The 117,635-nt window shown below is 50.5% G+C and overlaps 1 protein-coding gene across 3 annotated transcripts; it reads left to right on the top strand.

The window, feature by feature from the left end:
• The first annotated feature begins 18,409 nt into the window (after positions 1 to 18,409).
• Positions 18,410 to 82,200, top strand: VWA5B1 (von Willebrand factor A domain containing 5B1). Of its 3 annotated transcripts, none has more exons than XM_088790311.1 (22): positions 18,410 to 18,626; positions 35,079 to 35,243; positions 37,098 to 37,250; positions 38,529 to 38,799; positions 40,976 to 41,121; positions 42,045 to 42,176; positions 42,767 to 42,891; positions 46,593 to 46,769; positions 50,910 to 51,020; positions 52,656 to 52,858; positions 53,283 to 53,397; positions 54,923 to 55,108; positions 61,222 to 61,405; positions 62,165 to 62,355; positions 65,837 to 66,038; positions 66,523 to 66,837; positions 68,928 to 69,065; positions 71,368 to 71,499; positions 73,638 to 73,712; positions 74,348 to 74,417; positions 74,961 to 75,078; positions 76,562 to 82,200. In XM_088790311.1, the coding sequence occupies exons 2-22, from the start codon at positions 35,105 to 35,107 to the stop codon at positions 77,066 to 77,068; spliced, it is 3,690 nt and encodes a 1,229-aa protein (XP_088646437.1). In that variant the 5' UTR covers positions 18,410 to 18,626; positions 35,079 to 35,104; the 3' UTR covers positions 77,069 to 82,200. The 3 variants fall into 3 exon arrangements, with proteins under 3 accessions (XP_088646437.1, XP_088646439.1, XP_088646438.1); XM_088790313.1 differs by having other exon boundaries at positions 76,574 to 82,200; XM_088790312.1 differs by lacking the exon at positions 18,410 to 18,626 and adding an exon at positions 19,033 to 19,239.
• The last annotated feature ends 35,435 nt before the right edge of the window (positions 82,201 to 117,635 follow it).

Below are 117,635 nucleotides of genomic sequence, written 5' to 3' on the forward strand. Positions count from 1 at the left end.
AATAACCTTCTGTTGTTTAAACCACCCAGTCTGGTATTCTGTTATGGCAGCTGAAGCAGACTCATGCACTATCCAACCTTTAGTTGATGGAATCTCTCAAGAATTAATCTTGGTCCACATTCCACACTCTATTCCTAGTGAATCCATCCCATGACTTAAATGCCACCTATATGTTGACAACTACAAAATATATCTGCCCTCTTGGCTCCAGCCCCATTGCCATCACCTTAATTCAAATCAACCTCATCTCTCACTTAGTGTATTAGTCAGCTATTGTGATGATAATGTTCTGTAACAAACAACCCCCCCCCCCCCCCCGCCAAATCTCAGTGGCTTGCCACAATACACATTTATTTTTCCTGATGACAGGTTTCTGCGTCATTTTGGACAGTCTTTCTGTAGGCTACATGTCAAGTTCCAGTGTTCTCTATAGATTTCCTCATTCGTCAGGGACCAGCAGGTACCCAGGTCATGTTCTTTTCATGGCAAGTGGCAGATACATAAGAGTGTAAGCTAAACCATGCAAGTACTTTTAAAGCCCCTGCTTATGTTGCATCCACTAACATTCTATTAAAGCAAGTCATATAGTTAATCCCAAAGACAATACGGCAGAAAAATAGTATTCCTCTCATAGAAGGGAAACCATAGCAGCGGCCAGGAAGGGAGGAAGAATTGAAGGTAAAGAATGCAATCTACCCCACCTGAGCTACTCTGATGCCTCTATCAAGGGCATCCTCCCAAAACCTCTGGGAGAGCCATCTTTTAAAAGACCATTCTGATCAAGTTGCTCTTCTGCTTAAAACCCATTGTTGATTTCCCATTGCTCATAGCAAAAATTCCAAATTCTTACTTTCTTACTGTTGCCGGCAACATGCTGCATGATCTGGCACCTTACCTCCCTCTTACACCGTTCACTCCTGACTCACTCTACTCCAGCCACACTGGGCTTCTTTCGACTCCTTGAACTCACGAGATTTCCCAGCTCTTGTCCTCTCTACATCTGTGTCCTCTGCCAAGAAGTCCATCCTCATCTCTCCTCACCCCACCCCACCCCCTGCTGGAAAACTCCTTCTGGTCCTTCAACTCTCTATTGAAAAATCATTTATTCAGAGATGACTTTCTTGTCCCTGGTCTACCCTGCTAGCTTGAATCCCCTCTTACACAGTCTTTTAACTTCCTGTTATGGGCTGAAAAATCGTATATTGAAGTCCTTACCCTTAGTGCCTCAGGATGTGACAGTATTTGGAGCTAGGGTCTTTAAGGATGCAATTAAGTTCAAATGAGGTCATTAGGGTGGGCCCTAATTTAATATGACTGGTGTCCTTATACGAAGAGAAGATTAGGACACAGAAACACACAGAGGGAAGATGCTGTGAAGACACAGGGAGAAGACAGCCAATGAGAGGCCACAGAAGAAACCAATTCTGCTGACATCTTGGCCTTCCAGCCTCCAGAATTGTGAGAAAGTAAATGTCTGTTGTTTAAGCCGCCCAATCTGTGGTACTTTGTTATGGCAACCCTAGTAAACTAGCATACTTCGGGTACTTTCCCTCATAGCATGAGTCACAATGGTAATGACATAATATTGTAATTTCTTGGGTGCCTGTCTTCCCACTTGACTGTAAACTATGCAGCCAAACAAGGACCTCATCCTCTTATCTGCAGCTCCATTCCCCAGCATCTAGCATGGTACGGGGCACATAGTAGGTGCTAAAAAATTACTTGCATGAATGAATGACTAAATGAGCCTCATCTCAGGTGAGAAAGCAAGGGGAGAAGTGGGAGACAGACACAGTGCAGACCCACGCTGCAACTCCCTCGTTGCATCAACTCTTTCCTCCTTCCTAACAACCCTCCCAACATAGAGCGGCTCCACTTCGGGACTTACAATTTGATTTACTCCCGAGTGACATCATAGCCATCACCATGGCAACACCCAGCGATGCCTGTCTGCCAGACAGAGTCTCTTCCATCAGAAAAGGGCAAATGGACACCCAGAATGGGAAGGCATCATTTCCAAGGCACAAGCTCAGGCCCCACAGCCCCATATCGGCAGCCTGGGCCTGGAGGGGCTGCTGTGGGTATAACAGGGTATGTGTCACTGCGGAGGGCAAATGGACTGCTTATTGATGAACGCTTTATCTTTGAGGCTGGCCAGACAGCCGGAAGCAAAATTATGTGGGTGGAGGCCAAGTATAGCACAGACACATCTGGCTCGCTTGACTTCGGAATCTGCCCGTCAAAAGACCTGAGCCGTGATCAAAGCTATCGCTTTCCTATCTGTCTGTCCATCTCTCTTTCCCATCCTGATTTCTTACTTCCCCTCCTGCCCACTGTTCCTTCACCCCTCACTTCCTCTCTTGGTTTGTCACCATCTACTGAGAACCTGCTGCGTGTCACGCACTGTCTCAGACAGACAGACATTCCCCATGTCCACAGGGGTCTCTCCCTTATGGATGAGGAGTTAAACCTCCATCCTTGCCCTCTGGGAGGAGGTCTGAGGCTGTGGCTCAGTATGGGGGACATTGAAGCTGAGAGAGACCTTTCTGCTATGACGAATAAAACGTTGGAATGCATTTCCTGCAGCAACAGGGTTATAAGTGACAATTGGGTGCAACTGAAATACTACTGGTAATCCCCCACATATTTAGGGGTCAAACGGGATTTTGCCGCCGGTGTGAAAATCCAGCCACCATCTTACCTAGGCAGATGGATTCCAGATTCCAAACTTTTGGACATTGGCTTCAAATAAGCTGATAGCTGTAGCTAGTGCCTCCCATTTCCCCTCTCTGGGCCTCTTTGAGGCACTCAGACCTCCTTAATCCCCACAAGCAAAAGGATCAGCGTCTTAGAAGACATCACAGTTTTGTACAGTGCTCACCCTGCAGACAGGGCTGCCTGGCTGTGAAACAACATGGCATATAGTATACAGCAGTCGATACAGGCTTGTATCGAGGGACCCGGGCTCCTGTCCTCTGCTGCCCAGCTGTCCGATCTTGGGCAAGGTGCTGCCCCTCAGTGAGCCTCAGTGTTTTCATCTGTAAAATGGGGATAATACTCCCTACATTCCAGGAACACTGCGGGGAGTGGTGACATCATCTACAAAAAGCATGGTTCACCGAAGACAAGGAATAAATGCCAACTTTTACAGGAGGGCAGAGTTTGCCTTCCAGCCACCCCGCTGGCAGAAGTGTTAATAGGAAGGATAGGGAGTATTTCAAATCTTGCTCCCAGCATGTGTCCTCAGCTTGGCTCAAATAAATTCATTAAAATTCTCTAAAAAAAACAAAAACAAAAAACAGGAAGGGCAAGATGTTGAGAGATGATTCCTGAGCTGATGCTGACCGAGGAGCTGTGACAATCTGCCTCTTGAAAAATCTCAGCAAGCTGCCTGAGCCAGGGGAAATCCAACCATAATGGCATTGCCCAGACGCTGCAAGATATTTCATAATCATTGATGTTTGTGAGGGACAAACAACAGCTGAGCTAATTCCTTTTCCTATCAATTTACAGTATCTGCCCCAGCCATTACTGGAAGTGGAAAAAATAAGGACATTCTGGGCATGCCTACAGGCTGTCAACCTTTGACGAGTCACCGGGCCCTTCCAGAAATCAGATTTTCTAACTGGTCTCTGCACTGTCATGGATAGCTTTGTGGGCAGGGAATAGCACCGGCCTGTGGGTTCCTTGAGAGTCATGCCTTTTTGATCTGCCATCGTCCCAGCACATAGTAGGGCACAGCACACAGTAGGTACCAATAAATGTTTGATGGATGGATGCATGAATATATGAAGTACAGCGAACAGAAGACTGCCTACCTCCTGCTGGGGAATTTCAGAAGCATGAGAAGGCCCAGGGCAGGGGAAGCAGTGGGACTCAGGCTCTGGGAAAAGCTATGAGAACCACAAAATCGGTTGAGCCCTTAATGACCTTGAGAACCAGGGTAAATTATTCCTTGTACATGTAAAAGGCGTATTTCATAGAGGTAGACTAAGGGGCCAACCCAGGCCAGCCTCTCTTATTGTAGACGAGGACATAGGCCTCAGTTTCCTCCCCACAGGAGGGGCACGATCTTGGCTCCTCCCTTGCTGGGTTCTTGTCAAGTTTTTATTCAGATAATGCTAGCTAAGCAGTTTGCACAGAGCCTGGCACATATGCATGTAAATAAATATGTTAATGTTATTTATAACATATAAATGACATAAAACATAAATGCTTATGACACAGAGACACCCAGTATTAATATTGTTGAGGCAGAGGGATCTCAGTAAGAGACAGATACAGAGGGAACAAGAGGTTTGCCTTTATTTAGTTGCATTGTTTCCTGATGCCTTTCCTTCCCAGGTGCAATGAACCGCAGGAGGCCAAATGAGACCCCCCATCCCAGCCCTGCTCAGGGAGAGGCAGCTGCCGTGAGATAAAGAGAATGGATTTTCAGGACTAACAGACCCCAACTCTGCCCCTTACTTGCAGCATAACCTTGGATGAGTTATTTTCCCCCTCTGAGCCTTGATTTTTCTCATCTTTAAAATATAAACAACAATATTTTCTTTACGTGACAATTCTTACCAGCATTAAATGAATTTATGTACTTTTAAGGGCCTGGTCTAGGTAGGTTCTCCAAAAGACATCAATTCTCTCCCTCACCTAGAGAGGCAGCATGGAAAGAAATCACGATCTGGACCAATGTACAGGAAAGATACCAGCTGAGGCCACCCAGGAGAACCCTCTTGGGTTGACTCTTGAAAGACGGGGCAGCAACGCTGGGACTAGAAGGAAAAGAGAGAATTCCAGGCAGAGAGTGTACCTGGGAATAAAAGTCACCCTATGTTCCAGAAGCTGGAGGGGAGCCCGGGGAGGGGAGGGGAGGAGAGGGATGGAACTACCGTGAGAGAGCCCCACATTTCAGGTTGAAGGAAGGGAGACACAGAAGACCACCATGCAATCCATGGAGAACATGACCAGACTTGGGGTTTTGGCTGAGAACTCTGCCAGCCATTGGGAGGCAAATAACAGATGGGAATTCGCTGGGGCCAGGAGTCCAGTGAGGCACTGGTTAGCACTGTGTGAAAGAGAAGAAGACGCCTGAACCACGGTAGTGGCAGCGGGGAAGGGAGACGGGACAGATTTGGAAAAGAGTTTCAAAATATGTATTGAGTATTTCCTCCACCACCTCTGATCTCTCCATATCCACTCAGAACCTTCCCTCCAATTCTTCACTCAGCAGCTCTGTGGTCATCTCAGAACAGATCTGATCACATCGTACCCTGTGTTAAAGCTTTCTGGTTTCCTATTGCCCTTGCGATTAAAGCCAGATTCCCCAGCGCCATCTCCAAGGCCCTGCAGGACCTGGGCCTTATCCTGTCCCCTGCGTCCCACATAAGCCGTCGCTGTGCTGTTCTCTACGCCTCTGCTTTTCCTCCTCCTCTAGTTAGCACGTACTCAGGCGGATCTCCACTTACGTAGACTTCCGACCATCTCTAAGTCAAATTCTCCTACGTCAGGCAAGCACTGGGTGGCTCTCTCGGGGGCATTTGTCACAGTTGCTCGTTCACATTAATTAGCAGCTCCCTCTTCTACTACAACGTAAGCGCCCTGACGGTCAGCGCCGTCTGTGGGTTCGCTTGCTCCTTGCATCCCCGTGCTGGCCACACTGTGTGCTCGGTAACACGGGCTGAATGAGTGAGGGTACGCTATACGCCAGGCACAGTACGAGGCACTTTGGAAGACATCAACCAGCAGGGACTTTTCAGGAGTGGAGGACCCGCCCCTAGGAGAGAGAGGTCCTGCTGAGCCCCTATCCCTGCCTCTCATTGGCTCGCCTCTGGTATTCACAGCGTCAGAGCATCTCTAAGGCCGGAATCCCCTTGGTGGTGTTGCCACCAGCCTGGAATGATCTGATGTTTGTCTGGACCACGCTGGCTGGGCCTAGCCTCAGAGGAGCGAAGACGGACACCATGGCAACAGCCTGGCTCCTGGGGATGCCGGATCAGGCTTCTCCATTCTCCGGAGACTGGGTCTTTGATCCAACCTCAGAGGGAGAGAAACCATCTTCCAACTTGCTACGAACACGTCATTGCCATCAATTGCCTCTGAGAGCCCAGGGGAGCCACAGATCAATTCGTCCTATTGATAGGCCTGTCTCCATGTCTGCAGTGACTGTCACCACAGGGGCAAGGCTCCTCCGTGGTGAGAGAGAGTCACAATCAAAGCTTCCTTGAAGGGAGGGGAGAGGAAGCCCAGTGCTGAGGAGAGAGGCAGGTGTTCCAATCTTGACTTTGACCTCTACCTCCCTTCACCTCTCTGAGTCCCAGCGTCCCCATTTATAAAACGTGATCATAACAAAGACTTTTCATGCAGGACTGATGTGAGGACAAAATCTATTGATAGGTGACAATTCCCGGGAACATAGAGAGTGCTTACAAAACCATAGCTGTTTTCATTAGCACCACTGCGGATATTGTAAACAGGGTGCTGTCAAGATGTGTGATGTGTCTTTATGTGGATACTTAGTAAACGGGGTTGGCAGCCTTTTGAGAGTGACCCTGCCAACGTCCTGTTTCTGCTACAAGGGCTGAGACCCAGGCAGGGACAGGGGCAGCTCGGCCTATGCCAGGCACTGTGCCAAGCCCTTGGCCTACCTGATTGCTTCTATCTTCACAGCCACCTGTGAGGCAGGTATCATTGTCTCCACTTTCTGAGGAGGGTTTCCAGGTCCAGAGACCGCGAGTCCCTTGCCTAGGGTCTGCCAAGAAATGAGTTCATACATTCTCACAACTACAGCTGGGAAGGTTCGCAGCAGCTGTGAGCCCACGGGCCTCAGCAGAGCACCATGGGCCATCTCTGGCCTGCAAGCCACAAGCGGCAGCCTCTCTCCCACCCCTTCCCACCCAAACAGAAATGTTCCTTGATAAGGAGGCCCGTGTGTTTGCATTTGCCTGGACCATGGTCCTGGCTGGACTGTGCGTGCCTCTGCCAACGTGGGCTGTTTCCACCAATTCCAGGGGAGTAAGACCTGGAGTGGACAGGCGCTCAGCTTGGGGAAGGCTGGGGCCTCCAGGAGGTAAGTGGGTGAATGGGGCACCCCTTGGCTCCTAAGCACAACTTCCCACCAGAAGCCAGGTTAAGGTTGTGCTTTTGCCACGTTACCCTTGCCATTTAATGCCTGCAAAAGGGAGCAACAGAGGACACATTGTGAGAGGTGATTCTGTTCACACATCTTCCCCCGAACTAAGTCATGTGGTTTCCTGAGGGCCTTCCGCCTCTCTCAGAGCCAACTTTAAAAGGGCGGCTGAGCCAGACTTCCTGGTGGAGGATGTATGACTGGCAGGAATGCAGACACACTTACTAAACCCCAATGCAAATTGATTTACCTCTGGAGAACAAAAGGCCAGAGCAATGGTGAGCAACCAGAGCACGTGTCATTAATACAAATACACAAAACCCACAGGCTTGGGGCTCCATCAACTGGGTAGGATGTCAGAATCCACAGTCACCTCCGTCCAGTGTTTATGGAAGTCAGGGGGGTGGGGGGGCAGAGGGGTTTTCCTTCAGACAAGCTTATGTGTGACAACTTTGTAGTTCCTACCAAGGGCTGGGTGTAATTTTGGTGGGTGTTCAAACTGCTGCTCGTGCTAGGACACTACCCAAGGTTCAGTGCTCCCGCAACTGAAGCCTCAAGATGCCAAAATAGCCCCGTTTCCCTCTGTCCTCACGGTGTGGGAGCCATGCTGGGGTCCATGTTGAATGGGGAGAATGTGTTCATGCCACGACTATTTATTGAGCACCTACTATGTGCTGGGCACTGTGCTAAGTTCTGGAGATACACTGGGGAATACATGTGACACGGTATTTCTTCTTTTTGGAGTTTGAGGTCTAGTGGGGGAGCACGATGACCAATAAATGAACAGAGAAATTAAAAATTGTGAGGAGAGCTACTAAGGAAATAAACGGGATGCTGTTCAGTTATATATAAACTAACAGCACGTTGTACCTTAGGATCAGGTAGTCAGGGAGGACTTCTCTGAGGAAGTGACATTTAGGCTGAGACCTAAGAGCCATCCTGCCAAAAGTGAGGGCCAGAGCATTCCAGTGTTGGGGAGGAGGGGAGCCCCTGAGGGCTGGGCTTGAGGAACTGAGAGGAGGGTAAGTGGCTGGAACACAGGCTGTAGAAAAAGAGAGGTAAGAGGTAAGGTTGGAGAGGGAGACTGGGCCTGGTCCTTCAAGACCAAGGTGAGGAATGTGGATTTTATTTTGAGTGTGATATAATCCCCCAAGTGTTTTAAGCAGGGCTGGGATGGGATTTAATTTATGTTTTTAAAAATTAAAGCCAGAAGAGAAGCAGAGCAGTGAGGAGGCTGTCCAAAAGAGGGGAGAAGGGGGATGGTGAGAGGTGGGTGGATTTAAGAGACATTTCGGAGGGAGCCTCAATAGGGCTTGCCGATGAACTGACCATGGATATCTTGATTACTTTTTATTATCAAAACAACACGTACCTTTCATTCAATGCCTTTCTCAACCAGGTACTTTGCAAATGTTTCCCCCTCTGGCCCTGGGCATCGGCACCCAAAGCTTTCTGCACACGGTCTTCCTTACCCAAACAGAGCTTGCAATTACCTAAGTGTCCTGCCGCAGCTTTAGCTCAGCTGAGAGCACCATGCCACCCCAGGGAACACGGATATATTCGCCAGTGCTCCAGACAGCAGGAAATCAGGCGCTGCAGACCAGTTCTAAGCTGTTTAGAAGAGAGAGATTAAGAGACTCCAGATCACATGGCCACCATGTACGGAGTGAGTTTTAAAACCCTGAAGGTAGTCCTACTGCTAATAATTATATATAATACTTCCAGGAAGCATTACCTAAGAGAGATCCTTAGAGCATGTGCTTCAACAAACAGCTAAGAATTCATTTATTCAGTAAACCCATTGAGCTTCTGTCATCTGGTATGAGCATCATTCTCTGTTATCCATCACGTGGCCAGTCCCCACAGCCTCAGGGTTATGAAGATAAAGCCCCCTACCCTTGCAAAGCTCACAGTTTTGTGGATGGAGGCGGTGTTTGGAGGAGGATGGTAAGGACATCTACAAAGTAAAGGACTACAATGAAATAGGATACGTGCAGGAGCAAAAACATACACAATATGCTACAGGAAAACAAAACCAAATGGTGCATAAACCCACGGATGTAAAGCATATAATAGATACTTCTAACGGGCTTGGAAATGCTTGTTCTCAACAAGGGTACTTAGCCCATTAATTTGGACCAACCACCCACAAAGGCAGGCTTGGGGAGGCTAAGGTAAATGTCAACCCTGACTTTCGAATGGTCACAGCTTGCAAACTGGTTATGCAGCTATTTGTTCTGTGCATTTGAGGATGGGTAGCCTCACCTAACATAAGCTTCTTGGAGAAAGAGGTTATATCTTTGGATTTCTCTGCATCTTCTCCTTTCAGTCTTCAACAATGACTTACCAAATACCTACTATGTGCTAGATTGTAGCTGCTGGGGGCATAGAGCAATGACAATGACAGGCATGGTCCCTGTTCTCCTGGAACTTGCAATTGGTACCCAATCAACTCTCAGCCCACAGAAGGTCCTGTTGCTTAGTCTTAATTACCATCGATAGCTTTATACTCCTAAATTTGATCTTCAACCCAGTGTTATCTCATCTCCAAACTCATATATCCAACTACAAACTCTACCTAGATACTTGATCTGCTATAAACGCATGTTCCAAACTGATTTTTAGATTCCCACCAATGCCACCACCAACCTCGTCTTGCCCTGGCCTTCCCTACCTCTATGAATGGCACCATCGCCCGTCTCATTGCACACACCCATAACCTACGAAGCACCCTTGATTCTTCTCTTTCCCTTACACCACCCCCAATCTATTCACCACTCTCCACCACCACCGCCGCCGCCGCCATCTTTTACTTCTATTACCACAGTAGCACCCACAGACATTCTCCCAGCTTACCCCACTCTAATTCATTCGCTGCTCAGTGGTCAGGTTGATCTCATAACATGTAAAGAAAAGCATATTGCTCCCATTATAACCTTTCAGGGATTGTCCATGGAGCTCAGAGTAAAATTCCCCCTCCAAAGTGACCTGCACTGTTCCTGATGGCCTCCTGCCTGACGCTCTCCTCAGCGTGAGCCACTCTCACATTGCCCCAGCCACTCTCATTTTCTTCCTTGGGTCCACAGTGCCCCTTCTCATGATTTGCACCTGCTTCTGTCTCTCATTGTCTCCCCTCTGCCCCATTCTTTACACAGCTGGATTCCTCCTTCATGTTTCAGCTCAGTTGTCACCTCCTCAGAGAAGCCTCCCCTGACTTCCCAATGCAGCGTACCACCCCCCACACTCGTGACTCTGTGCCATAGCACTCAAATTCTCTCTGTTGTGGCATTTAACAAATCTTTAATTGATCTCACGAAGGTAGAATGCAAGATCCATGATGGCAGGGTTTGTATCCATCTTTCCTATTGAGACACTTGTCTAACAGGAGATACTCAAATATTTGTTAAACTGAAACAAAACAAACAAATGACAATAAAAGCTTCCCAGGGCTGCAAACAAACAACAATAAAAGCTTCCCAGGGCTGTTCTGAGGATTGTGTGAAATGCTGTGTGTGTGTGTTGTGCGTGTGTGTGTACACTTACAGTGTCCCCAGGCTGACCTGCAGCCTTCAGGGACTAGAAATGCATTGTGCTCTTCTGGGAAGAATGCATGAGAGACGAGAGGGCAAGAAACATCACGGAAGAGCTCTTGAGCACACTTGAAAGAATGTATTTTCTTTGTTTTCCTTTTTCCCCTCTTTGCAATGTGTCTATTTTTAAAGAACTGGAAGAGCAAGGTGCGAGATTGATAGCTTCAGAGATTCAGCCCTTCTTTGTCCCCTGAGCAGCCCTCCCTTGCCTCTTTCCAATTGCTCACAAGAAGCCACCTGTTCTGAGAAGCCTGCTTCTGCCCCAGCCTCCTCCTCTCCCTGCAGCCCTGAGCTGCCCTGGGCCCCTGGCCAGGCCAGGCTATGCTCCTGCCCCCCAGGATGGCTTTGACGCCAGGAGCTGTCGCTGCCTGTTTGTTTGTATCAAAGCACCATTTATGGTAATAGACCATGAATAAGAAACAGGCACCTGATGGCAGAGCAGCTCTCTCATCACAATGACCCCTGCCAGTAAGCCCTCTGCAAACTCCAGGCTGCTCACCTCCTGGAGAGGCAGCAGGGTGCAGGGGACATGCACTGGAGGTGGGGGCAGATCCACTTGAGCTCAGCAAGCAGGGATCAAGCCCCTCCATGTGCCAGGAACTACGTCTGGGTCCCTGCCCAGCTTTGCTTCTAAGCCAGGAAACTTGGTTAGTCCCTTAGCTTCTCTGACCCTCATTTTCCTCATCTGTAAAGTGGGTATACTAATCATCCCACATGAGTAGCTAGGATTTACATTTTTTATAGACAGAGGAGACACTCAAATATTTGTTGAACTGAAACAAAACAAACAACAACAAAAGCTTTCCAGGGCTGTTCTGAGGATTATGTGAAACCCTGTAGGAAAGCACCTGACATAGTACTTTTGGATAAAGGTCTTTTCCATCAATAATTTTATTTCATTTCATTTATTCAGTTCAACAAATATTTACTGAGTGCCTACCCTGTGTCAAGCACCATGCTAAGTGTGACAGATACATTTACGAAAAGAGATGAGTCCCAGTTCATCGAGCTTGCATTGAGGGAGGGGAGAAAAACATTGATCACGTGATCCCATAACACAACGTCAAATTGCAGTTGTGACAAGTGCTGTAAAGTCTACAAAGTACAGGTACTCCAGGCAGTGAGAGCTGGTGATTTGAACTCGAGGGTCCCCTGAGGAAGTGATGCTTGACCTGACACCTGAAGAAGTAGAGGTGTGCATGAAGAAAAGAGAGAAGAATGTTCTGGGGAACAGGAACAGGTTGGACCAAACCTTGGGTCAGGAGGGCCTGCAAGTGATTCTGGAGGGTGCCAAGTGGAAGAGGTGTGGGAAAGGTCGGCAGGGACAAGACGTGCAGGTGGGCCTTGTCTGCTGAAGTAGGGGGATTGCGTCTTTATCTTGAAAGCCATGGGAAGCGTTGGCACGTTTCATCAGGGTGACATGAGAACAGGTTTGCTGCTTTGCAGAGGTCACTCTGGCTGTTGCCTGGGGAACAGGCTGGAGGAGTCTACCGAAGTCATCCCGGAGGGAGAGGAGGGTGCTCTGGTAATGGCGGTGGCCGCAGAGCTGGCCACACTGCGGGACGCATAGGGCTGCCACGCACTGGGGAGAGACAGGAATGACCGCCCCCACTTCGAGATGAGAGAATCAAGCCTCAGAAAGGGGAAGTGGTCCCCACAAATAGCACGTGATGAGACCAGGCTCACAGCCAGTCTTCTGACTCAGAGGTTCAATCCCCAGGGGACGAGTGTCAGGTTTCATTATTGAGGTGAGTGCTGAGTGGCTGAGCAAAGACTGGTCCCTGGGGCTAGGGCTGGCCTCTTTCCCAAGGTGTGTGCTATCAAAGGTGAGGACAGCAGCCTCCAACCTGACCAGTTCTGTCCTCAGCAAATGCCAGGTTTTCAACCGAAACCCAAGGGTGCCAGCGGCGGGCAGAAGACTAAACTCCAGGGCCAGCTGGAGACGGACCCGGAAGAGATGAAGATGACGAGCCCCGGGGGCACACAGACCTGGCTACAAACCCTGTTTTGGCCGCCTTCTAGCTATGTGCCCATGACCCCACCTGTGGCTTCCTGGACTCGGCCCCAATCTAGGGACCATTATACCAAGTCTGTAAGCCTTTGGAACGCAGGCTGGGTCCACTGAAGTTGCCGGTGTCCCTTTCACCCAAGACATAGCTGCCCTATCTCTCCAAGGCCATCCTCTGGTGGGACAGACTCTTGTGGGGGTGGTGAGTGTCCACAATAGGACATCAAGGCAGAGGCAGTGAGTGGTCTGCTCAGTAGGGAGGAGAACTGTATCACTGACACTGTTTCAACCTTCCAGTGCAAGGTGATAAAACGCGGACTCATTTTAGCCAGTTGATGGTTTTTAAACTCTCCACAGACAATGCAACGCCTGTTGCCCAGACTTGGAGCAGCGGACCCCACCACCCCTGCCTCTTATCACTACCTTCCTCCCAGCCATGCCAGACGCAAAGGCCCCTCTCCCACTGCCACCTTCTCTAGGGACAGCTCACTATGACTCTTTGGGACATGGAAGTGATATTCATGTGCCCATTTATTCACTTATGCAACAAATCTTTATGAAGCCCTGCTATGTGTCAGAAAGCACTAGAGGCTGTAATTACAGGTATATGTTAGATATGCTACTGCCCTTAAGAGAGGTTCATTCGTGCATTCCCTCATTCACTTATTCATCCAATATGATATTAGTTGAGCACCTACTGTATGCCAAGTCCTGTGCTCGTCATGGGAACTGTGGCCCCCCAGTCAGGTTATTGAACTGGGAAGGTTAGGCTTCCTCAAGGAGATGCTGCTTCAGCTCTCCTTCGCAGACAAGTAGCAGATAGCTAGATGGGGAAGGAAAAGGGTGTCTTCTAGATGGAGGGATCAACAGAGGCAAAAACCCAGAGGTACGAAACAACTTGAAGTCAGGGAACCACAAGGAGTTCTGTGCGGCTGAAAGGTCCACATGGGGGACTGGGCAGGAACAAGACCAGAGAGAGCTCAGGGACAGACAGATCATGAAGGGTCTCAAATGCTAAGTTAAAAAGGGGAACTTTTTGCTGAAAGCCATGGAAGAACTATTGAAGGGTGTTAGGCTGGGGTGAGAAAGAGGTAACAGGTAGGGTCAACCATCATCAGGCATTAGAAAGGTCTGGCTGCAGCATGGAGAATGGAGTAGAATGCGTGAGACTCGAGACAGGGAGCCAGGTAGGAAGCTGTTAGGAGGCTGACACTGAGGCAGAGGAATGGAGAGGATGGATGTGCCCGAAAGATATCAGGAAGGTAAAACCTGCAAGAGGTGGCTTATTAGTTAGCTATTGCCAGAAAATGCAGAAATCCAAACTCAGTGACTTAAAACAGCAATCATTTTTTGTAGATCAGCTAAGAGTTGGTTGATCTTGGCTGGGTTTGGCGGCTTGGCTGGATTCCCTTATACACGTGCGGCTGGTTGATTTTAGCTGGGCTTGATTGGGTGGTTTGGTCCTGCTCTGTGTCACCCTCCTCCTGGCACTGGTGGGCATGTTTTTCTTATGACAATGAGGACAGAGGCACAAGAGAACAAGCCTAATCAGGCAAGCAATTTACAAGCCTTTAGTTATGTCATACCCACCAACATCCCATTGGCTAAGTCATGGGTGAAACTAGGGTGAAGGGGTGGTAGTTACAGTCCATCTTTTTAGAAGAAGAACTGCCAAGTCACACGGCACAGGGCATAGACACAGTGAGGGGTGAAGAACTGGGTCCATTCATGTAATTTCCGGTACCAGATGAGGGCTTGGAAGGGGAAGGTAAAGAGAGGAAGGGAGTTCATGAGTTTTTGGCCAAGAACGTGGCACATGTCAGCCCAACTGCCTCTCCAGCTTGGACCGATTCTCCTTTGTACTCCACATCTGGGCCCAGCTCCATCAGGAATTATGCCTGAGACAGGGCTTGTCTCAGATCCAAGGTCTATGCAGGCTGTCCACCCTGCTCAGGGTGTTCTGGGCAGAGACCCAATGCCCCACCCCCGAGGCCCATCCAGGCAGGCCTTCCCTGACCTCTCTGCCAGCCCTACCCAAGGGCCCCCAGCTTGCATCACTGCAAACCTAGCTTTCCCTTCTCACTCAGACTGTGTTGATTACACATCCCCGAGACTTGTTTTCCTCCGTGTGGGCAGAAACAGTTGCACCACTGCTTTCAATCTTGAAAACAGAGGGGTGGGTGGGAAAAGAGGTGTGTGTTTGGAGGTGGGAGGAATCTCCTGCTTCCGGCCTCCTGGGATCCCCTCTTCCCCTCTGCACAGATGGCACAGACCTCTCCTCTCTTGCTGCCCATGTAGACTGTCTACCTGATTTCTCCAACAATTGGGAAGCAGATTTAATCTCCCCTGAGGGTAACCCTGGAGGAAGGAAGCAGAAGTGGCCTGAACCCAGGGTGACCTGGAGGATGTCATCGTCCCTTTCTGGATCTCAGTGTTTATACCTGTAAAACAGCAGCATCGGTCTAGGGGACACTGAATGTATAACACTCATACGATGCTTACCAAGTATCACGCTATCTTTAACTGCTTTGCAAACAGTAACTCGTTCAATGATCCCAGCAACACGGCAAGTCATGCCCATTTTACGGGGGGTTGGGGGGAGGCTAAGGCTCTGAGAAGTTAAGTAATTTCCCCAAGGGCACACAGCCAGAGAATGACAGAGTTAGGGCTTGAACCCAGGCTGTCCAATGCCAGAATCCACATGTAACTACCGTGTTATGCTGCCACTTGCTTTTCTCTCCTGTCCAAATTTCTAGAAGTCCAGAGAACTGGCCTCTCGGAGTCCTGCCTGCCTCACATCCATGTTTATGTCCTTTGGAATGGGTTTTGTGGGTTGAATTGTGTCCCCCCTAAAAAAGGTCTGTTCACATCCTAACCCCTGGTCTGTGAATGTGACCTTTGGGGTCTTTGCAAATGTAATCAAGTTAAGATGAGGTTATATTGGATTAGGGTGGCCCTTAATTAATTGTGAGTGGTGTTTCCGTAAGAGAAAGGAGAGGAAGATTTGATGACAGAGACACCAGGACACAGAGATACACAGGGAAGGTGCTCATGTGAAAACCAACGCAGAGATCAAAGGGATTCCCCTAGAAGCCTAGGACTGCTGGCAGCCACCAGAAGCTGGAAGAGGCAAGGAAGGATTCTCCCCTAGAGCCTTCACAGGAAGCAGGGCCCTGGGGACACCTGGGTTCCAGACTTCTAGTCTCCAGAATTGTGAGAGAAGAACTGTGTATTCGTGTAAGCCACACGGTTTGTGGTCATTGTTAGGACAGTCCTGGGAAACTAATGTAATGGGTGAGGAGACCGGGAAGGCTTCACGCAGAGGCAGCTATGGAAACACCTTCAAGCTGGCGGCCTTCTCTGCCCACTGATTCACACCTCAGATCCTCTGTCTGCAGCCACCCCTCATTCCTTCTTCATGGCCTTGTAGCCACTCAAACAGGCTGACCTTGATTCCCAGAGAACTTTGGTCCTGAAACACAAACTGCAGGCTTGGGGTGGCTGAGTGGAAAGGATGACCCGTGGATACGGAACCCGGATGGCGAGCTAACCGAGGGTACAAAGATCTTGAATTTTAACCCCCATGAATGGGGGTTAAAAATTGGGTTTTGGGAGCCTCGGGGAAAGGCTTGGAATTCTAAGTGGCCATGCTTTTAAGCCCCAGTCCCTGACCTGCCGGAAACAGGGCCTCTCTGAGCTGAAAAGTGGCTTAGAGTCATTCCAGGTGCCAATCACGTCACCTCTCACCTCAGTTGCCACCGCCTCCAGAGCAGGGCTCATTCTGCAGGCAGCACGGGGTGTTTGTGAGGATTAAATAAGACTGGCTCTGAAAGGCTGTAGGGGACCGTCAAACGGAACGACAGCTGACTGGGAACCCTGGTGCCTCTCCCACATGCCAAGTCCCTGGACTCTGAGTCTGGCTCATCATCACCTTCTCTAAGCACTGGACCCAAAGCTGGGCTCGTGGGGGTGACCGGTAAGTAGTAAATGAATTTTGCCTTGTATTTGGCTCCTCATTAGGACAAAGTCAGCATTCCATTCCCAAAACCATCATTTTCTACTCATGACTGAGAGGCCGTATCAATCAGAGGCAAAACAACCAAGCCAGAGAAGTCCGTTTGCCCACGGGCTAGCTCCCTTTCTTCTCCACCCACCACCCTCCATTCCTTCTGCGCAAATCCCTCCTCCCAGACTATTCTCCAAAATTCTCTTGCTGGGGCTCCCTTGAGCTGGCTGATACTTGCAGTGATGGGGGAGACGCGAGGTTTCAGGTAGACATGTAATGAAGGTCTGGTGGAACTTAAAGCTCTCAGAGATCCTAGGATGTGACTTCCTAACGGTGGAATCATGAATTCTCAGACTTCTGGCTGAGATCATTACCTTTATCTATTACCCTGGCAGGGAGCTCTTAGACCCCACATGGCGTCTCTTTTCCTTTCACACTTTTCTTCTTACCCTGCTGCCTCCACCCACTGAACTCATCGCACCCTCAGACGCCACACTCCTTAGGCAGAGAGTCCAGAAAAGGGACAGGGCATCGACCTGATGTGTGGTGAAGGAGGCCGTGTGGAAAGATGGAGTCAGACACACCTGGACTCGAATTCTGGCTCTTCCACTTGCTGTGTGGTGTTGGGCAAGTTATGTCACCTCTCTGGGCTCATTTTTGAAATGAGGAGCATAGCGTCCACCTCTCAGTGTTTGGTGCAGGACAAGTGGGCATGCACCTCTCTCCCAGGCCTTGCACGCAGCTCCTGGCACACACAGTGACAGATCTAGAAAGGCAAGGAGGTGTAATGGAAACTTCTCAGGCTTTGGAATCTGACAGGCATGAGTGAGTCCCTGCTCTGTCACCTCCTTGCCGTGTGGTCTTGGGCAAGTCACTCCACCTCTCTAGTCTGCAGTTTCTCTCTAAATTGGGGTAAAGCCCCTCTCCTTGGGGTTTTTGTAAGGATTAAATGAGATGTGTAGGTACGTGATCATTAGCTCTGTCTTGTACTTCTGGGGCCTCTACCTTCTGAACTCTGGGCCCTTTAATGCTAGACTGCAAAGGAAGGCTTCACAGTCCTACCTGGCTGACCTTTTGGCTTCCAGATCTACTTGTCCTTGATCATGATAAACCACTGGCTTTCTGGGCTGTCCAAATTTGTACGCAGAGGCCAGACCTCCAGTCTGATGCTTCCCAGAGCTGCATCTAAAGGCCTAGAAATTTCCTTTGTGACTTTGGCATGACTCAAGGCAAGAGGTGATGGCTTAGGACGCTCAGGCTGGACAGTCACGGCTAAAGGTCTCGGCAGATAACCTCCCCACGGCCACTATGGTAACCAGAGCCATTTACTTGGCTGTATCATGGCCGCGAGGGGAAAAACGGACTGACAGCTTGTGTCATTTGGTCTTCACATGGACTTGCTGGGGGGCAAGGAGATGTAGAGGAGGCCGGCTGGGCTCTGGTCCTGTGCAGGGGGGCCTCAGGGCCCCGTGCACAGGGCTGAATCACCTGGAGGCCGCCCCATTCCCCAGGGAGGGGCTGCCCGCAGACCTGTTATCACCGGCCAGGTCCTTTCCATTGGGCCCGGCAGGAATTAGCAGAGGCTGCTAAGTGGCCTCCGGCTTTCTCCTGTGCTCCAGAGAAGGGGGGAGGGGAGGGGTGAGAGGGGGGGCAGCACCAGCGGTGTGCGCATGGGGCGATTGTCATGGTTACGCTTTGACAAAACAAATGGCTCTGCTTCCTGCAGGCCACCTAAACAGCCACCGCAATGTGGGCATTGATCACGCCGGCAGCTAGGGCAGTGGGCGCTGGGCTTGGGCGCCGGAGCCCAGCCCTACGTGCTCTGGGTTCAGGGAGGCAGCCCCTGGCACTGTGGACAGAGGGAGTGTTTGCTCAGACACATGTTGCTGCTGGGACAAGGTAAGGGCTGGTCCAGCTTGTGTGTGGATGAGGGGCTGGCAACTGGGCTTCCCTGCGTGTGTGTGCGTGAGGGTGTATGTCTGTGAATGTGTGTGCCTCTGTGTCCGTGGATATGCGTGTGTGTGTGTGTGTGCAGCGGGGTGTGTACCTTGTGTGTTTGAACTCATGGAGAAGGTGGATCAGGGGAAGACAGGGCTCAGTACGTTCCAGCATCAGAAGTGAGAGATAACAAGACCACATGTTGCTGCTCGAATTCTCTCTCTCTCTCTCTCTCTCTCTCTCTCTCTCTCTGTCTGTCTTTTTTCTGTGTGTGATTCTCTGCGTCTCCTTCTCCTGTGTCTCTCTCTGTCTCTCTCCTCTCTGTCTCTGCCTCCCTCCTCCCCCTCCCTAACCCCCCCCCTCCCAGCGCCTGTTTCCACCATCTCCCAGTCCCCCATCATCTCTCGTCTGTCCTCCCAGGCCCCGGGGCAGTCAGGAGCTCTGAGGGCTGTCCACCCTTAGCTGACCAGCTCATGCCTGCTGCCCTCCAGGGTGCCCAGCGTTTGAATGTCCCCAAAGCTACTGGCCGAGCGTGCACCCATCTCAGAGCCCCTCGGTCTCCCCCTCCTGCAAGGTAAGCAGGGTTCCAGGAGGGAGAAGGGGTCCTTGGGTGGTGGGAGGCTGGCGCAGGGGGCCTTGGCACCCATGGGCAGCGGTGGCGCCTGCTAACATGTCAAACCCCTGCTGGAAGTCCCGTCATAACATCTCCTGCAGCAGCCCCAACAGTTCCGCGCTCGCTGGCTCGTCCCTCTGCTCCCTCCGCTAGGCGCCCGCTCCCCACAGCACAGCTGACAGAGGCTGGGGGTAGGGGGGCAGGGCAGACCTTCACCCTCTTCTCCTCCCCTCCAAGAGCTATAGGCACCTTCCTGTCTCTGTTCCTTCTCCCTTTCTTTCTTTTTTTTTTGAAGCAGACTTAAGTGGAGGCAGAGCGCTCGCTCTTTCCCTCCTTCTCTGCTGGCACGGGAGCCTGTTCCCTGAGTTCAACTCTTTGAACCCAGCCAGGTCCACGGCAGCTAGGCAGAGGCTCAAAGGCGCTGGATGCACCCCAGCCCTCCTCCCCAGATGTGGAGGGCAGAGGGCACAGAGCCTCCCTTGGTCAGTGGAATGGGGAGGGGAGCGCTGAGAGAAGTGTATGGGGCATGTGTGTGGGGGTGTGTCCCTTTAGGATAGTGATGTGTGTGGAATGAGCTACCTGAGTTGGTGTGGGGGGGAGGTGTGTGTAAATGTGCTTACATGAGAGATACATGTGTGGAATGCCCTGTGTCTGCTGGTGTACAAGGATTTAAGAGTATGGGGTATGTGTATGTGTGTATGTGTATGTGTGTGTGTGTGTGCGCACGCGCGCACACAGGCACAGGTGATTGTGGGTTGAACTTGACCCAGAGGTTGCTGGGCAGGCTCCCGAAGGTCTGCCATGGTAGCTGCATGCCATCCCCTTGCCACCCAGCCCTGGTGAGCACCGCTGTCAAAGGGCAGCGCTCTGGTTGTTTCCTACCTGGCCCCATCCAGGTGACGATTGGGGCCCAAGGTGAGGTAGGTAGGTAGGCACTGTGCCCCAATGGGTGGCCTGCAGACCCCACTGCTTTTCTGACATGAGACAGGCCAAGGCTCCTGGGCCAGGGATCTGAGCATCTTCTCCAGCCCAAGGTAACGTGGTCTGTGGAAGACCAGCCTCAAATCCAGGCCAGATGAAGCTCTTAGAAGGGACTTCTTAGAAGGGACTGCAGCCATTGGCCATTGGTTTGCTGCCTGGAGGATGGGCTGCTAGTGACATTGTCCTGGGCCTACAGGAAGAGCGTCATTTCTGTCCCCCCTGGTCTCCCTCACTGTGCTGGGCTCTGAGCGCACACCTGACTGGCTGGTGGCCTCTCCTTACCATGCGAATGATGCTGATTATGGTTTGAGGGGAGGCCACCTCCATGAGTGAAGGGACAGCCCTAGGGGAACAGGGACAGCGGAAGAGGCACACAGGGGCTGCAAGTCAGCGGCTCCTCCAGGACCCTAGCCTTGGGCTCCTGCTCAGGTTCCAGTGTCCTCTCTACTGGGTGAGTGGGTCTCTCTTAGCACCTCCTGGCTGATTCCCTCCAACTACATGACCTGGGCAACCAAAGCTAAGCTGACTTAGCTTTCTGTGGTCTCACGGGCATCCCCAGTCCAGCCAGATTGGGAACAGGGTTTGGGCCAGGCCAAGGGTCACCATAATTAAGAAGTCAGCAGAGTCCCTTGAGGGCATTGAGAACAGCCCAGTGGGATCAGGGGACAAAGTATGGCTCCAGGTCATTGGGAGCACAAATCCTTTTGTCCCATGAACCTCTTTTAAAAGGATGTGCCCCCTGGGCATTCCCTCATGAAAACCCAGCTCTCCGGTTACTCATGCAGCAGGAAGGCTGACCCATGAAACCCTCTGGGAGAGGGGGTTGGGCCAGGGGTGTTCAGGAGGGCTCCTGGAGGAGGTGATATTAGAGACGGAAGTTGGAGGAAGCAATGACAGGATGTGGATATATGGATGCATAAAAAAGAGCAGGAAGGTTATTGCGAGGCTGGAGGTGTGAGTACAGGCAGGTTTGGGAGGGGCGGAAGGTCTTGGTCGGCTGTTATCAAGTAAGTCAGGTTGAATGAACAGACAAGCGACGGTGGAAAGAAGGAAAGGAATGAAAATGGTTCAGTCACTGGGTGTCCACTTTATACCGGGCTCTGTGTGGGCACTGGGTCTCTGCTCTCAAGGCGCTTACAGTCTCAAGGGGGGAGACCGACATTAATCAATTCCCCAAGATTATGTAAAGTAGCCAGCCCTGAGAAGAGCTCTTGGGTTTGAGATCTCTTAGGGCTGGCCAAGAGGAGAATGCCCAGAAAGCTTATGTGAGCCTGAGACACTGGCTGGAAGGTCAGGCTGGAGGTGGGCCTCTGTGCCATCTGCGCAGACACTGGAGCAGGACAGGGGCCAACCACTTTGGGAGAGAGCAGAGCAGGCCTGAGATTGCACTTTGAGGAATTTTTGCCTCCAGTGACCACTCACTTGCCTCCCTTCAATCCTGGCCCCAAGGGATGAACCTTCAAAAGAAAAAGAGAAGGGGCAGCTGGAGGGAGCAGACCGGTCCTCCCTGCATTGTGACATCCCCTTACCAGGTACCTTACCCCTGGTATTTTATTTAATTCCCATTTTATAGATGACAAAACTGAGCCTTGAAGAGCACACAGAGCTGTGTGTAAGGTCACACAGCTAATGGCAGAGCCATTTCACCAGAAACAAGGTGGGAGATGCCGGCAGATTGGTCAGGCAGCGCCCGAGTATGTGGTCTGTCCTTGGTGCCCTGGGAGAAACCTAAATGAGAAGGGCCTTTGTGCCATCCTTTAGAAGAGAGGTGAGGACAGCTCTAGGGAGGGCGATTGTCATAGCAAGATAGGCTGAGTGAGGCTGTATCCTGGGGGCTCAGAGGAGGGAGCAATCACCCCAGATAAAGGAATCAGGAAAGGCTTCAGGGAGGCGGTGGGACTTGAAAGGACCCCTAGGATAAGTAGGTTTAGAAACACAGAGAAGGGACCACAGTGTTCTGTGTTGAGGGAAGAGCCTCGCACGAGCATGGAGTTGGGACGCGCAGGGGTCTAGGGAGGAACAAATATTCTGGTTTGTCAGGCACAGAGGGTAAAAGTGGAGGAGAAACGTGGGATCCGGCTGCAGAGGGGGGTGGGGCGGTCATCAGGGAGGCTGGATTTGACATGAAGGAGCTGGGCTCCCGTTAAGGCTGTTGCCAGTCCTGGAGCAGAGAACTGTGATCAGATCAGGACCTCAGGAAGACAAACTGATGACCCTGAGGAATTGAAATTTCACCTCTTGAATCTGCACTGGGGTCTGGAGCGATCCCAGCCCCCAGTTTGAAAACCCTTTGCTTAGATGATGTGCTGTGAAAGTGCCTGAGACGAGAGTCCCAAGTGGCCTCAGTACAAAGCTCTCTCCGTCTTCCTATAATCACACAGGGGATCGAACTGCTGGGCCCAGGGTACTGCTAGGTGATTCCGTCCAGGGATGCCACCCAGGAGATGATGGAGGACGCGGGGTTAGCACCGCTGGGGTGGGTGCTCCCAGCACGGTCTCTAATGGGGCCATGGCTGAGAGTGGCTGGCGGGCAGGGGATGGTTCTACCGGCTTCACTGTGGATCCCCAGTTCCTTGTTCGGAGGGCCTGAGTAATTGTTATCTGAGAACTCACAGATGTGAGGTAGTAGGTTAAAACAAAGTCACCGTAATAGAAGAACACTAATGAACTCAACACTTAGAAGTAGGCCCTGCATGAACATCTCTCCTTGCCCAATGCCAGCTTCGATCCCTGCCCATCTGGGTCTCTTTGCATGTTGGGTGGAGTCAGCAGCTGCCCAGGCCATGCCAGAGGATTCAATGGTGAAACCAAAATCTTGTGAAAGTTGTGGGATTTAGGAAGCCAATCAAAGGGACATTGGAGGACTCTCCCAATCCCCTCCAAAGTCATAGACCAAGGAGAACCTGGTAGAAGTGGGCCAGTTAACAAGAGTGGAGAAAATTAGCAACAATTAGTTCATACTACAGAACTTTAATCATTCTGCTGTGACACTAAAATACGAAATGAAAAAAGGTCATGTCTACAGAATTGTACACCTGAAACCTATGTAATTTTACTAACCATTAATAAACTTTAATAAACTTTAATTTTAAAATAAATAAATAAATAAAGAGAAAGATTCAGTCTTACTACTACTAACTTTAAAAAGGAAGTTAAACCAATAATGGGGTTCAATATTACACCTAAATATTAAATTATGAATAAATAAAGCAAACACACTTAAAAAAATAAAATTAAAAAAAATCATATCATGCCAGCATATAATTCTGTTAAAAAAAATTATTCCCCCCAAACCCAATCAATGCTTGATTTGTTCTTTGCTCATTAAAAGTTTAAGAACATAGTTGTAATTATAATCTCATTTTGGTCCAATATGAGATTCTATTTTCATATTTTTAGTTTCATTTTTTCAAAATAAAATCCCAGTTGAAAACCTTTTTTTACGCACAATTTCTTATTAAATTTCGTTTTCTGTCTTAAGTGAATTCCCTTGGAGAGGGCTTTTTCTGGTCTAACTTTTGGGAAAATATGGAGAGCTCATGTGGTCAGTTTAATATTTGTAGACTTTATGAATGAATAAATGAATGAGTGAGTGACTGTCGGCCCCTTCCAGAACCATGCATGTTTGCTTTTTAAGTCTCTTGCTTCTGTATTGCCTGCCTCACCTTAGGTCATTCATTCATTTATTCAACATTCAGTGACCAGCTGCTGATGGGTTGGCAGTCCTCTAGGCACTGGGGATACAACTATCCACAAAATACACAAAAATCTCTGCCTTCCTGGAGCTTATATTCTAGTGGACCCACTGGCCAATCTCCCTTCCCCCCACTCCTTACTCTTTTCTCAATACGGTGGCTTCTGTCCCTGTTCCATCATCTTTGCTCAGAGACCCATTCACGGTTCTACCAGCCAAGTTAGATTCGGTTATGTTGCCGTGTTTCAATTCTTGCTCATCCCACACCTCCAAAGGGGGTCACACATGTTGTCACATAACACAAGCACTCCCAGCTCCAGGGTAACAGAGGCTCCGTGTGGACATGTGTCTCCACAATCCCGGTGGCAGGGGACAAAGACAGGGCCGCTTACATACTGGCTTTTACAGCTTCCACCTGGCAGTGACACATTTCACTTCCACTCAGTTCGTTGGCCCAAACAAGACACACAGCCACGCCCTCAAGGGGGCAGGAATGGGCAGCCCGCCATGTGTCCAGGGGAGGAGAAACAGAAAGATGAGCCCAACAGCTTGGCGATCACCATCAGGCTTCTTCAAGAGAAGGGTGTCACAGCCTTAATGAAATGCCAACAGGAAATAGGGGGGAAGAGGCAAGGTTGTCTTGGGTTGGATCCCTCCAAGCATCTTATTCCCCTACCCTGGTCACTAGCACTCAACTCTGATCGGCAGATCGGAATGCCTCAGGGCCAGCAGTTTCAGCTTCTGCCACTCTCAAGCCCCGGCTTAGCAAAGCAGCAGGTTGGTTTCAATGGTGTCTTGGTCAGCTAGCGCTGCTATAACAAAACTACCCAAACAACCATTCACTTCCCAAAGTTCTGGAGGCTGGAAGTCTGAGGTCAGGGTGCCAGCATGGTTGGGTTCCTCATCTGCAAAATGGGGATATAATAGGGTTGCCCTGAGGGTTACCCGAACTAATTCATGAAAAGCATTTTGGACGAATGCCTGGTGGATATTCATTGTTCAATATGTGTTAGCTGTTACTATTTTTAAGAACTGTTGCAGCCACTGTCGTATATGCTGGGGAATATAACAAGGTTCAGGAAGCTTCGGTTCCTACCTTGGGGCTTACAGCCTCAGGGGTATTGGGCAAAGACAGACACTAAGCCAGCAGCCCTTACGCACCAGCCATTGGGCTGTGTGCCACGCCTGAGGGGTGGGCTCTGGGACTGTGTGTGACAGCAGAGTCCCACCACATGGAGGAGTGAGTGGCACTCGGGTCTGGGGGCCTTAACTCCCTGCCCAGTGCCCTCAGCCCATATGTCCTCTCTGTGCCATCTGAAGGGGCAGCCTGTGTGGGGGAGCAGGCTTGCAGCTCGGTACAAACTACACAGGGACCTCAGAAGGAAGCTTAAAACAATGAATGTATTCTTCAGCCAACACCTAGGCTGGGCACCCTGGGAAAGGGGGTCCCTGGGATGGCTGGATGGCAGGTCTGGGGGCCATGGGTGGCTATGGCCACCATGGGGAAATGCCAAATATACAGGAGCCCAGAGACAGTCTAAGTTGGTGGGGGAATAAGACCAGAAAGACATCCCAAAGAAAGAGGGAAATGAAAGCAATTGCCAGCATTGCTTTCACTTCACACTCAGTGTCTCACTTGTAATCCTCACAATAACTCTGGGCGATAAACTACCATTTCTTGTGTCCATTATGCAGAGGGTGAAACTGAGTCTCATAAAAGTTTCCAATGAAAAAGCATTGGATATAGAGGAGGAACGTCAGCTTCCAGGAGCAGGAATTAGCTTCTTGGTCTGTCATTTCAGCACTCAGAGGTGTTACAGAGGGCAAGGCCCTCTCTTCAATTCCCCAGGACCCCCAGTGCAAGAGAACAGTTCTGGAAAGGAAACAGCTACCCGGTGGATTCTGAAATAGCCTCTCGCCACACCAGCATCCCATGAGCTCCTCAGCAGACAGGGATCAATGGGCTGGAGACACAGACGAGGCCCAAACCAGGTAGAAAATCCACTTAGTGCCTTTCCATGGGGCCGCAGGGACATGACAGCTCAGCCTGGCACACTCACCTTGCAGATGTGCCCCTGGAAAGGTGGGTGGAAATGGAATTATATAAATGGAGCCCAATTTTGCCAGCGATGTGGGAGCTCATTTCTGAGGGAGCCTCAGTGGGCAGAGACGCCGGCACTAGAACTTCATGGGCCCCCAGGGAACTCACCGTCATCTACCTGCTGGCCAGCACCATCGATATGTATTTAAACCACCGTCTCCTGACGATCACACAACAAAGACTTTTCAGAAACGCTGCAGACAGCCCTTTTTTATCTGGCATTTTCAAATCTGGATGTGCCTCTTCTCCCTCCTCTGGCAAGTCCAGACACAGCCTCTTAACTGGAAGCCTCGGAAGCCATGGGCTGCTTGGGCCTCCGCTACCCGCTACCCTCAGGGCCGACTGTCCTGGATGACGCACTGGCCGGCCTCCAGGTCTCTCAGGCCGTGTGGGCGCACTGAGCACTGAGAGGCCTGGGCCTTTTCTGTCCCGATCATGCCCCTAACTCCCCACCGAAAAGGAGACTACAGCTATGTCTAGGACGGACTCCTACAGGCGTTGGGCTGGAATAAAGGGATGTCCCCCACTACTAGATTCTTTAACCGAACCCATAGCCAAGGCCGGTTCCCATCCCTGCACATTCCATCCATTGCAGTCATTCATTCACCCCCTCATTCATTCATTCAACAGACGGAGCACAGGCCATTCATCCATTCAGTTCATTGCTGAGCACCGGCGCTGGACCAGATACTGGGGACAGACAGACTTCTGGTCTCGAGTTCTAGCTGCTGACAGTCTCCCTGTTGGGTGTGTGGGAAATAGGACAGACTCAAGGTCTCAAGGCAGGGTCCTAGTCCATTTTGTTTACCTCAGTGGCCCAGGCCTAGCGCAGTGTCTGACACATATGAGGTGGTCCATATACAGGGGGTGCCAAACAAATGTATACAAGTGGATGCTTTGGTCAGCATTGCTCAAGCAGTAATAAGAAGTGTCTAGACATTGATGGGAACCACTTTGAACACCTCTTGTAATTGCAGAAGTCAAACGTGACTTGTTTTCATCTTTTGTTATCGGTATATATTGAGTATTACCAATACAGGTTCCCTTTCTTAAAATGTGTACACATTTTTGGGCACCCTCTGTACATGTGCACACACAACATGTGGGTGATGAGCCAGCTGAAAGAGGTGCTGACTGCACGAGTTGGGGGGCAAGCCCATGCAGCACAGGACCCCAAGAAGGCTTCAGGGCATTTGAACTTGGCCTTAAAAGATGGCTAAGTTCTCCTCCAGGGATGGGTTTTGAGGTGGAGCCAGCAGCATCAGAAGAGATATGGAAGCAGGAAAAGCCAGGCTGGTTTCGAGAAATAGCAAGTGGTCTTGACTGGGGTGGAGCGTGGGGTAAGTGAGGTGGGTGGGTGGGCAGGTGTCAGGAGCATGGATTTGTTACCCACATCAGCTAGGTAGGGGTCCACGGTGGGGAGGTTTACAGGAAGGAGCCCAGAATGTGAGAACTCCAGAATTCTAGAAGCTTAGAACAATCAGACCAGATCCAGAGATGCCATCACCTCTGCCCCCATTTTGATGGGAGTGTTGGAGCAGGTCTGTGAGTGGATGGTCCTTGGAGGCTAGGCTCCCAGTGAGGACGTGACAGCATGGATTTCCTAACAGGGTTAGGGTTGGCGGCAGGAAAAAGAATGAGGACCCCCAGCGCAAGGTAAGTGGGCAGAGTAGCAAGGCCAGAATTTCTTGGTGGACTCAGAGTCTGCATCTGGCCCCGGCCTGGCTGAGCCCACTGACTCCCCTGATTCTGTGGACACAGTCTTGGGGGGATCTGACCAGGATGAGAGTGAGAGGCCTCAGGAATGGCTTTCCAGGTGGAGGAAGGAGGTCTGCCATCCTGTCTCTGGGACAATAGTGAACTAGGGATGAAAGACGACAGGACAGATTTCATCTCCAAGGGTGGAATCAGAGGGGTTACTGATATGGGCACTTTGGAGCGACCAAAGATCTTCCCAGCTCTGCTGGCTTGGCGCCCTGCACAGGGGTCACTCAGCCCAGGCAGTGGCCTTTGCAGGGAAGGCCTACGGAAGAAGGAAGGCAGAGAAGACCCAGCCCCATGAGGACTTGATTCTGCCCACTCGCGTGACAGGAATTCTCTCTTTTATCCTCCCAGTTTCCTAGCAGGTGGGTACTGTCATGGTCCCATTTTATAAACACAGAGGCTAAGGCACCGTGAGGTTAAGGAACTTGCTCAAGGTTACAGGTATATCCGTGGCAGAGCCCAGCTGAGTAACTGGCCCAAAGCTACCAGGAAGCGGTTAGAATCCAGGGATTCTAACTACAGGTAGTGCTCTAGATACTGGGACCTAGCCACTACCCCGCAAGCGAGTTTCCCCCTTCCCAATATCTTTCCGAAAAGCAAAAGCCCCTGCTAAGGGGGCGCGAGGCCCCTGTCCTTGACCCCAGGAGCCCTGATGCAGCTGTTCTCCACCCCATCATGATGACTGAAGAGAGGCAGGGCCCAGCACGCTCCTCTCCCTGCTCCGTTCCCTCCACAGCCCTTATCACACCTAAATCAAGTCACATGGCACCTGCTGCAGGTACCTGCTGGTTCAGTCTCTGTTCTCAGCCTAGTACACTGCACCTCAGCCTGTTCCAGGGCCCAAACCGAGGCTCAGGCTGCAGGCCTCCCTGAGGCATCTTCTGGAGCCGGGAGTGGGCAGGGGCTGGCTGAGTTCACGGTGTGATCAGGATCGTAGCAGCAGTTTGAGACTCGTCAGAGCCAAGGGAAGCCGGGTGTGGCTGAGGCCCACGGCCCCGTTCGCCAGGCCCACGGTCCTCCCTCCACCTTCCCTTCCCTCCTTCCCTCCCTCCTTCCCTCCATCACTCTCTTCTGTGCTCAGCATGGACTGGGAAGCAGTTGAGGAAAGGAAAGAACAGGCTTTGGAGGAAGGCTTCCTACCCAATCCAGCCTGACCACGCAACAGCTGTGAATACGGGGTTTCAGACGTCTCCTCTGCACCTCAGTTTCCCCATCTATAAAGTGAGGGTGGGAAATTATTATAAAACATTAGCACCTGGTAGTTGCCCTTATTAAGAATTCCTCCTCTGAGCTCAGCCCTGTGCAGGAAGCTGGGACGCAGGCCAAGAAGAAGTAGGTTCACCTGCTGTTCTCACAGAGCTCACAGCCCTGGGGGGAGACAAGCCATTACAGATGAGCAATTACAGGGCTTCATGATGGGATGTGACAGACATCCCTGTGGAAGGCGAGGAGGGCATGTCTAATGGACTGGGCTTTCAGGGAAGGCTTCCTGGAGGAGGTGACAGTGAAAAGGGCCTTGAATAGTGACCAAGACTTTGTACAGCAGAGAGGGAGGCAACGGTCATTCCAGAAAAAGTCTCAAGGGTGGGAAAGAACCTGATCTGTTCAGGGCATGGTGGGAAGGTCAGTGTGTTTGGAGCAGTGAACATGCAGGACATGGCAGGTGACACTAGACAGAGATGGGGACCCCATAGGGAAGAACCTTGAATGCCAAGCTAGGAGTTTTACCTGCACTGTCGGACAAAAACCATGGGAGCCATTAAGCTCAGGGAAAGGGCGGCGTGTGTGTGTGTGTGTGTGTGTGTGTGTGTGTGTGTGTGTGTGTAGGGGAGTGATGGATGGAGAGGACTAGAAGAGAAACAGCCTGGAGGCTGGAGGTGGGAGATGGTCCAGGAGAAAATGCCAAAGCAGCAGCAGTGGGGCTGGAGAGGAGAGGAGGATTTCAGGAGAGCATTTGGGCAGAAGTGGTCAAGGCCTGGGGAGACGCTCGATGCGGGAAGCAGCATAGCCTCACGGTTACATACGTGGACTCTGTCTGTGGTCGTCCTGCTTGGGTTCAACTCCCAGTCCGGTCACCTACTGCCTATGTTTTAAATACAGTATTAAGGTTCGATCTTCCTGAGAAGGTGCAATTTAAGCAAAGCCTGGAAGGAGTGAGGGGCCGTGAAGATGTTACCTCACTTTTCTGAGCTTTGGTGTTTTCATCTATAAAACAGAGACAGTATGTACCTACTTCCAGGGGGTGTTGCCAGATTGTGTATACAGAGCACTTGGAATGATGTTTCATCCATTCAACAAATATTTATGGAGCATCTACTACATATAATGGGAAGTGGATTCGGCAGTGAGCACACTAAAACAAACACTTGCCCTCATTGAAGATTACACTCTAGAACAGGGGTGTCCAAACTTTTTTCAACGTTTTTCACCAAGGGCCATATGCGGTAAAATACACAAACAGCCGGGCCACTCACTCGAGGTGAAGCACATATTACCTCACCTGGTTTATTTAAGTAAACTAAATATATTTTTGGAATTTGCTGAGGGCCAATTAACAATGGATTGCGGACCTCAGTTGGCCCGCGGGCCGCAGTTTTGACACTCCTGCTCTAGAGAGTTAGAGAGACACATTTAATAAGATCAATAAGCAGAATATACGGTATGTCATGGTGATAAGTGCTAAGGAAAAAACAAATAATAGGGCTAGGAAGGGTTGAGAGGTTGCGATTTTACAAGCAACCTGTATGCCTGAGTGACTGGTTTGGGAGACGGAGCGATTACGGAAGGTGTCTCAAGTTCAGGGCGTGGGCATGGAAATAGGAGGCTGAGCTGGAGGGGAAGCGAGGGTTACAGAGATGCCGGGTCAGGGGGTAAAAGCCCAGGGAGTTGGAGGCACAGTTCTCGTGGATGCTAGAGTCACCCAGGGTGATGGCAGGGTTTGGGGAGCAGAGGAGGCCCTGAGCCAGGTGCCAAGTGTTTGCTAAATGGGGGGTGTCATCAGGACCTTGGAGATGGTAAGCAACAAAGGCGGGCGGTAGTCAAAAAGGCAGCATCCCCCGCAAAGGAGAAAGGGTTCTACAGGAGGATAGGAGGATGATGGTCTTGGAGTAGCGATTGGGACCAAGGAGGGCACCCACCCCACCCCGTGTCTCTAAGGGGTGTTGAGAAATAAGCAGCCCCTCCTGGACAGGACTGCAAGGAAGTGCCCTTGGACAAGAACACAGGAAGAGACTCAGGAGAGGCCCAGGATGCAGGGAGCCTGCTGGCTACCGAGTGGTGGTTGCAGAAGGTACGGTGGCAGGTTCGGGGAGGCAGGAGAGGGCCAGGGGCTGGCTCAGTGGGTACAGAATAACAGAGCATCTCCTGTGGACCGATGGTCTGTTAGAAGATGGGTGGGCCCCCATGCTGGCAGGGAGGGTGTATTTGGGGCCCTGATTGATAAACACTGGGATGAGAAACTAATGGCTTTAGCTTCTTTATCTCAGAGGAGCTGCCAGAGGACTTCTTCCACCAGCTGGACCAATGGGAAACCCAGAAACGGCCAGCTTTGCCTTGTGATTACGCATTCATTCACTCTTTCAACGAATATTTATTCACCACCTACTAACAGTACAAAGACTGATAGATCCATGAGAAAAATAGACCCCAAATCCTTGCCCCAAAACTAAAGCTTAGTGTCCTTGGGAGTCTGCTCACGTTCATTCATTGATTCTACTTTATAAATATTTATTGAGCATCTACTATGTACCAGGCACTGTACTAGGTACTTTATACATTTTATTCGATTCATTCTTCATGGGCCTATAAGATGGGAGCCAGTGGACCCTGCACTTAACCAGTTTTACAGTGACTCACTCAGGTTGTGCGGGGCAATGAGTTATCCACTAGGATTCAAATCTGGGCTTGTCTGGCTCCAAAGAGGCCTGCCCAAAGGACAGTGATCATTTAGGATTTACAAGTTCTAGACCATCCAGAACAGCCACACGGGGAACCTTCTAAAACCTGTGGAGAACGCTCAGGGCTCAAGTTCAGCACAACATTTCATGCAAAGAAACACAGTCCGACACCCCACATCATTCAAAGCTTTCTTGGTGCCTCTCAAAGAATATTGAATAGGGCCCAACTTGTGATTCAAGGCACACCTTCTTTAAAATCCTCTTTTCTCCCCAGCTCTCCCCATGGTTACTCTAAAGTCTCTAGTGTTCCCTCCCTCCCCCTTTCCCACCCGTCCTTCCTCCCAGCCCATTCAGTCCCCTTTCTATTTTCTCTCACTTCTCCAGTCCTTTTCCCAGATTCAGCATTGCAAACATCAGGGACCTGCGCAAACAGGTTGTCTGCCAGGTTGGGGGAGGTGGGGAAGGGACCATGCTGGTCCTGACACACTAAGATCAGCCCATATCACCACCTCCGACTGCTCACACCGTTCCTGAGGCCCAGCCCTCGCTTCTCACACTGTCCCGGACACACGCTTGGGGGCGTCTTCCCTGTCATGTCTCTCCTAGGTGTTTACTGCGGCCTGGTACCCACTAGAGGCCCAGTTTGGGATGGTTGGAGGGTGGACGCCCAGCATTATTTGCCCTCACAGGGATGGCCCTGGGTTCCTCTCAGGCGAAAGTCCTACACAAGTGCCCATTGTACCCCTATGTCCTTCAGGCACCCCAAAATACAAATTCATGTGCAAAACCAAACACATCGCTCTTGAGGCCTCAATGGCCTCATTTGCAAAACAGTAATGTACCTTATAAAGTTGTTGTGGGGAGTATGTGAGATAATATATGAGATAAAATGTGCCTGGCACATTTTCAATGTGCAATAAATTCCAGCTGCTTTTATAATTCTTCTCCCACTCCCCAATCTCCTGCCATTAGATTGTAAGCTCCTTGAGGACAGGGCTGTGTCTTATCTTTGTGGCTAATTCAGGGCCTGGAATACAGTAGGTGGTTTTCAATGATGAATTGATGAACACATGCATTGATTAGGCCCCCCAAAATTTCAAGTTAACGCTTCCCAAAAAGGCTGATCCTGTTAAAGGGTCAATTCTGGGTGAGTTGCTCTATATTATCAACATCGCTCATCCAAGCTTCATTCCCTGGGTGAGGGGCCTCCCCAGGAAGTCTGGGGTGGGCATGAGAGGCAGAGTAGGGAGACTGGGTCAGAAAAGATGCCTTTGACAAGACTTCACTCCAAGACGGACTGACACTTAAGTCCAAGTTCGCCACACACCTGGTGCCAGTTCCCTGAAGCTGCATTCCCCAATTAGCATTCTGGCCACGAGTGAACCAGGATGAGAAGGAGGAGGGAGGGAGTGTGGGTGACATGAGACGTGGCTCAGAAAATGAACTCCGTCATCTTGTTCTGACCCCTGGGTGTAGCCAGGCTTTGCTGGGGCCACCAGGACAGAGCAGTCCCAAGAGAAGGCAGCTGGGGATACAGCAGCTCCCTCCCGGCTCCTTATCTGCCTCCTCCTGTCAATCAGCCTGCTGGAGATAAGCCAGGGGGAGAGCTGTCTGGGCAGGAGCCACAAAGGAGAACATAATTAAAAAGGCGCTGCTGGCCTGGCAGAGAGGACAGAGCACTGAGGATCCTAGCCGGGGACATGAGGAGGACCTTCTTTGAGAAAAGGCAGAGTAATGAGCACTCGTTGAACAGCCTTGCAAATATACAGCAACAGGCTGCCAGCCCAGCTCACACAGCACGGAGGGGGAAACCCAAAGGGAACCTGCCCTCAAACTTGTATTCTGCACCCTTTGTTTGACTTTGCTTCCCATTCTCACCCTACCTTTCAAAGGCAGTGATAACCTGGGGGGCCGGGGGGAGTCTCAGGAACCCTATAGAGAATCGATACGTTGCCCTGAGAAGTGCTGTGAAGTCTTTCATGTTGGAATGATGCCAGCCAGCCATTGTTTTATTTATTTAACTGCACAGTGGGGAGCAAAAATAGGCAGGACCATGCCCTCCATGAGCACACGTTCTAAAGGGGCTGACAGATAGTAACAAAATAATCTCACAGAAACAAATGCATCCCTACACACTGACAGACGCGCCCTGACGGAGAGAAGCTTGGCTCTGTACGAGGCAGACAGAGGATGCCGGGCTTGGGTGATCTGGCTTCCCTGGGAGGGGACCCTGAGTTGACACCAAAGGACAAGTAGGAAGTTATTAGTTTAAAAATGGGTCGGGAGGTGAGACTTCTATGTAACAAATGACAAGTGCAGAGGTAGGAGAGAGCAGGTCACGTTTGAAGGACGGCATGGAAGCTGGGGAGACCCACAAAGTGTGTTTGGGAACGTGGTGACTGGTGAGCTGGAGGGACACACAGGGCCAGATTACACAGGGCCCCAGGCTATCTGAAGGGTTTGGTCTCTGTACTAAGAGCAATAGGAAACCACTGGTGGGTGAAAGAGGGTGGCGGGGGTGATAGAGACCTGTGCAATTTGTGTGTTGCTCTGTTCATTCTGGCCAGAATTCTGCATAGAAATTCTGTTCATTCTGCATAGAAAATGGATTCCAGTGAGGGAGGGAAAACAGTAGATTCAAGAAGCACGTGAGGAGCTGCAGTCCAGGTAGAGATGAAGGTGGCTTGGAGAAGGATGCTGGTGGCAGAGATGGAAAGAAATAGGTGAATGCCAGAGCTTTTCCAGAGTTAAATCACCAACGTTGGGGATAGATTGGGTGGGGCGAGGGCAGGGAAAAAGAGACACCAGGAGGGAGTCCCAGGCTGTGGCCTGCACACCTGGAACAACGGTGGCTCCCTTTGGTGTCTTTTGGGGGTGCTGCTCACTTCCTCAACACCCCAAGTGTTGACTGTAGATTCACTGAAATCAGAGAAAGAGGGACTTGCTGAGATATGCCAGTCCCCTCCTTTCGCAGAGGAAGCACCTACAGCTCAGAGACTGTGGGACTGACAGAGGATGGGTCAGAGCTGAGACCCTGGTCTCCACCTGGAGTTAGGATAGTATCATCTAATGGGGAGCATTCCAGGCTGGACCTGAGCCTGCCTGGTCTACAGCCCTGCCTGTCGCTATGAATCTGGGCAGATCACATGTCTTCAGGCCCAAGTTTCTCCACCATGAACTGGACAGAAAGGGAATTACCACTTCTCTTCTCAGGGATGGTTGAACATCGTCATGGGTGACTAACTGGAAAGAGGGGAAAATGAAGAGAATGCCGCCCTGACTGCCTGGGGTCTGACGTTGGGGAACTGGGTTGAGCAGGGGTGGGGAGCCTCTCCCAGCTGCCTGTCCTTCTTGTCTCTGGCAGACCCTGAAGGCTGAGGAGTCAGCGGGATGCCCGGTCTGCTGAACCAGATCACAGGGGCGGCCCTGCCCCTCACTGCCTCTGACGTCACCTCCTTCGTCAGCGGTTATGCCCTGGGTCTGACCGCCTCGCTCACCTACGGCAATCTGGAAGCCCAGCCCTTCCAGGGTAAGGACTCCTGTTGCGGCTTCCCCGGGGCCACTCGCCCTCCCCCTCGAATCCCCACCCCAACATGGACAGCTGACATTGGGCAAGTCTTGTAACCTCGCTGAGTCTCAGTTTCCTTACCTGTAAACAGGGATGCCATTTCTGCCCCATGGGCCTCAAAGCTGGTAGAACCTCAGGTCAGGATGTGAGCCCAGGTTTGGGCTCAGCCCGGGCCACCTGTCCCAGCACTATTTAGGTTCCACAAGGCACGTCCCCCCCCACCCTCCCGTGTCAGGTGGTCAATCCTCCACTTCCTCATGGGAACCTCACAGTAAGAGAGGCCTCACGACTCAGTGGAAGCCAGAAGTTCCCAGTCCCAGATGTGGCTCTTGTCCCTGTGACCTTGGGGAAGGCACGATCCTTCTCAAAATCAGGATGCTCCCCTGCCTGTCTGGACACCAGGGTTTGTGAAATGAGGAGATGAGATAATGTGTGAGGGAGGACAGTGTGGAAGCAAAACAGTCCACGAACAGGAATCATCCGTGTGGGGCATTCAGGACTGTGGACGGATGTTTGCCTCTAAGCATCCTTTGTAAATCAGACTCCTCTCTTGCCACTTAAGGAAGGAGGTTACAGGAAGGCTGGCTAGGAGGGTGCTGGTTATGGGTAAGATATGGGTAGGATTCCTTCTCATCCACAGTGATGGGGGCCTCCTAACCCCCAAGCTTCTTGTCTTGGGGCACCACCCTCCAGGCCAACCTGAGCTTCTAAGACCATTTCAGTTCCAAAAATGAACCCGTAGGGAAACTTTCTTCCCTCTCCAAAATCTCCTGAGCAGAGCAAATGAAACTGCTCTTCTGTTTAAAGAAAACTAGAGAGGGTGGCTTAAAATGGGACCCACTGCGGCCCCAGCAGACTAAATTGCTGAACAATTTGGGGACAGTCCTTTGGCTTTCCACATGCTTCCTCCCATTTTACAGAAGAGGAAACTGAGGCTCAGAAGCACAGGGAGTCAGCACAGGGGCCCAGGAGGGCTCACCATGGGCCCGGCATTCAGCTGTCCCAGTGCCGGTGGGCAGATTAAATAAGGTACAACCTTAATCCACCGAGTGTGGTCCCCGAACCATGGGCAGCGTCACTCAAGAGCTGGTTAGAAATGCAGATCTCAGGCCCCGCCCCAGATGTACTGAATCAGAATCTGCATTTTAACAAGACCCCAAGGTGATTTGTGGGCTCCTAAAGTTTGAGAAGCACTAAGGATAAAAAATATGGGAAACACACTATGACACATAGCTTAATAAGTGGTGGCTATTTTTTCCAATTTCATGACAATCCTATGAGTTTGGCTCTATTATCCCCATTTTACAGATGGGGCTGTGAGGCTTAGAGAAGCTAAATGTCTTCTCCAAGTTCACCAGGCTAGGGAAAGTGGCAGGGCCCAGATTAGAACCCAGTGTACTTTCTCCAAAGCCCCAGCTCCTGGCTGCCACAGGTAGCAAGTCAAGTCCACCACACAGGTGTGTTTTATTAGCCCCACACAACAGGTTACATAAAAATCCAGATTTCCACTCTGTCTTGAAAAGTCAGGAGCCCTGGCCACTCTGACCTCACATGCCTGCAAAATAAGAGTTGGCTGGGACAAGGACACAGCTGTCCCTTTTCCAGTTGCCCCCCTGCTCACACGGTGCCTGCTCCTATACTTGCCCAGCTGGCCCCAGAGTCATGAGGTTCCAGCCTGAGCCCTCTCTGGCCACCTCTAAAGGGCAGTGAGCACCATCCTTCTACCTGACAGACCAAAGGCGTGGGCTCCTTCCCAGGGTGGAACACGCAGGGTGGTGCCAGGGCACCCTGTGATGCTGGGCCCTGCTCTGGCAGGCCTCTTCGTGTACCCGCTGGATGAGTACACCACGGTGATCGGCTTTGAGGCAGTCATTGCTGACCGGGTCGTAACGGTACAGATTAAAGACAAAGCCAAGATGGAGAGTGGTCGCTTCAATCCCAACCGCATTCAAGCCACAACTGTCACAGGTAAGGAGGCCAGAGGGCACTGACAGAGCCTGTGCCTGGCTGGAGTCTCAGGCAGACTGAAAGAGCAGCAGTGGGATAGGGTAGAGAGAGCACTAAACTAGGAGTCAGGAATCCTGTGTGACCTCAGGCCAGTGATTAACCTCTCTGAACCTTGCCTTATTGTCTATACAATAGAGGTCATCTTTCCTGTTCTCACCTTGAAAGAATGGTGAGGATCAAAGGAAACAAAAAAAGGGGGAGGGGTTATGATATCTCTACAAAACAGAATAGCATGTCATTTAAGATCAGAGGTTGTGGAATGAGTCACACCAGGGTTTGACTCCCTATCCTGGTGCTTGCAAGTGGTGTGAACTTAGATAAGGAATTAAACTTCATCCATACAATGGAACTAATAATTATACACACACAAATCTCAACAGAAAACATGTATGCAGAGCACTCATCACAGTCCCTGGTACAGAGTAAGCACTCGGTCGTGCTACTAATGCCTGCTATTGGGGATGCTGAGGCTCAGAGAGGGTGAGTGACTGGCCCAAGGTCACACAGCATGTTAGTGGCAGAGCCAGAGCTTGAATCCAGACCAAGTAATATATGACATAAGAGATTCTTACCATTGGATCTATGATCAAAGTGAAGTTTGTTCACTTGATCATTAGGACATTCAAGAATCTTTTAATGAGCTCTCACCATGTGAAGATGCAAACTTGCCCTCAAGTTGTTGCGACTACTCAGAGCCTGAATGAATAGGTGAGATGTGCCTAGTAGTAACCGTGACAGGAGGTGGAATGTGGCTGAGACAAGAAAGGTCTGGATAATGTCAGAGGAGGGAAAGAGGGGTACAGCTGGGGGCTCAGGGAGGTGTTCATGGAGGGATTGGATGGATGGGTGACTGGCTAAGTAGGGATGGGCGGATGGGCCTTTCAGATCAAAGGACAGAGCATGAGCAAAAGCATGGATTCCAGAGGTGGGGGATGCTTGAATATGACTCTTGGGGGCAAGTAGAGTCTCCAGATGGAGACTGTTGGGGTTTTGTGGGTCCAGGTCTCCCACACCCAGCAGGGAACAATGGAACGTACACAGGCCTGGCGTCAGACCCACGCGGGTTCAGATCTTGGTTCAATGAGTTAGTTATTCGCTGAGTAACTTGGGCAAGCCACACCCCCACGCTGAGCCTGTTTTCCCATCAGCAAAATTGGCTACTCAGACCTACCACACAGCATCTTAGAGGGCACTAGAGATAATATATACACAGCTGCTGACTCCCGGCCTGGCACTTAGGAAACCTTCTGCAAGAAGGGGTCTCCATCACCCCTCCTTCCTACACACTGGGAAAGCTGGCTTTGGATGAGGATTTGGAGCGGATCGTGTTCCTGGTCAACCTGGGGACCATTGCCCCTATGGAGAACGTCACTGTCTTCGTCAGCACCTCCTCAGAGCTCCCGACTCTGCCCAGCGGGGCTGTGCGGGTCCTGCTGCCGGCTGTCTGCGCCCCAACTGTGCCCCAGTTCTGCACTGAGAGCCCTGGCCCCTCCAATCAACAGGCCCAAAGGTAAGGAGCCCCTGCCTTAGGTCAGAGACTCAGGTGGGCAGCAGGGAGTCTGTCCGGTGAAGTGAGTGGTATGCAGGGCCGTGGACGTAGGGCTCAGCGCTAAGCAGCCACCATCTGAACAATGGCTCCTCCCCTGCTCATGTATGGAACACTTGAGAATCTCCCTGGAATGCCCTGTATTGGTACTGGCCAGAAGTTCTGGGATTTGGGCAGCTTGGGACCAGAAGGTCCAGGCTTTATTCTTCAATGCACTCAAGAGCTATTTCTGAGCATCTTGTGGGTGCTAGATACTGAGCTGAGTGTTAAGGACCCAGAGCACACGAAACCAACAGGGTTCCTGCCTTTTTGGAACTCGGTGGGAGAGTTTGCTATCCAATTAATAACACCACTAATATGGAAGTGTTTGTGTGCTGGCATGAGGCTAAGAGGACAAAAGAGGAACCCAACCTGGGGGTCCCAGGGCCAGGCCAGGCTTGTCTGAAGAGTGGTATTTCGTCTGAGAGCTGAGCGACGAGGAGGATGTGGACATAGAAAGGAGTGTTCCAGGCCCTGAGGCATAAGCCTTGCTCTGTGTGAGGAGCAGCCGGTAGGCTGGTGTGGCTATAGCAGGTGGGAGAGGGAAGGAGAGAGGTCAGAGGGCTGGTGAGGAGTCAAAACGTGTAGGACTTTGAAGCCTAAGGTGAGGACACTTGTTGGCACAACAGAGAAGCTGGCAGCACAAAGCAGCCTCAGACCAGGGACACTAGCTTGTGTGTCACCTCTGTGAGTGCTGCCATGGGCACCAAGCCTTGTGCATTTGAGAGACAGGACCTAGTGAGCCTGGGGACATTCAAGACTTTGGTGGATCAGGGAATGAGGCCCAGGAAGCCCTGATGCCCCTGAGGTGGGCTCAGCAAGCTTGTTCCTGCCCATTCCACCCGGCAGTTAGCAGAGGTGCTCGTGGGAGAAGCCTGCGTCAAATCCCTGTGAAGCTAAAAGTTGCTCAGCAAGAGTGATACGAGAAAAAATAGGAAAAATAGATAATGCCAAGTGATTGTGAGGTTGGGGAGAGAAGGGTACTGTTCGGTGCTGATGGAAATAGAATCTGGGGCAGCCACCCTGGAAAGCAACCTGACAATACTCAGTGTGTGTCCTTGGGCCCAGGGACCCCAGAGAAATTCTTTCATAAGTTCAAAAAGGGGACGTAGATGAGTATCTTCATGGTGGTGGTACCCAGGGACATAGCGGGTGGAGACAGGAACAAATAAGTATAAAATACTATACTTCATACACCATAACAGGTGCCCTTAAGATATATGATAGGTAGCATATCAGCAACAAAGACTGGTTTAAAGACAGCCACCTGGATGGAGCTTAAAAACACAGCATTGGGTGAAAAAGGGGGCAACAGTTGAATGAGATTCATAATACAATGCAATCTTTGGAAGTTTAAGACATATTCACAACCAAATGCCGCTGCGTATTTTATAAGGATACGTGTATATTAAGGAATACATCACAGACCTTAAAGGCTGTACGGGGGTCGGAGGAGGGAGCAGGATTACTGACAGCGTATGGATGACAGAAAGAGGGTTCAGCAGGGACAGACACTTTGCTATGTATCACGCAAGACCACAGTGTCATTATTACCCCCATTTAATGGATGAGAAAACTAAGACCTAGAGGAGAAGTGGCTTGTGTGGGAGCTCCCAGCTCTCAGAGACAGAGCAGGGATTCAAGAAGGGTGCGATGTAGTCAGACAGGAGCCAGACAGACGTGGGTGAAGATGCACGTTCTGCCAAGTCCTGATTGTGGGGGCGTAAGCTACTTGCCTTATCTTGCTGAGCCCTGGTTTCCCCATGTTGGGGTGGGGGAGATGGGAGCCCTGGTACCTCATTCTGGAGGTCTGGGTGAGATAAAATTGAGCTAAGGCTGTGGAGGGTCTGGTGCCTGACCCCTGGCCCATCCGCGTAGGTAGCTAGCCATGCCTATATCTGAATCCAGGCTCTCCCTGGGGTCAGACTGATTGGGAGAGTCAGGGTCTGGGGTGGGAGGAAGCGCCTCGGCCCCCTTTCGGACTGGGCTGCAGGAATGCCAGGGCTGCCTGGGACTCAGCGTCTTCTTGATGTCTTCTCACGCTGGCCCGGCCTTGGCCCTGACTGCCTGCCTCCTTCTCCTCCTCACGGCCCCTTCCCAGCAAAGCCAGGCATTGCTTCGGCACCCGGGCCCTGGACTCGTGGAACCAGCTGTGCCTGGAGGCCCTCCTGGACACTGACGTGTCCAACCCCATGGAATACGACTTCAGCTTCCAGCTGGAAATCCGTGGGCCGTGCCTGCTCGCAGGTGAGACAGAGCTGCAGAGAGCCAGGTAGATGCTGGAAAGACCGGGGGCCAGGTGGAGGGCTGGCGCTCAGGCCCAAAGCTGCCAGGGATAGAGAGAAAAAGGAGGGCAGGGAAGCTGACTGGCCCAGAGGGAATGTAATCTGAAGCACATGGACCTTTACAGACCCCTATTTCCTACTCCCTAACATAGGGCCCAAAGATGAGCCCCCCTCTCAAGGACAGGTGTCAAGGCCGTCCTCACCCCCACTTTAATGGCATCCTTGTGGAAATGTCCACAGGAGCGTGGTGGTTCTTGGTCCTCTCCTAGAGGCTGCAGCCATATATGGCTTCCAGGTTCTCACCTTGCACAGCAGAATCACCACAGCTTCTTTCAGAATCTTGCCCTCTGTTCATAGCTCCCACCCCAGAGCTCCTGGTGCCATTGGTCTGGGGTGTGTCCTGGGTGGTGGATATTTTAAAGCTCCCAGGTGATTCTAACGTGCAGCCAGAGTTGAGAACCACTGTTCTGATAGTTCCCCTCCCCAACCCACTCAAGGTTTTGAAAGGGCATTAGGATGTGGTTTCTTGTACACAAGTGTTTTGCCAGAGCAGCATGACATTCCAACCCAAGAGGCATTTTAGGGCGTGCCCACCGATCAAGCATTGAGCTCTTTCTAGCTTTATATGCCCCATGAGGAAAAAACTCCTGTGACCCCCCCTGGATCCACAAGGCAGGAAGAACCCTTAGATGCCTTCTATCTAAGCCCCCGCCCCCATTTAGCAGATGGGGAAATTGAGGAGGCCTGTCCCTTGTGACACAGTAGGTCAGGATGGGGCTGATGGGCGGAGTGCCAATACTCTCTGGCCCGGGTCTCAGTGTTCCCCCACCAAGCCCCTCTCTCTCCTGTGGCTCCTGAGCCTACCTGCCTTTCTGTGGCCCTCAGGTGTGGAGAGTCCCACCCACGAGATCCGAGCGGACGCCGCCCCATCCGCGTGCTCAGCCAAGAGTATCATTATCACTTTGGCCAACAGGCACACCTTCGACCGGCCGGTGGAGATCCTCATCCACCCCAGCGGTACTGTGCGCCAGGCGGGGCCCCTGGGATGTCCGGGGGAGGGAGGAGGTGCTGATCCTGGGGGGCACAGACACGTGACCCCTCGCCCAGTGGCCAGCCAGGGAGAAGGTAGGGGTACATGGCCAAGGAGGAGAGAGACCGGCTACCTGCCTCCTGGGAAACTTGTCTCAAGCTGGTGGAACGGAGCGTCTCCTGCCCTGGTTCTAGCTCCAGAGGCTATGGCATCTCATCTACCCGTTGGACACTTTGCCCCCAGGCCAGCTGAGCAGAGGATCTTTGAAACCCAAGCTCAGTGAGACCTTGACAGCTCTCAATGCCCAGAGAGCATCTCTTTGTCTCTCTAAGAATTCATAGACTGTCAGGGCCTGAGAAGATCAGAGTAACCCGTCCCACTGCCATTTTACAGATGTGTAAACTGAGGCCCAGAGAGGGGCAGTGAGTCAGCCATGGCCCCACACTGCTTCAGGCAGCCAGGGCTTCTATCCCCCTTTTCTGACTGGGAGTCCTCCCTACTATGAGGATCCAGCCCCAAACCATGGCCCCTGGCATCACCCTCAGACGAGTGCCAAGAATTGATCTCATCTCTACAGAGCCCCACATGCCACATGTTCTGATGGAGAAAGGGGACATGACCCTGGGAGAGTTTGACCAACACTTGAAAAGAAGAACGGATTTCATTAAAGGCATGAAGAAGGACAGCAGTGCAGAGCGGAAGGTGAGGGGGACTGAAGCAGAGAGTCAGGGGTGGCAGAACCAGGGTGGCATTGGGAACTTGGCCTTCACTAGACCAGTGAAGAGACAGGGCCTGAGTGGGGGTGTGACTTACTCAAGGTCACACAGCAAGCTGGTGGCAGCTCCTTGTCAAAGTTTTCCTCAGTGGGCCCGGGGCACTGCAGGGCAGAGGGAAATGGACTTCCAGAAGCAGCAGTCACCCTGGGCTGTCCTCCTGCCTCCTGGCAAGTCACCTTCTCCTAAGGCCACCAAGGTGCCTACACCAGGCAAAATTCTAGGCTTAGTGGAGAAAACAACCTTGGTCTTCTCCAGGCCGCTCCATCCCCAAGGGGCACCTGGGAATCTACAACCAGGTGCCCTCCCAGCTCCATCTTTAATCCTGGGCCTCTGTTTTCCCACCTGCTGAATGGGTCTCTTACCCTTCCTTCCTCTGGTATCCTTGCTGGCTACTGCACAGTGAACAAAGGCAGAGCAGGGAAAGCCTGAGAAAGATCCTTTCCCTCTGCCCACCCTCTCCCTCATGAAGCTAAAGACGAGGAGGCCCTCAGCACAGGGGTGGGGGAGGGGAAGGAAATGGCAGGAGGCTGAGCCAACAGCCACAGTTGCACAGCAGTCTCTCTCCTGCTCCTGGGCCTACGCACCAAACCGGTCCTGAATGCCGAGACAGGTCTAAGAATGATGCCCCACTGCTTTTTGTTGTCTCCCCCCTTTTAGATGAGAAAACTGAGGTTTAACACCCAAAAATGACTATTGAGCTGGGAAAAGGAGAAATCTGTTCCCTTGGGAGTTGGCTTTGGTGACAACGAGGCTAAGGACTTAGACGTGACCCTGTGGGGCAGTTATGCTGGATTTACAAGCCCCTCCCATTCCTGCTGGCCTGATTGGCAGAGGAAGATGGCAGATGGGCAGTATATGGGAGCTTACTGCTCACATCACCCCCACTTTTAGAGAACCTGCTGGAAGCACTTGCTTGGTAGGGGATGGGCAGGATGACACAGGGAAGGTGTAAATGGCTCAGTGCCCAACATGTCATCCCCACCTTAGAGTCCCCACTGGAAATACCTACTCTCACAGAGGTGCCCCCTCACTCAGAGAAGTCCGTTGGCAGAAAAGCCTGCAGCCACGTTCTCAGAGTGTGGGTGGCAATGCCAAAGGTGCCACTGAGCTTGGAGAACTGCAGCATATGGACAACGTGGGTGGAAGACAGCAATGGACTTCCGCGGCCTAGGGCTGGGTCCCCTGCCTGCCAAGCCTTAAATCAATTAGCTCTGGGGCCGCTGAAGCAAATGAGAATCAATTTGCCACCTTGGGTTGGTTATGCAAATACCCTGTATTCTCACGGGCTTCAAGGATGACAGTGATCCACCCAAAGCTGGGAAGAAGCGAGAGTTTATTGTAATTGCATAATGGCAGCTGGAGGAGCCATTAGAGAATCCTGAGCCAGGGTCCCCACTCTCTGAGAGGTAAACGTCAGCTTCCCAGAGATGGCTGACAGATGTGGCTGTTGCTACTGTAGGCTCTGTCATCAAAAGAGCCAGGTGGGCAGTGGCTTTCAGCAAAGGAGCCCCATGTGGGAGAAAGAGTGCAATCCCTCACCGGGGAGGGAGGCCGGCATCCAGAGGCTAAACATCCATCAGGAAGAGTGGGTGGGACAAGCCGTCAAATACCATGATTTAGCAAAGAGGGGGCAAATGACCCAGAGAAATACACCGTGTAGAAGAGAAGATGACGCAGTGAGAAACAGGGACAAATAGAGACAGAGAGACTGAAAGAAAAAAAGAAAAGATGCACGTGTAAGTCAGTGGCAGACAAAAAAGACCCACACAGATTCATTCTCTCATGTATTCATTCAACAAACACCAAGTGCCTAACAGATGTCAAGTGCTGTTCTAGGCACTGGGGAGGCAACACTGCAAATTATACGTTCTTGTGCTCATGGAGTTTACATTCTAGCACAGGGAAACAGGCCAGCGGTAAACAAACTAGCAAGATCAGGTTGGAGAGGGCTGGGGAGCGTGGAGGAAATAAAACAGGATACTGTGACAATGAGAGCTGTTTAGCCAGATATTTAGAGAAAGTCTGTCTGAGAATGAGACCTGTGGATGGTGAAGAACTGGAAGCAGAATAAGGGTGACATGTTTAGAAAACAGAAAGGTGGCCAGTATGGTTGAAATGCAGGGAGCAGAGTGGGCAAAAATGAGGTGGACAGGTAGGCGGGAGTCAGGGCCTAGGGGGCTTCGTAAGCCATGGTGCAAAGCATGAGGGGAAGCTACTGCCTCAGCAAGAGAGTGACAAGAATGACCGTGCTGCCTGCTGTATGTAGAATAGACCACAGGGAGACAAAAGTGGAAGAAAGAGGCCAGGAAGAGGTTATTGCCAGGGTCCGGGCAAGAGATGAAACTGTCCTGAATTTGGGTGGTGGCCGTGGTGACAAAAAGGAGTACAAGTTTAGGATATATTTGAGCTGTAAAAATAGCAATGCTTTGCTGCAGGAGTAGATTGCAGACTGAGCAAAAGAGAAGAAGCAAGTCTTTGGTTTGAACACCTGGGTGGGTGATGAAATCATCTATTGAGTTGGAGAAGGGACTCAAATAGACAGAAACTGAGAAACAGACACAAAGAGACATGTCCACACGGAGACAGCTAAAGAGACAGACAGAGAAAGTCAGGGTGGAGAGAGAAGGAGGCAGAGTGAAGACAGAGGAAATGAGATGTGAATCAGAGTGAGTGGAAAAGTCAAGAAGAAGGGTTCAGTATCACGTCAGGGCCAGCGAAGAGAACACATAAAAAGGGAAAGAACTATGAACTATGGTGTTGTCCTTCCTTGGTTTACTGAGCCCCTCTCTGTACCAGGCTCTCTGTTAAGCCCGAGAGCTGCAAAAGAGACCCAGGCACGACCTGCCTTCAAGTAGCATCCCAGCTAGAGGGGAGGCAGAGATGTGACCAAGAAACTGCAGGGTGAGAACCACCTGAGCTCCTATGAAAAATAGCTACAACAACGATGGCTACTGTTTCAAGACAAGGACTTTCTGCCAGGCAGCGGGCTTCACAAGCATTGCATTTAATCCACACAAGTTGGTGCGGTGTGCACTCTTGTCCTTACTTCATGGATGAGGAAATGCAGTAATTGAGTCCACCTGGAAGATTGGGGCAGGTTTTTTCAAAGAGGTAGAACTGGGAAAATGAGTAGGAAGTTATCAGTGGGAGAGAATCAGTAAACCAGGGAACCCAAGTTCACAGCCAAGATGAGCCAGGGAGTGGCTCATACGCTGAGTGTGAAAGTGCAAGAAACCACTATTCAGCTGAGGGCCTGCAGGTGCGTCAGGGGCTTCCCATCTGTGCGCCAGCTCTGTTCGTCCTCTTAACCACCCTGGGAAGGGAACATTATTTACAAAGGAAGAAACCGGCCCAGAGGAGGGACTTGCTCACGATAACACAGCTGGAAGGTGACAGAGATGGGGCTCAAACCCCAGTCTTTCTGCCTTCCCAGTCTACGCTTGCTGTTGCAACCTGTGAAAGTCTAGCAAACAGAGGAGCCAGGTACGGTCAACCTGGACGTCTTTCATGCAGAGCATGAGTGGGATCTTGACAACACTTGGTGAGTAATGGGGGACCAGCATGAGCCCCCAGGAGCAGAGCTGGAGCCCTTGAATACCCAGGTGAGAGTATTCCTTTCTCCTCCAGACAGAAATCATCCGGAAACGCCTCCACAAGGACATTCCCCACCATTCTGTCATCATGCTCAACTTCTGTCCTGACCTCCAGTCAGTCCAGCCGAACCTAAGAAAGACCCATGGGGAGTTTATCTTCCTCATCGACAGGAGTGGCAGCATGAATGGGACCAACATCCACCGTGTCAAGGTACCTGTTAGAGGACCCCCTCCCCCGGGGTCTAGGGCTCCAGGGTAAATCAGCTGCGCTCCCCCACACCAGCTCCATCAGCACTTTGGGTTCCCAGAAGCCCTTCATCCACCCTTGAATGGCGTTCCTAAATAACTATCCATGACTAAAAGAAACAACAGCTTTTTAAAAATCAGTTTAAACAAAGACACCCAAACTCAACCTTGCTTGAGTTTCAACCTTGACATTCCAAAATAAAACCCTGAAGTGGTCTGAGCAAAGGCAGAACTGAGGTAGCACAGACGTTGTCCATTTACAAGGGAGGAGAAGTCATCATCCTTCTTTGGCATTCTACAACCTTTGCTGAGTCCCTGCTCGGGCTAAAACACCTCACTAAGTACTGAGTAGAGAGGGGTACAGAGAAGAGAGAAAGGAAACTAATATTTGCCGGGGGCCTAAAATGTGTCAGATATTGTGCTAACCATTTCATGCACAGCTTGGTGTTTAATCTAGACAATAATCCTATGAGGTTGATCCTATTGTCACCATTTTCCAAAGGGGAAATCCCATCCTGAGAGTTTCAATAACCTACCCAAGGTCACATAGCTAGTGTGGTCTAAACGCATGTCTGCTGTCTCTCCCTACCACCTGATATCAGAGATTCATTGGACACGGCCCCCACAATCAAGGATTGTACAGAATCCTGTAGAAACAATTTGGTTCATCTTTTGTTCCCCAAATGCCTAATATGTGCAAAGCCCTGGGCCTGGCCATCTGGAAAGACATTAGGTTTCAAACACAGTTCCTTCAAGGAGCTCACAGTCAGATGAGGGGCACAGCCCTGCTGACCAGTCCTGCCGGGGAACATGGTCTCAGCTGTGGAGAGTTCTGAAGTAGTGCAGAAAACAGAGTAATGAAAGTGTCTCCCATACAGCCCAAAGCTTTTCATCTCCCTCAGGAGATTATTCACCTCGATGCTGGCATTGTCCAACTCTCCCTTGTATTTCTAGTTGTGCAGCTGTCTGTCTCCTCCTCTGGAGTTAAGCACGCATTTAGGGGAAGAATCAGATCTTTCTCATCTGTCTCTCCCCATGGGGCCTAGCTCTGTGTTTATACATAAAAAGTCCTCAGTCGTGGTTTATTGAAGGATCATAAAGGATCATAGTTCAAGAGAACGAGGAATTAGGGAATAAGAAGGGAGAGGGCTCTGCTGTCACCTCAAATTTCATCCCTCTCCCAGTTTATCCCTGGAGCAAACTCTTGTTTCCAGGGCCACAGGATAAGCAAGGAGGGGAGAGGTTAGGTGGGATCTGTGATGCCAGCTAACTCCTCTGTCTTGCTATGACTGTATTTGGTCTTGAAGTATGACAGAGCAATCATATGTGGAACCCAAGTTCTTGTCTGAGGCCTCTTAGCACTGGGATATAGGACTGGTTGGTACCTTCTCCCCTCACAAACAAATGTTGGAGTGGGGAGCTGTCCACAGCGCGGGAGTGCTGAAGCACATTCCAGGCCTGTGTGCCCATGTGTATTCCATTCCACTGCCGTACCCATTTATAAAATGTCTCTTCAATTACTCTAAGTATCATGGGATCATCACACATCCCTTAGAGAGCCTTTAATACATTTTCCCTACCATCTTCCAGGTAAGGAAACTGAGTCCCTGAGACGCTGTGTTTTTCCCAACATCACAGTGATAGAGACGGTACCTCAGCCTTTCCATTCTTTGTGCATTGCTCATCTTTCTTAATTGCTGACAGGGAATTAGACATACTCTTCCACTGAGAAGAATGCTCTTTTCTGATTATGTCATTTCTGCTACATGGCTTAATGAAAAGAGCAATGCCTGGGTTTCAGGCTCAATTCTGCCACTGACTTGCTATGTGGCTTTGGACAAGTTGATTCTCAACTCTGGGCTTCCTTTATATTTTGTATAAAATGAAAAGGGAAGACTAATTCAGGGAAGAGAAATGTATGTCACATGTTCCTCTGTTCCCCTCTCCCAAGCCCAGGCAGACATCAATAATTGACCATGACATTTTTTTTTTCAGACTGAGCCTAGAATTCAGTCTCAATATCCTCCTCATCTCAATGTTCCAGGCAGTTATTATCTGTTAAATGGAGTTGGTTTATGGGCAGAAATCCATTTCCTGATCTAAAGACCTTTCCAACATTGACATCCCAGAATTCTCTGATGATAACTTCCTCCAGCACTCCCCGCAGCCCTTTCTCCTTGGAGTCTCTCTTGCTCTCTTTTCCAGTTCAGCTCACTGACCTCAAGATCATTCTTTCACGAATGGCTTTGCATTGGCACAATCCATTCTGCGACACCTGCCCTTTTAGAAAAATGCACAGAATTGCTTGGGCTGTACCCTTTTCCCCACTGACAAAGAGGTCATTGGGGGTTGCTTGGGTCAGTAATTGTGGCCCATGAGGTTGAAGTTTTAGGGAAAACAAGGCTTAGGGAGGTAGGAGAGAATAGAAATCCAAACAGCTATGCCGAAGGGGAAAGTTCAGCCAATTTAATTTCCTGCAGCTGGCCTCATTCTTTAGCTGCCACTTGCTGCCAAAAACATGGCTTTGAAAATTCTAATAGGTGTGAGCAGAGACAATCTGTATGAATCAGCAGAGTCTCCTGCTTGCAGGAATATATGTGAATGGCTAATGAAAAACTAAGCAGATATTGGCTTCTCTCATAGAGAAACAAAAGGTATTGACACGAGCAGCAAAGAGAGATGGGGAGAGAATGTCAATGGTAATGTTTAATGTTAATATTTACAGAGGGGAGTGGGAGAGGGGCTGCAGGTCTGTGCAGCTTGGAAGGCCGTGTGGTGTGAAAGTTGCCGGGATCCACTTGCAGCTGTTTACTTCTAGATTCTGGAGTGTTCCAGTTTGTTTCCCTAAAGCCATGCTGAGATCCCTGGGGTGCCATCTATAAGCTATGAGGATGAGGGAGAGTCCCACATTCCTGAGTTTTATGCCAAGGCAGCACCAATATGGATAAAGACCTCAGAGCTAGGTTTTGAAAGCCTCTGTCCTATTCTTGGGTTTTGTGATCCAGCACAATTCCTTAACCTTCTGAGCCTTAGTTCCCTTATCTGTAAAATAGAGGTATTAATATCAATATGGACCTCATTGGGTGGCTAGCAATACCCATATACTGAATGTTCACTATGTGCCAGGCTGAGGCTCAGAGGAGTGACATAACTCACCCAAGGTCAAGTTAGTAATGGCAAAGGTGAGATTTAACCCCAGATACATTTGACATCAAAGTGAATCTTCCTAACCACTGTCATAGCAATTAAATGAGATCGTTCATATAAAGTGCTTAGCAATTGTGTTTGGCACATAATAATTGCGTGACATTCCTCATCGCATTGTACCCTCCCCTTCCTCACCAATGCCATCATTTTCCCTCCTGTCACCTCCTCCACTTTCCCTTTGTCATTATATTTTTTGGTCTACCTTTATCAAGGTTTCCTGGCATTGCATAGTTCAATACATCAAGACTCTTCAGTGTTCACAGACTTTGGAGGCAAAATGACATGTGTTTGAGTCCTGGCTCCATTACTTACTATCTGAATGCTCACCAACAGTCCACTTCACCTCTCTGTGCCTCAATTTTCTCTTGTATAAAATGGGAATACTATTGTGCCTGCTTCAGGGGTTATTGTGAAGATTATGTAAGGTAATGCATGTAAAGTACACCCTGGGCATTCAACAAATATGAGCTAGGGCGAGTCTGCTGCAAAAGGCCCTGGATGTGAGCCAAAGCCTGTTCCATCACCAGTGTGACCTGGACCGAGCCACATGCCTCCCTTAGACATCAGTTTTGTTTTGGCAGAAGGGAATGGGTGCTCCCGGCTCTCCCTATCTCTCAGGGTCCGCAGGAGGTGAAATAGAACTGGCAAGCCATAATCAAATGGCTTTGAGAAGTGAGACTTGCTACACAGATGAGAAATTTTACGATGATGGCTTTGGTCCAGCCTCACAGAGGTCAGCATCAGCAGATTTCTCGGCCTGGGGGAGAAGGCAATGCTGGGTGCAGACAGCAGTGAAAGGCCTGTTTGTAAGCAGCTTCTGCACTGGGATAATAGTACCCACAGTGGCAGAAGCAGGAACTCCTTCTCAAATCCGGAAAATCCTTTTCTTGTCTGCCAGGACGCCATGGTGGTGGCTCTTAAGAGTCTCATGCCAGCCTGCCTCTTCAATGTCATTGGGTTTGGATCCACATTTAAGACCCTCTTCCCTTCCAGTCAGACCTACAGTGAGGTAAGGAGAGGCAAGGCTGGGACCGGGAGGGCATGGGTGGTGAGGAACAGATGAAAAGAAGGAAGAAGTAGGAAGAGGTAACCCTGATGCCTGCCTCAGAAGCTGTCCCCCCATGTAGGACCAGGAGCAGAGAACTAAAGAGAGGCTAATTCTGTTTGGGCAGGTTCCTGACACCTCAGCCTCTGACATCCTCTTCTTTAAAATAAAGAATATGTTGGGCAGAGTATGGGTGTACACAGAGATGGGAGTACAGGGGGAGGTAGAAAGAGGATATATATCCCAGGCCTGCCACTCGGTGAAGGCTCTGTCTCACGAAGATGACCGATTTATGCAAGGCTGAGCTAAAGAAGTGAACAGTAAGGGGTAACGGAGTGAACAGGTGGGTCGTGGGCTAAGAATGGGACTCACAGTCTCGAGCTATAATTTGAACCAAGAAGACTGTGGCCCCAGCAGCGTGTTTGAAATTGGAGCACTTAGGGGCCACTTGTCAATTAAAAATAGTTTATGGGGTTTTTGAAATACAAAAATAGTATATGTTGCTTTATCCCATAATTTTAAAATCTAGATCATCAAAAAGAAAATATTTTAAATCTCCCATGAGCATCAGTCAGGAAAAAAAAAGAAGAAGAAACACTGTCAAGAGCTTAGTATAAATCCCTCCAGACCTTGTGTGATGCATTTGCACACATTTTCAATAAAGATAGGATTAGCTCTTCCATACTGTTCTGTAACCTACTTTTCTAACACAACAGCCTATCGTGAGCATATTTCCATGCCAGTAAGTATTAATCCACAACATAATTTTAATGCCTAGCATTTCACTACACTTATTTAACTAAACCCCTGCAGTCAGGCATTTAAGTTGTTTGCATTTCCTTCTGTTCGGTCATCTTTGTAGCAAAGACTTCACATATACCCTTAAGGATTCCCTTGGGATACATTCCTAGTCTTGCTGGGTCAAAGGTACATACACATTTGAAGACTTTTGATATATGCTCTTACTCCAGACGTGGATGTCAGAAGAGCATCTTCCTGGGTCAGGGGCAGGAGGACATCTGATGTCCAGGGAGAATCTGTCCTTGTTACAGTGATATCCATCCGGTGCCAGCAATCCTGAGCCAGTAGGGTCTCACAGTGTTGGTCCAGGAGGCAGAGAATCTGAAGCCCCGATTGGGGAAATGATTTCCTCAAAACACTGTGGGGATTTAGTGCCACAGTCAGGCCAGGACTCAAGTCTCAAGATTTCCAGTCTGGTGTTTCCACCACATCGCTTGCCTCCCTTATCAGAAAAGGAAAACCTCATTTGTGCTGAGCAGTTAGGGGCTTGATATGTCACCTTTGCTAGGGGTGTTTATATTTTGAAAGAGGAACCCAGAAAGGACAAGAAGAAGTTAATACACCCCCAATGGCAGCATTGCTGGCATTGGTGGGAGTGTTACTGGGCAAAACCCACCAAAGAAGCAATGATCTATTCTTCCTGTGCGTTGGGCAGAGATGAAATTGCAAACAGGACTCCAGTGAGGTTGAGCTATTATCTAGGGAAACAAAAGGACTCTTCTCCCAGGGGGCTTAGAGTCTCGACACCACATGGTGACCCTGGGAACTATCTACCCTGCCCGTGTCCCTGTCCAACAGGAGAGCTTGGCCATGGCCTGTGATAACATTCAGAGAATGCGGGCTGACATGGGTGGCACCAACATCCTGTCACCGCTCAAGTGGATCATGCGACAGCCAGTGCACCAAGGCCACCCACGGCTTCTCTTCCTGATCACAGACGGGGCGGTCAGCAACACCGGCAAGGTGCTGGAGCTGGTGCGAAACCATGCCTTCTCCACCAGGTTGGCACAGGATGAAGGTCTAGGACTTGGGTAACCTGGGCTGCCCTGAGCTGGGGATGCCAGAACTGGGGCAGTGTGGAAAATGCCAGAAGGTGGGAACTCTATAGTATTTTGCTTCCAGGGTGGTGTGGCTTACTTCAAAGTTGGCCTCAAAAGTTCCCCTCTGTATACAACTCCCAAAGAACAGCGTAGGTGGGGGAGGTCCTTCCTGCTGCTTGGACTCTGAGCTGGGGAGGCAGTGATGGGCAGTATGTGTGAATGTAAATGCCCATTGATGGCCCACTGCCTTCTCCCTGTCTCTGCCTGAAGCTAGGGCCAGCTGTGAGATAGCTCTGCTGGATTCTGCTCTGTCCCTTTCCCCTCCAGGGGACAAAGATGGCAGAGAGGATGGGAAGTAACCACCTCTCTCCTCCCCTCCCTGCAGATGCTATAGCTTTGGAATTGGACCCAACGTCTGCCATAGGCTGGTGAAAGGGCTGGCAACTGTGTCCAAGGGCAGTGCTGAGTTCCTGGTGGAGGGGGAGCGACTGCAACCCAAGGTAGGCGGAAGGGCCCCAGTCTCTTCTTGGCGCTGGAACCTCAGAGACCCAGACTGCTCATATACGGCTCAGTGGTGAAGCTAGGATTTCACCCCAAATCTGAGCTCTCCAACTAGGCCACACAGCACCCGGTGAGAATCAGGGAGGTAGAGGCCTCAGCGCAGGTAACTCTTAGCCAGTACAGGACACGAGATCCCCTGCTCTCCAGACACTGGATCCCCTGCTGCAGTCATTGGCTGGGCCGGATTGGGCTCCTGGAGGAGTCACTGCTTCTATGGATACAGAGTCGTGTTTGGAGTGATTTCTGCCCACGGTCCTGTTGGTGACAAATGGTGGCTCAGAAGGATCTAAAGGGCTCAGAAATCAAGGAGGTTATAGTCCTCTCTCAATTTCCGGTACAACTGGCACACATAATCCAACCCTAGAAAACCCCTGTGTCAGTCCAGGAACCAGACACAGAGCTGAAGTAAAGAGTGCAAGAAGTTTGTTGGAGGATAACATCTGTGAAAGAGAAAAGAGGAGGAAACAGGAAGGAAAACTCTCAGTCCATGATGCAGATTCAACACCTGCGAAAGGAAAGGAAGGAAGCAGCATTGAGCAGGGAGAGCCTCAGACTGTGATGCAGGGCTGGCAAGGTCTCAGCTGACCCAATGGGGAGCTCTGAAGCAAAGATTGCCCTTCAGGTGGTCTCTGTTGGACTGAAATGCCAGGCGCTCTAATCCCTGCCATGCTCCATGGTTGCCTTGAGGACTTCCTGGAAGAGGCACATTCTTGACTCCAAAGCTGGGGCATTGCGTCTGGAAACTGTCACTCAACTGCATTCCTTGCCTTCAAGGGGCACAGTCTCTCTTGAAGAGAGATTTGAGAGGGTACCTCTATGGCTGCCATAATCCCCAAATCATTTTTCTCTAGCCTTGCAGTATATGTGAGGAAATCAGCCTACAGGATGCTAAACTACCGCTGTTATTTATTGAACACCTATCAAGTGGCAGTTACTTCAAATCCAGGATCTCAGACAGTCCTCCCAACTGCAGTGAGAGTTGAGAATTACTCACTCGCTTTAACAGACGGGGGAAATGAGGCCCAGGAGGGCAAATTGACTTGCCCAAGATCACTCTCGAGTCCATGTTTTGACACAAACTTTCTGTGTGCTCGGGACTAGTCACAGCCCTACTTTGAGTCTTGGGTTTTGTCATTTATAAAACGCTAAGCTTAGAAAAGATGACAGCAAAAATGTGCTCCAGCTCTGACTTTCTAGGAGTCTAATAAGTGACGTGTTCACTGCTGGGCAAGCCGCCCCAAGGCCTGTGGTCACTTCTCCCCTGCTCACGTCCCCTCAGGTTCATACCCACATGGCCTTCGTGCTTCTCATCTGTCCACACCTCTGCTCACACATCTGTCCACACCTCTGCTCACACATCTGTCCACACCTCTGCTCACACATCTGTCCACACCTCTGCTCACACATCTGTCCACACCCATGCTCACACATCTCCCCAACCTGTGTTCTAACCCTGCCCAACAGATGGTCAAATCCCTGAAGAAGGCCATGGCCCCAGTCCTGAGTGATGTGACCGTGGAGTGGGTCTTCCCTGAGACCACCGAGGTCCTCATCTCACCTGTCAGCACCAGCACCCTCTTCCCCGGAGAACGGCTGGTGGGGTACGGCATTGTGTGTGATGTCTCCTTATACATCTCCAATTCCAGATCCGTAAGTACCTTAGAAATTCCAAGGGGTCATTGGGGGTATGGAAGTCTTCCCACAGAGCCAGCCTAGCTGGAAAGACTGTTCCTGACCTCCAGGAACTAATCGTATTTATACTTGTGGGGTATAGTTGCCAGGCCACGGGTGTGCGGTCATGATGACACTGCTTGAATAAATGCCACCATCTCAATACGTGGTCCTCAAGATGCCCTGCCATGGAAGAACTTGGGGAACATGTTTAAAATGCAAAGCCCTGGCTCCAACCTGGGTCTAAAGAATAAAAAGGCCCTGGAAACTTCATGTCACATAATCTCCCCAAAATGATTTTGATGATGATTCAGTTCAGAACAACTACACTAAAGTTTCTTTCCCTGAATGCTCTAGTCAGCTCATAGCTCCTTAAATGTGTTTATGTTTTATTTATTTACGCAGATAATTATCTTCTATGTGGTGCCAGAAGTGGGATAAGGTGAGGAACTTCTCGAAGGGAGGTGAAATTTATGCTAAAATGTGTGAGATTCCTGAGGAGCTATTTCCTCACCCATCTTCCCTCTTTAGTGAGTCTCTGCACTCACCTTTGAAGGATAGATCATCATGCTTTGTTTTTCAGCAATGCCTAGAGGGATTGGGCAGATATAAAATGAATGGACTTGTAAAAAATAAATAAATAAAAGGGGCAAATGCCATGAGGGCTAGTGGTTATCAGAGTTCACAGAGAGGCAATAGGAGTGGTGAGGGATATGGCAAACTGGATAGCACACACCCTGTCAAAAACTGGGCAGCCCCTACTCAGTGCTAACAAACGGTTGCTATGCAGGAAGGTGGGACCAGTGTTCAATGTGTTTCCAATATTTCAGGAGAAGTTAGAACTTTACGTGAGATTTCCAGATTTTAGAATGTTATGAAATCTCATAAGAACCATGGTTAGTAATGATTAATGTGTTATGGAGACTGGAGTGTTCAACTGCAGACAGAAAATGCTAAACAAAATGCTGGTCTAGCCTTTGCACAGTCTAGGCCCTTCTTGAAGGTCTGGGAGGCAGAAGATCATCAACAACCCTACCACTAGAAAGGACCATCCATTCATTCTCCTTTCCTTACTCACAACACTGGCCAAGTTTTCTCCTGCTACAAATAGGGCTATTGGGTGAAGGGTATCCTCAGACATTGTTGATGTAAACATGACTTGCCCTCCAGGAAAGCAATCTAGAAGTAACTAATGCAATCAGAAATACGTATCTTTTCAACCCAGAAATCCCTTCTAAGGCTCTAAGAAATATAAACAAAAGTGATCTAATTAGGTTGTGTCCAACGATTTACTGCAGCCTTTATTTTTATGATGACAAAAATATATCACTTACAAAGTAAAGGCTTACCAGTAAGGGGTGGTAGAATATTGTGCAGTCAAATGTTTAGAAGAATAGTTGACGTGCAAGATTTCCAAAATGTTTTAAGTGCAAAATTCGTGATACTGATAAATGTAAGTAATATGGTCCAGTTTTTGTAAAACAAAATATATATGTTTATATTATGGGGAATGGAATGGAAAGAACAGATAGCTTGTTCTGTTAATTTTGGTTACCTATTTGGAGACGCCAGCGGCATTTAGAATTACATTTTTAGGAGATCCAAGATGGTGAAATAGATAAACACTGTGCCTACAGCCTTCCATGAACACATTAAAATTACAACTAAATTATAGAACAATCAACCTGGAGAACCATCTGAAGTCTAGCCAAACAGAAATCCTATAGCTGAAAATATGAAAAAGCCGTGTCAAGACTGGTAGGAGGGGCAGAGATATGGAATGAGCCGCAAACCTCCTGTGGTGGTTGAGAATCAGGAGGGCTATCTCAGCCACGGAGGTTTCCCCGAGAGGAGCCAACGACCCCAACCCCCCACACCAGGCTCCCCAGCTTGGAGTACCAGTGTCTGGAAGTGGAGCCCCCACAATATCTGGCTTTGGAAAACAGTGGGCATTCCGACCGATCAGGTGGGACTGAAAGCTGGAGGAAACTCAGATGTCCTTTCAAACTGCCCGCACACAGACTCACTTGCTCGCAGGCACTCACCTTGGTCTCCAGCGGAGAGATGATGACTCAGGGGGCCTCGGAAACATACGGGTGGCAGACTGAGGTGTGAGGCTTCAGGGGGCAGACTGGAGGACAGTCAACATTTTCCTGGTGAGGAGTCTTCCTCTCTCCCGTGCAGCCGGCAGCTGGGCGCCATCTTTCCTATGTTGAGCCCGCCCCCACAAGCCAAATCTGAATCTGATTGGCCTGGTAAGCTCTGCTGTTCTGTGCTGCTGAGTCAGCTGGGACCCCACCCAACTTGTGCACCACCAGAGGCACTTTATCTGTGAGCACCCAGCCCCTCTCACATTGCACTCTTTCTTAGAAAACTATCAGAGTCCAACAAGCCCCAGGTGGGTGACGACTGGCCTAGGTGTGCTCTGAGACTTTTGCTGAGTCACTCCAGGCTCAGCACTGGCATCAAACCAGAGTCTACATTACCCAGGTGACCACAACTCTTCCCACTCCAGTGACTCCCTGAGACTCTGCCTCACCCAGCTCACCACCACACAAGGCTTTATCGGTGGTTGAAACTTAAGGGAGCTGGCAGGTAACAGCAGGCCTCCAGGTGTCCTGGCTTTTTGCAGAGTTAACTCAGGACTAGTACTGATTGCAGCCATCCTCGGTTCACAGTGTGGCCTCTTCCATGCACCTCCAGGTTCAGCACAGGCAGAAAACAAACATAGATCGCTTTGTAGCTCCTACCAGGTAGCCTCTGACCAGTCACAGGCAGCGGCTGACCTGGGCCTGCACCACAGCCCCTCCTAAGAGGCCCCAGAACTAAAATATTGGAGGTTGGCTTCAGACCATAGCAAAGCACCGCACAATTAGCACAAGTGGCACACACAAAGGGTGGTCTTAACAGGCACCAGAGCCCACTGGGACAAATCCCACTCAGTCGGGTAAGCTGACGACAACACAGCAGCTCATAAGCTGTGGACATGGTCAAATCCAACAGCCCTTCAGGCTGAGTGTCAATCCCACCCATTAATGTGCCAATAGCAATCAAGCCTCAGTTACAATAGGAGGACACACACAATCCACACAAGAGACATTCCTGGGGCACCTGGCTCAGGCCACCAGAGAGACTGTGCCACTGGCCCCCACAGGACACCTACTACATAAGGCCACCCAGCCAAGACTGGGAGACATAGCAGATTTACCTAATACATAAAAACAAACAGAGAGGCAGCCAACATGAGGAAACAAAGAAATGTGTCCCAAATAAAAGAACAGGAGAAAATTCCAGAAAAAAAGAACTAAACAAAATGGAGGCAAGCAACCTACCAGAGAGAGTTCAAAACAATGGTTATAAGGATGCTCAGGGAACTTAGTGAGAACTTCAACAAAGAGATAACAGCATAAAAAGGACATAGAAACCATAAGAAAGAACCAATCAAAAGTGAAGAATACAATAACTAAAATGAAGAATGCACTAGAAGGAATCACAAGCAGACTACATGAAGCAGAGGACTGAATCAGTGATTTGGAAGACAAGGTAGCAGAAAACAACCAAATGGAACAGCAAAAAGAAAAAAGAATCCCAAAAAATGATGATAATTTAAGAAACCTCTGGGACAACATCAAGTGTAACAACATTCACATCATAGGGATACCAGAAGCAGAAGAGAGAAAGCAAGAAATTGAGAACCTACTTGAAGAAATAATGACAGAAAACTTTCCTAACCTGGCAAAGAAAATAGACATACAAGTCCAGGAAGTGCAGAGAGTCTCAAACAAGATGAACCCAAACAGGCCCACACCTAGACACATTATAATTAAAATGGCAAAGGTTAAAGACAAAGATAGAATCCTAAAAGCAGCAAGAGCAAGTCAACTAATAACTTATAAGGGAGCTCCCGTAAGACTGTCAGCTGATTTCTCAAGAGAAACTGCAGGCCAGAAGGGATTGGCACAAGATAGTCAACGTGATAAAAAGCAAGGACCTACAACCAAGAGTACTCTACCTAGCAAGGCTATCATTTAAAATCGAAGGACAGATAAAGAGCTTCCCAAGACAGGAAAAAACTAGAGGAGTTCATTACCACCAAACCAGTATTACCAGGAAGGTTAGAGGGACTTATTTAAGATGGAAATAAAATCAAAATTATGAATAATAAAATGGCAAATGCTACATATCTATCAACAATTACTTTCAATGTAAATGGATTAAATGCTCCAATCAAAAGACATAGGAGGGCTGAATGGATAAGAAAATAAAACCCTTTCATATGCTGCCTACAAGAGACTCACTTCAGATTGAAAGACACACACAGACAGAAAGTAAAGGCATGGAAAAAGATATTTCATGAAAATGGAAATTAAAAATAAAACTGGTTTATCAATATTTATACCAGACAAAATAGACTTTAAAACAAAGGCTATAAGAAGAGACAATGAAGGACCCAGTAATCCCACTTCAGGGTATTTATCTGAAAAAACCCAAAACACTGCCTCAAGAGGACGTGTACATCCACATGTTCATTGAAGCATGGTTTACAATGGCCAAGATGTGAAGGCAGCCTGGATGTCCATCAATAGAAGAATGGGTAAAGAGTAGGTGGCACATATATACGATGGAATATTGGTCAACCATAGAAGGGGATGGGTTCTTGCCATCTGCAGCAGCATGGATGAGCCTGGAGGGTATGGTGCTATGTGGAGTATATCAGACAGAGAAAGACAGATGCAATATGATTTTGCTTATATGTGGAATCTAAGAACAAAATTAACAAACAAAACAGAAACACATAGATACAGAAAACATTTTGATGGTTGCCAGATGGGAGGGGATTAGGGACGTGGGTGAAAAAAGGGAAAGGGATTAAGAAGTACAAATTGGTTGTTACTAAGTAGTTATGAGGATTTAGGATATAGCATAAGGGATATAGCCAATAACATTGTAATAACTATGTATGGGGTCAGATGGATACTAGATACGATGGGGTGATAGATGAGAGGGGGTTGGGAGGCAGGACAAAAAAGGTGAAGGGATTAAAAAGTACAAATTGGTAGTCACAAAATAGTCATGGGGATGTAAAGGAAAGCATAGAGAATATAGTCAATAACATAGTAATAACTATGTATAGTGCTAAATGGGTACTAGACTAGTCAGGGGGACCACTTCTTAAATTATATAAATGTCTAACCACTATGCTGTGCACATTAAATTAATATAAAATAATATTGAATGTCAACTGTAATTGATAAATTTAAAAGGGGGGAAGGGGAAAGGGAATAAGAGATCCAAATATTCAGGTATAAAACAAACGAGGCATGGGGATGTAATGTACAGCATAGGGAATATAGTCAATAACAGTGTGATAGCAGATACGGTGTCAGATGGGTGCTGGACTTATGGTGATCACTCCTTTAGGTATATAAATGTTGAACAACTATGGTGTACCCCTGAAACTAATATAATATTGTATGTTAGCTATATTTTTAATAAAAATCTTTTTTAAAAAAATAAACATATAAAATATAAGAGTTCAGGAAAGTAAGTTAGATAAAATGTAAAGAGAACAGCTGAAAGAAACAACAAATGGCCTTAAAGGGATGTTTCCATTCTGTGATATTTAACTTTTCACCTATTCTAAATGTAGGCTAGCCTCCCTCAATTTGGGGACAGCGTTTCCCAAATATTTTCTAAACTTTCCATTTAAAGATCTTGAATATTTAAATATTAAGGATTTTCCATATTTATTTCATATAACCGAAATATGTAAACAAATTAGTAGATATTAAGATATATAAATTCTATTACATTAAATAGAAATTACAATCCAAAAAAAGAATTACATTTTTTAAAATTTAATGAAGAAGATAATTAAAAATATAAACAATATAAGTAATATGAAGTCATTTCCAGTCACCATTTCTTAAACAGAAGTCTGCCTAAATTCCCTAACCAAGCAAAAAACTTCCCTATTATTCCAGTTCTTCAAAGATGGAATGTCCACCACTTCCTCTCATACTGCTTGCTGCTCTGTGGATGTCCTTTCTGACATCTAGCCTCACTCCCACCTCTCTTTTCTCTCCCTCCAGGACAAGGACAGACGATATAGCATGCTGCACTCTCAGGAGTCCGGAAGCTCTGTCTTCTACCATTCACAGGATGAGGGGCCTGGCCCAGACAGTGGAGATTGTGCCAAGAGCTTGGGGACACCCTTCAACCTAAGGCAAGACAAAGATGCCCAGCCATCCAAGGGAGGCTCCACTACCAATCCTGGTAAGTCTGCTGCTCTTTGGGCTTCACTCCCTTCTCCAGAGGCCATGATTGCTACATTTTACTGAGTACTTACTATGTGCTAAGCACTTTATACAAACAATCTGATTGAATAGTTAGCAGCTGCAGAGCGGATACTGTTATACCTATTTTACAGATGAGTAAACTGAGACAGGGAATTTAAGTAACTTGGCTAAGCTCATGGAACTTGAAAAAGATAGAGTACAGATAGAGTCTAGACCTGTCTGCCTCCAAAGCTGCTTCACTGTGTTAGTTTCCATTCAGACGGTATTTACTGATCACCTACCAAAGTTAAGCACTGAGCACAGTGTGGGAAGCAGAGATGACTCAAACATGACACCCGTTCTTCAGAAGCTCTCCATCTAGTGAGAGAGATACAATTTGACCTTAACTCTGATAGAAAGCAGAGTGATAGGGGTCACTCTAGGCAGCAGAAACTGCCCGAGCAAAGATATGGAGGTGTGATACCTAGAAAACAAGAGGGCAATTGGTTACTCATCTAGTATGTTTGCAGCACGTAGCACCTTGAAAAAGGAGCAGAAAGGAGAGTAGCTGGGTAGATAGATTAGGGCCAGGTTGGGCAGAGCTTTGAATGCCAGGTGAGGTGAGGCATATTTCAGTAGGCAAACAGTGGAAAACTCAAGAAGCTTCCAAGCAGAAAAGGGGTATGCAAGCCTCTCTCTCTTTCCCTCCTGTTCTCTTCCTTCACCCTAATGGCCCCCTGTCACCACCCCTGTCCAGGTCTGGACCAATCCCAGAGACGGCGGGCATATAGCACCAACCAGATCACCAACCACAAGCCCTACCCAAGGTCCACCACAGCCAGCGACCCCACGATGGCTGCCAGGAGATACCCACTGCGGAAAGCCAAGCTGCAGGACCTCACCAACCAGACCAGCTTGGATGCCCCACGGTGGCAGATTGATTTGCAGGTACCTGAGCAGGGCAGGTTGGAGTTGGGGGAGACCGTGGGCAGGGGTGAGCTGTGTCTGCTGCTTCGACCACAAGGATGGAGCCTGTCCACAACTTACACTGAGAAGTGAGGCACTTCTTTCTTTTTCTGGACCTTCGTCTGCCTGATCCCCAGTGACGTCTTCCTAATAATGACACCCATTGGTCAATGATATCACCTATTCTCTACACACGGCATTTCCCAGTTGGTGAGAAGCATCCCCATCTACTCTCTCATTTGATTTGATAGCACCCCTGGGAAAGGAGGGAGTGTGGGGGTTGGCCACCCCCACTCTGTACAGATGTGGAAATTGAGGACCAGAGAGGTAAAGTGACATATCCAGGGTCACACAGCTAGTCAGGGGATTGCAACCCAGGACCCTCTGCCTGCAAAGCCCTTGCTTTTTCGCCCCATCACACTGTACCTTCTGCAAATCCACCAAAGGTGTACATTCACCCAGGGCCGGGATCATCTTCGAGTTAGAGGCACAGCAGGATCAGTCACCCACTGTCCAGTTGGACCAGAGTTTCTCAGCACTACTGACATGATAATTTTTTGTTGTGGGACCATCCTGTGTATTGTGGAATGCTTGACAACACCCCTGGCCTCTATCAACCAAATGTTAGTAACGTCACCACCCCCAGTCATGACAACTGAAAATGTCTGCAGATACTGCCAAATGTCCCCTGGAGCGGGGGACAAAATGACCAGGTTGAGAAACACTGTCCTAAACCAAATTGGTGTTTGGTATTATCTGCATGCCGTATCCTATTTTCTTAAGAATGGGCTTTATGTAGCTTTGTCATGAGTCTGTGTTCCAAATAAAAACGGTCTTTCAGTCCTCCAATCCATCCACCACCTCCACCCTCTCTGTCTCCACAACACATATGCCTCTTTGCTCCCCAAGGGCAGAGACACTGCCACCTTGTCCCTTCTTGGTCCTCAGCCTGGGATCAACGTGATGCAGGTGGAAGACACTGACCTTGGAATCAGGCAGATTCTGCTCCTCAAACATGTTACTTACCCTCTCCAAGCCCCAATTTCTTCATCTATGAAATGGGGAGAATAGCTTTTGCAGATGATTGAGCTAACAGCCATCAGCAATAAATATCTATTTATTGGGAGCCAACTGTAAGTGGAGGACTCTTGCAGGCATCGGCTGATGAGAGGTCAATACCTGGTACAGCACCTGGCACCCAGGAGGTGTCCTTTAAATGCAGCTCTCCTTGGTGAGAGGTCTGGGCAGCTTGGTTTCTCTTCTCTCCTGCTTGCTTCCGGCCCGTCTTTACTCATCTCTCCCCCATCCCCTGCTTGGCTTCTTTCCCAGTCTGATTCTCCCAGACGGGCACACACTTTTGGCAGCCTCTGGCTGAAGGGCTGAATCTTATACTAATCTGTTGCCATGGAAATTGTAGCAGCTTCTGTTTCTTAGTGTGGTGGTGATGGTGGGGCAAAGGTGGGGGAAATCCCAGTCTCTGATGAGGGACAGGGGTCAGAGTTCCCCTAGGACCCAGCAGCAAGGGCTGGGTACCAGCTCCCACTGAGGCCATCTTAAGAGTGACAAGTCCCTTTCTTCTCCCACACCCTAGTACTATCCCAGGACCTCAGGCCCAAAGGAAACAGGAAGGAGGACCCCAGCCCCTACCCCAAGGAATCCCCATTTAGCGGGGGATTCCCAGTAAATACTTGATCAAGATGAAAAAGACCCCATGGTTAACTATTGGCCTAAAAATCCGAGAGGCACTTTCTCTCCGTTACACCTAGTAAGTACCTTTACTCCCCCATCTCCTCCCCTACCAGACAATGTATGTGTTGCCAGAGGCACAAAATTCATTTTAATTAATTTAATATTCTTTAATTACAAAAATAATACTCAGTGTTTGAAATAAAAACCCTCGAACAGTTCAGTTGGGTATAAAGTAAAAACTACCCCTTCCCAGTGCCCAGACCCACTTGGTTTTGAGAAATACAAGAAATATTACACACACATACTCGTAGGCAACACACGTATACATTTTAAATAATCACATATACAAACTTCTCTCCAATTTAGTTTTCTAATGTCTTCCTAACTCACTTTTTTATATACAGTAGAATTATTCTTTTTGGTCAACAGTTCTATCAATTCTGACAAATGTATATTTGTCATACATGTAACCATGTAGTCATGTAACTATTTCTCCAATCAAAATACCAAACAGTTGCAACTTACTTTTTTAATATTATTTTGGACATCTTCCCATATTGGTCTGAAAAACAATCTGCCTCTTTCATGGCAGCGTGGTGTTCTATCGCATGGATGTCCTATAACCTACTTGTCAACATTTATTGAAGGACATTTAGATAGTTTCCAGATTTTCACAAAATCTTGTTCACAAACAATAGTGCACCAAATATACAGCATGTGCACACAGATGTTTGCATCCCTGTGTGTTTCCACAGAATTCAATTCCTGAAAGTGGAATCACTAGGTCAGAGGAGCTTTGGCCTGTTTAAGGTTGATAGATAGCACATTGCTACATTGTTCTCCAACAGTCCATGGAACACCTTGTTTCCCCATTGACCACACTGGGTGTCATCAAACGTTTAAATATTTGCCAATCTGATAACTTATTTTAATATAGAGCAATGCTCACTAGGCTGAGCAGTTTTTCATGGGCTTATTGGATACTTTTTCTGTAAACTATCTATAAATGCCCTTAACCCATTATTTTATTAAGTTTATCTCCCCCTCAGCAGTGACTTATAAGAGCACTTTCTTGAAAATGGTCTTTGTCATGCATGTTGCAAATACATTTCCCAGTGTATCTCTTGCCTTTTGGTGTTTTTTGTATCAGCACAAAGAAAGACCGATTAAACCCACAAAACAGAACAAAAAGTCCAGAAATAAAACCAAATATGCGTGAGAGCTTTGTCAGCACAGAGGTGGGGAATTGATAAACCCTAGAGACTCAATAAATAAACCGTATTCAGTAAGTGGTGCTGGGATTTGTACTATTCAGAAAATCATGGAAAGGGCTGGTTCCTATTTCCTTATACCAAAGTAGATTTCATGTAAATCAAAGATTTAAACAAAGATAAAATCACAAAAATTGTAGAGGAATTTTTTTTTGAGTGGGAAAGACCTTATAAGCATGACATATGAGAAGACATAAGGAAAAAGTTAATTTTAAACACACACAAAAAGTTTTAAATTTTATGGCAAAAAAAATGAGTTTAGGATATGATCCATGGTATGTGATTTTCCATGGTTTTCCATGGTTTGGACTTGATCCATGGTTTGGGATTATTTGTGTTGATGTTTCTCATGGGTAGTGAGAATAAGTCATTTGTCCTTGGGTACTGCAGGGGGCAGTCCCCCAGGAGGAGCTGGGGTGCCTAGGAAAGGGCTGTGGCTTGGATGGAGGCAAGGGGGACCCCAGCAGGAGTACAGCTTCCTCTTCTTCCTCTTGCACTCTTAGCCCTTCCTGAACAGTGGCCCGGACCTGAGCCAGGGCCCCAAACTCCACGGCCCAGGGGCCCGCCGGCCTTCTCTGCTGCCCCAAGGCTGCCAGCCCTTCCTGCCCTACAGCCAGGAGCCTCAGGCCTGGAGCCCCATGAGAGAGCTGGATCTCGGGTCCAGCCTGAAGCCTGCCTCAGACTACCGCAGCCCTGGGGACCTGGGTAAGTGCCTGCAAATTCTGGGCCCTGACTGGGTGGGCACTGGGGGAACTCCTTGGCTGTGGCCTAACTTCAAATGACAGGCCTAGAGGGCAGATGCCTATGTCTGTGCCCTTTGGGGGTGGGTGCAGGCTGCTGTGCCCCTTCTCTCCGTGAGGACCTCACCAACCTCAGCACTGTACTGCTTCCCAATCAACCTGGCCTTGGCTGCCTGTCCTCCCAGATGTACCCCTGCAGCGGCATTCGCCCTCCCATCTTACCTAACCACCTCAGGTGCTGGTTTCCTGGCGGTGGGTCTGTCTCACTCTCAGGGACAAGCCCAGGCCACCCCAGTTGTCCCAGAGAAGGAGTTGTGTGTTCCCTGGGGGTGGGGGTAGGGGTGCTCTAGCTTAGCGGTGTCTGCGCCCTGGGAAGGGATGATGTCCCCTACGGGTTGGTCCTCTGTCCCTCAGCTGAGAGCACAGACCTCTTGTCCTTCCGTCCGCAGAGCCGTCCCATCACCCCTCGGCCTTCGAGAGCCAAACGTCTTCGGACTGGGAGACCCTGGCCGAGTCCGAGGACCAGGCCAGTCGTGGCAGGCCCGCCACCCCAGACCCCGTGCTGGGCAAGGCTGTGGTCAAGGGTCTGCGCGACAGCCAACGTCTGCAGTGGGAGGTGACCTTTGAGCTGGGGCCCCCCGGCCCAGACCGCAGCGGCGGGCGCGACGCCGACCTGTGGAGCGAGACCTTCCACCACCTGGCGGCCCGCGCCATTATCCGCGACTTCGAGCAGCTGGCGGAGCGCGAGGGGGAAATCGAGCAAGGTAGAGTGCGGAGGGAGGGGGCTCTGTGCCCTCCTCCGGGCCCCGCCCCCGCCTCAAGCCCCGCCCAGTGCCCACCCCACTACCCCCACGCCTATGATAAGCCCTCCTCCTCCCGCTCCAGCCCCTTCCTTCTCCCCACAGCCCTGCCACTGCCCAATGCTCCGCCTCCCCAATGCATCGCTGTCTCAGGTGCCTCTCTTCACCCCCAGGACACCCCTCCTCACACACACACACACACACACACACACACACACACACGCACGCACGCACGCACGCACGCACGCACGCACACACGGCCCAGGGTTCCATTCCTTCTGGATCCGCCCCCATCCCCCTGCCTCTAGGCGCCCCTCTGCCCCCAGCGCTGGTCTTCTCCACCCCACCCACCCGGCGGGATCAGTGGTCTCCCCTCTTCCCTCCTTCCCCTCTGCTACAGATCCCCCACTTCCAGGGGCTTCTTCCTACAGCGTCGGCTGAGACAGAACAATGGGGACAGACCTGCTTCTCTGGGACCACACCTACCTTCCCACAGAACCCCTAGAACGAGTCGGCCCACTCACTCACTCATCAGTGCCCCTTAGTGAATGGGGACCAGCTGGGGGCTAGGCGTGGGGCTGAACAAGCAGTGACCACCACATCCTTGCCCCACTTACGAGTTCTTGACACAGACTAGCAGGGAAGCCGACATTAACCAAATAAGTATACACACAATTAATTGAGTGCCTTTGTCCCAAGCGCTATTAAGAAGAAATACAGGGATCCAAGAGATTGTGGAACAGGGTTGGTGGGGGAGCTAATTTAGTTCAGGAATTGGGGCAAACTTTCCAAAGAAAGTGACTCCCGGGAACCTGATGGAATACACTTGAAGAATACATAGATAGGGATATAAATAGAGAATATTTATATTACTTGTTATAGTGCATTCTTCATTTATATAATAACATTATGTGGTTTACAGTTTATGTTATTTGTTTTTTTATTGTCAATACTTCAGAAATAACAGACGTAAAACCAAAGAATCACTGAGGTAGTAATTAGTAAAGCTTATTGTGCACACATCAAAAAGACAGTTTGCAAACGGAGCGTTCAAACCAAAACATGGAATGAAGCTCAGGGGTATATTATTATAAAGCAGCTTCTATAATGAGAAAGCAGTGACAGTTACTTCTTCACGGTGATTGGTTATAATACTGGAATTTTCAGTGGTTACCTTATATTAACCTTGGGAAATTTCAAAGTTTGCTTATGATTTCCAGAGGCATAAGCAAGAAATGACCCAGGTCAAGTTAGTCTTGCAAAATAAGCTAAATTCAGCTTTGTTTATATGACTAAACTGGTTTTGTCTGCTCAGGGAATTTTCAAGGCTGGCTTCTGTTTATTTTTTAACATTGTATAATATGTTATTTTTTCTTCCCATGGGCCCTTTACCTTACAGTTTACAAAACATTTGTCCATCCTTCTTGTTCTTGGCTCCTCACACAGCCCTTTGGAGGTAGCAAGCCACAGACACTGCTCACCTGTTCAGTGGAAAGAGCTTGGGCTTTGGGGTCAGACCATCCTGAGTCCTGATCTTAGATCCATTATGAATTCGCTGTGTGACCCTGTGCTCGTCACTCTCCCTCTCTGGTTTTCAGTCTTCTCTACAAAATTGTCCCCCTGGGCCATACCAGTGGTCCCCACTCAGCCAGGAGGTCTATGAAGTCCTGCAGGGAGATTCTCATCAGACAGCTACCAAATGAAAATAGAAAATATAGACAACACAGAGGATTTGGGGTTTTTTGTTGTTGTTGCTGTTGCTTTTGTTTTTAGTAACAATAAGCTTATTTAAGGAAAGTAACTGTCTTTTTTACTCTTAGCTGTGTTACCTCTTTTACATTAAAGTGTTAGTGTTATGAAATGATAATAGAGGTTAATAATTTGGGGTTTTTTTTTAATGTCCTTAATTGGCACATTGGCAACCCCTTGATTTTAAGGCGTTATTGAATCCCAAAGACGGGGACCACTGGTCTAGCCTTCCTTTTAGCTTCCAGAGCTTCCGAGTCAGGCAGAACTTGGAGTCTGCACAGCGACCCCAGCTTCTCCCTCCACAGGGTCCAGCCGCCGCTACCAGGTGAATGCCGTGCACACCAGCAAAGCCTGTAACATCATCAGCAAGTACACGGCCTACGTGCCCGTGGACATGAGCAAGAGCTGGTACCTGCCTACCGTGGTGGCATACCCCAACTCCGGTAAGGCCAAGCAGCCCCCACGGGAGCACAGACCTGCAGGGAGGGGTGCAAGGAAGACCAAGAAGCAAAAAGGCCCCGCAGTGGCTGGTTTGGCAGCCATGGGCTGGGAGACACACGTACCCCGTCCCGCTTTCTGCAGAGGGCTGTGAAACCATCCCACTTCCTTATTCCCACCAAATGAATATGACTTTACTGAATTTCTCCCATTAGGACAATGATGGGTGCTCACTGTAGAAAATTCCAAAATATAGAAAGACATCAAATGAATAAAAGCCACTGGAAGTGACAGTATCCAGGAATGAGTACTAGTTACCTCCTTGGTATGACCATCCTTCCAGACCTCTCTATGGCTATCTACATGTAGGGAAATTACACACACACACACACAAATTTGCATGAATTGGACCATACCAGTACATGCTACATCTTACAAAATATGGGTGTGGAAAATATCTTTTCATGAAGGTGAATCTATATCATCATTTTAACAGCTGCAGCGTCTTTCACTGAGGGAAATTTCATCATTGTAACAGCCAATTAGACAGAGTTCCAAGCCACTTTATAGATATATAATCATTTAATCCTCAGAACAGCTCTGCAAAGTAGATACTATTTCCCCCATTTTACAGATGGGGAAACAGAGGCAGAGGGGGGTACATAACTTGCCCAAGGTCACAGAGCAGTAAGGGGCAGAGGTAGGATTTGACTCCAGAGTCTGTGCTCTCCCCTGATCCTCTCCACTGTTTCTTAAGGTTTATCAGAACTATTTAACCAGCTGCCTATTATTAGACCTTCCATTTGTTCTTTGGATTATCGTAAATGCTGCTGCAAAGAACATGTTTGTGCACCTGTCTGACTATCTGTTCAGATTAATTAACTCTCAGAAGTAAGATTGCCTATAAGATTGTCCATTTAAAGCTGTGATATAGGGTACCAATCTGGCCCTGTCCCAAAGGTCATTCTGGTGTCCACCCTGGCCAACACTTTCTAAACCCTGTCAGTCTGCTAGGTGAGGACAGAATCTCTCTTTGGGGAATTTGTTTAGTTTTTTTGTGAGATACATTTCATGTGTATGAACTATATAGGTATACTTTTTATTTCCTGAATTACATTTTCTTGTCTTTTGTAGTTCATTTCTGCTCTCCCCTCCTCTCCCCTCCTTTCCTCTCTTCTCACTTCTCCCCTCCCCTTCTTTCTCTCTCATTCTCTCTCTCCTCTCTCTCTTTCAGACCTCCAGAAAGAATTGTTTGGAAGCAAAATTTGCCTTTCCTCATTTCTCCTATCCCCTGCACTTTTCTGTTTATCTGTGATACCAAAATTATCAACGACCCATTGCTTCCCTCCCTCTCTCCCTCAGTTGCTCTCATTTCAGACGGGCCAGCAGCCCAGGCTGTTGCTCCGCTGGCCATTCTCACTCACTGGGCACTGTCACCTTGAATGACATGCTCATTCAGGATGGCTTTCCCTCCCACCCACCTCTGACCATCCTCCTAGTGTCTGTAGCCACAGTCTGGGAGGTTTGGGGACCTGGCATCTATCTTAACCCAAGTCCCACAGTCCCCTAAGATCTGGACCAGCACTTCCCAAAGTGTGTTCCAGGAAACTAGAATCCTAGTTCCCTCTCTTGCTACTGGCCATTCAGCACAAAAATAGGAAATACCAGATCAGGAAGTAACCTTTAGGAACCACTGAACTAAATAAAGCTCAACAGCTTTCTTTACTGCAGAACTTCTCAGAGCCTTTAGGATGTTAATATACATCAGGAGACAGCTTCTTCACGTTTTATTTCCCATTCCCTGAGAGTGCAGTTCCCCCAAACACTTTAAGGTGCTGTAGCTTCACCTCTCTTCCATCCACTCCCATTCGTGATGCCCTGGGACTCCAGGGACTCCTGTGGGAGGGGGAAGTGGAACCTGGGTCTCTGAGACAGCAAACTGGGAAAGAAGAAAAGTGGGGTATTCCTGAGAAAGCCAGCCTTTTAACTAACTAGAAAATGTTGAGGAGTTCTGAACATTATCTTAGCAGTAGTGCTTACCCGGCAAGGTAGGTATTATCCCCATTTCTCAGATACAGAAACTGAGGTTCAGGGTGGTTAACACCCCATCCAGCTACTAAAAGCTAGGTCTGAGGTTCAAACCCAGGTCATCCTGGCTCCAAAGCTCCGGGTCTTACCTTGGACAACGCCTTTCCATCTTTGACTAATTGACAGACTGAAGTAAGAATCACTCCTGCCAGCTTTGGGGAAGAGGCAGAGGACGGGCACAATTGTACCCACCTGACCCCTTCTCCTGTCCTCATGAAGGTGCTGCGTTGCGGATGGTCAGCTCTCGGGTCCTGACCCGGCAGTGGAAGGGCCCCTCTGCTGGCTTCGGACAGTCCCAGACCATGCTCGGGGAAGACTCGGCAGCAGGAGACGGCAAATTTCAGAACCTAAGTAAGAGCCACCTCGGGCATGTTCTGAAGCCTGGGGTCTGAGTCACAGGACCCTCGTGTCCAAGACCCTGGAGATCTCTCTCTGAGTTTGCGCTCTGGGCCCTTGCAGGGCCTGGGCAAGACCAGGCCTCCCAGACTCTCTGGGGCCTGAGAAGGGCAGAGGGGCGCGGCACGGCCCAAGCATCCCGCCATGAGCACAGCTTTGCTGAGAGCCTCCTGGAGCCTGACAGCTGCATGGCCTCCATGCCATCGTGTCTGCGTGCCCATGCCATCCCTTCACCTCTCCCCTCTGAAGGTCCGCCAACCCCGGTGGCTGTTCCCTGCCTCCAACCTCTGAGCGCTCCCAGGCGCCAAATGCCAGGAAACCTAATAAATAGGGGGAAAGTGAAGAGCAAAGAGGCAGGCCCATCTGTTTAGGTCCCACCATCTGCTTTGTTCAGGATTCCCAACAGCTCCCTTTCTGCCTTCACCTGATTTCATTGTGCCTGCGGTGGGTCCTTGAAGATCCATAATTTGACCTTTTTGTAACTGTGCACTAATTCACAGGATGGCTTTAACCCTCTGTGTCCTGGAAGTCTGCATGTGTTTCGGTCCCTGTAAAGACAGCCTAACTGCTGCACTCGTCCTAACCTCTTCCTTCATGCCCTCGTGTATACCGTGAGGGTCTCCTGCCTTCTTCTGTGCATGGGGAGGCAGGACATCAGAGGTCCCACCTGGCCACTCGCCCGGACACCCAGATCATAACATTTTCTTGCAGACATTGATGGGTTAAGAAAGGAACCGTGCGTGAGGGGGTGGAGGAGCCCTTTAGAATTAAAGAGTTCTGCCGACTCATTGGTGCCTTCAGAACCTCCAAAGCTGGGGGAACCTGCTCTACCCCTGAGCCAGGCTGAGCTTCTAGTCTAGAGGAAATTTCTTCTCTCCCCTGTTCTTTCTCCGTAACTCAGCGTCCAGTGTCCCATGGCTTCCACCGAAAATCACAGATCCCTTCTTTTCAGGTGTCCTCTGATTTAGACCCAAGTGTCTATAATTTCTAAACTTTTATTCTATCCCAATCCCTTTCCCTCCCCAAAGGGGACAATGGCCAACACGTACTGAGAGTTTTCTGGGTGCTGGGCACTGTCCCAATTATCCATGACTCCTCACAATCATCGGAGATGGTTTCTTTTCCCCATTAAGAGATGAGGAAACTGAGGCTCAGAGAGGTTAAGTGACTTACTCAAGATCACACAGCTGATACATGGTAGAGCCAAGACTTGTACGCAGGCAATGTCTGGCTCCAGAGCCCATGAGCTTCACCACCATGCTATCTGCCTCCTGGTTGCCTCAGGCATTCAGTCACTAGTTCACTCCCGTGCTGCCCCACCGAGCACCCAATGATAAACAGAGCTTCTTGGCCCTCACAGAGCTACTAAAGGTCTCATGGGTGACCAGGGGCTTTGATGAACATATTTGTTCCCTAGTTTGGCTTATTCCCTTATAGTCTATTGCCCATCACTCTCCAACCCTTGAAATAATAATCATAAGACTCATCATCCCGATTACACATTTTGAACAAACTATGTGCAATTATTACCCCCATTTTACAGATGGGGAAATTGAGGCTCAGAGCCCTCTGACAAGTCGGTGCCATGTTCTGGTTCCTCCTGGAGAGCTGGCATGAGCCCCTCCTCAGTGAGGCACAGACCTGGTGAGCACATGCCCGCCTCTCCCCCTACCCCCAACTCCCACCCTCGACCCCTGACCTCCTCCTGTCTGTGATGGGTTTATAGCTCAGGGCTTTCTTGAGCACTTACCACGAGCCAGGTACAAGCACTATCTGTGTATTATCTCATTTAATTCTTACAACAACACTGAGAGAGAAATACTATTATTTGCAATCAAAACTTAGGAAGGAAGTAACTTTCCTAGGGTCACACAGCTAGTCAATGGGGACATTGGGATTGGAACCCAGGCATGTCTGACTTATGGTGGTGCAATTGTGGTATCTTTGGAAGATGAAGGCCCATCCAAGGTCAGGGGATGGAACCCCTGACCTTGCTCTCCCAGCCCACCCTCAGGTCCTATGAATTCAGACCATCACTCTCCTTTGGGGACAGAAAGGAGAGGTCAGGTCTCACTGGTTTTCCTCTGTCGTAGATGTGGAGGAAAGCCCCACTGCGCTCTCCACTGAGACCGTGTCCCCAGGTTACAAGATGTACGCTGCTTCTGAAGGTAAGTGGATGGCCGGCTGGCTCTCTCCTTAGTGTAGGTAGTGATAGTGATGGATCCTTGGGCCAGGAGAGTGTCTTGGCCCAACAAAGTCCTCAGTGGCTCATTTATCCCTCAAAACGGATCCTTGCAACATAAATAAGAATAGTCCTGATTTAAAGACAAGGAAACTGAGATTCAGAGAGGTGCAGTGACTTGCCCAAGGTCACACAGGAAGTCAGTGACAGAGCCAGGCCTGGAACAGGCCTCCCAATTCCCAGCCGAGGGACCATTTACCCCCTCACTCTGCCTGGAATCCTCCTGCAATGTGCCAGGGAAGGAAACTCAATGTCCCCACTCAGCGATGAGGGGGATGGATGTGAAGCTGTCACTGTCCCCACAGGTAACCTTCCAGAAGATGCCAGGGGCCACCAGCCAAGGAAACTTGGAGGCCTGTTTCTTACATGTGGACCCACATATTTCACTGCTCCCCATTCCGACTGGGTCCGAAACAGCCCTGCAGCCTAATGATTACCTCAGACCCCTAGGGATGTAGGCAGGACCCTGCCCCTGTCTGGGCCTCTGCTTCCCCGGCTGGGCAGTGAGCAGTTGGACAGGGTCCTCTGTTAGCCCCCAGCTGTCATTCTGTGACTCTCCAGGTCCCCTGCACAGTCTGGCCACCAATACCCTTTCTTCCTTGAAGGCCTCCGAGACCCTCTTTGGAACCAGGTACGTAGGATTTCCACTGAGGGTACACTCTACCACCACCCGTTTTCCCGGGGCTGTCCTGGCTTGAAAGGCCAAAGGCAGACATCCCCTGACATTGAGACAAAAACGAAAACGTGAACTCTGACAAGAAGGGCCCCCTACCCAGGGCTATCACTGTCTCCCGGGTGTCCCACTGCTGAAACCTACCCCTGCCCCCCATGTGGCGCCTCTCCCACATGTCTGTGGTCTCTTCGCAAATGCAGCCCCCCTGGGAGGGCACTCGGGCCACTGGGCTGAACAAGAATATGCTATCAAAGGAGTGTCATAAAAAGTACACCAGACTGGCTTCGTCCAGGTTGCTACTAACTGACTGAGGGACTCGGGGGAAATGCACCTGCTTGTGCCTCAGTTTCCCCAGGTGTCAAATGGGAGGTTGGAAGAGGCCACCTGTCAGCTCCCTTCTGGCCTGACTTTCAGAGGCTGCTGAGTGGGCACTGAGGGTTGGATGACCGGGGACACCCCCCGGGTGGCTGTGGCCACTCTTGCCTGGCTCCACCCACACAGGCTGAATCTCAGAAAGTCCAGGCTCCTGACACGAGCAGCCAGGGGCTTCCTGCGCAAGCCGCTGACCAAAGCTCCAGAGTCGACACCCGGGAGCCGGAGCTTCGACTACGTCCCGCTGGTGAGTGCCCCAGACCCATCACTGCACAGGGGGCCTTCCTGTGAGCCCCACCCCACCCCAGCTTCCCGCAAAGGGTGAAAGACCTAGACCAAGTCATCAGCAGGGCAGAGGGGTTTGCACGAGTCCTTTGCGCGTTGCCAGAAACCAGCACCAGCATCATGAAAATTCTTTGCCATCTGCCATCTTCACTTTAAAAATTCATGGGAATTTTGCATTCTACTCTGACATCGATGTGTGTCTGTTTTGCAATCCATAAAAATAAGCCTTGAAATGACTCACAGGTGAGTAAAATGAACACCTCAGCGACAGGCTCCGTGTTTAACAAGAGGCTCCGCAGACGCGCTAGCATCCTGTGGCAGGGTGAGAAACCCAGGTCTGCAGTGGGCGTCTCTGGATTAGGGAGCAAGGGAGCATGGCCCTGCCACATCCAGGGCCCAGTAGGGCTTGGGGATCAGAGGGTGCAGAAGGAGGACACAGTTTAAGCTTCACTGCACAGCTCTAGGCCCTGCACACCCACGTACGCAGTACCTTTCCAAATACCCTGGGCAACACAGCACTGTGCATGCATTCACTCCACAGGGATTTGTTGAGCCATGTGCAGCACTAGACCCTGGGAGACAACCTTGAACTAGATGGACATAGTCCCTGAGCTCATGGCACTGTGTCTAGGGGGGGACAGAGAAAGAACAAGGCTATTATGATCCATGGGTGCTGATAGGAGAAGTTTGGTGGGAGAGACCGGAGGCAGGACACATACTCCAGGTTTGCAGTCAGGGAGGAATGAAGCATGGCTTCCTGAAGAAGGTAATGGTTGAGCCAAGACCTGACGATGAGGAGTTGTGGCCAGCAGCCCAGAGAGGAGAGAGAGAGCTGGGTGGCTGCAGACTAGGGTTGAGGGGGAAGAGTCAAGACTGAACCAGTACTTTGGAAATCCTAGTTTGGACTTACTCTAAGAAATGTGCAGTCGCTGGACTGATGGCCTCCAAAGAGTGACATGATCTATGCCTTACAAAGACCCCTTAGGATGCAGGAAAGATGGACGGGGTGGGGCCAGGGGAGGAAAGCAGAGGCAGGGACACCACAAGGAGGCAGATGGTGGGTTGCAGAGATGTTTAGAAAGCAGACCTATTGGCACTTGGAAAGTGATTGGCGTGGAGGGCAGAAGAGGAAGGGGAATTGCCCAGAGCCTGCTGGATGGCAATGGAAGGTGCCCCTGGTCAAGCTGGGCCCCCCTGTCCAGAACAAGAGGCAGATTTGAAGTGAAGAGGTTGCTTTGGGCTTGGGGAGTGATCAGTTTCAAATGTCTGCAGGGTAAAGAATGGTGCTGCTCAGTTGGCTTGGGTGCACCCCAGGTCCCCCAAGGAGGCAAAGCGGGCCGGAGGGAATGAATGGGTGGGCTGTGTGGACCTAGACTTTTGCATGGCCTGGGGCTCCACAGGCTAAAAAGTCTGAGGCCCACTGAGGGGCTCCCCCACACACACAGGTATCTCTGCAGCTGGCTTCCGGAGCCTTCCTGCTCAACCAAGCCTTCTGTGAGGCCATCCACATCCCCATGGACAAGCTCAAGTGGACCTCGCCCTTCTCCTGCCACCGAGTGTCCCTCACTACCCGCCAGCCTGAGTCTAAGACCCCCTGTCCCCAGCTGTGCACCAGCCCCTCCCCTGAGCACCCCTCCTGTGACACCTTCTCCCCCGAGCCTGTGGCAGAGGGCAGGCCCAGCTGGGAGCTCAGGGCTGTGACAGAACACACAGGGAAGCTGTGGGCCACAGTGGTGGCACTGGCGTGGCTGGAGCACAGCTCGGCCTCCTACTTCATCGAGTGGGAGCTTGTGGCTGCCAAGGCCAACTGGTGGCTGGAGCAGCAGGAAGTGCCCGAGGGCCGCACACGGGGCACGCTCAAGGCTGCTGCCCTCCAGCTGTTCATTCTCCTGCGACACTGGGATGAAAACCTGGAGTTCAATATGCTCTGCTATAACCCGAATTACGTGTAGTAGGGGAGAAGGAGGCTGGGGTAGGGTAGGAGAGGGAGGGGACCGTTTGGGCCTGGTGGGGAGAACTGTGGAAGCTGTAGCCAATACACTGGTTGCTAAAAAGAGTGCTGGACTGGCAATCACAAGGCCTGAATTCAATCCCAATGTTGCTACCACCGAGCTGTGCAACTTTAGGCCAGCTCATGCCCCTCTCTGGGCTTCAGTTTCCCCACCTGTAAAACCAGTGGGTGAAGTGAAGGAGTTGGACTAGATCTCTAGAAGGTTCCAAGCTTCCTTTCTGCCCAGACATACAGGCAGCTATGGGGTTTACTGCCACTCGGGGGTGGGAAGAGAATACAACTTAAACCTGAGTTCTCCCTGGAGGGGGACCAAATATAAGGGTGGATGGGTGAACCCAAAGACCGCAAGTAACGGGAGACCACCTCTGCCTGCTGCATTGTGGGACAGGTACTTGTCTTCATGGTGACAGTCCAGGACTCCTAAATCCGACTTACAAACCCACTGGAGAACCATCCTTCCCAACACTTTACAAAAGAGTTACCCAGGGGCCTTTTCTTTGGGCTTGAAAGCCCTTTGTCTATTTTAATATTGGTTTGCAAACTATTTGTGACTTCCTGTCTAAGAAGCAGAGGTGGGCAAGATGAGGGGAGACAGCCTGCCAGCTGAAGTGTTAGAATTAAGCCGCAGTCTGTACAAACAACAGTCCCAAAAGGATAGATGTGGTCACAGAAGTCAGTGGAGAAACCAGACAACACCTTAAAAAATTTACACACTTTAGGAATGGCGTAACGCAGACTCTATCCACTTGTGCTGAGGGGCTAGAGAGGCACCCTGTGCCAGCTGCATTCTAGGCCAGTGGGGGCCCTGTCTAGCCATGCCACACTGTGGGGGAAAGAGGCCTTCTTTGCAACAGAGAACCATGCTTGGCTGCAGTGCATGGGGGGCAGCAGTTTCAACCAGGAGACATGACTTATTCAGTGAAATGAAAGACTCTTGAAGCTTCAAGGCAGAGAGGCCCTGGGGAGTTCCCTCTCTCAGGCCCACCACGTGATGCCACATTGTGACGTCTCTGTTGCAGCCTTAGATTCCATTCTGGCTGCTGCCTAATCATCTCTGCCTCTCATACTCCTCTGGAGATGAGACTGGACCTCACCAAGGAAGCCCACCAGCTTGGCACCCCAGACTGAATCCACACACGCCGTACACCCCACCTCTCCAAAGCCTTAACCCCTCCCATAAAGTGGTCCCGTTGGGTCCCACAGCCCTGGTGCCAAGCCCCCACAGACTTCCCCCTTCCGAGAGATCTGGGGGGACCCAGGCATCAAAGTGACCTGTGGAGGACTTGTGGGCTGTGGCACAAGTCCCAGCCTCACGAAGACTCGAGAAATGCCAAGTCTTCTGCAGGAGCTGAGGGAGAGAGGAGATGGAGCAGAACACCCGCTGGGTATGGAGACCAGGCAGCCCCAACAACGTGTGCTCCCCTGTCCACTACACAGCCCACCCCTCCATGCAGGGCCCTGCCCTGCCCTCCTGCTGTGCGGCAGAGTCTCCCAGGGGGGGCTCTCTGCACCAGCCCCTCTGAGGCTCTCACAAAAACCTGGAGATCCATCTCCAAGGGAGGGGAAGGGGCTGGAGACCTAATATAAAATCCTATCAGCTGCTCAGCTGACTCTTCTGTTCTCACCCTCTGGGCAGGAACCCAGCCAGTCAATCACCAACACCATGGCCGCACGACCCAGGTAGGACAGGATGCCAGTAGGAGGTGTCGGCTCCCCACGAGGGATAACAGCTTTAGGCTCTCTTGTTCAAAGCCTTGAGCAGGTATGAGGACAGCCTTGTCATTTCCCTGCACACCTCCTCCCCCCCAAAATAACACGTCTGCAGCTATGCATCCAGCAGCCCCAGCTTCAGGGTAAGGAGGGAAGGGCGTGGCATCCCCTTCTTGGCCTACCATTCATGGAAATAGTGTCAGGCTGAGAGTTGGAACACCGGGCCCTAGTTTGGGCAAGTGGCATGCCTTCTCTTGGTGCCCGGGAGCTGGGGGCTTCTCCCTGCTCTGACTTTCCCAGATTCTCTGCCTCTGAGCTGTGTTCCTTTCAGTGACCATGGATTTGCTCTAATTGTCTGGGTGACCTTGACCAAGTCACGTATGCTCTCTGAGCCTCTTTCCTCCTCTAACAACCACATTGAACTGGGCTGGCCAGCCTCCTGATTGACCCGACTCTGGGTCTCCAGACCGAGAGTGACAGGGTGGTCAAGGTGGCCCAGCACCTGCCCACTGTGGAACGAGACACCTGAAAGGAGTAACCGAGAAACCCAGCAAGGCTGTGTGTCCACCCTCGTCTCCAGGGAACATACCCAGACCCTGCCCCAGCAGCAGCTGCTGGGGCGCTGGACAACATTGACGTACAAACCGATGGCTGACCTCTGCCCTCCCGGGCTCCCCTGCCCAGACCCAAAGGTGCAGAGGAACAAGTCCTCATTGATTTCAAATAACCCAAGGGCTTTGGGGGACATCTGGACAAGAGACAATTTTTAAAGAACTTCAGTGCTATTGCAATGGCACATGGTATCAGGAATCTGCCCCCAGGATTGTCAAGCAGGGGACTTAAGGGACTAGCTTTAAGGAAAAGATAAGAAGCTTAGGTACTTAGCACATGCATCAAAGCGAAAGTGGTTCCAAAGGTTCTCAAGTAGGTGAAACATCGTCCCTGCCAATGGGATTAATTTGGATTCTTCTGGAGTCGTTAAACTAGCCCTTGCTTTCTAGGTCATGCAAAGGGAATGTTGTGCCCAGCCTGGCTGAAAAATTAGTGGCACTGTCCAAGGAAGCCGGGCCTTTAGTGGGAAGAACAGAGATCCTAGAGCTGGGGGAATTTAAGTGGGGGTCTAACCACCACCACCACCACTGTGCTGTGTGACTTTTGGCAAGTTGCTTGCTTTCTCTGGGCACATTTCATCTTTTGTAGAATGATGAGGTTACACTAGATCAGCATTTCCAAAACTATTCCTTGGTTAGTGTGTGAATTAGCAATTCATGAGAAGTTATCCTGTGGGCAAATATGTTGGGGAAACACTAGGAAAACAGATTTCTTTAGGTCAGGATGACCTGGTCCCAAGAATATGTGAATGTGTATTGTCAGTCTCCAATGAGGTCATTCAGAAGGTCTTCTCTCCCCAGGTTATTCAGTCTGGAAAATGCTGGTCTAGATCTTCCTTAGGGTTCTTCGGGTACTGACCTTCAAAATGCTTTTAGTGAGAGCCTACTATGTGCCAGGCATACTGGGGTAGCACAGTGAACACATCAGATCCTTTTTGGAGCTCAGTGAGAAGCGTGTAAAGAATGTCTGCTCCACGAACCACCTCCCCACTCTCTGGAGTTCCAGGTGCATGTGTCTTGACTGGCCACATCCCCAACCTGTGGTCCTGCCACCCGGGGGCGTGGCCTCAGACCAGCACTGTCCAGGCACCATTCGCGCTAATGACCAGCCGCCTGAGCTCTCTGACACTCAGTGACGGTGTGAGGAAAGCTGACCACAGAAGCACCTGGTACTGTGCAGCCAGAGTGGAGGCAGCATGGGACTCTGGCAGGAGCTCCTGCTGGGGGTCCCCTTGTCCAGGTGGAGCAGGGGAGCCCCTGCAAGTAAGCACCCCATGGCTCCGGCCTCCTGCCACACGCACAGACAGAGTCCTCTAAGGAGCTAAGGAGACCATCTCCAGATCCCAGGCAAAGTGCGCCCCACACTTAGGAAGACTTACACTGGACTTGTAAATCAGCAGCGCCCGTCTCCAGCTGGTACTTGTGTTTTCCCAAACTGTCCCCTGCCTGTGGACAAAACAAATGTCATTACTGTTCCCCACTGCTGTGACTAATGAATGGCATTCCAAGACTAGCTGCTGGTGGGCTTTCACCTGCTCCTCAGGCATTTGAGAAAGCAAGGGTTCTTCATCTTCCTGTCCAGCTGGTTCACCTGGAACAGCTGTCACAAAAGGCTTCTGGAAATTTCTTCTGAATCCTGACTTGCCCCCTGGCGGTCCCCACTCTTATTTGAAGGCTTTTCTCCCTCTCTCGGCTACTGTTCCCCTTCTCTATTCCTCGGCAGGGACTCCCAAAGAGAGGAAGTGGGGAAAGGGGTCTCCCTGGATCTGTGTGCTGCCCACCCTTAGCAGCTGGCTGCCCCCTCCCTCTACCTGGCTGGAACCTGTGGGACACTCCTGCGCCTGCCATTGTGAGGTCCAAAGGCTGCCTCTCACTATTGCATATTGGAACACCTCCAAGTGGTCCCCAGATACGACTGCCTTCCCCATCCTTAGTGGCCTGGGAAGGAAAAGAGAAGGGCATTGCTACCCCAAGAACGGGCTGTGTGTTCACTGCCACGGCATTTGGGAGATCTTTTTTGCCTCACCAATCTAGCAGGGACTAGAGAAATCAACAGAAAAAGAATGGGTGCATTCCTGAGCTGTAGCACGCTCCACAGTGCCAGTATAAAAATAACCAGGGCAGGGGCGTGTGTGGCATCTTGCAGCTGGGTAATCTGACAGGTACAGGTCCCTCCTGAGGTTAGGAGCTGGGCGGTATCCCTGGGCTCCCTGACCCCTGTGCTCGCCTGGCCCCCAGCCTGGTGACCTTGGCCTCTCAACAGCACTGTCTCCTAGGTTACCTGACCAGGTGGGATTGCTCCTGTTCATGCTGCAAACCTCCTTGGCTCAGAGCCAGCTGTCTTGAGCTTACAGCCGCTTCCCAAGGCAAAGCGCCTGTCTCAATGTGGTCAACTGTGGTGACACACGGTGTAGCTTCACTATTTGCCCAGGTGGCTTTGGCTCAAATGGCATGGCTGGTGCTTGTCCCCCTCAGAGCCTCAAGTGCCTATAACGTGTTGTCCCAGCCCCTTGCCTGCTCACCCCTAAGGTCCCCACAGTGCCTGTGACACTTGTTCTTGGATACATGTCACCTTTTTGCCTGGTAGACGCTATAGAACTCCTGCACACCCGCTGTCTAATGTCCGCCCATGATTAGCAAATCACACTCTGGGGCTGTAGGAGTGTGTCTGTTCTCAAAGGAATGGCTTGTCTGTGAATGGTGGCTACTGTCCCCTGATAGGCTTCTAGCTCATAAACACTGTTGAACCTGATGTGACAAACTTATACTTGTGTCTGCTCTTCTGTTCTCCAACTCGACACTCGACTTTCAAACTAGTGGTTCAGCGATCTCTTTGCCTCGGTGTGGTCACATCTGTCTTGGCTTGGGTTCCCCCAGGGTGACCAACTGTCCCAGTTTGCCTGGGACTGAGGAGGGGAGGTCCCAGGATGTGGGACTTTGCATTTTAAAATTGGGGCAATCCTGGGGAATTGGGACAAGCTGGTCATAGTTGTTCCCCCCAGAAGCAGAGCCTGGCATAAGGACTCAGTGCAAATAGTGTGTGTGATCCCAGGAAGTGCAACAGTGACAGCAATGGCACCAAGAAAGGGAATGTTACGAAGCAGGTTACCGCTGTGGGTGTGGACCTTCCTCCCACCGGGGAACTCTGGGAAGCAGTGCAGATTCACAGGGAAGGAATGGGGGACGGATGCATCCCTTCTGCTCAATCATTGGGTGAGGGTCACTGCCAGGGGCATGATCTCCGTGGCACTTCGGGGCTGCCATAGGCACACAGGCTGAGCTGACTTCTGCAGTTAGAGAAAGCGGCCAGGCAGAGGCACACCTGCAGGCAGGTGTCTGGCCCATGGAAACCGGCCTGAAATGAGCGGAGAGGATACCACAAAGCCCGGACGGCGCCTGCTACAGTGTCTCTACAGAGCTGCTTCCACATGTCAGAGTTTCCTCAGAAGTATTGAGTGATCACAAAATATACTTACTTGAAAATCATCATCAGCCACCATTTTGTCATGGAATCCACGCAGACTGGCCCCAAAATCAAACACAAGGCTCACAGAGACATTGTTGAACAGCTTTCCTTGTTTCCTCCAAAGCAAGCATCCGTTTGCAGCCTTCAGGGAGAACAGGGGACTAACATCGGAATTCCCAATAGGCCAAAAACATTGCTGCAATGTGCTACCAGCCCCTAATAGGAATAATTTGAGGAGCCAATAGGCTGGGACTCAAAAGGTCACAGTGAATGAATGTTCCCAGGCATGGCCCTCAAGGATGATGTTCTGTTGGTTAATGAGCTTTCACTGAGATAGACAAGCCTTCTCTCTGACCCCCGCCCCCCACCACAACTCTTAGCTGCTGGTGGACCTGAAGTCCGTTTAGCAGCTCACTGACTTCTATGAGCCAGACACTACTTCCACCTTTGTAAGAAGCTTGCTTCTTTATTGTAATACACGGTCTCAGCTCCGGCTCCCCAAACAAGAATGCAGGATATGGTAAGGCCAAAAAAGAACACCTACGGAGCCATAGATAGGGGAGTCATACCGCTATATTCTCGCTGGCGGCTGGTTGAGACACAAAAGCAAACATCCGCCAGTACCTCAACGAGGGGTCTTCCTGTACCCCAGTCTCGCTGGCGGCCCGGTGAGACACAGGAAGTAGATCAACATGATCTGCAGTCCTCAATCCCCTTGCTAACTGCAATCCACGGCTTGCTAGCATAGCCTCGGCAGTTATATACAAAACAATAGTGGCGAATAGCCAACTGGTTACAGCTGATGACCATCTGATCACAGCTGATGGCCACCTACTACCACAGCCAGCACCTTTCCATGTGAGGCCGAAAGCCTGGCAACTGCTCTCTGGGACTCCATCCCGAGCCAGACACTACTTCTACCTTTGTAAGAAATTCATTTATTTATTCTGTTCTCCCATCATGCATCTGATAAAAGCCAGGTGTGTGTGTGTGTGTGTGTGTGTGTGTGTGTGTGTGTGTGTGTGCGTGCGTGTGTGTGTCCTGCTAGAATGACAATGAGGGTCTCCTAGCCCCTCACACTATGAAAAACATGCTCAGAAAAGCAGGGACTCAGGGCCCCTGGGTTCTCTTGGAGAACTCTCTAGGAGAGAATCAAGTGAGCCCAGTGGTTTGGGTCTCCTGGTCTCCTGGGCTCTCCTGTGGTTGCCAGTCCCTTCCGAGGCACTGCTGGCCCCCTGGGAAACCTGAGCTCTCTTAGGCTCAATTAATCTTTATCCTGGTCTGAAATGGGGAGAAAATACTGAGTCCCAGCCTGGCTCTGCCAAGCTCTCTTGTTCTGCCACCAGCAGCAGTTGCCCTCATTCCCATCTGAGCAGCACCTGGAATCTCCCACCCATGAATCCTTCCTGGCAGCATCCAGACCACCCACCCAAAGTCCAGCCACCCCAAATCCAGGGTTGAAGCAAGAAAGGGACACATCCTCCACAATATAATGAGACAAAAGTAATCTTCTGGGAGGCGTCCTCTCCCAGCTTTGGGTGGGGAGGGGCCCTGGAGACTCAGGATGGTGGTCTCCCAGCTCCGGAGCCCCCCAATAATATCTGGAGGGAGAGGAGATGTCTGTGATGGCTCCCTTAGCCACCCCCAAGCAGAACTAACCATCCCCTACACTACTCTCAAGCTCCAAGGTCCTCCAGGTTGCAGATATGGACCCTCCCAGGCACTGACCCAGTTCCTTTCTATCCTTCATTCCTGGCTTCAGAATCTGGGGCTTCCCCAGAGCAGGACCCCAGGGGCTGTTTGCACAAATGCCTGGGCACGCAGAGCCTGCGGTGCAGTTCTGATATTGTCCAGCAGAGGGCGCGGTGGGCATGCATTGCCTTCCGAGCCCAGGGCCTGCTTAGACAACCTTTGGGAAAAGAGGAGCAGCAGGGATGAAGAGAAGCTTTAGAAGCTATTCCTGTCTCCTGTCAACAGTCTTTTCTCTCTGCTAAAAGTGGGTGATGCATGATGGCTAGTCAGCCCACTGAAAGGCTGTGCCGGTCACACGTTCACCTGTCAGTCCCGGCACTGGGCTAGCTCACCTGGGACCAGAAAGGTGACTGCTTAATCCTTCCTTCTTGCTCTTCCCACTTCCTCCTCTTCTCCACTAGCTCCCACCCCCCTCCGTGCCTTCTCCAAACCCATTTTACTCAGGAAACCTTCCCAGGCCTCCTCTCAGCAGCAGCTTCTTATGGGAGATTTGATTCGTGTGTGTACGTGTTCTCCATCTCCCCATCGCACTGGGGGCTCCCGATCAAATGTGCAGGTCTCTCCCAAGGCACAGATCTTATCTCCTCCATCAGACCAGAGGTTTTCCCAAATAGGGCTCTGTCTCCTCCATCGGACTGTGCACCCTTTGAGGCAGCTCTTACGTAGCTTCAGTAGCACCTGTGTTCGGACTCTCTCCACAGACAGTGACCAGTTTGGGGACAGCCCTCCTCCCCACTCCCACGAGGTGGGGATCCGAGATGCCTCAAAGCCCCATGAGCTTTGCACACTGGCCAAAAGAAAGATGGGATTTGATCAGGCAAAAGACTACCACTTTGGGAAGGAGAAACAGGAAGGTGGCAGGTGAGACTTACAAGGGACTGAAGACAGCAGACCCTCTTGTCCGCTGCCTATGGTTCCCCTGCCTCTGCAGGCTCTGCACTCCATCAGCACTGTCACCCAAGAGCTGGCCAGCCCTCATCACTGCTCACTGGGCTGTTTATTACAAGCCCGCCCTATTCTCTCTACCTCCAACTTGGCTCCTTAGAGTCCAGCTTGTGCAATGAAGCCGGAGGAAGCCTTCTGAAACACCTGCAGTGGCTCCCCGCTGCCTGTGCAGGGAAAGTCCATACTCTCGTCCTGACATGCAAGAGCCATCATCATTTCTCTCAGCCCGGATTTTTGGTCTCATTTCTTTCCCTTCTGGCATGTTACAATCAAGGTTCATTCGTGCAAGAACTAGGAATTGTGTTACTTTACCAAATGCTGGGCCCTGTTCTAGACTGGGGATACAACAAAACATGAAACCAAGTCTCTGCCTGTCTTAGCTTGCTAGGGCTGCCATAACAAAGTACCAGCGACCAGGCGCTTAAACAACAGAAATGTGTTGTCTCCCAGCTCTGGAGGCCAGAAGGCCAAGATCAGGGTGTCGGCAGGGTTGGTTCCTTCCAAGGACCATGAGGGAAGATCTGTTCCAGGCCTCTCGCCTAGCTCTGGTGGTTCCTTGATTTGTGGCAGCGTAACTCCAATCTCCCACGGCATTCTCCCAGTATATGTGTCTGTCTTCAAATTTCCCCCTCTTATAAAGATACCAGTCACACTGGATCAGGTTAAAATGACCTCACTTTCACTTGATGATGTCTGCAAAGATCCTATCTCTCAATATGGTCATATTCAGAGGTATTAGGGGTTGGGACTACACAATTAAAACCTCTAACGCTGTGCTCATAGGACTAATGTTCTAGTAGAGAGACAGAGAAGAATCACAAAATCAAGGGAATATGTATTAGGGTGAGAGGTGATCGGGCAGCAAAATGAAGCCATTTTAGGGGGAAGGGAACAACAGCATGGAGAAGATGCTGTTTATCCTAGGGCAGTTAGAAAAGACCCCTGAGCGAGTAACACAGGAGCAGAGACTGGATTCTGCTTGTTCCCCAAGCAAACTGTCCATCTCTTTGCCATGTTTTCTCTGGCCATGATGGATGTTTACCAAGAGCAAACTCCTTCAAAGCTCAGTGTGGCGTCTACCGCCTCCGGGAAGCCTTCCCTGACTTACAGCCTGGGGTAGACTCGACCTCTCCCACAGACCTTTGTACTCTAGGTAAGGACTGTTATAAGCACTTCTCAGTGGTAGTTCAAAGCTGTGTGACCTGAGAGCAGAGCCTGGGCCTCAATCATTTCTAGGCCCTCAGCCATGCTTGGAACGTCCTAGATGCTCAGTAAATGTACGCTGAAGTGCAATGTTAGATGGTGACCCAATCATTCTATCTTTAGTGAAAATAATCAGAAGTTATGATCTTGGGAGTCCTAAATGTTAGACATGAGTCTAAGGTCTTTCCATTGATTCACCTCATTTGTTCCTCACAACTCTGTGAAGTATCATTTTGGTGTTAGAGACGAGGAAACCGGAGTTCAGAGACATTAAGTAATCTGCTCAAGGTCACCCAGCTAGAAACTAGTGGGGGCAGGATTCAAACCTGGGTCTGCTTAATTCTCAGGCCAGGTCTCTTAACTTCAAGACATTCATTCATTCTATCTAAATTCACCTGACATCTACTGTGTGCTGGGTACAAGGCCAGGCTAACTGGATCAATTACTGGGAGGGGAAGAGGGAAAGGGGGGCAGGAGGGGAGGGGAAATAGGGTAATATTTGTTCCTGAGCTTTCCGTTTTCCCCCCTGTTAGAGGAAGAACTGCTCTTCCATGCTCAGCTGTGGGGACTGAAGACTCACTGTCCTCTTGCCCACTAAGTCCCCTTCTCCCCACACCATCCCCACAAGGCAAATATAGTCCAGCTCTTCCTGTGCCTCCCAGGAAGGCATCCAGGGACTAAGAAACAGGAGGAGACTCAGTGACAAATTCTCCTGCCCTTCCCTGCTCATCACATGCACTCACTTGGGCCCATAGTCTTTGCCTTTTCTCCACTGTGTTTTCCTTGTTACCTTCTCCTACTTCTGCCCCAAGGAGGGGCAGCAGCAGATGGCCCTGGCCTGGGGGACCCAAGTCCCAGCTGCTCCTACTGTGGGCAGTCTCAAGATGTCAGGGCTAGAATGGGTGCTTAGAAACTTCCAAATGTGCTCCCCACCCCAGCTTACAGATGGGGATACTGAGGCCCAGGGAGGGAAAGGGCCTGGACTAAGGTCACTCAGGTCCCCGAAAACCTGCCCTCATTACATGTACAGACCCCACGTTAGAGCTACTGTAAGGCAATGTCTTCTGAAAGGCCCCTGTGAAAATATGTGTGTAGGGGTGAGGGCCAGAGGCAGGGAACTTCAGAGGGGCAGTACCCACAAGCTAGACACTTAGGCTGGGGGAAGTTGGGTCCTAGGGCCGCAGAGGGCACTAGGGGGGAGGGGAGCAGGAGTTGGAAGGAAGGCGGGGGCACACAGAAAACATATCTTGCCGCCGCCTCCCCACACACACCCATTTTGCAGTAAAATTCAGATTCCCTGATGCTGAAATAAGAAGACGGGGCAAGAGGGGAGAGGGGCCGTCCACACTTCCCAACAATCATTCACTGAAGACACAGGTCATTTCAGATGCATAGACTGTGTGCCCTGGATAAGTCCTTTCCCCTCTCTGGGCCCCCGTTTGCCCATTTATTAAATAGGGGAGGTGAATTGAATAACTGCCAAGGTTCCCTCCAACTCTGAGTTTGGTGAGTTTTAACATTCTGATTCCAGAACACTCCAGGGTAAATGGGGATTTCCCCCACCCCATCCTCAGCCCCCAGGAGGTTGTGTTAGCTCTCGTGGAGACATGGACTCTTCCCTTGGGCCATCAGGCTCCCGGCATTCAGATGGCAGCGTCTAACATGGCTGCATGTGGTCCAGGGTAAAGGCATGAGCTCTGGGACCCCAAAAGGTGCAGAACGGACAGCAACCACCAAGCAGGCAGCTCGCCTGGATTCCATTCCAGAAAGCTCCTAGGCCACCACAACACTGTCCCTCGGGGCCAGAGGCCTGATGAAATTACAACCACCATCAATCAGAGGTTTGGCCCTCGGTAGTGGAAAAAGCATGAGTTTCTGGGCTGGCCTCTCCATCCAGCCTCTGCCTGTCACTAGCTGGGTGAGTCACTTGGCTTCCCTGATCCAGTTTGCCCATCTGGACTATCCCCACACCCACCTCACTGGTGTTGCCAGTTAAAAACGCACGTGGCCCAGCGTGATCACTTGGAAGAGGGATCTTAGAGGACCTGCTCCAAGACCTTTCAGTAGTTCATTATGGGGGGGCCAAGGGGGCGGCAGGGCCCAGTTCCCTGGGTTATTAAGCTGCAATTCCCAGCCAGAAGAGAACTTTCAGAGTGACACCAACAAATCCTGAGAGTCCGGAGACACGCTAGCCACAGTACCAGTAATAAAATTAAATGAATAAATGTCCCAAGTTAACCCATTCTGGAAACCGAGGCTGCCGCCTGGGTTGCAGCTGTGCTAACGCAGGGATGGGGGTGGGTCCCAGGCAAGATAGGGGAGGCCGCCACCTGGCCGTGGGCAGAAGCCCGCCTGCAGGACCCCTCTGCTGGCTCTCTCCAGCCTCCGTCTCCCTCTGCTTTGGCCCAGCTGTATTTTCTGTTCTCTTGATCTGCTTCTCTCTCCCAATCAGCGGCCTCTGCCTTTGTCTCCTTTCTCCAGGCGTGCCCATCCAGAGAGTCTCTTTCGGTCTGTTCCCCCACCCCCACCCCACCCCACCCCACCCGGCGCTCCCCTTCCTACAAACTCCGACCAGCACCCTCCCCTGTCCCTGAGCTCCCTGACTCCAAACACAGCGGAACCACATCTGTCCTTAACCCAAAATTCTGCCAATTAAACCGCTCCCTCTGGCTCCCGCGGCTGCTGACGTGGGGAGAAGCAGGCGAGCGAGGCCGCCGCCCACGCGGGTGAGGTGGCGGGAGGCGACCGCACCCTCCCGGGGCAGGCGGTTGTCGTTCTGTCCGCCCACAGCCAGGCGAGCCGCGAGAGGCCCAAGCGCAGCGGGTGGGAACCTCACTCCCGCTGGGCCTCGTGCTCAGTGTTCCCCACACGTTCCAAGACCCCCACCAGGCTTCCCTGCACCGCCCCTCTCACTGGGGGCCCTGCTCCCAGCGCCGAAACTCCAAACTGCGCTCCTGGCGTGTCTCTCGAGCCCTAGCTCCGCGACCCCCATCCCGCTCTCCCTGCAGCCCAACCTGCCCACTGTGCGCTCCCAGCGCTCTCCGTGCCTCGACCGCGCGCTCCCTGCGCCCGCACTCGCAGGGCCACCCGCGCTCCCAGCGCCCTAGGCGCGTGGGGTCCTCGGTTTCGCGGCTCAGAGCCGAGGGGCTCCGCCGCCACGCAGGCGCAGGCGTGGGAACCCGGAGGGGGCACTTAAGAGCTATTAGCCCGCGCACTGTTGGCATGGATACCTTAATAAATAATAGTCTGAAAAGCATGTAAATAAATATTAGAGCGCATTACGCGGGCAGGAGGCGCGACACGGGACCCGCGAGCTGGTTCAAGTCGCCAAGAGATTGGCAAGTGCCCGCGGCTGCCGGGAGACTCCCCGCGCCCCAGGGTCTGAGCTGGGAGGAGTGGGGGAAGAGGCCCCGAGAAGGAGCCCAGGGGAGAGAGAGACAGAGAAAAACACAGGCAGCGATAGGAAAAGGATAAAAAGGTCAGGTGGGGAGGCGGAGGGAGAGGGAATAAGCCCTCGGATGGGTGTAAGAACAGAAGGAGGGGAGCAGAAGAGACAGGATCAGGTGCCCGGGGTTACAGAGGCCAGAGTTCCCTCCTTCCTGCTGACACGGTCTTCCTCGATTCTCCTCCTGCCTCTGATTGCTTCTCAGTCTTCCTTGCTGGCCCCTCCTCACCCCAAGCTCAGCCCGCGGGGCCTTTTCTCACCTGTCCTCATTCACTGAATGAACACATCCAATCTGATGCTTTACATGCCATCCATGTGTGGAGCTGGTACAGAGACACTCCAGCCACATCTGTCTCCTCTGGACCACAGACTAGCACCTGTCTGGGAGGACGAAGACCCTAACATGCCGGGAACCAAACACCTGCCCTCCTCCTGAAGCCTGTTTCACCCACAGTCTTCCCAGGTCAGCAAGGGGCAGCTCCCTCCTTCTGGTTATTGAAGCCAAAAATCCTAGAATCATTCTTGCCGCCTGTCTCACACCTCATACCCACCCATCAGGGAATCCTGTTCTCTCTACCTTGACAATGTTTCTGGAATCCTTCCCTTACTCACAGCTCCATGGCCTCCGTGTCAGCCTAAGCACCCGTGACTTCTCACCTGGGTTGTTGCAACAGCGCACTGGGCAGCCCCACCCCGAACCCCACCTTCACAGATATAAAAACACAACTCGGATTAGGCCACTCCTCTGCTCAAATGTTTCATTCAGAGGAAAAGCCAACATCCTTAAAATGGCCCACCAGGCCCTCGCAATTTACCCTCCACCCCTCCAATTTGGCTGAAGTCGTCCCCCATTTCTCTCCATTCCCCACTCTTCTCTGGCCATCCCGGCCTGCTCACTGTACCTCAGACACACCAAGCTTGTTCCTGTGAAGGCTTTTGCACTAGCTGCTCCCTCTTTTTGGTACATTATTCCCTCACCCATCACCTCCTTCAGGTTTTTGTTCCAGTGTCCATGAGGCAACCATGGCCATCTTATTAAAACTTGAATTTCTCTCACCCCACCCAAAAGAAGACCTCTTCATCCCTATCACCCTGTTTTCTAGTTCTCCACTGCATCAGCCCCTTACTAATAAGCTACATACCTTTCCTATTGTGTTCATGGTCCCTCTCTCTCCCAAAGAGAAAGTCAGCTCCATGAAAGCATGGATTTTGTCCGCCTGCCCCGCCCCTGCCCCTGAAATGCTGGAGCTCCAGCACTGAGAATTGTGCCAGGAACATAAAAGACACTCAAAAATATTTGAAGGAAGGGATGGTAGTTGGTTGGAGGGAAAGAAGGGGAATAAGAGGAGAGAGAGTCCCAAGAGGCGGGATCCGCCTGGGTAGAGGCAGGTGGCATGGGCAAGCCTCACAGGGCAGGGAGTACTTGGAAGGGTCTGACTGGTGGGAGCTTGGAGTGGCCTTGGGACTGGGGTGTGTGAGTAACTCCTTCACCAGCCTGGTGCCCATGCCAAAGGAGTAGGGGGGTGCAGCAGCCCCATCTCAGCCGAGACCCCAACCCTGTGGCAAAGAGCACCAGCTCCACCTTAGGCCCCAGCTTGGCGTTGGACCCCAGGGCTGCAAGCAGTACTGCATGGGTAGGCCCCTGGTAACAGCCACAGTAATTACTGGTTGTATGCGATTAGGGGATAATTATGCTTAATAAGTCCAAAAGTAATTACCATGCAGGCTGCTTGCTGCTTTGGAAAACAGAGGCCCCCGGTGGGCAGGAGCCAGGGAATTGAGAAGAGGGAGAGTGGGCATCAAGGAACATCAGAAGTGCTAGTCCATATCTCCAGCTGATGCCTGAATCCTCTCAGTGGCACCCCCACCAGGGGCTTGCTCACCTCCAGTGATGAGGAGCTCAGTGTCACACAGGCAGCTCCTTGCATTACTGGAAGTCTGCACATACAATTTTGTACACAATTTCGGCTATTCTTGGACATACTGTAACCTCTTCACTTCCTCACTCAACATATAGCATGTGTATAGACACAGAACTAAAGTATCATTTGTCAAAGGAGTGAAGTTTGTCATCGTATGTATTGTCACTGGCTCTTATTGACTCACGTCCCTGAGACAGCTTTTCCCGTTAGTCCCACTGCACAGGTGAAGAGACTGAACCTCTAGAAGGCCAAGCTCATAGGACTGGTGAATGGCAGAGTCAGAACGCATATTTCAGTCTGTCTGACGCCAAAATTCATGTGCCTAACACCTAAGCTTTACTGCTTCCCCCTGAGGCCACACAGAGCCAACCCAATCCATCCTCCCAGAAACTAACCCACGTCCCCCTGAGTCTCTTCTTTTCTACTCTAGATAGAAGCAGTGGCTGGATTCATTGCACCGTGCCCAGGAGGCCATGTGCTACAATGAAAAGGATACCTGGTTCTTTCCATTGGTTCTGCTGCCAATTACCTTGTGGCCTTAAGAAGTTGCTTGACCCCTTTGGGTCTCCATTTTCCCATGTGTGCAAAGTGGGTAAAGGGGCTCCCTGTTTGTCATCTTTGGTTCTGCCCCCTCAGGCCAACCAGAAGACGCGAGCAGCTCCAGGCCCACACTGGTCCAAGGTTCCACACCAGGGGCCTGGGAAAACTCAGTGACCTTCTCCAACCCCATGTGACAGTTTCCTTCCTCTGAATTAGACTGCCTTTTAGAGGTGCCTCAAGAAAATGCCTTAGAAGGGCCAGTGGCCAACACTCTGCTCTGGACACACAACCCTGCTTTTCCATGACCTCAAATATCCACCTTCAATTTCAGTCTTAAAACTTGATTCCCGGAAAGAGGGAGAGAAACAGAAGTTTGCAGGACGTCAAGGGTATCATATTAAAACACAAACACCCTCCTTCAGTTTCTGCCATCATCTGAGTCGAGGTTCATTTAGATGGTTACAATAATAAGTTACGGTGTTTTATAGCAGGATACTGATGTCCATTTTCTCACATGATCCGTGCATCAACCTGCTGAAGCATAGGTAGTGCTGTCCATATTTTACACATTAGGCAATTGAGGCCCAGGAAGTGGACGCAACTTGTCCAAGATCACATGGGTAGGAAAAGGCAGAACCAGGCTTTGCACCCGGGTCTGACTCCAAAGCCTATGTTTGAGATCGTGGCTCTACACCTCCTCATAGCATCCAAGCCAGCTGCCCTACATCTAGTAAATCAGAGAAGAGGATGGTGCAGGCAGAAAGGGTCAAACCCACCATCCCCCAAAGCATTGGAGCCCATCCCACGGGCATCTTTCTTGTTAGAATGTCCCATGCAACTATTTCTCCACTGGGGATTTTCCTGGGGGTCCCAGAGGGCAAAAGAAGTATCTGGGAGAGTACATACCACAATAGAGCATCTCTTCTATGCCTGGAGCAGGGCAGCGTGGGAACAGAGAGTATGTGCACATAATAAAAGCACTGCAGCATCTTAAATCGCCAGACCTGCAGGCCAAGGCAAAGAATGGTGTGAACTTCAGAGGGCCACAGATATGGAATCATAAGGAAACATGTATCCTCAAGCTCCCAGAGTGGAAAAAAAATTGCTACTGCTGTAAAACTAATAAACTGCCAACAGCCCATAAAATCTGCTCCATTAATATGAAACACCTAAAATTATTTATTTATTTTTCTGTGAAAGTATCAAAATCACATACTTTTTTCAGAATGTAATGTCCCTAAAAAAACAAGGATCCATGGGAGAGGTGGGCTAGAGTTGTGATACACAAATGCTCCTCAAAGGTAGTGGCGTCCCAAACCACCCCTTGGAAGACTTTCAAAAGCACAGAAGCTAGGCACTGGCCACAGGAGATTTTGGTTCAGTGGGTGAGAGGAAAGGCCTGGGGAGTCACAGTTTGACGGACTCTCCCCGGGAGATTCTGCAACAGCTTTTCCAGCCAAGTCTGGGGTTGGGGACCACTGCCCAGGCATCACTCATGTTTCAGCACCAGGGACAGGGGCACAGGCGTTGGCTCTCTCAAAAGGGACTGCAGGGGGAATTTGGCTTTTACTTTTCTTACTGGGGAGAGAAGAGTGGAAACGTCTCACCTCCTCCCTCTTCCTGGTTGGGAGGAAAGCATACATTCTTTGTGGCCACTGTAACTCTAGCCTTGCAGGTCATGAAAAGCCAGCGATCGGGGGAGGGACTCACATGGGTCTCAAAGATGAGGGACATTCCTTCCCCACCCCATAAAACAACCTCCTGCTTTCCCTTGACAGTGAGGGAAAAGAGAGGAGGGAAGTGAAAGAGTCCTTGGCTGGGAGTCCAGTGAATCAGTCTAGAGTCTTCCCCCAGCCAACTGTATGGCCGTGACCGAGCCACTTCCCCTTTCTGGACCTGTTGTGACATTTCCTGGGCCCTGTGGCTGGTAGGGCACGGCGGGGGTTTGACCTCAGATCTTTTGGATGACTCAGATAATGCTTCCCCCGCCCCCACCTCACTCATCGTGGTCTGGAAACGGTGAATAACCCCAAACCAGCATTTCTCCACCTATGACCCTCAAAAGTGGCCTTGTCCTAAGAGATAGGTGTTTCATGCCTACAAAGAAGGAAGGGAGAGTATTATTATGGTAAAAATAAGTTTGAAAATTACAAAGGTAACTGAAGTCCAACAGATCTTTTTGCTGTAGGACTTCTGGGTCTTCTCATGTGCTGTTGTGTGCTGATTATTTCCAAGACGGTGGGCAAGAAGTACTCAGTGTTTCTCCAACTTCCTCTCCTGGCACACCTATAGGAATGGCGAAGTTATATATGACATGTCACGTGCTCTTCCAAGATCTTTCCATTTTATAGCATTTAATCTTCATACAACCTATGAAGCAGGTACTATTATTATTACCATTTTGCAGAAAGGGAAACTGAGACACAGAGGGGTTAAGTACTTACCCAAGGTCACATAGCTAGTGTGATGCAGAGCGGGGATTTGAACCCAGACAGAAAGGGCTCCGCAGTCTGCTTTAACCACATCACTGAACTGCATCCCCCACCTTGAGGGCCTGGAGGTTCATAGGCCACAGGTGGGGAGATGCTGTGCTAGATGCCTGACTATTTAGCTTTGGAAAATTCTAGCAATAGGTTTTCCTTTTCAATTTTGTTTGCTTTGGGCTGATGTTTAGATTCCCTGAGCAAATGCTGGCAGACCCAGTTGGTGGCTGGAAGGCAGAAAGACCCCAGTGTGGTTTTGTGTATTTGTTTGTTTATAAAATAAGATTGGCTTTGCTGTACGTGAGGCTGAGAACTGCTGTGTTTCTTGTCACCTGATGGGGGACAGGAGAAAAGAGAGAAGAGGAGAGTGGCTGGAGGAAGGAGGGAAGGAGAAGAGAGGAGGCCAAAGAGGGAGGAAGAGAGAGACAGAGGAGAAAGAAGGAAGGCAAGAGAGAAGGAAGGAAAGAAGGAAAGAGCATAGAGAAGGAAGAGAAGAGAGAGACTTGGAGTGCGGAAGAGGGAGGTGGATACGGAGGGGAGAAAAGAAAGGGGAACAGAGAAAGAACTGAGGAAAGCAGGAAGCTAAAACCTCCTTCCCTCAGCTTCTGGACCCTGGGGTCTTGTCCCCAAGCCCACTTCCTCCCAGGCTCCCACTGTCCCCCATTCTCTTCCTCCACAGCCTCAGCCTAGGACAGGCCCCTATCTGGATAGGGCTCAGAGGACACGTGGGGAGCAGGATGTAGAGTTGGTCCTGCCTTTGAGCCCCAGGAATATATCTTAGGAGCCTGCTTTCCTTGGAACGCCCATTCTGGGCCTAACCCTCTCTCTCCAGGTACTTTTCTGTGCTGTTTTCCCCGGAACAAACTGACACCTGTCACCCACCACTGCCATCACCATCACCACCAGTAACCTCTGCTGCCTGTTTTCTCCCTGGAACTTCAAAAGGGCCTGACAAGGCTTCTCTCCAGCGGCTCGTCCCTGCTTAGGCAGCTCAGTCTGCTCCAGGACTTAGCTGCGCCTTCCAGTATTAAAAACAAACCTGAAACATGGATCCTGACTCCCTTTCCAGGGAGCCTCAGCGCCAAACTGGAGCATCTCTGGTGACAGTCCCCGCTGAGGGCCCAGCCGTAGGGCTTCCTTCAGGGCATCAGGGTGATGTCATTGTCCTGGCAGAGACACCAGCAGACTCCACCTCCATCCAGGTCAGCCCTCGCCCCAGCCTTAGGCCTCTCACAGCCCAAGTCTGCACTCCCAGCACCTCTGGGAGGAAATTTGGGGCCAATGTTTCCATGGCAACATGGTACCAGCAATTGTTATTCAGGGTATAGAATTATATGACCTGGAATCAAAAACGAGAAGCAGCTCCTGTTGTGGAAAGAGCAATGGACTGGGAGTCAGGAGGCCTACATCTGGCAGCAACAAAGTTACTAACAAGCAGAGTGACCGTGGCAAGTTCCCTGCCCTTGCTGGGACTCAGCTGCCCCACCTGCCAGATGCACACTTGTGTGACTGTGGGGGAGGTTGGATGAGATAATCCCCAAGATCCTTGAATCAGTGGGTGCCTGATACAGGGTAGCTAGGTGACGACACGAAGGTCCCCTCAACACCCACCCACCAGCTCCTGAGAGAGGGTGAAGAAACAGTCTAAAAGGTATCATCAAAAGCTCTGTTTGACGCCTAACTCCCATGGCCAGAAATGTGTTAATCCAAAGGACATTGGTCTCCCTTAGAAAGAACCACACTCGTTGGGGTAGACGTCCAGGAACCCACGGACCTCTTCCCATCTACCCATCCACAAGCAGCCCTTCCTTTGGTCCAATAATTCTGCTTCTAGAAATCTCTGCTCAGGATATCACCTGAAGTATAGAAAATGATGGAATGCAAAGAAATGTGTCACAGGGTTGCTTATAATGGGGAAAATATGGAGTCCATCCAAACCTCTAAGTGCCGGGGAATAGCTAAGGAAATGAGGGTTCACATCCCCCAACAAGAATGCTGTGACAGGGGGCCGGCCGGTGACTCAGGCGGTTGGAGCTCCGTGCTCCTAACTCCAAAGGCTGCCGGTTGGATTCCCACATGGGCCAGTGGGCTCTCAACCACAAGGTTGCCGGTTCCACTCCCGCAAGGGATGATGAGCTGTGCCCCCTGCAACTAACAACGGCAACTGGACCTGGAGCTGAGCTGCGCCCTCCACAACTAAGATTGAAAGGATAACAACTTGACTTGGAAAAAAGGCTTGGAAGTACACACTGTTCCCCAATAAAGTCCTGTTCCCCTTCCCCAATAAAATCCTAAAAAAAAAAAAAAAAAAAAAAAAAAGAATGCTATGACAGCCATGAGCAATTATACCTACTGAGAGTTTTTACTCTCATAGGAAACTGCTTATGTTCTAATGTTATGCAGGCAAAACAAGATGCCCAGCAGTGTGTGCTGTGTGAATTTGTTTAAGGGCATAGAAAAAACATATTTGGTTTAGGGAAAATTCTGTTTTCTTTTTTAAACTCTACTTCCCCAAATCTCTACAGCTGGCATGTATTATTATAGTCTGGACAGATGAATAAATCATTTTTTTCAAGTGGACCTGACAGGAACATTAACAGGGTTTGACAGTCCTTGACTGACACTCTCTAGCCATGGACTTCTTGATTTCCTTGACCTGTCCATGCTGTGGGTTCCAACATGGGATGATGATGATGCTTATGCTAGAGGCTACTGTGAAGTCGGATGAAACGGCCATAGAGCACCTAGCACAGGACCTACTATGTGCACCTAGCATAGTAGGTACACAGTAAAGAGCAGCCACTGGCTGGATTCTGTATGGCTGTCATCTCAGACCCAGGCTGGCTGAGGCCTCAGCAGCCCTTCTGAAACTTGCCTCTGACTCTCAACCTGCAGTCTTAACTCTCTCATGCTCCTTCAGCCCTGTCTCCAGCCCCATTTGGAAAGTCTGTCCCCTGCCCCCAGCACAAATCCATCCCACGATACCAGCCTCCCTAAATCCTGCTCAAGGAGTTGCCCAGAGGGTTCCTTCAGAATGCCCAGCTTAATTTGCACTCCCCCAGCCCCAGTGCAGGCTGGACCACTTCTCAGCCCCCTCCAGCACCCTGAGCTGAGGTCTGTCCCCCAGCCAAGGATTCTCCGACCCCAGTAGCTCTAAAAGAAATTGTCCAGCCCCAGGGACTGACATTGCCTTTTCATAGCCTTTACCACTTTCTCTGGCTTCCCGGGAGAAGAGACCGCAGGCCTGGTGAACCTCAGAGCCCAGGGGAGAGGAGATCTTTCAATGACTCAGCCGGTAGCAGCGCCCCACCCACCATGCCTGGTGACAGACATGTTTTACTTCTGATAATTCCACCATTTTTGGCACCTAAGAGGCAGGGAGAGACAGAGCAGAGCAGGCAAGAGAACAATGAATATTTTGTGGGAGCCAGAGGCAACTGAAGCTCTCTGCTGAGTGATTGGAAGAGAGAAGCGGGCAGGAGAGAGGAAACAGGCGCTGAGGTACCTGTGCTGCGACGTGGAGGGAAGAAGGGGGCGCCTACAGGACATGAACCTAAAACCCATCCTCCCTCTCTGCTTCTTTCTCTCACATTTCTTTTCCATTTTCCTTCTTTTTTCTTCCCTCCTTCTCCTTCATTTTTTTCTTTTTCCCCTTTGCCTTTCTTTCCTCCTCCTTCTTCCCATCATGCCTTCCTTTGTTCATTAATTCATTTCTATTGTAAGTTCCTCTTCCATCTATTTGTTCAAGTGATAGTCCCTTTGCTCTTGCTCTCTGCTGAGCCCTGTGCTGGGCACTGGGGAAAATACAGCCCTGGTCCTCAGGCACGTACCCCGACCCCTACAACCCCATCGCTCCAGAGCACCGCGGGGGCCTGAGGAACCAGGATTGACTAGCCCCCTGGGGGTGTCTGGGAAGGCTTCCCTGAGGAGGTACCCACGGTGCAGAAGGACAAGACCTTTGTCCAGCAGGCAAGACAGGGCAAGGCCTTGGGGCAGAGAACAGTGTGCAAAGGCAAGGGGAGGAACAGGCCAGAAGTGGCCGAGGTGAGAGTGTGGCCAGATGGCGAGGAGAGATGCCTCCTGCATGACTTGCTGTGGACCAGACACTTTGATAAGTGCTCTCCCTCATACAGATAGAGAAACTGAGGCTCTGAGAGCTACATGACTTGCCTAACATCACACATCCAGTAAGTGGCAGAGCTGGGACTTGAATCCAGAACTGGGTGGCTCGAAAGGCCATAATCTTGCCTTTTGACCATGATAAACCTCTTCTCAGTGGTTCTCAGAGGTGCAGGCACCCTCTACAGGTGACCGCTAAAGCCCACTTCTGCAGACTCAGGGCACATGTGGTGCTTCTCAGCTGCCTGCAGAGGCAAGGAGCCTGTGTCCTATGGGCAGGGGGCGTCACACTGCCCTGTGCCCCTGGGGAGGACACAGGTCCTTTGGGCTGCTTTGTATTAATTATATGTGTCCAGTCTCCCTCAGAGAGCTGTGAAGACCCCCATAGTCAGGAAACACACTCATTTCTGTGTGGCCCTGGAGGCACGGTATCCTATGTGCCAATGGACACTCATTAAATGTCAGCTGACTTGAATTTTTTAAAAAGTGACTTAACAACCTGCTGGCTATGTGATGTTGGGCAAATTTCTTAACCTCTCTAGCTTTAGACAAGAATAAAACAATGTACCTACCTGTAGGATCCTTATGAAGAGTAAATAAAATTATGTATAGGAGCTCTACGTCTATCACAAATAAAGCTCTCAAAAATGTTAATAATTAATGTCATTAATTGTGTTAGTGATGATGGTGGTGATGGCGACAATGATGGTAGTGATGGTGATAACAGTGGTGTTGATGGTGGCTGTGTGGATGGCAGTGGTGATCATGGTGGCAAAGTTGGTGGTAATGGTGGTGATGGTGGTGGTGGTGGCAATGACAGTAGTGATTGATGGTGGTTGTGACGGTGATGTTGGTTATGATGATGGTAATGGTGGTGGTGGTGGTAATGGTGGCGATGGCAATAGTGATGGTAGTAACAATAGTGGTGATGGTGGTAGTGATGGTGGTAATGCTAATGGTGGTGATGGTGACAGTTGTGGTGGTGGCAATGACAATAGTGATGATGGTTATGAAGGAGATGTTGGTTATGATGATGGTAATGGTGGTGATGGCAGTAGTGATGGTAGTGATGGTGGTAACAGTGGTGGTTGTAGTAGTGGTGGTGATGGTGGAGGTGATGACTGATTTTGAAGGTGATGGTGGTAGTGATAGTGGTGATGGTGGTGGTGCTGGCAATGGTGGTGATGGTGGTGCTGGTGGTGCTGGTGGTTAGGAAGGCAATGTTGGTAGTGATGGTGGTAGTGATGGTGGTGATAGTGGTGGTGGTAGTGATGGTGATGGTAGTGATGGTGGTGGTGGTAGTGGTGATGGTGACGGTGATGGTGGGCATGATGGTAGTGGTGGTGATGGTGGTGGTAGTGGTCTCAGTGATGAAGACAATGATGATATGGTGATGACAGACCTGCCTAAGACAGCTCAGGTTAATCCAGAATCAGCTTCCCCACTGGCCCTTTGAGTCCAGCTATCACTTGGCCAAGTAGGCACTTGGAACCCTGACAAGGCCTTTTGGCCTCAAGTACTGCCATTGAGGTGGAAGCAGAAAGCATACACCCGCATTCAATAGGAGGTTGGGATGTTTCATATGGCATGTCCTGCCAACAGAAGGTGAATGTCATAATTTTGAAAGGAATATTTGTGCACTTGAGGTGCTGAACAGCCATTTACTACACTGCTCGGCAGGGAAGGTGAGACATGTGGGCAATAAGAAATATATGTCCATTACACCTAAGAGTATGTGGATCAGAGGCTGGATTCCACTTGTCTTGGAAAGGGTTGCCTGAGGAAATAAGCCACAAAACTTTGTAGAGTACTGTGGGGACAGAGCCAGGAGTGCAGTTTCCAGGCTCTCGGACTCACATGGAAAGGTGCTAGCTCAGGTAGTAAATGGCCATCAACTGTGATTGGATGGCCATCAGCTGTGGCTAGTTGGCCGTCAGCTGTAACCAGTGAGCCATTGGCCACTCATATAACTGCCGTGGCTAGGCTAGCAGAAAAATGGGGGCTAGCAAGAAGATGGCTGAGCTAGCAAGCGTGGATTACAGTTAGGACGGCGGAGTGTGGGTTGCGGATTGTGTGGCTCCTGCTTCCTGTGTCTCCAACCCAGCTGCCAGTGAGAATATAGTGATATGACTCCCCTATCTATGGCTCCATGGGTGTTCCTTTTTGGCCTCACCATATTCTGTGTTCTTATGTGGGGAGTAGGAGCTGAGACCCCAAGTGACACACTGGTATCTGTCCATCCATTAAGCAAATGCCCACTAAACATCTAGTATGTATCAGGCCTGTGGTAGGTATTGGGAATACTAAAATAAAACAAAGGCTCTGTCCTCAAGGAGCTCCCAGCCTGGTAGGGAAGACAGACGAGTAAATAAACACTCACAAAATAGTGGCCCCAAACCATACAATGACCACTGCTCATTAAGGGCGCACCGTATGCCAGGCACTGGGCTAAGGGTTTTACTTCCATCATTTCACTAAGTTAATCCCACCACAGCCTGTGAAATCAGGACCATTATGATCCCCATTTTACAGAGGAGCAGACAGGGACCCACAGAGGTTAAGTAACTTGCATTAACTCACAGAGCTCCTAAGTGGAGGATTCAGTATTTGAACCTGGCCCTGAAGCTTAGTCACCCTTCCTGGCCCAGGAGAGGCAGGGCTCAACTCTGTCTGGAGAACCAGGGAGGGTTTAGAGGAGCCTCTGAGCTTGGTCATGAGGGACAAAGAGGAGTGTGCCAGGAGCTGGGAGACAGAGGGCAGAACAGGCATTCTAAGAGGAGCAGCCGTGTGGAGGTGAGAAGGCATGAGGCATTCCCAGGGGATAGTAAGAGAGCAAGGGTGCTGGGGTGGGAAGTTCCTGCAGGGGAAGGGGGAGTTAAAATGGCTAAGTGAGGGGTGAGAGCCAGGTGCAGACCATTGAACTGAGAGCAAAACTGTCAGGAACCCAAAACAGCCCCCTGCTGAGCTTTGGGCTCCTGGTCCTTTCTGGGCTCTAAATTAAAACTCTACTTTCAGGTATGGCTGATGTGGTGGAAAGAGCACGAGCCTAGGTTGGAATTCCAGCTTCAACCCAAAGTACCTGTGCAACTTGGAGCAAGTTATCTACCCTCTCTGAAGCTCCAGTTTTTCATCTGTAAAATGGGTTCATTAATCCCTCCCTCCAATCTGTGATACTATTAACAAGAAAAAACCTAGCCTCAGGTCTTGCATCCAGTAGCTGTTCCTAAATAATAGATCGTCTTTGCTTTTCCCTTCCTTCCCCCTCCCTTTCCTTCTGGTTTCCCCCATTCCTGGATAGCATGGAAACCATATAGCTTTGATCTTCTGAGATTGTCCTGATTTCAGATATTCTGTCCCCTCATCTCCACAAACTGTCAAAAGAGCCCAGGAATTCTAAAGTGTTTGCATCTAAACCATGTGCTCTAGAATGTGCCCCACTCCTGGAATTAGCCTGGAATTCTTTTGTGGGTGCTGACTTGGGGTACAGAAAATACCATCCCCACATAGGGAGGATGCAAGGTTAATAATACAGATAATGTGGAAAGATGCTTATCACATTCCTACTGTTCTGCCTATTCTTGGATTAGAAATAAACCAAAAATACTAATCTAAAGACAGACGAGGTTGGTTGCTTCTGGACGGTGCCAATGCAGAGGGCTCCTGATGAGTCCCCCTTCCTGGACCTGGGGGTTGGAGGGACACAACACCCCTATCCATCTCTTCCTTGAGCTCTAGACCCTTCTACCCAACAGCCACTAGGAGGCCTCAAAGGCCATGTAAACTCAACATGACCATAACTCAATTACTGCTCTTCACCCCCTAACCTGGGCTTCCCCCAGCCCCATGTTTAGGACTTTAGCCCATGGCTCAAAGGCTCTTCAGAAATCTAGAGAAATTGTCAATACACCCCTCCCACCTCCTCCCCCATGGGTCCCCTGTACTCAGTCTATCACCAAGCCTTTCCGATATTACCCCCTGATGATTTCACAGCTTCTTCCCCTTCTCTCCATCTCCACCCTCATGACTTAACCCAAGCCTTTGCTTTCTCTCACTTGGACAATCCCACAGCCTCCTGACTGGTGCTCCTGCTTTCACCCACCCATTCTTCACACCATAGTCCAGGCCATTTTTGCAAAATGCAAACCTGATTATGTCACTTTCTTCCTTAATGGTTCCCACTGCTCTTAGAATAAAGGCATTATTGTTTTAAAGACAACTTTCCCTAATGGATCAGAAAGGCTCTGCAGGCTTGGCCCCACCTTCCTGTCTATTCTCACTTCACAGCCTTCTTACTCAGACACAGCACCGTCCTCTCCCGTCTGCACACTCACTCTGTTCCTTCCCACCCCAGGGCCTTTGCACATGCTTTCTCTTCTCCCCGGTAGGCTCTTCTAGCCCTTCTTTACCTAGATAACCTCTTATACTTAATATCTTGGCTGGAAGACAGTTCCCCCAGAAAGTCTTCTTTGACTTTCCAGATTAATTCTTGGAATGTCTCTATGGAGCACTTATTACAACTGCAATAATACATTGATTTGTCTGGTCATTTGATTAATGCCGGTCTCCCTTAAACTTCACGAAGGCAGGGATCAGGCTGATTTTGTTCATTCCAGAATAGAGGATATTGGTACACTGTAAGCACACAATGCATAGAATCAAATGAATGAATGAATGAATGGCATGATACTTCTTCAGGTACACACCCTCCACTTCCCAATCTTCTGTAAACCCTAGACTGGTACAAAGGCAGGTAGAGACATTGAGAGGAAAAGTGACTTGTCAAGTCACAGAGTAAGTGTGTAGCTGAGTCAGGGCTAGGAGAGTCCAGGCTCCCTAACTGGGACACACTTCCTGCCAGCTGACTTGTGGTCCGATCGCCACCGTGGGTGGAGGGATGCAGGAACAGGTGCCTTAGAGGAGGGTCAAGGCCAAATGAGGGAAGAATTTTATGGGCCTGGTCTCTGTGCACCTGGGCTCTGGATCCAGGCGGCAAGCACCCTGGTGAGAAAATGTGTTTTCCCCATGTTGTGCTGGGCTCTGCAATACCACATGCAAATGTATGCAAATTATGTGCAAACATAGTCTCTGGCATGGAGAGAAACCTAAGGCCTGGTACAATGGGAAATCATCTAAAACTAGACCCTTCTGGCCATAAAGCTCTGACAACAACGCTGTTGGTTACACAACTGAAGTGGGGTGGGGGGTGTTAACAGGTGAGAACGTCTCCCCCAAATAACCCCCAACCTCCTGTCCTCCCGAAACACAGACCACCAACCCCAGGGGACTTGGGTCACCCCCTACGCACCCATCCCTGGCCCAGCAGTAAAAAGGATCTGTTCTGAAGGGACCACCCCATAGGTCCCTCAGAAAAGTCAGTCAGTAGTGGTTCCTCATGGCCCCACTCAGGCATATTCAAAAACAGATTCCACGACACACACACACACACACACACACACACACACACACACACCCCGTCTGCAATAGAACCTGCGGGGCCAGAACGCCCTCACCTTTTCCTTAGCTGACACACTCCTATCCCTCCTTGAGACTCAGCTCAAGGATCCCCTGGGAAGCACATCCCCGTCCCCTCCCTGTCACCCATCGGCATGGGCCTCCCAGCTCCTTGGGTCTCCCACAAACCCTGGATGCCCTCCAGCTGAGCCTGGCCCCTGGGGCAAGGGGTTTTGGTTAAGGCTCTGTCTCTCCCACTGCACTGGGAAGGCCTCGGGAGCACATCACCAAAAGGCAGAGGTGGTTTCGTGAGTGAATGAATGAACGTGAGTGATGAGGGAGGAGAGAATAAATGGAGCATCAGTGTTCTCTTTAGGAAAATCCCAGAAGGTCTGAGAGTTCCAGTGAGGTAGCAGACAGTGTGGGCTGGGTAGATCTGGCTTCCTGCCCGCAGGTGCCCTGCGGCTGGGGCCTGCTTTGGTTGACATCTTCCATGGCTTCTGCTCCCCCTCCCCACCCCTCAGCATCAGCCTAATTGGCTGTCAGCACCAGTCTCTTCTCCTGAAAGCGAGCTGTTCTGAGCTGTTCCTTGAAACCTCACAGCCCCGTGATTAGATCTATGGATCTATGGCAGCTTCCTAAGCGGCTCAGTGGTTCCCATGGCAACCCCACTGGTCCCCAACTGGCAGCGGGCCACCTGGAGGAAAGGGAGAGAAGAGGGAAAGACAGGTGTGAGGCTCCTGCCTGAGGCAGAGAGAGGATGGAGGGAGATTCAGAGAGGATGGAGAACCAAGGAGAGCCCTGGGAAGAGAGAAAAGCCCGGTGACATAGGGACATTGCAGTGAGTGGGGGTGAGCTGGGGAGGCTGGAGACACAGGGAGCGGTCAGACCGGGGCAGTTAAAGGATGCTGGGGAGATTCGAAGAAGCTGATGGAGGCTGGGAGACAAGGAGACCGGTGGGATTTGGCAAATTAGAAGGTAAGAACTTGAATTGGGGAGAGATGGGAAGGCTGAGAATGGCGAGGGGAAGGTGGGGGACGAGGAAGCTAGGTGAGACCCAGGGGAAAACCCCAGGGGTGACAGCAGAAGGCAGAGAGAAAGAAGGCTGGGGAAAGTGGCAGGAAGCCAGAGGGACACAAACTAGGAAGCTGAGGCAGAAAATGGCGTCTGACCCGCCGCCCACCTACACAAACCTTGAATAAGGAAGGAAGGATCCTGACACACCACTTCTTACCAGGTCCCTCGTAAGAAGTGACTTTGGCTCATCTCCAGGCTTGGGGCCTTGGCACCGCCAGTGAGGGGGCCCAGAAGCAGCTAGACGAGGGGCCTGGCAGAGGGAAGCTCTGCTTGGCATTTAAAGGCCAAGAAGCCTCCTCAAACTGTCCCCACATGGCTAGCGGGCCCAGATTTGTGACCAGGCCTACTCAGTGGAGCTGGTCTCGGGGAGGAAGCACTTCAGTCCCTTCAGGCAATGGGCAAGCTGCAAGAAATGAAATAACACCTTTGACAGGCAAGGTCTGCCGCCCTCGACCACTGAGGGCTAAGAGGTGAAGCCTGGCATAACCTAGGTGGGAACAGCCAAAAGAGGCGCCAGACTGAGAGTCAGGAATTTGGGCCTTGCCCCCAGCTTCAGTGACTTCTTTGGAAAATGTTTGGGTCAGATTAAGCACTTGGTGGGAGTCCTTCATGTGGGAGTGACCGGAACCCAACTCAAAGTGGCTAAAGCCAAAACGAAATGTATTTGTTCATGAAATTGAAGGGTTCAGTGGCTTTAGGCATAGCCCAAGTGCTCCAAAAATGTCCTCAGGGACCCCTCTCCCCTTACTTTCTACTCTGTTACTCTCAGGCATGCTCTCCCCCTGAGGAGGCGTGCAGTCACCTGCAGCTCCAGGCTTACAGCCTATCCCAGAAGAAAGAGAATGTTCTGCTAGTGGTGCCAAAGTCTCAGGGCTGATGCTCATTAGGCAGGACTGGGTCCCCTGCCTGTCCCTCAGTGATAACAGTGACAGTGAACCCTCCAGCAACTAGGTGTATGCCAGGGACGGCACTATGCACTTTGTATGTGTTAACCTATTCGGTCCTCAAAAATGTCGGGACTACTATTATTTCCATTTCACAGATGAGGAGACTGAGGCCCAGAAAGCTTATATAACTCGTCCATAGCTGATGAGGGGCAAAGCTAGAATTCCAGCCCCGACCCAGGCAGTTTGGCTTCAAGGCCCAGATTCTTAAGTGCATGAGGGTCACCTGCTGGGCTTGTGAAAGCACAGATTCCTGATTCAGGAGCTGGGGCCCAGGAATTTGATGCTGCCATCTGCAGGCCATGCTTCCAGTAACACGAACGACCCTCAGATGCTTCTCATAGGCCACTAGGTTCAGCAGCTTGAACCAATCACAGTGACTGATTTGCCACACCTTGGTCCCATGGCCAACCCAGGTGTGAGGGAGGTGGGGGACCAATACCTCCTAAGGCACATGGACCAAAAATGAGGGACAGCAGGCATTAAAGAAGAAAACAGGTTCTGTAGTCACAAGAAGGGGTGTTTAGGCAACTTGGTACCCTCCCTGCCTTTCAATTTCCTCATCTGTGATTTGGGGATACCCTGCCCTGTACGATTGTTGTGAGGATGAAATTAGTTGATAGCTATAAAGTGCTTAGAATCGTGTTTGGAACAGAGTGAGCACCAATAAAAATTAGATACACACGATGTACATTAGCACGGACACACACCTATGCTGATATTTGTGAACAGAGACACAAAAGCACCCAGCCACACACTTGGAAACACACGTCCAGTTGCAAACATATGCAGAACATACAAAACACAACTTTGAGCGCATGGTCACATGCAAAATCTCCAGGGCACACCTAAGGACACCGGTGTGAACACACAAATGGACACATGCCCAAAGAACTTTGCACACACGGTAAATTGGCCCCTGGGTTTGTTCTCAGGGATCCTCTCTGAGTCCCCTGCTGCTGGCTGCTCCCTAAGTAAGCCCTCTTTGATGGGTATGCAAGGGAGGAGGCAGGTCAGGGACAGGGCAACAACGCAGCTGAGAGCCAGTCATTTAAATCAATCAGCGTTAGGATTGCCATCATCTCCAGCAATTGCTAGCCAGGTGACCTTGAGGGAGTTGCTTAACCTCTCTGAGTCTGTTTCCACCTTCATAAAAGGGGATGACCAAGGACCTACTTCCAGGGGCTGATTGTGAAAATGAAGCTTCTGGGCTAACGAACATGCCCAGTGTGAGTCGGCTATGGTTATTGTTTTATCATGATAATCATCTCTAGTTTCTGGATTGGCCTCCAGATGTAGGGACGAGTCAGTGCAGATTTGGACAAACAGCTGGGAATGGGTCGACCCTCGAAGCCATGGCAGAACCAAGTTCTCCCTCCTGCCACCACGGCAGTGGGAACGGCGACAATGCTGGCTTACTCTACCGTGCCAGAGCCACAGCGCGCCCAGCGGGGCCAGGAGCTGTTGACAGCTTTCCCCAAGCAGTCAGGGCCTCCCAATGCAGCTCCGAGTGGCAGGGCGGTATTTAGAAATCATAACAACATGTAATTTGTATTCAGTGACTTGTATAAATGTATAGGATCTATATTGGATGTAGGCAGACACGATTTACATTGCAGAATGCCTTCCCAGTGGGCAGGCTACAGGGAGCCTGGTTTGGTGGGTCTGCCTAAAACCACCCATGACAGCTTTACACTCAAGGACAAGAGGGTGTTACAGCCAAGACAGCATCTGAGACAGCTCTTCAAAGTTCTCCACGGCGAGGCCCCAGCCCCTGCAGACCCCTCTTGCCACACCCTTCCTGGCAGTCGAACCAAGTGGTTAAGAGCTCAGGTTTTGGAGACAAAAACAGACCTGGATTCAAATCCTGGCTCTACCACCCTCTCCCCACTGGCCTTGCGTGTGTTACAGCAGCCATCAGGCCCCAATTCCTCATATGTAACGCAGAGCAAATGAAAGGGCCTGCCTGCTAGGGTGGAACCTCTGAGAGATAGCCCATGTATCAGCCCATAACAAGGACTCAATAACCGACACTTGGGATTTTCCACTAATTTTGGTTCCTCCATAGGTATTGCCCCCTCTTCGCCCTTTTTTTCCCAGAAACAACCATTAGGCTGTGGCTCCAAGTGGGTAATTACCCATGGGCACCTGAAAGCACCACTTGGCACAGACCCTCAGGAAACCACAGCCCTATAAAACGCATGACTCACTTTTGTTATTTAAATACATTGAGCACCAAACTGAGATCCACGATAATGGAGCGTTTGTATTGTCTACAGTTGCACACCCAGCCCCTAGGACAATACCTGGCACATAGTAGGCACTCGTGACTTATGGGTCTGCTTTGTCCACCCACTCGTTCCATAAACATTATTGGCAACTGCTATGTTGCAGACACTGAGTACAGAGAGAAATCAAGCACAGCTTATGGGGCGGGGGGTGGGGGGTGCAGACACAACTTGTGATCTCTACTCAAAGGCAGGAGCATTTGAAAGTCACCCCCTCTCAGATTATTTATTCATTCAAAAAGTATTTGTTACCCAGTCCTGAACCCAACAAAGATGCCAGAAAGCTTCACTTGGTACTCTCTCTTTCAAGAACTTTTGAGACAGTCATTCCATCTGCTGCCTTAAACTATAGAATCCGTATAATCTGGTTAAAAAGTACATAATCCAGGTGTTTTGCTCACGAGAGTAGCTGTGTCCCATCTGGTCCCCATCTCTCTTTAAAACTGGCATGAGGGAGTAGAGAGGTCTCTTCCTGAAAGGCCCAGGCTCCACTTATTCCAGGATCTGCAAACTAAATCTGCGTAAACCCTAATTAGCTCCCAGCATGCACCTGGGCTGCTCATGCAAATTAACCTCCTTTCCTTGACAGCTGTCACAAAAGATAGCTTTTAGATTAAAATCCTGAGGCTGGCATGCAATGACTATGAAAAATCTGGCCCCAACCATGTATGAATGGATGGATGGATGGATGGATGGATGGGTAAATGGATGGATAGATGGATGAAGTATTAACCCTCTCCCCACCTCTCCTTTCTCATGAGCCCACACATGAAAACTGCAACATCTGGCTCCAACCCTGAATGGGTAGGTGAATTGATGGTTTAACGGGTGTATGAAGTGTTGATTTCCTGATCTCCTCTTCCTTCTCGGTTGGCCTATCCCTCTAAGCATGAACACCTATGTACCACGGCCTTGAGCGTTCCCCACACGCCCCAGGAGAGTAAGCCTCCAACCTTTCCGCATCAGTGGGGAACCTCCAGTCAGAAACAATATCTGGTGAAATAAGGAAGATGATACAGACAAACACTCATTCGCTCATCCATTCAGTCAAGAAATATGTATGTGCCAGGTACTCTGTTAGGCACAGAGTGACAAGCCAACCACTTAGTGCCTTCAGGAACCTAACTGGGGTCAGCAGAAGAGACAAAGGCCTGCATTTCTCCACATTCTCACACACGTTTGGATTTACATATTTATACAAAGTGTCCAACCCCTTGTGCTCCTCCCCCATCCCACTTAGACCTTCCCCAACCCAACCCCAGTAAGGGTACTTCCTCAGGGTTGTCTGTACTCCCCCGAGGTGGTAGCACAGGGCTGTCTTCTGTAGGGTCTAAACGAGCTTGTCCATTCACCACCTCCTATTCCTACGTCATTATCACATGTGTGGCGCTGGGTGTGTAGGGCTGCCTTGCTCTCCTGGTCAAAACCCTAATGCCAAGGCTATGCCAACCACAGTATGCTTCTCGGCTCAAAACCTTGCAAACAATCAGACATTTATTTTCTGTGTCTTCTTACAGACGCCAAATCATAGTCAACAAATTTATCTTTCTAGTTTCTAACCAAAGCTTGTTTCTCTTTCTAACCAAGTAGACAAAAACAGATCTCCTTATTTTTTAAAAACACTAACAGAGAACCAAGTTGACTTCTAGTTCTGAACCAAAGTAGATGCACTTCTCCCTGTTCCTCCTGTTAGTACAGCTAAAAACCTTGGACCGTCTGTCTAAAACAAGCATAAATAGACCCTGAAAGTTGGAGAGAGGAAGACAGACTGCCTAGGGACCTAAGGGATGACCCTTGGTGAGTTCCTTGAGTTTTCTTTTCATCTCACATATCTCAGACTGGGTTCTGAAGAAGCCAGCAACCTGGAAAGGCCATTGGGAGCAGACAGAAAACCTTGCTCTCCCTAGCCAAAGGACCGGAAACGATCAAGACGCTTACACACAAAAAACTTATAAACAATAACCACCCAACGCCAGCCAAACACCATGGGAAAGCCTTCGAGTTTCACCCTCAGCAGGCTATAGGAGGCCTCCCTCCCCCCGACCTCCCTTCCACCGGAGTGGTATCAGAGAAGACCAGAGGCTTCTACCCAGAAAGAACTGTTTTTTAATCTACCATCCTCTGCTGCTTCCTGACCCACACGCACAGTGTGGTCAGGATGATTCCTTCTCGGGACCTCAGCGTCTCCATCTCAGAGGGGATGAGTCGGACTCTAAGCTTTCGAAGCGCCCTTGCACCTACCATGACCCCCTCTGCTTCCTGCCACCCTCCTCCCTCCTCTCCTGCTCTCCCTGGTTTTCTCCTCCCAAGCCTCCCACCTGCCCACTGCTCCCATGATCTCTGCTTAGGCTGCCTGCAGTTCCCAGGGTCCACGGGGTACAGACCCCAGCCAGGGCTGGGCATCTCCCTGGCTGGTAACAGCTCTGTTTATTGGCAGGGCACCTCCTGTGGCCAATGATGCCCCCAGCCCTCCTACTCAGGGTCAGGAGTGCCCAGAGAAACCCCCTGGGCCTGTCTGAGCTGACTTCAGAGGTTGGCCACAGCCAAGTTTAAAAACACAGGTGCCCTGAGTGCCAACTGCCCACATAGCCTGCAGGCTGTGCGCTCACAGATGCCGTTGTGGCCACTGTGGGTGGCACAAAGAGATCGAGGGGGGTGGGGAGTCCAGAGGCCCGGGGGTGGCTAGTGAGGGGGCTGGACATTCCTCAGAGCCTGGACCACAGAACAGGCTGTTTACACCATCTGGCCATACCTCATTCTCTGGTCTCCAGAGAAAACCAGGCCAGGTCTACACAGACTCACAGCGACATGGGCTCTAGAGTCTGACAAGCCTGGAATCAAATCCTGGCCTGGCCACTGACTGGCTGCGTGAGTTTGGCAGGTCCCTTGCCCTCTGTGAGCCTCAGCCCCTATTTGTAAAATAGGGGTGATAAATGTACATCTTACTTCTTACGGCTCTTGGGGGAATTAGGCTGGAGGACGCATGAAAAGGGGCTTCACATAAGGCTTGACGAATTAGTGGCATATGTCTTCATTGTCACTGTTATAATGTGGTGTGGTTGGTCTCTGCTAAGACTCAATCGGGGAGCAAAGGAGAGAGGAGGGGATGAGATGTCCCGGCTCCACTCTCCAGAGCCCCAAAAGTCCAGGCACACCTGGCACCAACAAAGCTGACAGTGGAGCTCATTTCCCTCTTAGACAAACAGGCAAATCAGGAGCCAGAGAGAGAGTCAGAACTTACAAATCTGGACCTCTCTCTCCAAGGGGAGAGGAACAGCACCCCTGGAACCGAGAGGGCCCCTAGAGATTACCTAAGCCACCCCTCCTCAGTTTTTCAGAAAGAGAAACTAAGACCCACAGAGGGGAAGAGATTTGTCCAGTTCATGAGAAAGCTGGGACCCCGGCTAGATTTCCTGACTCTCGGCCAGTCTGTCACCTTCCACAGCACCACCTCGCCCTTCCCATTCCGGCCCCAGTCCTGGCTGCGGCTCTCAGTCTCAGTTCGGCAGCTCAATGGCGTGGGAGCCGGAGTCCGGCCCTGCTCCAGAGGTTTCTGTTGGGGTCTGGGCTGGGAGCAGGGGTGGGGGAGTTGCTCTGTTCCCCCAGTCCCACCAGAGCCTGCTGCATCCTTATATAACCCACTCCCCATTACATAATCTGCTGCTGCTTTCTTCCTGAACCGGAGCCCCGGGAACTGACTGCAGCAGGGAGAGAGGCGAGACTGTGAGCTGCCTCCATATGAAAATAAGGTTATTACCAGCACTCGGGCTCCAGGGCCAGCTAATGGCCTTCCCACCACGGCCTGGGGCCTGTCAGCCTCCACCTGCCCCGTAGAGCCCTGTGCCTGGCAGGGCACAAAGAGAGGTCACCATCTGCTCGGGGGGTGGGGGGGGAACGTATCCACCTGAGGCTGGATCTTGCTGCTCCAGCTTCCAGGCAGGCCCCAGCTGCCAGACTCCAAAGTCCCAGGCAAGTTTATCAGCCCTAAAGATTCCCCAGAGAGCCTCCTGGAGGCAGGCACATTTGGGGGCCGTGGGCGCTGGAATCTTAGGTCTGAGTTTGAGTTGAATCATCTTGGTCACTAGCCAAGTAACTACAGACACCTCCATTCACTTCTCTGCATCTTGGCTTCCTTATCTGTACAATGGGCCTAAAAGGAATGGCCGCAGTGTGCTGCTCATATTACATGAAATCCTCACTCACAGGGGCCTAGCACAATATCTGGGACAAAACAAGTGCCCATTGGGCAGATGGAAAAACTGAGGCCCAGACAGGTGCTATTACTTTAGGGGCACATGTCATACATAAGATAGTGAATCCACCAGGTGCGAGGCACATGCTGTACATATACTGACTGGGCGGCTCCCCAAAACAACCCTGTGGGATAGGTACTATTATTCTTCTCCTTCGACAGATGAAGAATCCAGGCTGACAAGGGTTAAGTGACTTCCTCAAGGCACATATTTAGGAAGTGAACTCAAGATTTGAACTCAGACACCTGGCCTCAGAGCATCTGAGGAAGCAGCAGTTCAGCGAGACAGAGTTAGATGGGAAGCCCTGTGGCTCGTCACCATCCTTTAGAAACACAGTCACCCGCCACCTTCCCTGTCTCTGGCTGCTGCTGTGTTGTGTAACCTTGGCCGAGCCACTTGCCCTCTCTGGGCTCTCATCTCCCCATCTGAAACAGGAAGCCTGATCCCTGGGCTAACAATTACCAGGGTTATTGTGAGGACACATTAAGATAACGAGTTGGAAACTGCTTTTCAAGGGAGAAAGTAACACACAGCTGCGATGGCTCATCACTTCCGCAGCCTTCCACTCCCTCCAACTCAGCAGGAACTGGCTAATGGACAGACACCAGGGGCCTCTCAGCATCTCTGGCTGTTCAAACAGACACCTCTCCCCTTCACTGCCCCTGCTCCGGGCTGCCCTTTGGAGACAGAGGCGAAGTTCCCCGCCTTCTCTCTAGCTTCTCTCTAGCCCTGGAGTGGTCCAGGCTGGACATCGGAATTGCTGCCTTTCTTTAAAAGGGCATTCATTTTAGCTGAGCCCCTACTATGTGCTTCATGGGCGCCCCCACACTTAAACCTCACAATGACCTCCATAAAGCTGGGATTCATGGCCTTCATTTTACAGATGAGGGCGGCAAAGCTCAGAGAAGTGAAATCATTTGCCGGGGATCACACAACTGTCAGCCCAGTGGAGCCAGGATTCAAACCAGTACCCCCTGGCTACAAAGTCCACACTCAACTTCCTCACCAACCTGCTTCTCCATGAAATGTGTCGTGCTATGCCCATTTTGCAGGTAAGGAGACTGATGCTCAAGAGGGTTAAGGCAATTGCCAAGAAGCCAAAAAGAAGAGCCAGGCTGCAAACTTGGGGCAGCAGCCTTGCTCTTCCCTGCCGTTCAGTGTTATGACCAGATACACAGAGGAGAGCTGCAACAGGCAGCCCTCAGGAGGAGCCAGGCCAGGTGGACAGCATAAGAGTTGATGGAGAAACTGAAGCAGAGAGTCCAAGGGCACAGGAGTGTCAGAGTTTGGGTCAAATCACACCCCTCTCTGGACCTCAGTCTGCCCAAGTGTACAAGAAGCACTAGTCCCTGGGTTTGTCAGGGAGACCCCTTAAAGCCTCTCCAACTGTAGGAGGCTGTGTCCCAAGCAGAAGTCCCCAAACCTGGCCACTCACCAGAATCCCCTGGGCATTTGTTACAATCCCAAATGCCAGGCTGCACGCACCCCAGGGAGTCAGATTTAGTAGGACTGGGAAAGGGCCTGGGAACCTGCATTTTTATATCCACCATAACCACCTCCCACACCTCTACCCCAAGCTTCTTTCATCAGCCACGTCCAAGAATCCCAGTATAGGACAAGTTTCCCAAAGCCAGATGGAACCCAGTCCCCTGGCTGTCCTCACAGAGTTCCCAAGCAGGGTGGGAGATGGTACTCAGGGGTCCAGTGGGGTCTAGGGAAGTCAGACATGATGTCAAGGGGTCTCTCATGTAGACCACAGCTCAAAATCAGAGCCTGGTAGAATTCTAGGTGTGGGGTTGGGATGGGACCTTGAGATGTCCATATCTCCTTATTTGACTGATTCGTCATTTAGCAAATGTTTATTGGCAGCTACTATGTGTCAAGCACTGTTTCAGGTGCTAGAGGCACAGCAGTGAAAAAAGCAACGTCCTTTCTCTTGTGATGCTTCCATGAGATGGGGAAGATGGTCACAAAGCAGCCAAGAGAGGTGCGACCCTCTGCAGCTCTCAACAGTCTTTCCCATCTAGACCCCCTTACATATGACCTTGATTATGAGCTAGGATCTTAGTTCCCATTTTACAGATGAGTCACTGACGTTCGAAAGCCGTTTCAACAGTCTGTCTCCACATTCTAGGCCGGCAACACCGCCATGCCTCCCAACCAACCCGTGTGTGCCTGTGTCTGAACAGAACTTTCCCTGTTGCCACGGCAACCCCCCTGAGGGAGGCCTGCCCTACTTTGCATCCCTGGCATAGAGCAGGCGGCCTCATCCCACCCCCTAAGACAGAGAGATGGGGTTTATCCCACTCATGTTGAGAACTGCTCCCACTGGGGCAAGAACTGGGCTCCTTCATTCAGACATTCAATCAACATCAAGCAGCATCAACAATACACCAAGGACCAAGCCAGGCCCTGGGACAGAAGAAGTACGTCATGATCCCCACCCTTATGGAGCACACCTCCTGCTGGAGAAGTCTGACAAATAATCAGACAGAGCAAAGGGCTGGAACAACAGTGACGATAATGAGAGTAACGAAGTGCTCCCGGCAGTTCTAGCCCCTCCCATAGAATCTTCCCAGCACCTCTTGGGGTGGGTGCCAAATTATCCTCATTTTACAGATGAGGAAACTTAGGCTCAGAGAGGTTAAGAAACTTGCCCAAGGTTGCACAGCTGAGAAGCAGCAGGGCCAGAAGTAGGATCCAAAGAGGTCCCAAACCACACTGTAGGTGCTTGGGGAAGGGGCCCCAAACTCCATCAGACTGTCCAGGATGGCTTAACTGTTCTCAGAAGTGATCTCCACAAGAGGAGATGCGGGGAGGATGGGGAGCCTGGTGGGGCAGAGCTGCCTGACTACTGGGAAAGACTCAGTGCTGGGGGGAGTGGCCTGGTTCTCTTCTCCCTGCTTGGTGGGGTTCAGTGGGACCTGGGGACTTCGGCTTTGAGAAAAGAAAATGCAACGGAAGGTAGTCAGTGTTAGAGAGACAGGCTCGGGAACCACGGGGCACTGGCCCCGCGAAAGAGCTAAAATGCTCCTGAGAGCTCCCAAGGGGCAGCTTGGGGCAGGTGTGCACACACTCACCTGCCCGTCGTCACACCCGTGGGCAAAACTGCCCTCCACTTACACTCCCATGAGAAGGAAAGGCCCAGACTAGGGACTGGCGTAATCCTGGCAGTGCCTGCAAGTAGACTTTCCTTACCAAGTTAGTGTTGTAGTTATGAGTGTGAATTGTGAAGCTGACGGCCTGCGTCCCAACCCCAGCCCTCCTGTATCCAGCTGTGGGAACTTAGGCAAGTTGTGCAACCTCCCTGAGCCTCAGTTTCCACATCCGTGAAAATGGGGATGATAATACAGGCATGTGTATGTCACCGTGTCATAAGGGCTCCATGAATTAATACCCCTGAGTTCACAGTGCCTGGTACACAGGTAAGTACCTGTCAGCTGTTGTTATTACCTGGGTGGCCCATGGATGCACACAGGTCTACATTTGTACACAGGTAGATGCATGTGGGTGTACACGTGCGTGCACATGGTAAATGCACACCCACGATAGAGTGTCTCTCTTTCCTGGCCCATGTGTAAATCTACCCATTCATGTAGAGCTGAGTGGACACCCGCTTCGAGTGGGACAGGGAGAAGCAGCTAAGCACTGAGGCCAGGGACATGGAAACGCATGCAAGGCCTTATGCGTGCCCATCCCTGTGTGAATATGTGCCTTCCTGTGCACACCTGGGCCTGTACATGTGGTGGGCACCCATGGATGCGTGGTGCAAGCTGACACATGTTACATACATGTGTTTTGGTTTATGTTGAGGTAAGCAAGTTTTTGGTTTATGGCTGAGTTTTTCTCCTGGAACCACTGTGATGTAAAGAGATCTCAGGTCTGCAAAACACAGATCAATCAGCAGGGAAGAAAAGTGCTTAAGGCATAAACTCCTCCCACAGGCCCCCAAGGAGCGTGGAAGACACAATTTAGGAGAGAGAAACACGATGAAGATTAAAGTCAGGAGCCCACAGAGGGGAAGTCGACAGCCTTGTGCTTTCCCATGTTACCAGAGAGGAGGCTGTCCCCAACGAAGCAAGGGCCCCTTGGGAAAGATTCAAAGGCCTGTCTAGGCCCCCGCCCACCTTCACTCAACCAATTGAGGAAATGAGTCTTCTTGTGGGGCAAAAAAATCCCATCTATCCCACCACCACCTTGGAGGGAAGAGACTAACATGGAAAAGCTGTTTAGCAAGACCTCTCTCGGGAGATTGCCCAGAAGCAGGCCTTTGCCCCTGGGGAGCTCAGGAATAGGGGA

Source organism: Rhinolophus sinicus, chromosome 14, assembly GCF_057876585.1.
Source record: "Rhinolophus sinicus isolate RSI-liver-muscle chromosome 14, RSI-T2T, whole genome shotgun sequence".
In the NCBI taxonomy this organism is placed as follows: Eukaryota; Metazoa; Chordata; class Mammalia; order Chiroptera; family Rhinolophidae; genus Rhinolophus; species Rhinolophus sinicus.

Excerpts from the sequence above, each read along its gene's own strand:
- VWA5B1 (XM_088790311.1), top strand. The coding sequence starts at position 35,105 with ATGCCCGGTCTGCTGAACCAGATCACAGGGGCGGCCCTGCCCCTCACT. Across the intron at positions 66,838-68,927 it reads CGAGGGGGAAATCGAGCAAG|GGTCCAGCCGCCGCTACCAG; the intron begins GTAGAGTGCGGA and ends CTCCCTCCACAG. Across the intron at positions 71,500-73,637 it reads CGGCAAATTTCAGAACCTAA|ATGTGGAGGAAAGCCCCACT; the intron begins GTAAGAGCCACC and ends CCTCTGTCGTAG.